Genomic DNA, 141,312 nt, shown 5'->3' with positions numbered 1-141,312 from the left:
GGAAAAAAAGTTACTTTTTTAGTTACTTTGGAAAAAAAAATATTTTTTTAGTTACTTTGGAAAAAAAAATATTTTTTTAGTTACTTTGGAAAAAAATATATTTTTTTAGTTACTTTGGGAAAAAAATTTTTTTTTAGTTACTTTGGAAAAAAAGTTACTTTTTTAGTTACTTTGGAAAAAAAGTTACTTTTTTAGTTACTTTGGAAAAAAAGTTATTTTTTTAGTTACTTTGGAAAAAAATTTACTTTTTTAGTTACTTTGGAAAAAAAAATATTTTTTTAGTTACTTTGGAAAAAAAGTTACTTTTTTAGTTACTTTGGAAAAAAAATATTTTTTTAGTTACTTTGGAAAAAAAGTTACTTTTTTAGTTACTTTGGAAAAAAAGTTACTTTTTTAGTTACTTTGGAAAAAATTTTACTTTTTTAGTTACTTTGGAAAAAAATTTACTTTTTTAGTTACTTTGGAAAAAAAAATATTTTTTTAGTTACTTTGGAAAAAAAGTTACTTTTTTAGTTACTTTGGAAAAAAAAATATTTTTTTAGTTACTTTGGAAAAAAAGTTACTTTTCTAGTTACTTTGGAAAAAAAGTTACTTTTTTAGTTACTTTGGAAAATTTTTTACTTTTTTAGTTACTTTGGAAAAAAAAAATTTTTTTTAGTTACTTTGGAAAAAAAGTTACTTTTTTAGTTACTTTGGAAAAAAAAATTTTTTTTTAGTTACTTTGGAAAAAAAGTTACTTTTTTAGTTACTTTGGAAAAAAAGTTACTTTTTTAGTTACTTTGGAAAAAAAAAATTTTTTTAGTTACTTTGGAAAAAAATTTTTTTTTTTAGTTACTTTGGAAAAAAAAATATTTTTTTAGTTACTTTGGAAAAAAAAATTTTTTTTTAGTTACTTTGGAAAAAAAAATATTTTTTTAGTTACTTTGGAAAAAAAAATATTTTTTTAGTTACTTTGGAAAAATATATATATTTTTAGTTACTTTGGAAAAAAATATATATTTTTAGTTACTTTGGAAAAAAAATTTTTTTTTAGTTACTTTGGAAAAAAAAATATTTTTTTAGTTACTTTGGAAAAAAAGTTACTTTTTTAGTTACTTTGGAAAAAAAGTTACTTTTTTAGTTACTTTGGAAAAAATTTTACTTTTTTAGTTACTTTGGAAAAAAAAATATTTTTTTAGTTACTTTGGAAAAAATAATATTTTTTTAGTTACTTTGGAAAAAAAAATATTTTTTTAGTTACTTTGGAAAAAAAAATATTTTTTTAGTTACTTTGGAAAAAAAAATATTTTTTTAGTTGCTTTGGAAAAAAAGTTACTTTTTTAGTTACTTTGGAAAAAAATTTACTTTTTTAGTTACTTTGGAAAAAAAAATATTTTTTTAGTTACTTTGGAAAAAAAAATATTTTTTTAGTTACTTTGGAAAAAAATATATTTTTTTAGTTACTTTGGAAAAAAAAATATTTTTTTAGTTACTTTGGAAAAAAATTTACTTTTTTAGTTACTTTGGAAAAAAAATATTTTTTTAGTTACTTTGGAAAAAAAAATATTTTTTTAGTTACTTTGGAAAAAAAAATATTTTTTTAGTTACTTTGGAAAAAAATTTACTTTTTTAGTTACTTTGGAAAAAAAAATATTTTTTTAGTTACTTTGGGAAAAAAAATATTTTTTTAGTTACTTTGGAAAAAAAAATATTTTTTTAGTTACTTTGGAAAAAAAAATATTTTTTTAGTTACTTTGGAAAAAAAGTTACTTTTTTAGTTACTTTGGAAAAAAAGTTACTTTTTTAGTTACTTTGGAAAAAAAAATATTTTTTTAGTTACTTTGAAAAAAAAAATATTTTTTTAGTTACTTTGGAAAAAAAGTTACTTTTTTAGTTACTTTGGAAAAAAAAATATTTTTTTAGTTACTTTGGAAAAAAAAATATTTTTTTAGTTACTTTGGAAAAAAAGTTACTTTTTTAGTTACTTTGGAAAAAAAGTTACTTTTTTAGTTACTTTGGAAAAAAAGTTACTTTTTTAGTTACTTTGGAAAAAAATTTACTTTTTTAGTTACTTTGGAAAAAAAAATATTTTTTTAGTTACTTTGGAAAAAAAGTTACTTTTTTAGTTACTTTGGAAAAAAAAAAAAATTTTTTAGTTACTTTGGAAAAAAAAATATTTTTTTAGTTACTTTGGAAAAAAAAATATTTTTTTAGTTACTTTGGAAAAAAAAATATTTTTTTAGTTGCTTTGGAAAAAAAGTTACTTTTTTAGTTACTTTGGAAAAAAATTTACTTTTTTAGTTACTTTGGAAAAAAAAATATTTTTTTAGTTACTTTGGAAAAAAAAATATTTTTTTAGTTACTTTGGAAAAAAAAATATTTTTTTAGTTACTTTGGAAAAAAAAATATTTTTTTAGTTACTTTGGAAAAAAAAATATTTTTTTAGTTACTTTGGAAAAAAATTTACTTTTTTAGTTACTTTGGAAAAAAAATATTTTTTTAGTTACTTTGGGAAAAAAAATATTTTTTTAGTTACTTTGGAAAAAAAAATATTTTTTTAGTTACTTTGGAAAAAAAAATATATTTTTAGTTACTTTGGAAAAAAAGTTACTTTTTTAGTTACTTTGGAAAAAAAGTTACTTTTTTAGTTACTTTGGAAAAAAAAATATTTTTTTAGTTACTTTGAAAAAAAAAATATTTTTTTAGTTACTTTGGAAAAAAATTTACTTTTTTAGTTACTTTGGAAAAAAAAATATTTTTTTAGTTACTTTGGAAAAAAAGTTACTTTTTTAGTTACTTTGGAAAAAAAAATATTTTTTTAGTTACTTTGGAAAAAAAGTTACTTTTCTAGTTACTTTGGAAAAAAAGTTACTTTTTTAGTTACTTTGGAAAATTTTTTACTTTTTTAGTTACTTTGGAAAAAAAAAATTTTTTTTAGTTACTTTGGAAAAAAAGTTACTTTTTTAGTTACTTTGGAAAAAAAAATTTTTTTTTAGTTACTTTGGAAAAAAAGTTACTTTTTTAGTTACTTTGGAAAAAAAGTTACTTTTTTAGTTACTTTGGAAAAAAAAAATTTTTTTAGTTACTTTGGAAAAAAAAATTTTTTTTTAGTTACTTTGGAAAAAAAAATATTTTTTTAGTTACTTTGGAAAAAAAAAATTTTTTTTAGTTACTTTGGAAAAAAAAATATTTTTTTAGTTACTTTGGAAAAAAAAATATTTTTTTAGTTACTTTGGAAAAATATATATATTTTTAGTTACTTTGGAAAAAAATATATATTTTTAGTTACTTTGGAAAAAAAATTTTTTTTTAGTTACTTTGGAAAAAAAAATATTTTTTTAGTTACTTTGGAAAAAAAGTTACTTTTTTAGTTACTTTGGAAAAAAAGTTACTTTTTTAGTTACTTTGGAAAAAATTTTACTTTTTTAGTTACTTTGGAAAAAAAATTATTTTTTTAGTTACTTTGGAAAAAATAATATTTTTTTAGTTACTTTGGAAAAAAAAATATTTTTTTAGTTACTTTGGAAAAAAAAATATTTTTTTAGTTACTTTGGAAAAAAAAATATTTTTTTAGTTGCTTTGGAAAAAAAGTTACTTTTTTAGTTACTTTGGAAAAAAATTTACTTTTTTAGTTACTTTGGAAAAAAAAATATTTTTTTAGTTACTTTGGAAAAAAAAATATTTTTTTAGTTACTTTGGAAAAAAATATATTTTTTTAGTTACTTTGGAAAAAAAAATATTTTTTTAGTTACTTTGGAAAAAAATTTACTTTTTTAGTTACTTTGGAAAAAAAATATTTTTTTAGTTACTTTGGAAAAAAAAATATTTTTTTAGTTACTTTGGAAAAAAAAATATTTTTTTAGTTACTTTGGAAAAAAATTTACTTTTTTAGTTACTTTGGAAAAAAAAATATTTTTTTAGTTACTTTGGGAAAAAAAATATTTTTTTAGTTACTTTGGAAAAAAAAATATTTTTTTAGTTACTTTGGAAAAAAAAATATTTTTTTAGTTACTTTGGAAAAAAAGTTACTTTTTTAGTTACTTTGGAAAAAAAGTTACTTTTTTAGTTACTTTGGAAAAAAAAATATTTTTTTAGTTACTTTGAAAAAAAAAATATTTTTTTAGTTACTTTGGAAAAAAAGTTACTTTTTTAGTTACTTTGGAAAAAAAAATATTTTTTTAGTTACTTTGGAAAAAAAAATATTTTTTTAGTTACTTTGGAAAAAAAGTTACTTTTTTAGTTACTTTGGAAAAAAAGTTACTTTTTTAGTTACTTTGGAAAAAAAGTTACTTTTTTAGTTACTTTGGAAAAAAATTTACTTTTTTAGTTACTTTGGAAAAAAAAATATTTTTTTAGTTACTTTGGAAAAAAAGTTACTTTTTTAGTTACTTTGGAAAAAAAAAAAAATTTTTTAGTTACTTTGGAAAAAAAAATATTTTTTTAGTTACTTTGGAAAAAAAAATATTTTTTTAGTTACTTTGGAAAAAAAAATATTTTTTTAGTTGCTTTGGAAAAAAAGTTACTTTTTTAGTTACTTTGGAAAAAAATTTACTTTTTTAGTTACTTTGGAAAAAAAAATATTTTTTTAGTTACTTTGGAAAAAAAAATATTTTTTTAGTTACTTTGGAAAAAAAAATATTTTTTTAGTTACTTTGGAAAAAAAAATATTTTTTTAGTTACTTTGGAAAAAAAAATATTTTTTTAGTTACTTTGGAAAAAAATTTACTTTTTTAGTTACTTTGGAAAAAAAATATTTTTTTAGTTACTTTGGGAAAAAAAATATTTTTTTAGTTACTTTGGAAAAAAAAATATTTTTTTAGTTACTTTGGAAAAAAAAATATTTTTTTAGTTACTTTGGAAAAAAAGTTACTTTTTTAGTTACTTTGGAAAAAAAGTTACTTTTTTAGTTACTTTGGAAAAAAAAATATTTTTTTAGTTACTTTGAAAAAAAAAATATTTTTTTAGTTACTTTGGAAAAAAAGTTACTTTTTTAGTTACTTTGGAAAAAAAAATATTTTTTTAGTTACTTTGAAAAAAAAAATATTTTTTTAGTTACTTTGGAAAAAAAGTTACTTTTTTAGTTACTTTGGAAAAAAAAATATTTTTTTAGTTACTTTGGGAAAAAAAATATTTTTTTAGTTACTTTGGAAAAAAAGTTACTTTTTTAGTTACTTTGGAAAAAAAGTTACTTTTTTAGTTACTTTGGAAAAAAAAGTAACTTTTTTAGTTACTTTGGAAAAATTTTTACTTTTTTAGTTACTTTGGAAAAAAAAATTTTTTTAGTTACTTTGGAAAAAAAGTTACTTTTTTAGTTACTTTGGAAAAAAAAATTTTTTTTAGTTACTTTGGAAAAAAAAATATTTTTTTAGTTACTTTGGAAAAAAAAATATTTTTTTAGTTACTTTGGAAAAAAAAATATTTTTTTAGTTACTTTGGAAAAAAAATTTTTTTTTTAGTTACTTTGGAAAAAAATTTTTTTTTTTAGTTACTTTGGAAAAAAAAATATTTTTTTAGTTACTTTGGAAAAAAAGTTACTTTTTTAGTTACTTTGGAAAAAAAAATATTTTTTTAGTTACTTTGGAAAAAAAAATATTTTTTTAGTTACTTTGGAAAAAAAAATATTTTTTTAGTTACTTTGGAAAAAAAAATATTTTTTTAGTTACTTTGGAAAAAAATTTACTTTTTTAGTTACTTTGGAAAAAAAAATATTTTTTTAGTTACTTTGGAAAAAAAAATATTTTTTTAGTTACTTTGGAAAAAAAAATATTTTTTTAGTTACTTTGGAAAAAAATTTACTTTTTTAGTTACTTTGGAAAAAAAAATATTTTTTTAGTTACTTTGGAAAAAAAAATATTTTTTTAGTTACTTTGGAAAAAAAAATATTTTTTTAGTTACTTTGGAAAAAAAAATATTTTTTTAGTTACTTTGGAAAAAAAAATATTTTTTTAGTTGCTTTGGAAAAAAAGTTACTTTTTTAGTTACTTTGGAAAAAAATTTACTTTTTTAGTTACTTTGGAAAAAAAAATATTTTTTTAGTTACTTTGGAAAAAAAAATATTTTTTTAGTTACTTTGGAAAAAAAAATATTTTTTTAGTTACTTTGGAAAAAAAAATATTTTTTTAGTTACTTTGGAAAAAAAAATATTTTTTTAGTTACTTTGGAAAAAATTTTACTTTTTTAGTTACTTTGGAAAAAAAAATATTTTTTTAGTTACTTTGGAAAAAAAAATATTTTTTTAGTTACTTTGGAAAAAAAAATATTTTTTTAGTTACTTTGGAAAAAAATTTACTTTTTTAGTTACTTTGGAAAAAAAAATATTTTTTTAGTTACTTTGGGAAAAAAAATATTTTTTTAGTTACTTTGGAAAAAAAAATATTTTTTTAGTTACTTTGGAAAAAAAAAATTTTTTTTAGTTACTTTGGAAAAAAAGTTACTTTTTTAGTTACTTTGGAAAAAAAGTTACTTTTTTAGTTACTTTGGAAAAAAAAATATTTTTTTAGTTACTTTGAAAAAAAAAATATTTTTTTAGTTACTTTGGAAAAAAAGTTACTTTTTTAGTTACTTTGGAAAAAAAAATATTTTTTTAGTTACTTTGGAAAAAAAAATATTTTTTTAGTTACTTTGGAAAAAAAGTTACTTTTTTAGTTACTTTGGAAAAAAAGTTACTTTTTTAGTTACTTTGGAAAAAAAGTTACTTTTTTAGTTACTTTGGAAAAAAATTTACTTTTTTAGTTACTTTGGAAAAAAAAATATTTTTTTAGTTACTTTGGAAAAAAAGTTACTTTTTTAGTTACTTTGGAAAAAAAAATATTTTTTTAGTTACTTTGGGAAAAAAAATATTTTTTTAGTTACTTTGGAAAAAAAAATATTTTTTTAGTTACTTTGGAAAAAAAAAATTTTTTTTAGTTACTTTGGAAAAAAAAATATTTTTTTAGTTACTTTGGAAAAAAAATTACTTTTTTAGTTACTTTGGAAAAAAAAATATTTTTTTAGTTACTTTGGAAAAAAAAATATTTTTTTAGTTACTTTGGAAAAAAAAAAATTTTTTTAGTTACTTTGGAAAAAAAAATATTTTTTTAGTTACTTTGGAAAAAAAAATATTTTTTTAGTTACTTTGGAAAAAAATTTACTTTTTTAGTTACTTTGGAAAAAAAAATATTTTTTTAGTTACTTTGGAAAAAAAAATTTTTTTTTAGTTACTTTGGAAAAAAAGTTACTTTTTTAGTTACTTTGGAAAAAAAATATTTTTTTAGTTACTTTGGAAAAAAAGTTACTTTTTTAGTTACTTTGGAAAAAAAGTTACTTTTTTAGTTACTTTGGAAAAATTTTTACTTTTTTAGTTACTTTGGAAAAAATTTTACTTTTTTAGTTACTTTGGAAAAAAAAATATTTTTTTAGTTACTTTGGAAAAAAAGTTACTTTTTTAGTTACTTTGGGAAAAAAAATATTTTTTTAGTTACTTTGGAAAAAAAGTTACTTTTCTAGTTACTTTGGAAAAAAAGTTACTTTTTTAGTTACTTTGGAAAATTTTTTACTTTTTTAGTTACTTTGGAAAAAAAAAAAAATTTTTAGTTACTTTGGAAAAAAAGTTACTTTTTTAGTTACTTTGGAAAAAAAAATTTTTTTTTAGTTACTTTGGAAAAAAAGTTACTTTTTTAGTTACTTTGGAAAAAAAGTTACTTTTTTAGTTACTTTGGAAAAAAAAATATTTTTTTAGTTACTTTGGAAAAAAAAATAAATTTTTAGTTACTTTGGAAAAAAAAATATTTTTTTAGTTACTTTGGAAAAAAAAATATTTTTTTAGTTACTTTGGAAAAAAAAATATTTTTTTAGTTACTTTGGAAAAAAAAATATTTTTTTAGTTACTTTGGAAAAAAAAAATTTTTTTTAGTTACTTTGGAAAAAAAAATATTTTTTTAGTTACTTTGGAAAAAAAAATATTTTTTTAGTTACTTTGGAAAAAAATATATATTTTTAGTTACTTTGGAAAAAAATATATATTTTTAGTTACTTTGGAAAAAAAATTTTTTTTTAGTTACTTTGGAAAAAAAAATATTTTTTTAGTTACTTTGGAAAAAAAGTTACTTTTTTAGTTACTTTGGAAAAAAATTTACTTTTTTAGTTACTTTGGAAAAAAATTTACTTTTTTAGTTACTTTGGAAAAAAAAATATTTTTTTAGTTACTTTGGAAAAAAAAATATTTTTTTAGTTACTTTGGGAAAAAAAATATTTTTTTAGTTACTTTGGAAAAAAAAATATTTTTTTAGTTACTTTGGAAAAAAAAATATTTTTTTAGTTGCTTTGGAAAAAAAGTTACTTTTTTAGTTACTTTGGAAAAAAATTTACTTTTTTAGTTACTTTGGAAAAAAAAATATTTTTTTAGTTACTTTGGAAAAAAAAATATTTTTTTAGTTACTTTGGAAAAAAAAATATTTTTTTAGTTACTTTGGAAAAAAAAATATTTTTTTAGTTACTTTGGAAAAAAATTTACTTTTTTAGTTACTTTGGAAAAAAAATATTTTTTTAGTTACTTTGGAAAAAAAAATATTTTTTTAGTTACTTTGGAAAAAAAAATATTTTTTTAGTTACTTTGGAAAAAAATTTACTTTTTTAGTTACTTTGGAAAAAAAAATATTTTTTTAGTTACTTTGGGAAAAAAAATATTTTTTTAGTTACTTTGGAAAAAAAAATATTTTTTTAGTTACTTTGGAAAAAAAAATATTTTTTTAGTTACTTTGGAAAAAAAGTTACTTTTTTAGTTACTTTGGAAAAAAAGTTACTTTTTTAGTTACTTTGGAAAAAAAAATATTTTTTTAGTTACTTTGAAAAAAAAAATATTTTTTTAGTTACTTTGGAAAAAAAGTTACTTTTTTAGTTACTTTGGAAAAAAAAATATTTTTTTAGTTACTTTGGAAAAAAAAATATTTTTTTAGTTACTTTGGAAAAAAAGTTACTTTTTTAGTTACTTTGGAAAAAAAGTTACTTTTTTAGTTACTTTGGAAAAAAAGTTACTTTTTTAGTTACTTTGGAAAAAAATTTACTTTTTTAGTTACTTTGGAAAAAAAATATTTTTTTAGTTACTTTGGAAAAAAAGTTACTTTTTTAGTTACTTTGGAAAAAAAAAAAAATTTTTAGTTACTTTGGAAAAAAAAATATTTTTTTAGTTACTTTGGAAAAAAAAATATTTTTTTAGTTACTTTGGAAAAAAATTTTTTTTTTTAGTTACTTTGGAAAAAAATATATTTTTTTAGTTACTTTGGAAAAAAAGTTACTTTTTTAGTTACTTTGGAAAAAAATATATTTTTTTAGTTACTTTGGAAAAAAAAATATTTTTTTAGTTACTTTGGAAAAAAAAAATTTTTTTTAGTTACTTTGGAAAAAAAAATATTTTTTTAGTTACTTTGGAAAAAAAAATATTTTTTTAGTTACTTTGGAAAAAAATTTACTTTTTTAGTTACTTTGGAAAAAAAAATATTTTTTTAGTTACTTTGGAAAAAAAAATATTTTTTTAGTTACTTTGGAAAAAAAAATTTTTTTTAGTTACTTTGGAAAAAAATATATTTTTTTAGTTACTTTGGAAAAAAAAAAAATTTTTTAGTTACTTTGGAAAAAAAAAAATTTTTTTAGTTACTTTGGAAAAAAATATATTTTTTTAGTTACTTTGGAAAAAAAGTTACTTTTTTAGTTACTTTGGAAAAAAAAATATTTTTTTAGTTACTTTGGAAAAAAAAATATTTTTTTAGTTACTTTGGAAAAAAAAATATTTTTTTAGTTACTTTGGAAAAAAAAAATTTTTTTTAGTTACTTTGGAAAAAAAAATATTTTTTTAGTTACTTTGGAAAAAAAGTTACTTTTTTAGTTACTTTGGAAAAAAAAATATTTTTTTAGTTACTTTGGAAAAAAAAATATTTTTTTAGTTACTTTGGAAAAAAAAATATTTTTTTAGTTACTTTGGAAAAAAAAATATTTTTTTAGTTACTTTGGAAAAAAAAATATTTTTTTAGTTACTTTGGAAAAAAAAAATTTTTTTTAGTTACTTTGGAAAAAAAAATATTTTTTTAGTTACTTTGGAAAAAAAGTTACTTTTTTAGTTACTTTGGAAAAAAAAATATTTTTTTAGTTACTTTGGAAAAAAAAATATTTTTTTAGTTACTTTGGAAAAAAAAATATTTTTTTAGTTACTTTGGAAAAAAAAATATTTTTTTAGTTACTTTGGAAAAAAAAATATTTTTTTAGTTACTTTGGAAAAAAATTTACTTTTTTAGTTACTTTGGAAAAAAAAATATTTTTTTAGTTACTTTGGAAAAAAAAATATTTTTTTAGTTACTTTGGAAAAAAAGTTACTTTTTTAGTTACTTTGGAAAAAAAAATATTTTTTTAGTTACTTTGGAAAAAAAAAAATTTTTTAGTTACTTTGGAAAAAAATATATTTTTTTAGTTACTTTGGAAAAAAAAAAAATTTTTTAGTTACTTTGGAAAAAAAATTTTTTTTTTAGTTACTTTGGAAAAAAAAATATTTTTTTAGTTACTTTGGAAAAAAAGTTACTTTTTTAGTTACTTTGGAAAAAAAAATATTTTTTTAGTTACTTTGGAAAAAAAAATATTTTTTTAGTTACTTTGGAAAAAAAAAAATTTTTTTAGTTACTTTGGAAAAAAAAAATTTTTTTTAGTTACTTTGGAAAAAAAAATATTTTTTTAGTTACTTTGGAAAAAAAGTTACTTTTTTAGTTACTTTGGAAAAAAAAATATTTTTTTAGTTACTTTGGAAAAAAAAATATTTTTTTAGTTACTTTGGAAAAAAAAATATTTTTTTAGTTACTTTGGAAAAAAAAATATTTTTTTAGTTACTTTGGAAAAAAAAATATTTTTTTAGTTACTTTGGAAAAAAATTTACTTTTTTAGTTACTTTGGAAAAAAAAATATTTTTTTAGTTACTTTGGAAAAAAAAATATTTTTTTAGTTACTTTGGAAAAAAAGTTACTTTTTTAGTTACTTTGGAAAAAAAATATTTTTTTAGTTACTTTGGAAAAAAAGTTACTTTTTTAGTTACTTTGGAAAAAAAGTTACTTTTTTAGTTACTTTGGAAAAATTTTTACTTTTTTAGTTACTTTGGAAAAAAATTTACTTTTTTAGTTACTTTGGAAAAAAAAATATTTTTTTAGTTACTTTGGAAAAAAAGTTACTTTTTTAGTTACTTTGGAAAAAAAAATATTTTTTTAGTTACTTTGGAAAAAAAGTTACTTTTCTAGTTACTTTGGAAAAAAAGTTACTTTTTTAGTTACTTTGGAAATTTTTTTACTTTTTTAGTTACTTTGGAAAAAAAAAATTTTTTTTAGTTACTTTGGAAAAAAAGTTACTTTTTTAGTTACTTTGGAAAAAAAAATATTTTTTTAGTTACTTTGGAAAAAAAGTTACTTTTTTAGTTACTTTGGAAAAAAAGTTACTTTTTTAGTTACTTTGGAAAGAAAAATATTTTTTTAGTTACTTTGGAAAAAAAAAAAATTTTTTAGTTACTTTGGAAAAAAAAATATTTTTTTAGTTACTTTGGAAAAAAAATATATTTTTTTAGTTACTTTGGAAAAAAAAATATTTTTTTAGTTACTTTGGAAAAAAAAATATTTTTTTAGTTACTTTGGAAAAAAAAAAATTTTTTTAGTTACTTTGGAAAAAAAAATATTTTTTTAGTTACTTTGGAAAAAAAAATATTTTTTTAGTTACTTTGGAAAAAAATATATATTTTTAGTTACTTTGGAAAAAAATATATATTTTTAGTTACTTTGGAAAAATTTTTTTTTTTTAGTTACTTTGGAAAAAAAAATATTTTTTTAGTTACTTTGGAAAAAAAGTTACTTTTTTAGTTACTTTGGAAAAAAAGTTACTTTTTTAGTTACTTTGGAAAAAAAGTTACTTTTTTAGTTACTTTGGAAAAAAAAATATTTTTTTAGTTACTTTGGAAAAAAAAATATTTTTTTAGTTACTTTGGAAAAAAAAATATTTTTTTAGTTACTTTGGAAAAAAAAATATTTTTTTAGTTACTTTGGAAAAAAAAATATTTTTTTAGTTGCTTTGGAAAAAAAGTTACTTTTTTAGTTACTTTGGAAAAAATTTTACTTTTTTAGTTACTTTGGAAAAAAAAATTTTTTTTTAGTTACTTTGGAAAAAAAAATATTTTTTTAGTTACTTTGGAAAAAAAAATATTTTTTTAGTTACTTTGGAAAAAAAAATATTTTTTTAGTTACTTTGGAAAAAAATTTACTTTTTTAGTTACTTTGGAAAAAAAATATTTTTTTAGTTACTTTGGAAAAAAAAATATTTTTTTAGTTACTTTGGAAAAAAAAATATTTTTTTAGTTACTTTGGAAAAAAATTTACTTTTTTAGTTACTTTGGAAAAAAAAATATTTTTTTAGTTACTTTGGGAAAAAAAATATTTTTTTAGTTACTTTGGAAAAAAAAATATTTTTTTAGTTACTTTGGAAAAAAAAAAATTTTTTTAGTTACTTTGGAAAAAAAGTTACTTTTTTAGTTACTTTGGAAAAAAAGTTACTTTTTTAGTTACTTTGGAAAAAAAAATATTTTTTTAGTTACTTTGAAAAAAAAAATATTTTTTTAGTTACTTTGGAAAAAAAGTTACTTTTTTAGTTACTTTGGAAAAAAAAATATTTTTTTAGTTACTTTGGAAAAAAAAATATTTTTTTAGTTACTTTGGAAAAAAAGTTACTTTTTTAGTTACTTTGGAAAAAAAGTTACTTTTTTAGTTACTTTGGAAAAAAAGTTACTTTTTTAGTTACTTTGGAAAAAAATTTACTTTTTTAGTTACTTTGGAAAAAAAAAAATTTTTTTAGTTACTTTGGAAAAAAAGTTACTTTTTTAGTTACTTTGGAAAAAAAAAATTTTTTTTAGTTACTTTGGAAAAAAAAATATTTTTTTAGTTACTTTGGAAAAAAAAATTTTTTTTTAGTTACTTTGGAAAAAAAAAAATTTTTTTAGTTACTTTGGAAAAAAAAAATTTTTTTTAGTTACTTTGGAAAAAAAATATTTTTTTAGTTACTTTGGAAAAAAAGTTACTTTTTTAGTTACTTTGGAAAAAAAAATATTTTTTTAGTTACTTTGGAAAAAAAAATATTTTTTTAGTTACTTTGGAAAAAAAAATATTTTTTTAGTTACTTTGGAAAAAAAAATATTTTTTTAGTTACTTTGGAAAAAAAAATATTTTTTTAGTTACTTTGGAAAAAAATTTACTTTTTTAGTTACTTTGGAAAAAAAAATATTTTTTTAGTTACTTTGGAAAAAAAAATATTTTTTTAGTTACTTTGGAAAAAAAGTTACTTTTTTAGTTACTTTGGAAAAAAAATATTTTTTTAGTTACTTTGGAAAAAAAGTTACTTTTTAGTTACTTTGGAAAAAAAGTTACTTTTTTAGTTACTTTGGAAAAAATTTTACTTTTTTAGTTACTTTGGAAAAAAATTTACTTTTTTAGTTACTTTGGAAAAAAAAATATTTTTTTAGTTACTTTGGAAAAAAAGTTACTTTTTTAGTTACTTTGGAAAAAAAAATATTTTTTTAGTTACTTTGGAAAAAAAGTTACTTTTCTAGTTACTTTGGAAAAAAAGTTACTTTTTTAGTTACTTTGGAAAATTTTTTACTTTTTTAGTTACTTTGGAAAAAAAAAATTTTTTTTAGTTACTTTGGAAAAAAAGTTACTTTTTTAGTTACTTTGGAAAAAAAAATATTTTTTTAGTTACTTTGGAAAAAAAGTTACTTTTTTAGTTACTTTGGAAAAAAAGTTACTTTTTTAGTTACTTTGGAAAAAAAAATATTTTTTTAGTTACTTTGGAAAAAAAAAAAATTTTTTAGTTACTTTGGAAAAAAAAATATTTTTTTAGTTACTTTGGAAAAAAAAATATTTTTTTAGTTACTTTGGAAAAAAAAATATTTTTTTAGTTACTTTGGAAAAAAAAATATTTTTTTAGTTACTTTGGAAAAAAAAAAATTTTTTTAGTTACTTTGGAAAAAAAAATATTTTTTTAGTTACTTTGGAAAAAAAAATATTTTTTTAGTTACTTTGGAAAAAAATATATATTTTTAGTTACTTTGGAAAAAAATATATATTTTTAGTTACTTTGGAAAAATTTCTTTTTTTTAGTTACTTTGGAAAAAAAAATATTTTTTTAGTTACTTTGGAAAAAAAGTTACTTTTTTAGTTACTTTGGAAAAAAAGTTACTTTTTTAGTTACTTTGGAAAAAAAGTTACTTTTTTAGTTACTTTGGAAAAAAAAATATTTTTTTAGTTACTTTGGAAAAAAAAATATTTTTTTAGTTACTTTGGAAAAAAAAATATTTTTTTAGTTACTTTGGAAAAAAAAATATTTTTTTAGTTACTTTGGAAAAAAAAATATTTTTTTAGTTGCTTTGGAAAAAAAGTTACTTTTTTAGTTACTTTGGAAAAAAATTTACTTTTTTTAGTTACTTTGGAAAAAAAATTTTTTTTTTAGTTACTTTGGAAAAAAAAATATTTTTTTAGTTACTTTGGAAAAAAAATATTTTTTTAGTTACTTTGGAAAAAAAAATATTTTTTTAGTTACTTTGGAAAAAAATTTACTTTTTTAGTTACTTTGGAAAAAAAATATTTTTTTAGTTACTTTGGAAAAAAAAATATTTTTTTAGTTACTTTGGAAAAAAAAATATTTTTTTAGTTACTTTGGAAAAAAATTTACTTTTTTAGTTACTTTGGAAAAAAAAATATTTTTTTAGTTACTTTGGGAAAAAAAATATTTTTTTAGTTACTTTGGAAAAAAAAATATTTTTTTAGTTACTTTGGAAAAAAAAATATTTTTTTAGTTACTTTGGAAAAAAAGTTACTTTTTTAGTTACTTTGGAAAAAAAGTTACTTTTTTAGTTACTTTGGAAAAAAAAATATTTTTTTAGTTACTTTGAAAAAAAAAATATTTTTTTAGTTACTTTGGAAAAAAAGTTACTTTTTTAGTTACTTTGGAAAAAAAAATATTTTTTTAGTTACTTTGGAAAAAAAAATATTTTTTTAGTTACTTTGGAAAAAAAGTTACTTTTTTAGTTACTTTGGAAAAAAAGTTACTTTTTTAGTTACTTTGGAAAAAAAGTTACTTTTTTAGTTACTTTGGAAAAAAATTTACTTTTTTAGTTACTTTGGAAAAAAAAAAATTTTTTTAGTTACTTTGGAAAAAAAGTTACTTTTTTAGTTACTTTGGAAAAAAAAAAATTTTTTTAGTTACTTTGGGAAAAAAAATATTTTTTTAGTTACTTTGGAAAAAAAAATATTTTTTTAGTTACTTTGGAAAATTTTTTTTTTTTTTAGTTACTTTGGAAAAAAAAATATTTTTTTAGTTACTTTGGAAAAAAAGTTACTTTTTTAGTTACTTTGGAAAAAAATATATTTTTTTAGTTACTTTGGAAAAAAAAATATTTTTTTAGTTACTTTGGAAAAAAAAATATTTTTTTAGTTACTTTGGAAAAAAAAATATTTTTTTAGTTACTTTGGAAAAAAAAATATTTTTTTAGTTACTTTGGAAAAAAATTTACTTTTTTAGTTACTTTGGAAAAAAAAATATTTTTTTAGTTACTTTGGAAAAAAAAATATTTTTTTAGTTACTTTGGAAAAAAAAAAAATTTTTAGTTACTTTGGAAAAAAATATATTTTTTTAGTTACTTTGGAAAAAAAAAAAATTTTTAGTTACTTTGGAAAAAAAAAAAATTTTTTAGTTACTTTGGAAAAAAAAAATTTTTTTAGTTACTTTGGAAAAAAAAATATATTTTTAGTTACTTTGGAAAAAAAAATATTTTTTTAGTTACTTTGGAAAAAAAAATATTTTTTTAGTTACTTTGGAAAAAAAAATATTTTTTTAGTTGCTTTGGAAAAAAAGTTACTTTTTTAGTTACTTTGGAAAAAAATTTACTTTTTTAGTTACTTTGGAAAAAAAAATATTTTTTTAGTTACTTTGGAAAAAAAAATATTTTTTTAGTTACTTTGGAAAAAAAAATATTTTTTTAGTTACTTTGGAAAAAAATATATTTTTTTAGTTACTTTGGAAAAAAATTTACTTTTTTAGTTACTTTGGAAAAAAAATATTTTTTTAGTTACTTTGGAAAAAAAAATATTTTTTTAGTTACTTTGGAAAAAAAAATATTTTTTTAGTTACTTTGGAAAAAAATTTACTTTTTTAGTTACTTTGGAAAAAAAAATATTTTTTTAGTTACTTTGGGAAAAAAAATATTTTTTTAGTTACTTTGGAAAAAAAAATATTTTTTTAGTTACTTTGGAAAAAAAAATATTTTTTTAGTTACTTTGGAAAAAAAGTTACTTTTTTAGTTACTTTGGAAAAAAAGTTACTTTTTTAGTTACTTTGGAAAAAAATATATTTTTTTAGTTACTTTGAAAAAAAAAATATTTTTTTAGTTACTTTGGAAAAAAAGTTACTTTTTTAGTTACTTTGGAAAAAAAAATATTTTTTTAGTTACTTTGGAAAAAAAAATATTTTTTTAGTTACTTTGGAAAAAAAGTTACTTTTTTAGTTACTTTGGAAAAAAAGTTACTTTTTTAGTTACTTTGGAAAAAAAGTTACTTTTTTAGTTACTTTGGAAAAAATTTTACTTTTTTAGTTACTTTGGAAAAAAAAATATTTTTTTAGTTACTTTGGAAAAAAAGTTACTTTTTTAGTTACTTTGGAAAAAAAAAAATTTTTTTAGTTACTTTGGAAAAAAAAATATTTTTTTAGTTACTTTGGAAAAAAAAATATTTTTTTAGTTACTTTGGAAAAAAAAATTTTTTTTAGTTACTTTGGAAAAAAAAATATTTTTTTAGTTACTTTGGAAAAAAAGTTACTTTTTTAGTTACTTTGGAAAAAAAATATTTTTTTAGTTACTTTGGAAAAAAAAATATTTTTTTAGTTACTTTGGAAAAAAAAATATTTTTTTAGTTACTTTGGAAAAAAAAATATTTTTTTAGTTACTTTGGAAAAAAATTTACTTTTTTAGTTACTTTGGAAAAAAAAATATTTTTTTAGTTACTTTGGAAAAAAAAATATTTTTTTAGTTACTTTGGAAAAAAAAATATTTTTTTAGTTACTTTGGAAAAAAATTTACTTTTTTAGTTACTTTGGAAAAAAAAATATTTTTTTAGTTACTTTGGAAAAAAAAATATTTTTTTAGTTACTTTGGAAAAAAAAATATTTTTTTAGTTACTTTGGAAAAAAAAATATTTTTTTAGTTGCTTTGGAAAAAAAGTTACTTTTTTAGTTACTTTGGAAAAAAATTTACTTTTTTAGTTACTTTGGAAAAAAAAATATTTTTTTAGTTACTTTGGAAAAAAAAATATTTTTTTAGTTACTTTGGAAATAAAAATATTTTTTTAGTTACTTTGGAAAAAAAAATATTTTTTTAGTTACTTTGGAAAAAATTTTACTTTTTTAGTTACTTTGGAAAAAAAATATTTTTTTAGTTACTTTGGAAAAAAAAAAATTTTTTTAGTTACTTTGGAAAAAAAAATATTTTTTTAGTTACTTTGGAAAAAAAATATTTTTTTAGTTACTTTGGGAAAAAAAATATTTTTTTAGTTACTTTGGAAAAAAAAATATTTTTTTAGTTACTTTGGAAAAAAAAAAAAATTTTTAGTTACTTTGGAAAAAAAGTTACTTTTTTAGTTACTTTGGAAAAAAAGTTACTTTTTTAGTTACTTTGGAAAAAAAAATATTTTTTTAGTTACTTTGAAAAAAAAAATATTTTTTTAGTTACTTTGGAAAAAAAGTTACTTTTTTAGTTACTTTGGAAAAAAAAATATTTTTTTAGTTACTTTGGAAAAAAAAATATTTTTTTAGTTACTTTGGAAAAAAAGTTACTTTTTTAGTTACTTTGGAAAAAAAGTTACTTTTTTAGTTACTTTGGAAAAAAAGTTACTTTTTTAGTTACTTTGGAAAAAAATTTACTTTTTTAGTTACTTTGGAAAAAAAAATATTTTTTTAGTTACTTTGGAAAAAAAGTTACTTTTTTAGTTACTTTGGAAAAAAAAATATTTTTTTAGTTACTTTGGAAAAAAAAATATTTTTTTAGTTACTTTGGAAAAAAAAATATTTTTTTAGTTACTTTGGAAAAAAAAAATTTTTTTTAGTTACTTTGGAAAAAAAAATATTTTTTTAGTTACTTTGGAAAAAAAGTTACTTTTTTAGTTACTTTGGAAAAAAAAATATTTTTTTAGTTACTTTGGAAAAAAAAATATTTTTTTAGTTACTTTGGAAAAAAAAATATTTTTTTAGTTACTTTGGAAAAAAAAATATTTTTTTAGTTACTTTGGAAAAAAAAATATTTTTTTAGTTACTTTGGAAAAAAAATTACTTTTTTAGTTACTTTGGAAAAAAAAATATTTTTTTAGTTACTTTGGAAAAAAAAATATTTTTTTAGTTACTTTGGAAAAAAAAATATTTTTTTAGTTACTTTGGAAAAAAATTTACTTTTTTAGTTACTTTGGAAAAAAAAATATTTTTTTTGTTACTTTGGAAAAAAAAATATTTTTTTAGTTACTTTGGAAAAAAAAATATTTTTTTAGTTACTTTGGAAAAAAATATATTTTTTTAGTTACTTTGGAAAAAAAAAAAAAATTTTAGTTACTTTGGAAAAAAAAATTTTTTTTTAGTTACTTTGGAAAAAAAAATATTTTTTTAGTTACTTTGGAAAAAAAAATATTTTTTTAGTTACTTTGGAAAAAAAAATATTTTTTTAGTTACTTTGGAAAAAAAAATATTTTTTTAGTTACTTTGGAAAAAAAAATATTTTTTTAGTTACTTTGGAAAAAAAAATATTTTTTTAGTTACTTTGGAAAAAAAAAATATTTTTTTAGTTACTTTGGGAAAAAAAATATTTTTTAGTTACTTTGGAAAAAAAAAATTTTTTTTAGTTACTTTGGAAAAATAATTTTTTTTTTAGTTACTTTGGAAAAAAAAATATTTTTTTAGTTACTTTGGAAAAAAAAATATTTTTTTAGTTACTTTGGAAAAAAATATATTTTTTTAGTTACTTTGGAAAAAAAATTGTTTTTAGTTACTTTGGGAAAAAAAATATTTTTTTAGTTACTTTGGAAAAAAAAATATTTTTTTAGTTACTTTGGAAAAAAAAATATTTTTTTAGTTACTTTGGAAAAAAAAAATATTTTTTTAGTTACTTTGGAAAAAAATATATTTTTTAGTTACTTTGGAAAAAAAATTTTTTTTAGTTACTTTGGAAAAAGAAATTTTTTTTTAGTTACTTTGGAAAAAAAAATATTTTTTTAGTTACTTTGGAAAAAAGAATATTTTTTTAGTTACTTTGGAAAAAAATATATTTTTTTAGTTACTTTGGAAAAAAATATATTTTTTTAGTTACTTTGGAAAAAAATATATTTTTTTAGTTACTTTGGAAAAAAAAATATTTTTTTAGTTACTTTGGAAAAAAAAATATTTTTTTAGTTACTTTGGAAAAAAATATATTTTTTTAGTTACTTTGGAAAAAAAAATATTTTTTTAGTTACTTTGGAAAAAAAATATATTTTTTTAGTTACTTTGGAAAAAAAAATTTTTTTTAGTTACTTTGGAAAAAAATATATTTTTTTAGTTACTTTGGAAAAAAAAAATTTTTTTAGTTACTTTGGAAAAAAAATTTTTTTTTTAGTTACTTTGGAAAAAAAAATTTTTTTTTAGTTACTTTGGAAAAAAAAAATTTTTTTAGTTACTTTGGAAAAAAAAAATTTTTTTAGTTACTTTGGAAAAAAAAATATTTTTTTAGTTACTTTGGAAAAAAAAAATATTTTTTTAGTTACTTTGGAAAAAAAAAATATTTTTTTAGTTACTTTGGAAAAAAAAAATATTTTTTAGTTACTTTGGAAAAAAAAATATTTTTTTAGTTACTTTGGAAAAAAAAATATTTTTTTAGTTACTTTGGAAAAAAAAATATTTTTTTAGTTACTTTGGAAAAAAAAATATTTTTTTAGTTACTTTGGAAAAAAATTTACTTTTTTAGTTACTTTGGAAAAAAAAATATTTTTTTAGTTACTTTGGAAAAAAAAATATTTTTTTAGTTACTTTGGAAAAAAAAATATTTTTTTAGTTACTTTGGAAAAAAATTTACTTTTTTAGTTACTTTGGAAAAAAAAATATTTTTTTTGTTACTTTGGAAAAAAATATATTTTTTTAGTTACTTTGGAAAAAAAAATATTTTTTTAGTTACTTTGGAAAAAATATATATTTTTTTAGTTACTTTGGAAAAAAAAAAAAATTTTAGTTACTTTGGAAAAAAAAAAAATTTTTTAGTTACTTTGGAAAAAAAATATTTTTTTAGTTACTTTGGAAAAAAAAATATTTTTTTAGTTACTTTGGAAAAAAATATATTTTTTTAGTTACTTTGGAAAAAAAAATATTTTTTTAGTTACTTTGGAAAAAAAAATATTTTTTTAGTTACTTTGGAAAAAAAAAATATTTTTTTAGTTACTTTGGGAAAAAAAATATTTTTTAGTTACTTTGGAAAAAAAAATATTTTTTTAGTTACTTTGGAAAAAAAAATATTTTTTTAGTTACTTTGGAAAAAAAAATATTTTTTTAGTTACTTTGGAAAAAAAAAATATTTTTTTAGTTACTTTGGGAAAAAAAATATTTTTTAGTTACTTTGGAAAAAAAAAATTTTTTTTAGTTACTTTGGAAAAATAATTTTTTTTTTAGTTACTTTGGAAAAAAAAATATTTTTTTAGTTACTTTGGAAAAAAAAATATTTTTTTAGTTACTTTGGAAAAAAAAATATTTTTTTAGTTACTTTGGAAAAAAAATTGTTTTTAGTTACTTTGGGAAAAAAAATATTTTTTTAGTTACTTTGGAAAAAAAAATATTTTTTTAGTTACTTTGGAAAAAAAAATATTTTTTTAGTTACTTTGGAAAAAAAAAATATTTTTTTAGTTACTTTGGAAAAAAATATTTTTTTAGTTACTTTGGAAAAAAAAATTTTTTTAGTTACTTTGGAAAAAAAGTTACTTTTTTAGTTACTTTGGAAAAAAAGTTACTTTTTTAGTTACTTTGGAAAAAAAAATATTTTTTTAGTTACTTTGGAAAAAAAAATATTTTTTTAGTTACTTTGGAAAAAAAAATATTTTTTTAGTTACTTTGGAAAAAAAAATATTTTTTTAGTTACTTTGGAAAAAAAAATATTTTTTTAGTTGCTTTGGAAAAAAAGTTACTTTTTTAGTTACTTTGGAAAAAAATTTACTTTTTTAGTTACTTTGGAAAAAAAAATTTTTTTTTAGTTACTTTGGAAAAAAAAATATTTTTTTAGTTACTTTGGAAAAAAAAATATTTTTTTAGTTACTTTGGAAAAAAAAATATTTTTTTAGTTACTTTGGAAAAAAATTTACTTTTTTAGTTACTTTGGAAAAAAAATATTTTTTTAGTTACTTTGGAAAAAAAAATATTTTTTTAGTTACTTTGGAAAAAAAAATATTTTTTTAGTTACTTTGGAAAAAATTTTACTTTTTTAGTTACTTTGGAAAAAAAAATATTTTTTTAGTTACTTTGGGAAAAAAAATATTTTTTTAGTTACTTTGGAAAAAAAAATATTTTTTTAGTTACTTTGGAAAAAAAAATATTTTTTTAGTTACTTTGGAAAAAAAGTTACTTTTTTAGTTACTTTGGAAAAAAAGTTACTTTTTTAGTTACTTTGGAAAAAAAAATATTTTTTTAGTTACTTTGAAAAAAAAAATATTTTTTTAGTTACTTTGGAAAAAAAGTTACTTTTTTAGTTACTTTGGAAAAAAAAATATTTTTTTAGTTACTTTGGAAAAAAAAATATTTTTTTAGTTACTTTGGAAAAAAAGTTACTTTTTTAGTTACTTTGGAAAAAAAGTTACTTTTTTAGTTACTTTGGAAAAAAAGTTACTTTTTTAGTTACTTTGGAAAAAAATTTACTTTTTTAGTTACTTTGGAAAAAAAAAAATTTTTTTAGTTACTTTGGAAAAAAAGTTACTTTTTTAGTTACTTTGGAAAAAAAAAATTTTTTTTAGTTACTTTGGGAAAAAAAATATTTTTTTAGTTACTTTGGAAAAAAAAATATTTTTTTAGTTACTTTGGAAAATTTTTTTTTTTTTTAGTTACTTTGGAAAAAAAAATATTTTTTTAGTTACTTTGGAAAAAAAGTTACTTTTTTAGTTACTTTGGAAAAAAATATATTTTTTTAGTTACTTTGGAAAAAAAAATATTTTTTTAGTTACTTTGGAAAAAAAAATATTTTTTTAGTTACTTTGGAAAAAAAAATATTTTTTTAGTTACTTTGGAAAAAAAAATATTTTTTTAGTTACTTTGGAAAAAAATTTACTTTTTTAGTTACTTTGGAAAAAAAAATATTTTTTTAGTTACTTTGGAAAAAAAAATATTTTTTTAGTTACTTTGGAAAAAAAAAAAATTTTTAGTTACTTTGGAAAAAAATATATTTTTTTAGTTACTTTGGAAAAAAAAAAAAATTTTTAGTTACTTTGGAAAAAAAAAAAATTTTTTAGTTACTTTGGAAAAAAAAATTTTTTTTAGTTACTTTGGAAAAAAAAATATATTTTTAGTTACTTTGGAAAAAAAAATATTTTTTTAGTTACTTTGGAAAAAAAAATATTTTTTTAGTTACTTTGGAAAAAAAAATATTTTTTTAGTTGCTTTGGAAAAAAAGTTACTTTTTTAGTTACTTTGGAAAAAAATTTACTTTTTTAGTTACTTTGGAAAAAAAAATATTTTTTTAGTTACTTTGGAAAAAAAAATATTTTTTTAGTTACTTTGGAAAAAAAAATATTTTTTTAGTTACTTTGGAAAAAAATATATTTTTTTAGTTACTTTGGAAAAAAATTTACTTTTTTAGTTACTTTGGAAAAAAAATATTTTTTTAGTTACTTTGGAAAAAAAAATATTTTTTTAGTTACTTTGGAAAAAAAAATATTTTTTTAGTTACTTTGGAAAAAAATTTACTTTTTTAGTTACTTTGGAAAAAAAAATATTTTTTTAGTTACTTTGGGAAAAAAAATATTTTTTTAGTTACTTTGGAAAAAAAAATATTTTTTTAGTTACTTTGGAAAAAAATATATTTTTTTAGTTACTTTGGAAAAAAAGTTACTTTTTTAGTTACTTTGGAAAAAAAGTTACTTTTTTAGTTACTTTGGAAAAAAATATATTTTTTTAGTTACTTTGAAAAAAAAAATATTTTTTTAGTTACTTTGGAAAAAAAGTTACTTTTTTAGTTACTTTGGAAAAAAAAATATTTTTTTAGTTACTTTGGAAAAAAAAATATTTTTTTAGTTACTTTGGAAAAAAAGTTACTTTTTTAGTTACTTTGGAAAAAAAGTTACTTTTTTAGTTACTTTGGAAAAAAAGTTACTTTTTTAGTTACTTTGGAAAAAATTTTACTTTTTTAGTTACTTTGGAAAAAAAAATATTTTTTTAGTTACTTTGGAAAAAAAGTTACTTTTTTAGTTACTTTGGAAAAAAAAAAATTTTTTTAGTTACTTTGGAAAAAAAAATATTTTTTTAGTTACTTTGGAAAAAAAAATATTTTTTTAGTTACTTTGGAAAAAAAAATTTTTTTTAGTTACTTTGGAAAAAAAAATATTTTTTTAGTTACTTTGGAAAAAAAGTTACTTTTTTAGTTACTTTGGAAAAAAAAATATTTTTTTAGTTACTTTGGAAAAAAAAATATTTTTTTAGTTACTTTGGAAAAAAATTTACTTTTTTAGTTACTTTGGAAAAAAAAATATTTTTTTAGTTACTTTGGAAAAAAAAATATTTTTTTAGTTACTTTGGAAAAAAAAATATTTTTTTAGTTACTTTGGAAAAAAATTTACTTTTTTAGTTACTTTGGAAAAAAAAATATTTTTTTAGTTACTTTGGAAAAAAAAATATTTTTTTAGTTACTTTGGAAAAAAAAATATTTTTTTAGTTACTTTGGAAAAAAAAATATTTTTTTAGTTGCTTTGGAAAAAAAGTTACTTTTTTAGTTACTTTGGAAAAAAATTTACTTTTTTAGTTACTTTGGAAAAAAAAATATTTTTTTAGTTACTTTGGAAAAAAAAATATTTTTTTAGTTACTTTGGAAATAAAAATATTTTTTTAGTTACTTTGGAAAAAAAAATATTTTTTTAGTTACTTTGGAAAAATTTTTACTTTTTTAGTTACTTTGGAAAAAAAATATTTTTTTAGTTACTTTGGAAAAAAAATATTTTTTTAGTTACTTTGGAAAAAAAAATATTTTTTTAGTTACTTTGGAAAAAAAATATTTTTTTAGTTACTTTGGGAAAAAAAATATTTTTTTAGTTACTTTGGAAAAAAAAATATTTTTTTAGTTACTTTGGAAAAAAAAAAAAATTTTTAGTTACTTTGGAAAAAAAGTTACTTTTTTAGTTACTTTGGAAAAAAAGTTACTTTTTTAGTTACTTTGGAAAAAAAAATATTTTTTTAGTTACTTTGAAAAAAAAAATATTTTTTTAGTTACTTTGGAAAAAAAGTTACTTTTTTAGTTACTTTGGAAAAAAAAATATTTTTTTAGTTACTTTGGAAAAAAAAATATTTTTTTAGTTACTTTGGAAAAAAAGTTACTTTTTTAGTTACTTTGGAAAAAAAGTTACTTTTTTAGTTACTTTGGAAAAAAAGTTACTTTTTTAGTTACTTTGGAAAAAAATTTACTTTTTTAGTTACTTTGGAAAAAAAAATATTTTTTTAGTTACTTTGGAAAAAAAGTTACTTTTTTAGTTACTTTGGAAAAAAAAATATTTTTTTAGTTACTTTGGAAAAAAAAATATTTTTTTAGTTACTTTGGAAAAAAAAATATTTTTTTAGTTACTTTGGAAAAAAAAATATTTTTTTAGTTACTTTGGAAAAAAAAATATTTTTTTAGTTACTTTGGAAAAAAAAATATTTTTTTAGTTACTTTGGAAAAAAAAATATTTTTTTAGTTACTTTGGAAAAAAAAAATATTTTTTTAGTTACTTTGGGAAAAAAAATATTTTTTAGTTACTTTGGAAAAAAAAAATTTTTTTTAGTTACTTTGGAAAAATAATTTTTTTTTTAGTTACTTTGGAAAAAAAAATTTTTTTTTAGTTACTTTGGAAAAAAAAATATTTTTTTAGTTACTTTGGAAAAAAATATATTTTTTTAGTTACTTTGGAAAAAAATTGTTTTTAGTTACTTTGGGAAAAAAAATATTTTTTTAGTTACTTTGGAAAAAAAAATATTTTTTTAGTTACTTTGGAAAAAAAAATATTTTTTTAGTTACTTTGGAAAAAAAAAATATTTTTTTAGTTACTTTGGAAAAAAATATATTTTTTAGTTACTTTGGAAAAAAAATTTTTTTTAGTTACTTTGGAAAAAGAAAATTTTTTTTAGTTACTTTGGAAAAAAAAATATTTTTTTAGTTACTTTGGAAAAAAGAATATTTTTTTAGTTACTTTGGAAAAAAATATATTTTTTTAGTTACTTTGGAAAAAAATATATTTTTTTAGTTACTTTGGAAAAAAATATATTTTTTTAGTTACTTTGGAAAAAAAAATATTTTTTTAGTTACTTTGGAAAAAAAAATATTTTTTTAGTTACTTTGGAAAAAAAAATATTTTTTTAGTTACTTTGGAAAAAAAAATATTTTTTTAGTTACTTTGGAAAAAAAATATATTTTTTTAGTTACTTTGGAAAAAAAAATTTTTTTTAGTTACTTTGGAAAAAAATATATTTTTTTAGTTACTTTGGAAAAAAAAAATTTTTTTAGTTACTTTGGAAAAAAAATTTTTTTTTTAGTTACTTTGGAAAAAAAAATTTTTTTTTAGTTACTTTGGAAAAAAAAAATTTTTTTAGTTACTTTGGAAAAAAAAATTTTTTTTAGTTACTTTGGAAAAAAAAATATTTTTTTAGTTACTTTGGAAAAAAAAAATATTTTTTTAGTTACTTTGGAAAAAAAAAATATTTTTTTAGTTACTTTGGAAAAAAAAAATATTTTTTAGTTACTTTGGAAAAAAAAATATTTTTTTAGTTACTTTGGAAAAAAAAATATTTTTTTAGTTACTTTGGAAAAAAAAATATTTTTTTAGTTACTTTGGAAAAAAAAATATTTTTTTAGTTACTTTGGAAAAAAATTTACTTTTTTAGTTACTTTGGAAAAAAAAATATTTTTTTAGTTACTTTGGAAAAAAAAATATTTTTTTAGTTACTTTGGAAAAAAAAATATTTTTTTAGTTACTTTGGAAAAAAATTTACTTTTTTAGTTACTTTGGAAAAAAAAATATTTTTTTTGTTACTTTGGAAAAAAATATATTTTTTTAGTTACTTTGGAAAAAAAAATATTTTTTTAGTTACTTTGGAAAAAATATATATTTTTTTAGTTACTTTGGAAAAAAAAAAAATTTTAGTTACTTTGGAAAAAAAAAAAATTTTTTAGTTACTTTGGAAAAAAAATATTTTTTTAGTTACTTTGGAAAAAAAAATATTTTTTTAGTTACTTTGGAAAAAAATATATTTTTTTAGTTACTTTGGAAAAAAAAATATTTTTTTAGTTACTTTGGAAAAAAAAATATTTTTTTAGTTACTTTGGAAAAAAAAAATATTTTTTTAGTTACTTTGGGAAAAAAAATATTTTTTAGTTACTTTGGAAAAAAAAATATTTTTTTAGTTACTTTGGAAAAAAAAATATTTTTTTAGTTACTTTGGAAAAAAAAATATTTTTTTAGTTACTTTGGAAAAAAAAAATATTTTTTTAGTTACTTTGGGAAAAAAAATATTTTTTAGTTACTTTGGAAAAAAAAAATTTTTTTTAGTTACTTTGGAAAAATAATTTTTTTTTTAGTTACTTTGGAAAAAAAAATATTTTTTTAGTTACTTTGGAAAAAAAAATATTTTTTTAGTTACTTTGGAAAAAAAAATATTTTTTTAGTTACTTTGGAAAAAAAATTGTTTTTAGTTACTTTGGGAAAAAAAATATTTTTTTAGTTACTTTGGAAAAAAAAATATTTTTTTAGTTACTTTGGAAAAAAAAATATTTTTTTAGTTACTTTGGAAAAAAAAAATATTTTTTTAGTTACTTTGGAAAAAAATATTTTTTTAGTTACTTTGGAAAAAAAAAATTTTTTAGTTACTTTGGAAAAAGAAAATTTTTTTTAGTTACTTTGGAAAAAAAAATATTTTTTTAGTTACTTTGGAAAAAAGAATATTTTTTTAGTTACTTTGGAAAAAAATATATATTTTTAGTTACTTTGGAAAAAAATATATTTTTTTAGTTACTTTGGAAAAAAATATATTTTTTTAGTTACTTTGGAAAAAAATATATTTTTTTAGTTACTTTGGAAAAAAAAATATTTTTTTAGTTACTTTGGAAAAAAAAAAAATTTTTTAGTTACTTTGGAAAAAAAAATATTTTTTTAGTTACTTTGGAAAAAAAAATATTTTTTTAGTTACTTTGGAAAAAAAAATTTTTTTTAGTTACTTTGGAAAAAAATATATTTTTTTAGTTACTTTGGAAAAAAAAATTTTTTTTAGTTACTTTGGAAAAAAAAATTTTTTTTTAGTTACTTTGGAAAAAAAAAATTTTTTTTAGTTACTTTGGAAAAAAAAATTTTTTTTAGTTACTTTGGAAAAAAAAATTTTTTTTAGTTACTTTGGAAAAAAAAATATTTTTTTAGTTACTTTGGAAAAAAAAATATTTTTTTAGTTACTTTGGAAAAAAAAAATATTTTTTTAGTTACTTTGGAAAAAAAAAATATTTTTTAGTTACTTTGGAAAAAAAAATATTTTTTTAGTTACTTTGGAAAAAAAAATATTTTTTTAGTTACTTTGGAAAAAAAAATATTTTTTTAGTTACTTTGGAAAAAAAAATATTTTTTTAGTTACTTTGGAAAAATTTTTACTTTTTTAGTTACTTTGGAAAAAAAAATATTTTTTTAGTTACTTTGGAAAAAAAAATATTTTTTTAGTTACTTTGGAAAAAAAAATATTTTTTTAGTTACTTTGGAAAAAAATTTACTTTTTTAGTTACTTTGGAAAAAAAAATATTTTTTTTGTTACTTTGGAAAAAAATATATTTTTTTAGTTACTTTGGAAAAAAAAATATTTTTTTAGTTACTTTGGAAAAAAAAATATTTTTTTAGTTACTTTGGAAAAAAGAATATTTTTTTAGTTACTTTGGAAAAAAATATATTTTTTTAGTTACTTTGGAAAAAAATATATTTTTTTAGTTACTTTGGAAAAAAATATATTTTTTTAGTTACTTTGGAAAAAAAAATATTTTTTTAGTTACTTTGGAAAAAAAAATATTTTTTTAGTTACTTTGGAAAAAAAAAATATTTTTTTAGTTACTTTGGGAAAAAAAATATTTTTTAGTTACTTTGGAAAAAAAAAAATTTTTTTAGTTACTTTGGAAAAAGAAATTTTTTTTTAGTTACTTTGGAAAAAAAAATATTTTTTTAGTTACTTTGGAAAAAAAAATATTTTTTTAGTTACTTTGGAAAAAAAAATATTTTTTTAGTTACTTTGGGAAAAAAAATTGTTTTTAGTTACTTTGGAAAAAAAAATATTTTTTTAGTTACTTTGGAAAAAAAAATATTTTTTTAGTTACTTTGGAAAAAAAAATATTTTTTTAGTTACTTTGGAAAAAAAAAATATTTTTTTAGTTACTTTGGAAAAAAATATATTTTTTAGTTACTTTGGAAAAAAAAATTTTTTTAGTTACTTTGGAAAAAGAAAAATTTTTTTAGTTACTTTGGAAAAAAAAATATTTTTTTAGTTACTTTGGAAAAAAGAATATTTTTTTAGTTACTTTGGAAAAAAAAATATTTTTTTAGTTACTTTGGAAAAAAAAATATTTTTTTAGTTACTTTGGAAAAAAATTTACTTTTTTAGTTACTTTGGAAAAAAAAATATTTTTTTAGTTACTTTGGAAAAAAAAATATTTTTTTAGTTACTTTGGAAAAAAAAATATTTTTTTAGTTACTTTGGAAAAAAATTTACTTTTTTAGTTACTTTGGAAAAAAAAATATTTTTTTTGTTACTTTGGAAAAAAATATATTTTTTTAGTTACTTTGGAAAAAAAAATATTTTTTTAGTTACTTTGGAAAAAAATATATTTTTTTAGTTACTTTGGAAAAAAAAAAAAATTTTAGTTACTTTGGAAAAAAAAAATTTTTTTTAGTTACTTTGGAAAAAAAAATATTTTTTTAGTTACTTTGGAAAAAAAAATATTTTTTTAGTTACTTTGGAAAAAAAAATATTTTTTTAGTTACTTTGGAAAAAAAAATATTTTTTTAGTTACTTTGGAAAAAAAAATATTTTTTTAGTTACTTTGGAAAAAAAAATATTTTTTTAGTTACTTTGGGAAAAAAAATATTTTTTAGTTACTTTGGAAAAAAAAAAATTTTTTTAGTTACTTTGGAAAAAGAAATTTTTTTTTAGTTACTTTGGAAAAAAAAATATTTTTTTAGTTACTTTGGAAAAAAAAATATTTTTTTAGTTACTTTGGAAAAAAAAATATTTTTTTAGTTACTTTGGGAAAAAAAATTGTTTTTAGTTACTTTGGAAAAAAAAATATTTTTTTAGTTACTTTGGAAAAAAAAATATTTTTTTAGTTACTTTGGAAAAAAAAATATTTTTTTAGTTACTTTGGAAAAAAAAAATATTTTTTTAGTTACTTTGGAAAAAAATATATTTTTTAGTTACTTTGGAAAAAAAAATTTTTTTAGTTACTTTGGAAAAAGAAAATTTTTTTTAGTTACTTTGGAAAAAAAAATATTTTTTTAGTTACTTTGGAAAAAAGAATATTTTTTTAGTTACTTTGGAAAAAAAAATATTTTTTTAGTTACTTTGGAAAAAAAAATATTTTTTTAGTTACTTTGGAAAAAAAAATATTTTTTTAGTTACTTTGGAAAAAAATTTACTTTTTTAGTTACTTTGGAAAAAAAAATATTTTTTTAGTTACTTTGGAAAAAAAAATATTTTTTTAGTTACTTTGGAAAAAAAAATATTTTTTTAGTTACTTTGGAAAAAAAAATTTTTTTTAGTTACTTTGGAAAAAAATATATTTTTTTAGTTACTTTGGAAAAAAAAAAAATTTTTTAGTTACTTTGGAAAAAAAAAATTTTTTTTAGTTACTTTGGAAAAAAAAAAATTTTTTTAGTTACTTTGGAAAAAAAAATTTTTTTAGTTACTTTGGAAAAAAAAAATTTTTTTAGTTACTTTGGAAAAAAAAATATTTTTTTAGTTACTTTGGAAAAAAAAATATTTTTTTAGTTACTTTGGAAAAAAAAAATATTTTTTTAGTTACTTTGGAAAAAAAAATATTTTTTAGTTACTTTGGAAAAAAAAAATTTTTTTTAGTTACTTTGGAAAAAGAAAAATTTTTTTAGTTACTTTGGAAAAAAAAATATTTTTTTAGTTACTTTGGAAAAAAAAATATTTTTTTAGTTACTTTGGAAAAAAAAATATTTTTTTAGTTACTTTGGAAAAAAAAATATTTTTTTAGTTACTTTGGAAAAAAAAATATTTTTTTAGTTACTTTGGAAAAAAAAATATTTTTTTAGTTACTTTGGAAAAAAAATATTTTTTTAGTTACTTTGGAAAAAAAAAATATTTTTTTAGTTACTTTGGAAAAAAAAATATTTTTTAGTTACTTTGGAAAAAAAAAAAATTTTTTAGTTACTTTGGAAAAATAAATTTTTTTTTAGTTACTTTGGAAAAAAAAATTTTTTTTTAGTTACTTTGGAAAAAAGAATATTTTTTTAGTTACTTTGGAAAAAAAATATTTTTTTAGTTACTTTGGAAAAAAAAATATTTTTTTAGTTACTTTGGAAAAAAATATATATTTTTTAGTTACTTTGGAAAAAAAAAAATTTTTTTAGTTACTTTTGAAAAAAAAATTTTTTTTTAGTTACTTTGGAAAAAAAAATTTTTTTTTAGTTACTTTGGAAAAAAAAAATTTTTTTAGTTACTTTAGGGCTTAGACACGTCTTATATGTAAGGCAAGGCAAGTTTATTTGTACAGCACATTTCAACAACAAGGTAATTCAAAGTGCTTCACATAAAACCCTTAAAAGCATAAAGGCAAAAGTAAAGGAGATTTAAAACATACATTGAAACAATAATCGATGTCTCCCTGAGACATTATGCTGCACGCAATCAACCATACACTGCCGCATGTATAGAATGTATGACTTGTCACTGTGTGTGTGTGTGTGTGTGCGTGTGTGTGTGTGTACTTGTTTTACATTTTCTTTTGAAAACGTTTGATACAACTAAGTGTTGCAAAATTAAGCTTTAAAGCAACCAGCACTTTTGACACAATGATTGAAAGAATACAAAGACAAGAACTGACTGACTGACACTAACATACAGTTGTTGTGTGTTGCCTCTTTCTTAATGGACATTTTGTCCATTTGTGCCAGCTGTGTTAGAATAGATAAGCTGAGGGTCTTTCATTGTAGGAGAGTGGAGGACTCTGTTTTTAAAGACAGTGTGGTAAACTTGCAGATCCTACATTTGACTGTGATGATTTGTGTGCTGGCTGAAGGAGCTCAGTGAACAGATGGTATTCTTTAATCCCGTCTGTGCCAACATCATTTTGACCCACATTTCAGGAAAAGACAGATTATTATTTTGGTTCGTGTCACACAGACAAAAAACAGACGACGGCGACGACGGCTCGGTAATCTGATGCATTTGATCAGAGGACGATGAGAAAAACAGCCTGATCAAATAAATCCACTGTGAACCTGATTAGGTTAATGCAGGCTGCTCTAATGTTGTTGCTCTAATTTGATGTTTCCTATCCATTAAATGATCAACACTACAGTTACAGTTGTAATCCCCAAAGGGCAGAATTTTGATTTCAAAGGTTTCATAATGTTGATGGTTGGTCACAAAAATATTTCATACAGCAAAAAGTAATGAAATTGATCAATATATTGACTCAGCCCAACGGCAAAAGTGCAGAATGAAACCACTTTGGTACCCACTTAATCTCGTGTCATGTTTCACCTATTGCTTAGATTCAGTCAAAAGTTAGACGAATAGTGCCCTAATATCTGTCCTACATCTCAAAGCAATATGAATATAAAATATACATGTGTCATAAAAGTAGTCATAGGTGGGAATTTCACATAAACATATTTAAAGTAAAGCAAAACTTGGACAGTGAGGAGTAAAATGCATTTTGTCTGTGATATGAAAAACAAATATTGCTTTTATAATTTTGGAGATACATCAAAATATGATTTTAAATCTTATGGAGCTCAAGATTGTAAAATGTATCTCTTACCATGTTTGAACTAGACTCTTCAAGATCCATTATAACAGATAATTATGGGGTGCAATTGAAATTATTCAGTTACAACAAACGTTTAAGTTTCACAAAGACATACTTTTGCTATTACCATATATACATTGATGTGTTTTTGTCTTTCATTATTTGATGAAACACCCTCTCTGTGTGATAATGCACTGTGCAGCAGGGTTAAGCCTACGTTAAGCCTTGGTAACTACTTTCTGCAAGGATGGTCGTGGAGAGGAAACATTTTATACTTCGTACAGGTTTCTAGTTGCAGTAAACCAAAAGTCTTAAACTCCTCAAAGTTCTCCATTTTGTCCGCCTGTCCGCGCAGTAAGAAAATGTTTGATGGACACAAAACACCTGTGTGTCCAAAGAAGTCATGAAAAAAGTAATTGTATAAAAAAGGTCAAAGTATAATTTGTTGAAAAAGTCATTGTATAGTGTGTCGTATGTCATTGTATACTTGGAGTCCTGCACTGTGTCCTGCCGTCTGCCCATCAAGTGAAGCTTGATCCGGCATACCACGATGGAGGTCTCTGTAAAGATGTGGGCTCAACAGTCATCGACCTCCTTTGATGCTTTTGCCTGACGTCTTATTTCATCCGTCTTATATTCCTGCCATCGAACACCAGACAGCCAGGAGCAAGCTAGTTATTGCAGTAGCCTTGGACCCTATAAAAAAGTCATAGTATAGCATGTCACAAATATTCATAAAAAGTCATAGTATAAATGTCTTAAAATGTCATAGTACAGTATATTTTTTACATGCTACACTATAGCATTTCATTTTTACTTTTTTATGACAAACTACTATGATATTTGTTATGATTTCTTTTATACTTTTACATTTTTGATTACATATTATACCTTTATTACTGCACACTATATGATGCATTTTTTTGGGCATTTTTTGTGGTATACTATATTCATATTTTTATGACAAACTATGCTGTGGCAATTTGTTTATTATGGTATACTATGCTATGAGATTTTTATAGATGTAGTCATGACATTTTTTATACTATACTATGGTTTTATAGTAGTATTACTTTTTGTGCCATACTATACCATGGCATTTCCAATGGCTTTTTATGACATTCTATACTATGACATTTTCAATTAAATAGTTTTTTTATGGCATACTATACTTTAAACATTCCTATTTTTTAACATACTGGATCATTCATTTTTCATGAAATACTATACTTTGAAAATGTTTATAACAATCTTATTGAATAATATACTTGGACATTTTATAAAATACTGTATCATTTTTTATAGCAAACCAAACTGACATTTGTTTATCATACGAAACTATGGCTTTTTTGTATGGCATACCATACTGTGACATTTATATGACCTTTACATGTCATGACTTAAACATGACTTATTTCATGACATTTTTTGGCATTTTCTATGAGATACTATACTTTGACCTTTTTATGAGACACTAAACTGTGACACCTTTGTGGCATAAAAATCGGAGGGTCCAGTATGTCTCAAAAAAGCGTCAGATTGAAGAAGAGATACTTTTACTCTAAACTTCAACAGAAAATGTTACGCTTGGGATGCTGTTCTCACCGTTTTTCATTACCATCATGTTTAGCTACATTGAACAATCAACATTATTGACAGACAGCCAATAAAATACTCGAATCAACCTTGATTGAAACCGGACAGGGCGTGTGGGGGATGGGGGTGCGTGGATGAAAGCTGTGCCAAACTAAAGTTAAAAACGCAAAACAAGACCGGAAAACGAGCGATTTGGCTTTAACAAAATAAGAGCATAACGTTCCCTAAAACTAGTACGTATAACCTCTATGCATAGAATGCTTTGTTTTTAGATGAATCACCACTGTGTTTGGGTTATAATACATCAGCAACGCAACTTGATAAAGAGAGATGTGGGGTGATGTTCTCAACCGTGAGGTAGATGAGATGACACACAAGCTCAAAACTCACGGGCTCCTCGTAGCTGTTTTATTTTGAAACACTGAGCCGGAACTGTTCGCATTCACAGTCGCCGTCTTGACTTGACACGAACGCTTAGTTAGTTGGTCCGCAGAGAAAGACAACGGGAGAATAACGGGAACTGGCGGGTCGGGCTGGAAATTAAATCAAACGCGAAAAACACGGCGGAGCGTGAAAGCTGAAACAATCAGGTAAGATATGCTTCTAAATATTATATTGTTATTTATTATTTGTGCAACTTCTGGGAGTGTTAGTGACACTTTCCCCATTGGAAAGATGTGGAACCATCATCAGGAGGAGCGCTGGCTGTGAACTGTTGACGTTATTTGGGAAGGAGCGGTGAACTGCAGGGCGGTGCACTCCTGCAGCCTCACAGTCGAGATGTTTTTGTTCTGGACTGTGGTTCATTACTGCAGCTGGATAACTCAGGACTACGCAGTTAAAAGGATAAATTTATGTTAAACAGTCAAAACACAAAATAGTGCGCCAACGTGTCCATTGATCTCGTTAGGAGGTCTCTACAGACCAAAACAACAGTGGATTTAAGCTCCGTTAACTGTGATTTCATAGCCTAAACTTGCAAGGAAGTATCTCAAAAAGCACTCCGTGCTGCCTTTTATAAAAAAAAAGCAAATGAATATCAAAGATCAGCACTTGTTGCGTAAGTTGTGATTCAGATTTAGGAAACATCTGGTGTGGAAGTCCCGTTCTGCAGCCTCATAGTGGGCGACTGCTGCGAGGTACAGGGAAGATGATGAAAGGGCAATTGTCCTGAATCTCACACACTGCCCAAAAATAATATCTCCTCTTACAATTTAAATATCACCATTTCATATTAGTGCAATTCTTTCGTGCTATGCTTCATGTCAATCTCTATAATAATGCCACAGATATTATGGCCTTGAGATGTTTGTATCCCACAAGAGATGAGGTTTGTTTCATTGTTCCAGGCTTTGTTTAATGTGTCCATCTCCCTCTTTCTCAGGCTGGAATCTTCTGCTTCCACTTCCTGGAGGTGGGAATAGCCGGTGGGAGTACTGGAATGAAGGAAGAAGCAGAGAGACAGTGATGATGATGCTCTCCACGTTCAATTTACACTTCAGCTGGTGTTAGTTTTTGCAAGTTTAGACTGAAGAAGTTGATAACACTCATCTTTTTATTACCTCTTGCTTGTCTTCTGGCAGAGTCAACTTATTGGCATCTTGGCAGAACACCAATACAAACCACTTTTTACAGACACAGTCATCAGTTCGTTGGAATCATGGCAAACATGTGCCCATATGGCCGCTTCACCCACGCCGTGGTGCGGGGCATCCCGGAGACCTTTGGGAAAGCGGTGGAGGGAGGTCGTGAGAACGGGGAGACCTCGGTGGACCTGGCCAAAGCTCAGCGTCAGTTCGGTTGCCTGACCGGAGCCCTGAGACAGAAGGTGGGCCTGCAGCTGATCGAGATCCCCCCTGACCCCGAGCTGCCAGACAGCTGGAGGATAGAGGATGTGGCCGTCATCCAGGGAGACACGGCGCTCATCACCAGGCCCCTCAAACAGCAGAGACGCAGCGAGGTACCGCGGCTTAAGTTCAGCACCATAATCCTCTGACAATGCACTTAATCTGGCTTTGTCTGATGAAGGGCAGCAAGCAGAATACATTTGTTTCAGTTCATAGCAGTATGGTGAGAGAATGACCTCGCAACAGATTACTTTACTTGTTCAAATGTAAATAAGTTGCCTTTTGGAACCCATATTATCTGAGACGTGAGGGTAGACTTTAGAAAACCACCTTTTCAAACCAAGAGGTGACGGAAATCAATGTTTTCGTTGACATTTGTTCTTAAAGTTTGATTTCTCAAAGCACTCTAATGTGTTTTTCGGCAGAGGGAATTCATTCTATTGTAGATGTCAGAGGTTCTGTTGACACATTATTTTAGGGGTCTGTGAATTATTTACAAACAAAAAAAGAAATCCTGGAAAGAATTATGAAATTTGGTACTAATTATTGGAGAAATAAGGATGCAATTCAAATGATACACGTCCAAATACTAATTAGTTATGCTTTATTTTACAGGTCTGTAATATCCTAATATTTTTTTTTCTGGCAAGTTCAGTGGAAACAATGATGAAATTTGGTCTGAAAATTCCTTCCTTCTCTTTACTCCTCTTCTCTCCAGGTGGAGGCAGTGAGGAGGGTGGTGTCGGAGCTGAATCTGACTGTGGTGGAGATGGGGGCCGAGGAGGGGGACTCCAGAGGGGCCACGCTGGAGGGCAGCGACGTCCTCTTCACTGGAAGAGAGTTCTTTGTCGGCATCTCCTCCCACACCAACCACAGAGGGGCGGAAGTACTGGCAGACACTTTCAGGGTAAGAGGCACGAGAGAGAAGATGAAGCAGTGACTGAATAAAGCAGACTCATCGTCAAAGAGTTTTTTGTTTGGGCCTTAAAGTTATAAAGGGATGATGTACTTTGGAGGAACTTATCTAAATCCACTGCCAATGAATATATTCACTTTTTTTGCCAGTGCAACGAAGACCGTCAAAGAGCCAAGATGCTCGTCATAAAACAAACCCAGCTGCCGAAATGAGCAGGTGGCCATTAGCTGTGTCGCATTTGGGCAAATCATGGTCCGTGAACAGTGATGAATGAGGCCGTTCAATGGGCCAAATAATGGAGACCACACAGTGGGGCCCTGCCGCGACCCACCCGTTAGTATTGATTCCTCCACTTCTCTTAAGTGCACTTCAGCTACTCCTGAAACACACGCAGACACTTTGCCTCTGTGCGGGTTTGTGTGTCGGGTATGAACTGGTGTAGGTGGGAGGGCTCATGTGGTCAGAACTGTGGATGAAAGAAGGGCGACCACTGAAATATTACACTGGCATTTTGCATGCTTTTAAGTTATCATTCATAAAAGTATTTATCGTTGTAATAATAACTCTAAGTTGGAGTGAAAGCTAGTTATAGCCAGTTTTAGTCTTGTCTTCCTTTTAAGCAATACTTGAGGACTATTCAGACGAAGAGGTGGCAACTGCCTCCAGAATCACACAACGGGCTACTCTGTGTCCAGCTACAAAGTAGTAACAGTTTGGCACTTGAATAGAGATTATTAGGAACGCTTAGTGCTTTGACAAACTAGACGAGGGGACATCAAAGAAACCTGGAGGGACAGCGTGTTCGTTAAACCTTTCTACCTCCGTCTGTTCAGGACTTTGCCGTATCCACCGTCCCCGTCTGCGGTGGTGCCCGACTGAGAAACGTCTGCTCCATGGGAGGTCCAGACACCATCATCATCAGCAACAGTGACGGGGCCAAGAAGACGCTCCGGGTACAGTGCTTGTATTCAGTTAGTGTTCATGTACAGTATGTGTGTGCGTGAGGTGTTAAGAAATATAAAATAGCTTTAAAGGAATGGAACATTTGGGGACTAGTTAGGGCTGGGCGATATGGCTTAAAAAAAAAATCTCCGATTTTTTTACAAAAAATCCGATTCACGATTTAAATCGATTTTTTCCCCCACAAATTTTTGCAGATGACAGAAGCTGTTGAAAACAATTTTTTATTTTATTTTGTGATGATTTTCCCTCGTAGGTTGATAAAAATAAAGTGCAAACAAAACCTGAACATTGTAGAAAGGTGCCTGTAGTATACAAAAAGTATTTGGTCACTCTTTTGTTTCCCTGAATCATTTAAATATAAAATTAAATTAAACATAACATTAAATGGCATTAAATAGTAGCCTTCCATTGTAAACAACTGTGCAAATGTAACTTTTTACAGTAAGCTTTTCTAACTGAATACACTGATACAAACACAGCATGAAATAAAATGTATGTGACCCTTTAACATTCACATTTTCAAAAGTGCAACATCTGATCTAACATCAACATAACATATTTTGCACAGTAAATAAGTGCATGTAAACAAAATCAAGTGCATTCACAACATAACCAACAGTATTAAACAGTAGTGCATGTTTTTTCTAAATATTTTTTGCCAGGAAGACAGCGTCGCTTGTGCTCCCGCGGTCCTGCTCCCTCCTCAGGGTGCAACGCTTCTCCCACTCGGCGGCATGCCTCTGTTTGAGGCTGTTTGTTCTGTGTCAGATGACACGAACCCGAACCATTTCCAGACCACCGAAGACACATTCTTCCCTCTCTTAAGAACGAGAGCTTCACTGCTGGCCGCCATTGTTTTCGTTTGTAAACAATGCGCGCGCACTCAACTACGGGAACCCAACGGGGGGGGGAGGGTGGGGGCGATTTTCTCGATTTTCAATAAAACACATCGCCTTAAAGCACACATTCGAATTAATCGATTAAATCGATTTATCGCCCAGCCCTAGGACTAGTACTACGCTTACTGGCTTTCTTACCGAGAGTTAGATGAGCAGATCGACATCACTTTCATTCAGACTGTAGCCAATAGGCCACTTTAAAATGTACAAGGACAAGTCCAAGCAAAATCTCTGAATGTTTTTTTGAATTCATGAGGAAGATTTGAAGCGTATTTTAATGATATGATATATTGGTATGCTGACTCATTATTAGATATTGGAAAATGATGTCGTAGGCAGACTATCGAGCTTATTTTCCATCATACATAGTCTGTGTTTCCCTTCGCTCTGTCCGAACGTGAACTGCACACATCGTTTATTTCCTAACTGCTGAGGTCATATTAATAATGGCACTAATGCTCCCTTTGAGTCTGTGTGTAATGCTGGGCGTGGCCCGCTGCAGTGTGTGAGATAATAAGTGTGTGCATTTGCCTCCAGATGATGGAACAGCTGACTGATCACCACTATGAAGTGCTCACTGTTCCAGAGGAATCGGCAGCAAACTGCATCTACATCAAAGGTCCGTCGAAGCTGGACTTCCTGCTCCACCGGCCTGCAGAGGAATGTCCCGACAGCGTCTCTGTGAGTACAGCTGCGGATTTAGTTTCTTTATTGCAGGCCTCCGGTTCAAAAAGACACTCATCTTTGTTAAATTAAAGGGTTACGGCAGCTTTATTTTATCCCTGGCAATTTCATATTGCACTACCCTAAAGCTGGGCCACTCACAGGAGACTGATCAAAATCAAAACTGCAGCGGTCAACATAGGATCACACAGCACTATCCTTCAATGTTGACCTGTTACAAATGTTAAAATATCTAAAAGTGTATCTGCTCACATTGTTTTCTTCTTTCAGAATACAGGTGACTTTAGAAAATACACACTTCCACAATGTTGTCTGACCAAAAGTCCAAACTTCTAAATAATTAGTAGATTCCCACATTTTAGGAGTTGGAACCACGAAATGTTGACATTTTTACACGATAAATGATTTGAACCATCATCAAGATGGTCGCTGTAAAATGTCAGTCATTGCTTAATAAACTGTTGGGTCTAGTAGTTTAATGTTAAAGAAAGTATCACATGTTCTGTCTTGTATGTAAAACTCTTCATCAGTAAAGTAACTGAAGCATGAAGTGCAATATTTGCTTCTGGAATGGAGATATAACATGAAAAAAGAAAATCAAGTCAAAACTGTTGCATTTTCTTGCATGTTGCATGAATCTGTAGTTAAATAGTATTTTGATGCATTAGAAAAGGTACAAAACACAGGAGATAATTATTTTGCCGACTGTATGATTGTTCTAAATTGTAAACATCAAAGAAAAGACAAATCAAGAACATTCAGTCTACAATACCAGCTGCTTAGGTCTCTTATTAGCCTGTAGTCCGAGATAAGTTTCCAGTAACGTTTTCCAGGTGTCAGCGATAAGTGTCTGGATGAGTAAGTCACTTCCTCCCTCCTCTGCAGGCTTTCCAGAAGCTACAGGACTACACCCTCCTGCCTACAGCCTGCAGTGAGGCATCCAAACTGGGAGCGTCTCTGTCCTCGCTCTGCCTCCTCATCAACAGAAAGCACACGTATTTCTGAAAACTCATTTCTGACCGTCGGTATGCTTCACAGCGTTTACATGTTCACGGTGGGGTGAAATAACAAACCCTTCACAGCATACTATTCTGATCCATTTATTTCTTGGGGAAAACAGACATCTGCTAACAGACTTAATTCTTGGCACCGCTGAAGCACGCTGGTTTCCTCAAACTAACAACCACTAGTTTCACTGTTTTTACTTTTGATCACCACTTTTCCCGTTTCTGCAGACTAACTTTAAGAAATGTAAAACTATGGTACCAAATTAACGGTTCACAAATATACCAAAGTATGAAGGGAAACTGTACAGCTGTGAAAATAGAAACAAAGTACAAATAAAGTCTCAAATTGACACATGCCTATATTAACCAAGATGGCACCAAAGGCAAAAAGTTACTTATCTAATTACAATTTAAGACTAATGCCTTTGAAGAACTTAAATTGAGTACTTTCAGACCTGCAGATTTGTGACAGTCTCCATATTCATATATATTCATTGTGTATTATAAAAGCATAAAATACATTTTGATAAGTATCCCATAAATAAGTGTCTCGAAAGAGATGTTTAACTTATATTCAAAAACTATAAATGTAAATTTTAACAATTCATTTCACTGAAAATTTAATTTGTAACAAATAAACATTAATCCAAACATACCAAAAACGTAATATAAGTCAATAAGACAAATACATTTCAGTTAAGTCTCATGTACAGTATATTTATTCGTAAAAACTTTGTTTTAAGAGGATTAAGTAGTACATAAAACTAAAAAAAGTAAAAAGCTAATCTGAATTGAACTACAGAACAACTACGGTAATTATCTTCTGAAATCTTGTTCTGATGCGTCTTGTTACTCAGAGCTATACTTCCAGTTTATTTACCCATCATAATATGCTTGTTTGTGAAATTGTTATGAGGTGGTAGTGCTTCCAAACATGGTTAGACAAGAAGTATCCCTTAAAAATAAATTAAATAAATAAATTCTAAGACAAAAAGATGTTTAAAACTGTCTTTTATTGAGGAATAGACAACATTTGACACATTTTCATATGCGAACCAGAGACTGTAGAAATTGTAGGAGTCAAAATAGTAGTTGCCGTTTTGAGTTTTTAGAAAACGGTCCATAACTACATTTACTGTTTTCATGACAAGAAAACTGAACAGAGAGGATATCCCTTAAATAGTTAATTAACTTGTACAAGTACACATTAAACAAAGGATGCAACAATATCGAAATAGTACTGCAAATCTACAACTTTAAAACAGTTAAAATCATCCCATTTCCCTTTTTTATTTTTTATTCTGGTTAAACCATGTGCAAAGCACACAATGTTGTCTGACCAAAAGTCCAAACTTCTAAATAATTAGTAGATTCCCACATTTTAGGAGTTGGAACCACGAAATGTTGACATTTTTACACGATAAATGATTTGAACCATCATCAAGATGGTCGCTGTAAAATGTCAGTCATTGCTTAATAAACTGTTGGGTCTAGTAGTTTAATGTTAAAGAAAGTATCACATGTTCTGTCTTGTATGTAAAACTCTTCATCAGTAAAGTAACTGAAGCATGAAGTGCAATATTTGCTTCTGGAATGGAGATATAACATGAAAAAAGAAAATCAAGTCAAAACTGTTGCATTTTCTTGCATGTTGCATGAATCTGTAGTTAAATAGTATTTTGATGCATTAGAAAAGGTACAAAACACAGGAGATAATTATTTTGCCGACTGTATGATTGTTCTAAATTGTAAACATCAAAGAAAAGACAAATCAAGAACATTCAGTCTACAATACCAGCTGCTTAGGTCTCTTATTAGCCTGTAGTCCGAGATAAGTTTCCAGTAACGTTTTCCAGGTGTCAGCGATAAGTGTCTGGATGAGTAAGTCACTTCCTCCCTCCTCTGCAGGCTTTCCAGAAGCTACAGGACTACACCCTCCTGCCTACAGCCTGCAGCGAGGCATCCAAACTGGGAGCGTCTCTGTCCTCGCTCTGCCTCCTCATCAACAGAAAGCACACGTATTTCTGAAAACTCATTTCTGACCGTCGGTATGCTTCACAGCGTTTACATGTTCACGGTGGGGTGAAATAACAAACCCTTCACAGCATACTATTCTGATCCATTTATTTCTTGGGGAAAACAGACATCTGCTAACAGACTTAATTCTTGGCACCGCTGAAGCACGCTGGTTTCCTCAAACTAACAACCACTAGTTTCACTGTTTTTACTTTTGATCACCACTTTTCCCGTTTCTGCAGACTAACTTTAAGAAATGTAAAACTATGGTACCAAATTAACGGTTCACAAATATACCAAAGTATGAAGGGAAACTGTACAGCTGTGAAAATAGAAACAAAGTACAAATAAAGTCTCAAATTGACACATGCCTATATTAACCAAGATGGCACCAAAGGCAAAAAGTTACTTATCTAATTACAATTTAAGACTAATGCCTTTGAAGAACTTAAATTGAGTACTTTCAGACCTGCAGATTTGTGACAGTCTCCATAATACATTTTTGTATTTCAATACTTGTTTTAGTAGTAGTTTTACTTACAGGATGAATAGCTGCTAGGAATAAAACTGCAGAGTTTTTATAAGTAATTAGCTTTCATGTGAATTTGTAGAAAGTGTTGTGATGCCAATAAACTAACTGAAAAAGACAGTTATATTGTGTAATTGATTTTGCCTGTTCACTGCCCAAAGACCGTAAACAGCTGTGAAGAAAAAACAAGGCCTCTCAACCTCAAGAAATGTCTTCAAATTTATTTGTTTTGGTAGAAAGCAAAGATTAACGGTTGGACTTGGCAACTCTCTCCAACTCGTCCTTCTTCTTGATGGCATAAGAGTTAGACGAACCCTGCAATTAGGAGAATCAGCAGTTAACGTACATTACTCAAATGTCAATGAAGGACCATGTTTAATGTCCACTAACATGAATACATATGTATTGAGTTATCTGTAACAGCACACTTTGAGTCAGACTGATCACACTAAGTGGATGAACTGTTACCTTTGCGGCGTTGATCAGCTCATCGGCCAGGCACTCAGCGATGGTCTTGATGTTCCTGAAAGCAGCTTCTCTTGCCCCTGTGCACAGCAGCCAGATGGCCTACAAGACGACAGAGCAGCCCATTAGTGACTGAAAAATTGACTTTGGTGGAATAAACACTGACCGCCAGAAGTGTAATGTATCTGAGTTGGTGATTGACTGGGTCACAACACACTACAGCCAATGAATAAACAAAGATATTTACTCTACGAGCACTCTAGCACACCGGGATAATGGGAGATACCCAGGCGTGACTCTAGCCTCGCTTATTGCATGAAATACAAACTACTATTACTAAGACAGTTTTGTTGTAATGCTACATACTGAATGAACAATTACCTCCAGACTTTAAAAGAACACTTTTTAATGTAGATTAGTGTGGTTACCTGGTTGACTCTGCGGAGGGGCGACACATCCACAGCCTGCCTCCTGACGGTACCAGCACGACCGATACGGGTGGAGTCCTCACGGGGTCCACTGTTGATGATGGCGTTCACCAAGACCTGGAGGGGATTCTGGGAACAAACATTTCAATAATAGTAAGAAATTAACAAAACCTGTGGCAACATCAAGAAAGATATCCGTGGCAGCACAGGACACAAACTGAAACCTGGTTCTGGTAATCTGCTCAATGTTTTATTACTGCCAGTAATATCTTTAAGTAGTGCTCTGGGCTCTACTGTATATCTGATGTCCCTACAAACAGTGACTTCAGTGAGTTTGTTTGACTCAAATACAAACTATGAGAAGCCCCAGTGTATGAAAACGTGTCCCATACGAGTCCTTCAATCGTGTATAACAGTTCACCTTTTCCTGTAGTTTATAATCGATTGATGTCTTCCAAATATCTGCCTTATAATGCTGCACACACGAAACCAAAGTGAGAATTTTGTGAATGTTAGTGGTACACACACCTCTCCAGTCAGCAGGTGGATGATCTCGAAAGCGTGCTTGACGATGCGCACGGTCATCAGCTTCTTGCCGTTGTTGCGGCCGTGCATCATCATGGAGTTGGTCAGACGCTCCACAATGGGGCACTGGGCCTTACGGAAACGCTTGGCGGCATAACGTCCTCCAGAGTGTGGCAGGTACTTGGCGTACTTCTCTTTCACAGCAATGTAATCCTGTTGTGCACAAAGAGTGAGTTAAACATCATGGTTAATGCAGATTTTAATCCAGCGCTGCTGAAGTACAGTATGTATGAAGAGATAGTGTGTCTGAGTTGGTGATTGACTGGGTCACAACAGACTACAGCCAATGAATAAACAAAGACATTTACTCTGCGAGCACTCTAGCACACCAGGTCAACGGGTCAGTGACCAGGCGTGACTCTAGCCTCGCTTAATTCATGAAATACAATATATTTCAGCTAATAAAAAGGAAGATGGAAAGGATGTATAGAAATACAACACAGAATTCTAGAAACGGCCTCTTGCTGCTTACCTGCAGAGAGATGTCATTGATCTGGACATCGTCGGTGCTCCACTTCCCGAAAAGTTTGATCTCCGGGGACTCAGCCACGGCTGGGGCAGTCTCCCACTCAGTCACTGGGGATGCAATACAAGCAGTGGTCAATTCAAGCCAAGGACACGGAGCACATCACACCAACACAGCCTTGTGTGCACATCCGTTCTCCTCAAACATTTACCTTTTCTTAGAGACAATCATTGTGTCAGTTCTGAATCAATTTGAACATAACGAAATGTTTAACATCGGGAAATATTATAATAGCAATAAGACGTAACAATGAACTACACTAATTGCGATTGATAGCTACATTGCAGTTGGTGTAAACCTAACAGACGTTACATAGACGCTTAAGTTTACATTTATCTTTGACTAAGATCACTGATTATCAAATGCAATGCCCGAACGTGGGATAAAACAGACACTTTCTCAGCAGGGCCCGAGCTGAAGCCTGCTCCTCCAAAGTTAACGTAACGTTAGCTGTCAGCTTACATGCTACCGCGAATAACTGACATTTTACATTTGTATACAGATGTGGTGTATTCTTCATTAATAACGTAACAGTAAGTATACTTTTGCTACATTTAGTGAAATAAAGCACTGAGTTCGCGATCTATCGAGGTCGCTGATTAACATGCCGCATCCACATGTGCTAGCAAGCTAGCCACATGCTAACGCTCGGCGCCGTTGTGCTCGTTGGGAAACTCTTAGTGGAAATAAAACAACATTTCGGGAAACTTAGATGTTTTATCTCTATCTGTCGGACAACATGAGCCAGTGTCGATTCTAAATATCCGAGAATAATCTTTTTCAGGACAAATGAAGCGAGCAAAAGCTTAATTCTTCACTCACTTGTCTCTGTCGTTGTGTACCACACTTCTCTGAGACGGAAAAGGGCCTTTTCCAGGCGCCGCGTGCAGATATCCGGTGAGATGGTTGGGTCCTTCCGGGGCGCCGTGCATGTAGGGAATTGTAGTCCTTTCTTTTAGAACGGCTCCGACTAAAAGTGTGTAGCCTGCACGACGCATAATACTTACGTCAAATAAGCTGATGAAGATTTTTGCTTTAGTTTATTTGTTTTCATGTTAATATTACTTTTCTGTCCTTTTATCTTTTTTTCAGTTTTTCTTATAATTCTGTCTGTGTGCACTGTAAAAAATGAATGAATGATTTACTTATTAGCGAACCTGTAAGATACATTTTATCTTTTTCACTCTTCCATGGATCGACATAATGATTTTGAAAGTGAGTATCTGGCAGAAATGTAACACCTATTCATGACAGAAATGACAAAAAGAAGAAGCCAAAATCGATATTTGCGTATTTAATAAATATGATTATATATTTTTGGATATTCATTGTGTATTATAAAAGCATAAAATACATTTTGATAAGTATCCCATAAATAAGTGTCTCGAAAGAGATGTTTAACTTATATTCAAAAACTATAAATGTAAATTTTAACAATTCATTTCACTGAAAATTTAATTTGTAACAAATAAACATTAATCCAAACATACCAAAAACGTAATATAAGTCAATAAGACAAATACATTTCAGTTAAGTCTCATGTACAGTATATTTATTCGTAAAAACTTTGTTTTAAGAGGATTAAGTAGTACATAAAACAAAAAAAAGTAAAAAGCTAATCTGAATTGAACTACAGAACAACTACGGTAATTATCTTCTGAAATCTTGTTCTGATGCGTCTTGTTACTCAGAGCTATACTTCCAGTTTATTTACCCATCATAATATGCTTGTTTGTGAAATTGTTATGAGGTGGTAGTGCTTCCAAACATGGTTAGACAAGAAGTATCCCTTAAAAATAAATTAAATAAATAAATTCTAAGACAAAAAGATGTTTAAAACTGTCTTTTATTGAGGAATAGACAACATTTGACACATTTTCATATGCGAACCAGAGACTGTAGAAATTGTAGGAGTCAAAATAGTAGTTGCCGTTTTGAGTTTTTAGAAAACGGTCCATAACTACATTTACTGTTTTCATGACAAGAAAACTGAACAGAGAGGATATCCCTTAAATAGTTAATTAACTTGTACAAGTACACATTAAACAAAGGATGCAACAATATCGAAATAGTACTGCAAATCTACAACTTTAAAACAGTTAAAATCATCCCATTTCCCTTTTTTATTTTTTATTCTGGTTAAACCATGTGCAAAGCACACAATGTTGTCTGACCAAAAGTCCAAACTTCTAAATAATTAGTAGATTCCCACATTTTAGGAGTTGGAACCACGAAATGTTGACATTTTTACACGATAAATGATTTGAACCATCATCAAGATGGTCGCTGTAAAATGTCAGTCATTGCTTAATAAACTGTTGGGTCTAGTAGTTTAATGTTAAAGAAAGTATCACATGTTCTGTCTTGTATGTAAAACTCTTCATCAGTAAAGTAACTGAAGCATGAAGTGCAATATTTGCTTCTGGAATGGAGATATAACATGAAAAAAGAAAATCAAGTCAAAACTGTTGCATTTTCTTGCATGTTGCATGAATCTGTAGTTAAATAGTATTTTGATGCATTAGAAAAGGTACAAAACACAGGAGATAATTATTTTGCCGACTGTATGATTGTTCTAAATTGTAAACATCAAAGAAAAGACAAATCAAGAACATTCAGTCTACAATACCAGCTGCTTAGGTCTCTTATTAGCCTGTAGTCCGAGATAAGTTTCCAGTAACGTTTTCCAGGTGTCAGCGATAAGTGTCTGGATGAGTAAGTCACTTCCTCCCTCCTCTGCAGGCTTTCCAGAAGCTACAGGACTACACCCTCCTGCCTACAGCCTGCAGCGAGGCATCCAAACTGGGAGCGTCTCTGTCCTCGCTCTGCCTCCTCATCAACAGAAAGCACACGTATTTCTGAAAACTCATTTCTGACCGTCGGTATGCTTCACAGCGTTTACATGTTCACGGTGGGGTGAAATAACAAACCCTTCACAGCATACTATTCTGATCCATTTATTTCTTGGGGAAAACAGACATCTGCTAACAGACTTAATTCTTGGCACCGCTGAAGCACGCTGGTTTCCTCAAACTAACAACCACTAGTTTCACTGTTTTTACTTTTGATCACCACTTTTCCCGTTTCTGCAGACTAACTTTAAGAAATGTAAAACTATGGTACCAAATTAACGGTTCACAAATATACCAAAGTATGAAGGGAAACTGTACAGCTGTGAAAATAGAAACAAAGTACAAATAAAGTCTCAAATTGACACATGCCTATATTAACCAAGATGGCACCAAAGGCAAAAAGTTACTTATCTAATTACAATTTAAGACTAATGCCTTTGAAGAACTTAAATTGAGTACTTTCAGACCTGCAGATTTGTGACAGTCTCCATATTCATATATATTCATTGTGTATTATAAAAGCATAAAATACATTTTGATAAGTATCCCATAAATAAGTGTCTCGAAAGAGATGTTTAACTTATATTCAAAAACTATAAATGTAAATTTTAACAATTCATTTCACTGAAAATTTAATTTGTAACAAATAAACATTAATCCAAACATACCAAAAACGTAATATAAGTCAATAAGACAAATACATTTCAGTTAAGTCTCATGTACAGTATATTTATTCGTAAAAACTTTGTTTTAAGAGGATTAAGTAGTACATAAAACTAAAAAAAGTAAAAAGCTAATCTGAATTGAACTACAGAACAACTACGGTAATTATCTTCTGAAATCTTGTTCTGATGCGTCTTGTTACTCAGAGCTATACTTCCAGTTTATTTACCCATCATAATATGCTTGTTTGTGAAATTGTTATGAGGTGGTAGTGCTTCCAAACATGGTTAGACAAGAAGTATCCCTTAAAAATAAATTAAATAAATAAATTCTAAGACAAAAAGATGTTTAAAACTGTCTTTTATTGAGGAATAGACAACATTTGACACATTTTCATATGCGAACCAGAGACTGTAGAAATTGTAGGAGTCAAAATAGTAGTTGCCGTTTTGAGTTTTTAGAAAACGGTCCATAACTACATTTACTGTTTTCATGACAAGAAAACTGAACAGAGAGGATATCCCTTAAATAGTTAATTAACTTGTACAAGTACACATTAAACAAAGGATGCAACAATATCGAAATAGTACTGCAAATCTACAACTTTAAAACAGTTAAAATCATCCCATTTCCCTTTTTTATTTTTTATTCTGGTTAAACCATGTGCAAAGCATACATTTTTACTAAATAAAATAGACATTCACTTCTTGTTTTATCCCACAAAAGATATTTCCATTCCTTTTCTTTGTTTGAGAAACATCTATAAAGTACATAAACATCCAACAAAATACAAGAGAAGAATCAATTCCTTTTCCAACAAAACATGAAGGTTGCTCAAACGCCTGAGATATCTAAATGCGATGGGAGGTAAAGAGCGCCACGTACAATGGTCTGGTCGACAAGTAAACACTAATATAGCACTGCCACTCTCCGGCCACTCTATCTCATTATATTTTTTAGCACCGTCACTAAAGGCAGCGTGTCGTAGCACTTCGGTATGAGACATGAAACACAGAGGCATGAGGGGAAACTTTAAGGCTCAATCTACTAAAGCTCCAAAGCACTCCGTGAAAATAATAATGAACATGATATATATGATCAGATGTGCACACTAAAAGAACAGGAAAACATGACCCACCTCGGGTTAAAAATGAAAGAATAAGAAGATATAAATTACTGCATCGTACGATGAGCAGGGCAGTGAGTCTGTACATGGAGACAAGATGACAGAACATCGCTCAGGCACTGTTGTGTAGTGTTTTGAGGAATGTGTGACCAAACACACACACAAACACACACATGGATATAAATACTGTATGTATGTGGGCATCGCTTTCATGCTAATTAAAGGGACTCAGCCTCATGGAGTCTCTCTCTCTCACTCGTCCCCATACTTTACTGAAATGCAATACTAAATTGGTGGACTGCTCCTTTAATGTACGATTGGCTATGTTGTTGCTGACTGTATTAACCCAAACCTAGTTAAACCTTTATCAAGTTTATATACATTTGTTGCTTCTGACGGTTTGTGCCATGTGCTTATTTTATGAGAAAATATCTTCAGCACACAGACAGAGATGTGCTGGATTTGTCCAACAGCAGCAACACGGCCTAAAAGAGATCATTAAAGGAGCAGTTTTGTGAAATGCACGCATTCGCTTCTTGCCGACAGTTAGAGAAGAAGAAGAGCAATACCACTTTAACGTCCGTACAATAAATATGAACAGTCAGCAGTTAGTATACAAACAGCGAGCCTGGCTCTGTCCAAAGGTTAAAAAAAATCTGCCTACCAGCATCTCTAAAGCACACTAATTAACACATTACATCCTGTTTGTTGAATTTGTGCGTGTGGTTTATGGGGTTTTATTTCTTGGCTGCGAGCAGTATCTCCCTGGAGTTTCCACTGGTTGCCCGACACCCTCACTGTGACGATAAGCCGTAACTGCATCTAGCCTAACAATTGTCGGCACTGCGGTACATAACCTCCTTTTACACTTCAGTTCTTGTACAGTTGTAACAAACAACACAGAACATGTTGATTGGTGAACTTTAGAGGTGCTGGTAGGTGGATTTTGTCCGCTTTGGACCGAGCCAGGCTATCTGTTTCCCTTTGTTTCTAGTCTTAATACGAAGCTAAGAAAGCAAATAAGTTTACATACAAAAATATCAAACGATTCCCTTTAAAGTAACCTAGTAGTTACGAGGATTAACATGAAAAGCAAGATGTATCAACGAGACACAAACCTCACCAGCAGAGAGTATAATTATCAAGTCATTTCTAAGAACTGTAATCCCCAAAATAATTTGATTTCATCCTTACGAGTACCCTCACAAATGCTTGCGAGGATACTTTAAAGTGGCCTTTCATACATGGTGGAAGTTAAGAGCTTATAAAACTGGAGGGTGTGTAACTCCGTGTGTGTATCTGTGTGAATGTGCCGTCAAAGAGTTTTGCTCTACACCAGCCATTTCTCCATGCACATGTGGAACACCGTCTCGTTCTGGTGCCAAAACACGTGTTCGACTCCGGGAACAGAACAGACGATCAGATCTCCACGAGCCGCCAGCGTCTTCAGACCGAAAACATCTCTTAAAAACACCTGAAAGAGGAAGAAAGAAAATGAAATAAGGATGTTCTTCTTCTTTAACCTTTTTTTTTTTACATTTTTAAACAAGGCATATTCTCCCAAGGTAATACAAGTATGATGTGCTTCATTGGGATGGGAACATCCAAACATCAGATATGAGATGCTCCAGTTCACCACTAAGATATTTTACTGGGACATTAGTGAAGCAAAAAACTTTATTTTGGATGTTGAATTAGTTTCTCGCAAAACAGGCAACAATGCTGCTCAAGGCAAAGTACTCCTGATGTATAAGGACAGATGGTCTGTTGACGTTTGGCACGAGCCTAAATCATGAACATATTACGTTGCAGAGGTTTATATGAAGCTCTCTTTAACTCAAATATTTCTGAGTACACAGTTACACTGAATTACATTACCATTAGCTACATACATGTGCAGGTTTTAAGGCTCTCACTGAAGAGAAATATTCTTTGATTGTTATGTGATTTAGGTGACATTGAAGATTAAGTCTTTCATATATTTTATTGCTCTTTATATGATGATTTAAGGTCGTCACTTTTCAATTCAATTTCTGTGAAATTGGGACCGATGATTAAGTTATTTGTTTGTAATGTAACGTTATCTGTAAAATGTTCTGTGCTTGTCTGAAAACAAATCATTGCTTCACTGCAAGTTTGGTGTCTTAGACGTCCACGTGTGCTTGTGCATGACAAAATAACTGACTATGGATGATAACAATCCAAAATAATATGAAAGTATAAGTAAGGATCACAGAGGGCACTGTATTAACATAAAGAGAAACATCGTATGGGTGTGTCTGTTGTGTGATTTTCACTCACATCTTGATGCTGCATCTCAACGACAGTCTCGTTGTCGTCAAAAAATCCAAACTGACTAAAAATCAGGAGAGAGACAGAAGTGTTATAAATGTGTGAGCATCACATGAGAGTCATCTGATCAGCCACAGACAAAAAAAGAAAATCTAGCAGAGCGGAATAATGTGTGAGCTGAGTATCATATGACACCGGAAAAGAAGAAGACTATTAAAGAAAACTCATTGTGTTTGAGTCTACATGAACTGGAAAAAAGAATCACTCAACCGTAGCAGAGGAAACACTAACCTCAACAAGTTAAGTGGCTTTCATCAGCGGTTCAGATGCAGGAATAATACCTGATGCAATGTATTAATTCTGTTGTTTCAGAGGCTTTTTAACACGATGGTCAGGTTCAGGTAAGTGAGCGCCTCAAGTGTATTTGGCAAAAAAAAATATGTGAAAGCATTTGAACAAGCACGATGACGCCCCGACTTTCACTATCAAACTGCGAAAATCTCATGTGCACTGTGTCAAATATAATCGCAAAATAGTTTCGTCTATTTCAATGGATGAAACCATAAGTGGGATGAAAAGACCACGAGCTCAACAACATTTGATAAAAACGCTGAAGACAGAGGATGAACTCACCTCGACTGCCAGGGAGTGATGACGCCATCGTCTGGTCCTCCGATCAAAACCAGCTTTTTGATTTTGAGGAAGTTCTTCTTCCACTCTGAGATTGAGGAGTACATTACTTTATTACACTTTATTAGGAGTGCCTGTAATAACCTACTGCAACCCAGTACAACAGCTCTGCTGTTAACTCTAGACCAGAGGTTTTACGACTGTGAGGTATTGTATTGTATGTATATGGTTTTATTTAAAGTGCTCGACCTCATTTTCTAAAATGTTGTATTTTTACTATTTTTTTCTTCATTTAAATATAGTTTTTTCTTTTCTTACCTCTCAGTCAGCCTCTGTTTGGCTGTGACATGTGAATTTCCCCACTTAAATCAATAAAGTCTTATTTATCTTATTGTAGTCCATCTGTTGTGTTTTTCCAACAATGCCGGATGAATTTCGGGAAGCATATTTCTTCCCAAATGGATTTATAGTCTCCTTTTTGAATGAAACAACAATTGCAGAGTTTATAAACTTCACACGTTATTCGTTTATCACACATTTGTTAAAAACAAATGTAATTACAATGTTAAGACTTGAATAGCCAAAGTTTTTATTTTGTAATTATAAACATAAAGGACAATTGATTACCGTTTACAAGGCACAATTACATGACTAACCGCTGGTTAGTCATGTAATTAATGACATCTGCATGTGTACTCTTGGTATCTTTAATTGTATTGTGATGAGTTTTCTTGGTATATTGTGTTTACTGTAAATAGTCTCTTTACATGTTTACAATGCTGAACCTCTCTTTGAACCATACGTGACAAAATAACAACACAGTTCATCACTTAAATTCATCAGTTTTTCTAAGAACAAGCTGATAACAAAAGCACAACAACTTCCTCCAAACCATTGATGTCTTCTGAGTTCAACCTCACTGTTTCATCATTAAGATAAACATCCACTGATTGCTGCATTCATCAAACTTATGGATGCGTTTTACCCACGAGGAATGTGCTGACCTGTTGCGTTTGGATTGGGTCTCTCGCTGTTGAGCAGAGCCAAATAGTCGCTGCTGTTCACATAGAGGTCTCTGTGGTGGGGGTCTGGAGGAGGAGGACGAACAAACAGCATGTGAAAACGCTTTCTTAGACTACACCGCCTGTCTTTGAGTCTGATACACTCTTAAGGACAACAGCACACTGAATATTCAATGTTCAGGTTTGACAAGATAAGGAACATGAATTATTCTCACCATTCCAGTAGTTGCAGATGGAGATCCTCTGACCTACTGACGTGTAGCAGAGGTGGAAGAGGTTGGACTTCACAAACTGTGGGAAGAGATACCTCAAGTAGTCTGTGTCTGAAGAGACAAAGAGCAGGATGAAGAACAGGCTTGAACCGGTTTATCACATGATTTTTAAGGCCACTTTGGCGCAGTGGAAACAAGTTGTGAACCGAGCAGCTGACATATCTTCAGCTTTTAAGTTGATATGTTGAGCTTTACTCTTTTACTCTTCTTTTAGATCTGTTTTGAGATCTACCAACACCCGTGGGCAAATATATGGCGAGCGACCCCCTTTTCACGTCGTCGCGCTGTTTTGATGTTGGATATATTGTTATATATATATGAAAGTAAATATTTATTTATAGGTGCTTTAAACATGAAAAACGTGTTCAGCCTTTGAAATGGAACCCACCTCCATATTGGCCGGCCTGAGGCGAGGACAGAGAGATGAACGATTGGACGTTGTGGTCGGAGAGAGTGGAGAGGATTCCTCTGCAAACCAGCCCACCTGTTGGAATGTCAGCAGAAAATATTTGTCGTTAGTCTTTTTACCTTTTCGACCAACAGTCAAAAACCCGAAGACATTCTATCAACGATCACAGAAGACAAATGAAAGCATAAAATGGAATGAGGCATTTTGCTTGGAATTTGCTCAAGTAATCAAAATCTTAAAATAGTTTCAAATTAATTTACTTTCGATCAACTACCCGATAAATCGTCCAGTGGTTTCAGCTCTGATCATATTGATTGCATGCACTGTAAAGACTGCACACCAACATTTTTAACATTCATGTTTTTCCAACTCCTGATTGAAGTGGAAATCCCAAAATTCACAGAAAAATCTATCCAGTGAATAAAACAAACAGAGTCTGGTAAAGCCGCACCCATTTAGATAAAAGACTGTTCACAACTGAGGTCAGTTATCCCAAGATTACATACATACCAAGACTGTTTTATAATCTAAAAGCAAATACCACATGTATGTCTCTTTATCACTTGCACAAATGCACTCAGACCTTGAGAGTAGCAGATAAAGTGGACCCCGTCTTCTGCGTTTTGCAGTATTGGGTAAATAGCTGCCTTGAATCCCTCCACCTGCTTCCACATGGGCTCCAGGCTGGCACTTCTGTCAAACAAGTCGATGACTGTAACATTTGTTCCAGGATGAGACTGCAGGAGAAAGAAGAAGGTTGTTTCAATTCATAAAACAGGGAGCACTGGGCTTGTGGGGAGGAACTGTGTGCAACTAATGTCCCATATTGTTGCATGAAGCATTAAAACACGAACAAGAAACAACTCTATGCTCAGTGTTAAAAGCAACAGCAGCAAACCAAACACCCCGTATTAACAAAAGTCCACAGTGTTTTTTAGCAGCTCATTAGCAGATCAAGATGTTCTTTAGATATTGATTATTCATCAGAAGTCTGTTTGGTAAGAAGGCAGACTAACCAAAACAGACAGACCGAGGTCTAAATGTCCCCTTTCTATTTTCTTTTCCTCCAGAAATAATCTGGCTTCAGTCATCAGCTTTCTAGACGTACAAAAAGAGGACCTTAATCTTGGTTTGTGCCTCATCAACCTTGCCGGAGTCCCCACAAAATCTTCACCACTTCCTCATCTCAACCGGGTTATTCCTAACACAATCTTATACTGTGTGTTTTTGTCAAAAGGGTGTGTGAGGGGTTTGGAGGATTCAAGCAGAGAAGCAGGACAGGCCACATTTCACTGTGCATTTTGAACTGCATTACCACCGACAACTCATTCTCACAGATTTAATCTACCAAAAACGTCCAGATTGGCTCACGATTTATTGGCAATTTTTCATACACAAACTATAGAGAACATGACAGAATAACAACAGGTTATGTTAGACCAACATAACACATTTACAACTCTTGAATACTACATTTAATTGAGCCTGCATTACATAACTAACTTTTATTTTTACAATCAACACTTGCATATGACAAGGTACTAATCTCTCACTCTCCTGTGGTGTTGCTGCAGGAATGATGCAGACAAATATACATTTAGAAGACATGTGACTCTACAGTTATGATACAAGCTGACTAACAGTACATACAGCATGGCGGAGGTCCACGTTTGCTGATAACATGTGGTGATATAAGCTGTAAGGCCTGCAGTATGCATTGCATAAGGTCAACTCCTGAAAAACAACATGTATATACCTACAAAAGAACCACATTGAACCAGTATCTTTGTTACGGCCACTCACCTCGTTGATAAACTGCTGTAAATGGTTAAAATCCCCTGAGCTGTCGAACAAACCGTGGACTATGACCACCGGCTTGAACCCGACCACCGAAGCCCAGAGATACGCACCGAGCAGCGGATACAGCAGCCCGGCCACCCCGCTGTACCGCCTCCCCCTTCGGCTCAAAAAAGCAGAATGGGAGCCCTTCATTATAACGAAAAACAATTCAAAATACACTGAAAAGGTTTAATAAATCAAATAGATAACTTTAAAATTAAATAAAAACATAAAATCTTGATATTTGGCTGATGTTATGCTGCCATCTTCATCTCCATTTCTTTTTCCAAGCCGCGGTATAAAAAAAGCTCGTCAGTGTCCCTTAAATTATCCGGTTTTACACAAACTTTATGTTTTGATACTTAAAAACACTTTAAGCACTAAAACAGCTGCTGAGCTTTGCTTTGGTTTCTTCTGTTTGTTCCGTTTTATATTAAACGTGATGAAGGCACGGTTGGCGTCATTTCCGGTTCCAGCTCCTCCAATCAGCAGCGTGGATACAAAGTACACATTGTACCGTCAGTTAGAAAAGTCATTATAAACATTAAATACACTGTCTAATAACGCAAAAGGTCAAATGATTCACGTTATTACCGATTCTTTTTCTTTTTATTCAGTCACCTATTAAAAGCAATTTACAGTATTTTAAATGATCTATTCAGCCAGGCCAATGATTAATAAAGCAGAAGGAATGAAGATCATGTAAACTGAATAAAATAACAGCATTCAACATGTCATTACAATGATTCCTAAGAGATATATCAATGGGTTGGTTCACAATTTTTCAGGTGGCTATATGAATATTGAAACAGGGTTTTCTTGCTGTAATAATTCCTCATTATCCTGGCTGTTAAAAGATCTTTTCCATATGCAATCTCAGCTTGATGGGAGACGAGTAAGAGATTAGCACAACTACCATGGTTTACTGCATAGTTGAAATAGCTCACCGATTTGGGATGACATAGCACAAGCACACTAGTTGACGCAAAACAAACACAGCTCCACCGTTGCTAATTACAGTCATACTCTCCCTCACACACACACACACAAAGCATGTACACAAGGAATCATGTGATGGCAGAATTTATTAACCAGTCCTGCAGGTTGAGAGCAGAACAACACCCAAAAGCCTCTTCAAATTAATTTCAACATACAGTAAGTACATCCTGAAGTTCAGGCTTGATTGAAAAGAGAAAAGCGACCGTCACTTCTTTGCACTGTCACCATTAATAACCAGCCTTCTGGTTCATTTCAAACAGACATACACAATCAATGGTTTCCATAAACAATTGTCAATTAACCGATGGCAAGGAACGAAAAAAAACATATGTATTCTCAATATAGGGTACTGAAAAAGCTACTGGTTATCCCATAACTTGTAATAGGAGTGTAGTCAGTTTCAACACAAGCGCTTTGTCTTACCGTGATTAATGATGAGAGTGTTAGGTTGACTTTGTTTTGCTTTCAAATACACATATTGTTGCATCCACCGTAGCAAATATAATGCAGCATGCTTGCTCAGCTCTTGCTAGAAAAGGAAAGTGATTTATTGCTCCATCAAAAGCATCAAAAAGCACCACAGAGACACCGCGCACAGTCTTCAAAACCTGCTCAGATTCAAACGCTCGAGTGAAGCGCTACATGCACAGAGAAACAGCCAAACCTCATCAAGACCTCTACAAAATGTTGTTTTAAGAAAATAACGTCTATTTTTCCATGTGTAGAGGAATGGGTTCATCCTGTTGGACGTACTGCAGGTTCAGCTCTACACAGTAGGCTGCAGTAGCTCCTGTAGCTGACACAAAGTGTCCTTCAGGGTGAGAGCTAACGCTTCTGCATTCGTCTCCTCGCAGCAGTTGAAGGCGGTGATGGAGAAGTGGACGTGGTCTGCCTGGGGGTTGTAGCAAATGGCGTAACCGTCAGGAACGAGAGGCCCGAAACACATCACGCTGTCCGTGTTCGCGGGCACCTGAAGGGGCAAGAGGGAGGATTAACACGAGACAATGTATGAAGAGAAAGAAAGTTACACCTGCACAAATATATTGAAAATCATATCACAAAACCATATTACAATATGGCCTAAATCAGTTCAAACAACATCAAATCAGACCTACGGTATATTTGGGTGTCCTTGATATCACAAGATCTGACCAGTCCTGTCTTAATCTTTTACAAATGAATCTATTAGTGTTGACTTGTGGTGTCATTATTTTTTGTTCTGTATGTAAATTACACGTCTCGACTGGATCAGTGTGAAAAGGTGAAGTAAGGAGAAAATTGTTGACTTTGATTAAGCAGAATGAATCCAGAGTGAATCACCAACTCACACGACATACAGCAGCTAGCTACATCGTAAATGGATAAGACGACAGAATGTGAAACTAGGACCATAAAAACCACATGAGCTTCTGCTGTCAAAAACACAATTCCAGTCAAATCATCCAAGGAGCAAATGACTTTATGTCATCATAAAAAAACTAAGAAAAACAGAAGATAAGCAGCGTGATTGCTGGAAACTCCCAAACCCTATTTTGTTGGCAGTTATTGCTCCACGACAAGAGAACAGCATCACAAGCTCCAGAACAACAGGAAACTGCTGATCACATGCTACGAGCTCCCTTACATATATTCACAGTATCGTTAAATAAACAAAAGCTAAATTCCCACTTCCCTTTGTGGGACAGGAGTGTCAAAACCTTCTGTGAAACAAACCAACAGAGGCACACTCATCACACAGAAACACACCTGCCCCGTTCGGAGTTTCCAGTGTGTTGCGAGGCCGTAAGCTGTATCCATGAAGACTTTGGGGACGCTCAGTCCCTCCTCGATGGCCTGCAGCTTGAGCCCCAGCAGGTGCAGGTCAACGCCGTGTCCTTGGAGTACCTGAACAGAGCAGATAAAGAGACGATTTTAGAGAGGAGGTGGGCATCAGTGAATAACAAGAGGGCAAATGAAAGTTGAGTTGGTATTTACCTTAAGAGTCAGAGCCGTATAGGCGTCAACAGCTTCTCTGAACAGTTGTAGCTTTGCCTCTCGCTGCAACACGAGAAATAAAAAAACAAAAAAAACACAACGATTACATTTCTCCTCGCTATTAAACCACCGGAAAGAAAACAAGCTAAAAAATGAATCCTGCGTAAGCCGCAGCGGAACAATCCACCGGCGCTTCTCACCGATACGGACGGATCGTCGAAGGCAAGAATGAACTTGAGCGTCTGGTTTGTGGGCGAGCGGATGTATTCCGTCCTGCCTCCTCGAAACATCCTCTGGGAGGCGATATCACAGGCGGGACAGACCTCATTGTGAGCTCTAAAACAAGAAAAAACAAAAAGGAATGAAAGTCTGACGACGCAAACGCTGATCATTTCAATCTTTAGTCTTATTTGTTCATCACTGCTGTGCAGTTGAATATGAATTTGGTTTGGTGCGGCCAAGGCTCTCGTCTTTTCCCATAATGCTTTGGGGGGTTCAAACAGGAAGTAGACTGTTGACATGGATTCAGTTAGTTAGCTGTGGAATACAATTTGAGGCCCTGTTTTCTTTTAAGCCAATGTTTATTTAAAAAAAAAGTGTCATTAAAAGTATGCAGAATTATCTACTGAACAGCCATCAGTTAATTACTTATATCCTGAACAAAAATTTAAATCGGATGATTGTCAAGAAAGTCCTGACGTTCAAAGAGCATCTTTTTTTTCTATGATCTCAAGCAGATTTATGGACATTTATTTGCAGTTTATTCAAAATTTGTTTGTAATTGTGCTCTATAAATAACATGACCTGGTTTTATACTAATTTCTACATTCATTTTACTGTGTTTATTGTTTTTTTAAGTGAGATAAATTGCCTGCCATGGAGGGACAATTAAGTTTGTTCTATTCTACTCTAAGTGATGTATAACTGGATAGGCAGGTTCTGAAGATGGATTTCTCTTGTGATGCAAACATTAAAAATAAAACCTGTGATGTCACCGTGACTGACCTGTAGTAGGCGAGCTGCAGGGCGACCTGGATGAAGGCGTTTGGACTCAGGTTGTGCTGCTTGGGAAGCTCCTTACCAAACCTCTTGAAGTTGAACACGTTCACGTCGAGGTCGTTGATCAGTCTGTAGAAAAAATCAATTGTATTTATCCCAAAATTATTCCAAACTCAAAGCTTGTTTTCTAGCTTTTTGTGGAGCCTATTGTCCACGTCTCATGGCTTTCTACTGTGAATGGAAACGTTCACCCTGTCGAGTACACAAGATGGTCTTACACCTGAGCAGGTCCATTCACTGAAGAAGACCGTGAGATCTGGCCAAAAGCTCTGGAAAACGTGTTCCCAAAGGTCAATAATAAACCTCCATGTTCATAATTTGTATAATAATATAAATCAATTACACCTGAATAGTTATACCGTAGTTTCTGACAAATACATTGATAAACACTTATATTTGCTAACAACTACACCATGGTGCCACATGTGACTCTACTTCAAGGTATTTTGAGAAACAGGAGAAAATTTTCTATTCCTCATTTCGTTCTTGGCATCTGGATGATTTAAAGCTACTCTGAGATTGTACAAAGGCTTGTGGGAAAGGCCTGGATGACAACAGCGACGTCTAAAACCTCTGTAGAGTCAATGGTCACGTTCACACAGAGACGATAAAACGTGTTTGCACTCCTGTGGCTTTCTTCCGGGCCAAGTCCATTTCAGCTCTGTTAGTTTTGTTAGTGTGCAGCGAGGCCATTCTTCTGTTATCATAACGAGCACATAGTCTGCAGGGACTCTACGTTCACACTTCAACCCTCCACGCTGTCCAGGAGAATACGTGGGGAAACGTACATGTCGAGGTTCCGCTTGGCGTGCTCTATGTCCCTCTTAATCTCCCGGTCTATGTTAAAGTAAAGCTTCTTGGGCATCGGTAGAGGGACCAGCGGCGCTCTCTTCGGGTCTGGTTTCTCACTGCAGTCAAGAAAACACACAATTATTCCCCCCCCCTATTATCATGGTTTGTTTTGTGTATGCTGCTTCACTAGTGGGAGTCACTGTGCAATTTGGTTTCCCATGTTTACAACCGCTCTGTAAGGAGACATTTAGCTGAAGCTTTAGCGCCTCCCTGGTAACTCTGTACCTAGTTTTTCATCAGAAAAATGTAAATCACTTTGAACAAAAGCATCAAATGAGTGTTGAAACGTCTCATGTTGCGGTTACATTCAAAAGTAAAGATATCTATGTCTCATTGCACACAGACTGTCACTACAAATTAAATAGTATGTGTTTAGATCGTGAGAGTAAAGAAAGAGATAAAGATGCTGTTATGGTTTAACTTAAGTAAACAACATTGAATCCAGCTAAAGCAGCGTGTGCATCAGGACACGGTGAGGTCTCCCCTCGTCGACCCTTTATCTCACCAGTACTCGAGGATATGATGCAGCAGTGTTGCTATGGGTGGACCCTCAGCCGTGGCTGCTTCATACAGAAGACCCCACGAGCCGTCCTCGCCCACCACGAACTATTCAAACAAACACACAGACAACAGTTTTGCCTGCTGTAGCTGCAGTATCAGTCTTCTTGTGTTACCTTCTCCTTGTCCTGCGAGAACATCTCTGCTGCTCACCTGCAGCGTTTTATCAAACCAGCGGTTGCCGCTGTTGGAGAACGTCCCGCCTCCATGCAGAACCTGCGCTGCCTTACGGCTGGCATACCTGTCAATCAAAGTTGGAACAAACAAAATCATCACACTAAGAAAAAGATCAAGTGACCAGTGGCAAGTACATTTACTCAAGTACTGTACTCCAGCAGTTTTGAGGTACTTTTACTTTGAGTATTTCCAATTTTATAGGCAAATCTTACTTTTTACTCCGCTACATTTATTAGTCGCATATAGTTAGTGGATACATTTTACACAAAAAAACAAATGATATGCTTAAAGTACATATTGCTGATAATACTACTAATATTTCTACTGCGGTAATATTTATAATACAGGACTTTTACTTGTAAATAAGTATTTTTAGTGACTCCAAAAATTACTACAGAAACAAGCAGCAACAACATTTCAAATGGAGGAAGTGACAAATGTACGTTTTTGCTTAAGAACCAAAAGTCAACAGACGGCACAATGATATCTGAGCGCACACACACACACACACGAAAGTGGCTTACAAGACGGAGGACGGAGAGAGAGAGTTACAGCAGGTTGTTTGTGCGAGTGTGTGCCTACTTTTCATCCGATATCCTCATGACCGGAGAATCCAGACACAAGGAGAAAAGTCCCGTCTCTATCAGCCGCACCGATTCCTTGTTTAGTTTATCTGAGTCACAAAAAGGAGAAACAAGAACTCTGAGTATTTAAAAAACAAAACCTGATCAAATGTAGTGCCATATCTCTTACTGCATTTAAAATGAATATTGTGCTGGCACACAATAAAGCCAGTTTGATAAATAAATAAATGTAAAAACATACAAGCTTAACTACATTTATGGTTTTACCAACATTTTCATGACGTCCTTTCCCTGCTATTTGATTACAATAGTGCGATGAAATTAAATGGAACACTTTGGAAGAAGATGTTGAATGATTTGTAACACATAAATTATAACAGTATTTGTATAAATATGTAGTATTGTAGTGCATGTTGTCCTGTGATTTACCTCTCAGCAGCCGGTCGTAGGCCTCTCCCCAGGTGTGACGGTGCTCGCTGGTCAGGATGCCCATCGGCTCTTTGTCCGTCTTCCAGGACTGAGCCCTGATCCTCAGCAGCTGGCTGTGGATCTGACTCTCCGTCATCCGGGAGCCGTTGCTGTTGTAAACCTCCAGCTGGAAGAACTAGCAGAACAACAGGAGGCCATCTTTGTCACGTCTGTGCTCTGTCCGCGATTTGATGAGAAGTGCTCGAGGGGCGACGCTTCCTATGTTGGTTTGGTTTCACCTGAACTAAACAGGCCTCCACACAATGCTGTGTTTGGTGTTTATTTGCTTTACAAGATACAGACTGTGTGTGTGTGTGTGCGCGCGTTGTGTTCACAGTTAGTATTTTTGTACTGATTTATTTAACCTCTGCGGCTTTTGTCTTTCACAAACCCCAACCACACTGACATGTGCAGCGCTGCTGTGAACACAGACTGCACTTAGAGCTCCAACAACTAGTATTGATCCTTAAGTCGATCAACAGAAAATTTATCTGCATTGATTTTGATAATCGATTAATTCTTTAAGTCAAATTTCAAATGAAAATGCCAAAATTCACTGGTTCTGGCTTCTAAAACATTAATTGTTGACGGTTTATTATTCCATATAATAGTAAATATTTCAGTATTTTTATTACGCCAATTTGGGCTTTGGGAAAGTTTGTGGCGTTCTTCACTATTTTATAGAACAAATGATTAGTCGATTATTTGGGGAATCAAATCGCAAGATAAATGAATTTAAACGATGGTTAGTTAAAGCCCTACTTGGTCAATTTGGAACTATTTTGATAATCAATTAATTGTCTTCGTCACTTATAGTAAATGCCAAAGAATTTCTGTGATTTCAACATTTCAAATGAGAATATTTTCTGCACTCCTTGCAGAAAATCTAAATCCAACAGTGTCATCTGTTGTCAACACATCCCACCTGGTAGTTCCTGACGACTGTGATGTGAGTCGGCGAGCGCCGGGAGCGGCCGTGGTGGGCGATGTAGTCGTGTTTGGGGCCGGGGATCCTGCAGGAGGAGAAGAGGAGCGGGTAGAGCTCCATGCACAGAGGCTTCCCTCGCACGTTCTCCACCGGCAGCTGCCCGCTGACGGAGAGAGTGCAGACACACGAGTCTAGATGTTAATACATTCTATAGAGCTACAGCTGTCAAATGAACAGAGTGGAGAAAAAAACATATATTTTCATCTGAAATGTGGTGGAGAAAGAGTATTCAAGCACTTGAGTAAATGTTGTTGGTTACTTTCAGATTGTGTTGTGTGTGCATGTGGAGGGCGAGACCAGAAAGACACACACACACACACACACACACACACACACACACACACACACACACACACACACACACACACACACACACACACACACACACACACACACACACACACACACACACACACACACACACACACACACACACACACAAGCCAGGCTAAAGGATCAAGCACTAAAGTAGAAACTAGTGAAAATGACTGACACAACAGATTCAAAAGTTACTGTCGCATTTGAACAAAGGTTGACAAAAGTTTTTATTTATAATCAACTGTCGCAGGTAATTATTGACGGCTGGTATCATTTGCTTTTAATGCTAACACTCACTGTTTTCACCCCTACAGAGAAACACAAAGGTGATCTGTACACCATTACATGTGGGTTGTATTTAGGTCAGTATGAAGTAGATTTACTCAAGGACTGTATTTAAGTAGTTTGTGTACTTTATATGAATATTTATTATTTTGACACTTTACACTTCTACGACCAACACATTTCAGAGTGAATTATTATCGTACTTTTTACGACATTATTTTTATCTGACATTTGCAGTTACTTTCCATGTTGTGCAGATTACTTTCCATATAAAAAAAACACACACGATGAGCTTCAAAAAACACGATGCATTGTTCAGTTAACAAAATCTCCCCCCTATCAAGTGACTTTAGTCTGAAACTGAGTCCTTGAAGTTGCATTTTCTCTTAAAAGGTAAAAAAAACAAGTTGATTTAAATTTAAAAACAAGCTGAAACATTCTTACTGCACTGCAAAATACCGCTTTGTGACTCATTTAGACAGAAATTCCTTTATTATTTTATTTAAATGTCTTTAAAAGATTTAAAGTGGTTAAAATCAGCTCAACCTCAACCGACTAGAACAAAAATGCTGCTTTCATATTCATACACAAGTGATAAAAATCCTAAATAAATGCAAAACACATGAAAGGGGCCAGTTAGCGTAGCAACGACTGTTATTAATTTAAGTACATTTGCTGATCAGCATGCATTTTACTTGTTAAGAATACTTTTACACTGTGGTGTTACTACTTTTACTGAAGTTAAAGATCAGACTACTTCATCCACCACTGTTCTTATAACGTGAGAAAGATTAACTGATTTATTAACGTGTGAGTCAAACTTACGTTTTGATTTTGGCCTTGAAGTCCAGAACTGCTGCTATCAGTTTGGATGCAAACCTGAGTGGAGACAAACATGTTGTTTCGTTACGCAACACAGTCGATCGCCATGTTGTCATGTCATCACGGAGTAACTGCAGTTGAACACATGCAGCATGCAGCAGCATGCACTTTGTAAGGGCAGCTGCAGTGTGTAGTAGAAGGAAAAAGGAAAAGGAGGCCACAATCCAAATTATAGATTCAGAAGTTTAACTTTTTTTTGGCTTAATTTATGAGCAACTTTCATAGGAAAGAACAGGGCGCCGCCTCCGACGCTGTATCCAGTTCTCTGTATACAGCCACGGTGTGTATCTACGTCATGTTTAAGGGAAACATCCTGGCCAAGTGTTTCCACACAGCACTGCAACAAACACATTGCTTTTGTCTGCTTGGGCTGAACTACCATGTGTTTAACTGTAACTGCTGAACTAGCTGTTATGGGACTTTATTGACTAATCAATTTATTGATGATGAAAACATGCAGGCTCTATTACAATCGAGTGCTTATCAATGAATAAAGCATTGGCTATTTTTACACATTTCCCTGGGTTATTTCTTCTCCAGATGTTTTACCGACTGTGCTGCTGCGGTGTGTTTATGTTGTTGTCGACTCACACTAGCTGGCTCCTCCAGCCGTTATAATCTCTCCTGGGCAGAGAGATGGCTGGGTTCGAGTGCACAGGCAGCGGCTGTCTGCTCTCCAGGTACGCCCACTGCACCCACCAGGGTGAGATCTACACACACAGGGTTGACAGCCAATTTGTACAAAGAATAAACTGTCAAAAGGGTTCCACGAAAACTACAATTTCTCATAAATTACTGGACTTACTTGAATAAAAAGAATATATAAAATGTGTATTTTAATGCAGATCAGGATCCAGGTGCTGACAGTATTTTATCATTAAAAAAGATATTGTTCAACCATTTTCCAGAACATTCCCTCTCATCTTACTTTTTGCTGAATGCTTTTACTGTGCTTTGTAACTTTTGTTTTGAAAAACTGCGATATAAATGAATCTTTGTTTAGAATAAACTTTGCAGTAAAAATGTTTGTGTCAACTCCAGAAAAAAAAGTCGTTGACACCCGAAATCTGTGTTCTGAAATCACGGTTGTGACAGTCGACACTGAAATGACAAACGTAGGATTGTGCAGCTTTTCTTGTACACATAGTTGGGAATTTGGATTTTTCTGTTGAAGCCACTTTGCTTCGTCCAATACCTCATCGGCACAACAACTTCAGATTCATTTGGAGACAGAGTTTAACAAGAAGTTAAAGAATATATTTTTTGTTTTTTGGCAGCACAGCTTTGGCCTGATGCATAACAGTGCTGTTCTACCACCCATGACTGCTTCAAAACACACCACAGCAGCTCTACCCGTGCTTTAAAAAACACACCCATATCACACTCTAACACCTGTCCCACTTCCCACACCGAGACGAGACACGGACCCAGTTGTTGGTGTGCCTGGCTCTCTTCTCCAGCCCCTTCTGCAGCCGTGCACCGAGGCCCCCCGGACTGCCGAACTCCTGCACCATCCTGCGGGTGTGGCGGAGCTCCTCCGGGGGCAGCAGGGGCTCCAGGGAGCTCAGGTAGTCCTTCAGGGTCTGGATCAGAGGCGGAACTGGCTGTGGGGGCACGGAGGAGAAGAAGCACAGCTCCGGCCTCAGCAAGACCTGGAAGGAGAGGAGAGGGAGCAGTTTAAAAAGGAGTTTCCGGGAAACCTGAGGGAAATACATATAATAAATATGTATGTATTGCCCTGCAAACTCCTCAGATTTAGGACTTATAGTTCATGTAGTGTAACCACCGTGCTGGTACAGTAACTCTGCATGTCAGCACAATGCAATGCCTTCCAGGAAAGTTTGACAATAAGGGCGTATCAAAATAGGAAGTGTGGAAGACATGACTTGAGGAAACATGACCAGCTGCCTTTTATTCGTTTGACAGCGCCGTTGCATTAAACAAACACACCGTAAGAAGGAATATAACTTAACATGTCAACATTTAAACACTCTTTATCGGAAAACAGCTCACCCGAGACAGCCATGCTCTGCAGATTCCTGGTTGGATTTTCCTCAAAATCATGTTTCCTTACAGTCAGAAATCCAATACGTGTCGCATATGTGATACAACGATCTGCTTTTTGGCGTTATATATATATTCTGTAAACTTATTGCAAAAACTATCTGTGCGTCAGAATACAAAAGAACAACAGGGCCCTCCTACTACTTCTTCATGGTGGACGGAGATGGGAGTCGTCGTCGCTCGACGGCTTTTAGTTTGAAAACACCAGTGCACGCGGTTAAAGTCGATCCGCCTTGTCTTTTGTTTAATCCCCTCAAACTGCGAGCGTGAAAACATTCACGTACCGGACTGACTTTACGCTACAAGCCCGCACACGTGTTGACGTAAAAAATGTTTCTGTAAACAGCTACGTTACCGAGCCGCCGAACGTCGTGTGCAATACCGCGTCTCACCGCAGAGCGCCGCTGTTAAAGCTCATGATGAATACAGTTTAGTGGTTTACTTGTGACTCCATTTCTCACAACAACACAATGGTTGAGTATTCTGATCCGTTGGTAAAAGTACAAGCAGGAAAATGTACTTCAGGTATTACAAGGAAAAATACTCCCTCCCCCGTGACTGTTGTACTTGTATATGTATTATATATGCTTTTGAATTAATCAACAGAGAAGTGGTGAGTTAGACTGATTTTCGCCATTCATCTCTGTCGAAATAGATTAAAACAACAAATTCCATACTGTCAACATTTTTAAAGGAACATCATAACGAGAACAATGCACAATACAGTATACATATCCATAAATAATACAACATCCCTTCAGTAGGATGTAGAGTTATGGGTGTGAAGTGTGTAAAAGACATTTCAGGTTTCCCCTTCAAACACAAACCAGTCATCACTTGGTTTTAACAGTTTCTACTTTTCCATTAAATTAGGTTTGTTTTAAACACATTGTTTTTACTGTTTTCATGTGAGATTTGTTTTAATTTCGCAATTTGCTTATTTCAAACAAATGTATTAAAAAAATGGGAATTTGAATGTCTTTTCCAGGACAACTGAATCTGGAGGAAGATCATGTGATACAATTTAACGGCTACTGAGAACATTGTGGTGAGATTGCTATAAAAAGCTTGTTTCCAAGATCAAGAATGAACTTCTTATTTCAGTATATTTCGTATATTTAGAATATTTTCACCAAAATCATTTATCAAAAGGACAAAAAGCGGAGGAACAGTTCACTTTCTGTACATGGTACCATTAACAAATAAAAGAGGACACAAAACTATTGTCAGTGATATGTATTCGATTTATTCTCTTGAAGCCAGCTTCTTTAACCAACATAGAAAAAAATATATTTGCACAGAATTAGCATCTTCTTTCACCAATTAAAAATATTTACTTACAAACAAGGAACACTGAGTATATATTGTATCATAAATGTAGTACAGCCAAAAGTCAGATAGCAGCTGTAATATGATGAAGTTTATCTGTCAACTGCTTATGTTTTCAACGAAACACAACTTCCTCTCGGGGACTTTCACTCACACGGCTCTCTCCACTTCCACATGACAAAAGAAATAACAAAAGAATGCCTTTATTTGTATTCATACACATTAACTGAACTGTTACGAGTTGTCATTATGAACAGCAATGCTCATGTAATCCCCACAAAAGACAGAGACCTCTAAAAGTTGCCCTGCACACATTGTTCCTGCATGCAATGGCCAACACCCACTGAGAAGAAGTTTTTCCAAAAAGGCTTCAGACAACAAAAATCAAATATCTCTACAAACTGATCTTCATATCATCTGTATGGGCAAATCCAGCAGGCACATGAAACCAGATGATATAAACATCACTCTTCTGTGCTGAGGCAGATTTCAATATAGAAGGTAATCAACATGAAAGAAACTATCAAATATATTAACTAAAAAATAAAATCGTATCTTTATATTGCATAGACAAGTGATCGGCAGAGCACACCTGAGGGTCTTTCATCATATGTACCATACATTCACAATTGCCCCTCAATTTCCCTGAAAATAAAACCAGGTGAAATATTTTCCCCAGTAATCAGAATTATGTTCACGAAATCAAACTGTCATGTTCATTTCTTCCACGATACTCATTCATTCTGATACTAGATCAAAACAAAACACCACAAGGATTACAAACACTCATTCAACAATTCGGATTGAACAAAACACAGTAAAAATCATGTAATATTGTTCAACATTGTTGGTGATCTCGTCAAATGGTCAATTTTGGCGGAGGTGACTGGCTTCTACCGAGGGCAAGACTCATCTGGAAGACAGAGAGACGGAGATGAGGTAAGAAATGTGACTCTAGGATTTCTATTCCACTTGATAATTGGAGCTGACTTCTTCCCATTCACCAACAGTGACATTTATGGCTTTTTGAGGACCATAAATGCAACCGAACAATGTCATTCGCTCTCCAAAGAAATACATTCTGCTGCGTTTAAAACCAATATTGGTTTTTTTTCAATTTATTTCTTCACAATGCTGAGTATTTATTTGGAAAAAACTCTGAAAATTGGTGTTTGTTTTACTGAAGGCTGGCGTAAATCTAGATGTTTCTTATTGTCGATAAATCCCCATGAAAAGAGAAAAACTAAGCTCTCTTAACAGTGACGTCCGCCTGGCTTTTCTGGAAACAGAGAGCCTCATAGTCTGAAATGGAGGGAGCTATGGAGCAGCTTTGAGACAGGAGTCAATGGTATGAACACCTCTCTTGAATAAGCTGTGAACGTATTGTTACGTGAGCATCCAAGCTAAAAAAACATGCTAAGTGACATTTAGTATTTGAGTATATATGACATGTGGGATTGGCTGAAAATAAAACTACAATGCCCTTGTTCCTCCTAATGAAAGAACATGTGACGCAGAACAACACTGAGGCTCATTTATGTGTTTATAAAGAGCGCTATGGTGCAGAGGAATAAGCTAAATCAGACTTTGGCTTCACAAGAAATACAATAATTCATTGTTGATTTTTGTCTTTTCTTGGGATTTGCTGACAATAGTAAAGTCATACAGTACAATATTGCCAACATATTATTTTAGGAAAGTTCAACACAGTGAAAATAAAACACCATTTTAGCGTAAATCTTAAAGTCCAAACCTACGGATTGTTTCACAGCGAGACATCATGAATGGCCAAAACAACGTGAACCCATAATCTCACTCATTACACGTTGTGTTTCTTGAGAAGGGGGTGACACTGACCCACTCTTAGACCCCCTCCCGTCGCAATCCCCACATTCCTTGTGCTTTTGGAGACAATCGCTCCTCCCTCCACTTCAGCTTCCTCCTCTTGCACCTCCTCTCCCTGCAGCCTCTCCATCCTCCACAGGTCGTGAGGGAAGGGGGTACATGCCAGCATGGAGGTCTCTGATGGGTACTCACACACCTGCTCCAGCTGGTCCTCGTCGAAACACACCTTTCCCTGTAAACATGAGTAAAGAGAGGATTATTTTACATTGACGTTTTTTTTATTTGTTTAAATCACTGCAGATCTTCTATTTCTTGCCTTGTGTGACGCAAACTTGGTTACTTTACAAAACCGCTGGCTCAGCAGAGGATACTGTACAAGGAAAACCTCTGCCATCCACTCACGAGAGGTATAAATGCTTCTATTAATACCCTCACATGTACCATTTGGAAATAAAGTTCGACATCATTGTATGTTTAGTGTTTATATTCTGTAGTGAGTCGAGGCAGCTCGGAGTGTCTCTACTGTCATCTTTGATTGAAGGCAAAATGGCATAAAGAATCTAGGGGCAACTTGAGTTCAAGCAAGCCTTTTATTTATCAATGACTAAGGAAAGTGTAAGGAAAATATGGCCACCAAGTTAGCAAGCTGTTTCAAACATACATCCATTATACAATGAATGATCTTAGAAACAAAAAAGAATTGCAGGAAGTAAAATGAATAATATGTCAGAATCAAAATGTCCCCTTTTGCCTCTGATAAGTGCAAATAGTAGTATATTTCCTGTAGCAACTGATTTCTCTGACATGTGCCTGCATGGTCAAATGTACACACAGCTTTGAGGCGCTGAAGAGACTCTGTGAGATGTTTGTACTCTGTCAGTGAAATGTTAACTGACAGCGTGAGGCTTAACACGGCATAAATATTCACTGTCTGAACACGTTGTGCACTAACTTGTTTGTTATTCAGGGACAGAAACTGAGTTTGTTTAGAACTAGTGCTGCAAAGGAGAACGAGGCTCCGTCGTCTTTGCCTGGCCTGACGGATGTTTGCGTGGAGTTTGTGTACTCCAATGTCAGCGAGGTGTAAACAGACCCAACAGGAAATCCACGGTGCGTCTTATAAGAACAGCAGAGATGTGCACCGTAGTAAACACACCCAGAGGTGCAGACATGATCTGGCCGGAGCCTGAAACGACCAGACACCAAACTGCACACATCATTCGAGTTACCGCTGCTTCACCTTGACAGCAGCTGTCTGCAGAGGAGTGCAGACAATAGCACTGCATTAGCGTGGCCCGGTGAATCATGCTAAGGCACAGGAGGCTAATCCTCCCTCCATGAACCCGATTAACGTAACTAACACAGCAGGACAGCATCGGCCCCGGTCGAGAGACAGAAACTGGAAGAGTAGGAGAATAAGAGGGAAGTTGTCATTAGCAGGAAGTTCATATCTGTATCAATATTTGACCAAACTTCTTCACAGGTTCAATACTGTTTAGTAAGCTTGTTTAGCAACGCTGGATGTTAAAGTGTCTATTCGGTTCAGAGCGATATTTAAAATAAGACTGACCCCCCAAGAAAACAATATTAAAATCCATTCAAATGCATGCAAGGTATTGCTTAGAACATAGTAAAACTAAAAAAATCTAACATAAATTAATAAATAAGATTGTGACAAACATATCAGACCCACTCTTAAAAATCAAACAAGAAAAGAAAGCCATATTTTTTGTTTCCAGAGTCTGAGTCAAACCAACATAGGGCGCATTTGATGGAGAGATAGTCCAAGATAAAAGGCATACACATGAAGAGGAAAATAAAGGAAGAGGAAGACGAGGAGCAGGCAGGTTACCCCCCTCTGTGACATGATGACGTGGGTTCAGATAGGGGGAGGGAAGGAGGCCTGACGTCAAACAGTCTGAAGGGCATCAGCGAGAGAGCGACAGGTGGTCAGAGAATCACAGTCGCAAAGTGGTCATTCGCTGCAGCTGAAGCGGACTTTGCTTATCAATAAATGATAGTTTATTTCATTAGCGGTCACAGTAACAGGGAAATCTACAGCTGGAGAAATTCACCAAACCCTGGTTTCTCTTTCATTCTTGTGTCGGCTAGTCAAGTCTTTGAAAACAGATGGTTTAGTGTCTGAGTCGCATTTAGAGATTTAAAAGTGTACACTGCATAGGAAGTGTCCTCGTGTCGATCTCCGTCCCACGTTTAGAGGAAGTGAAATAGATTGAAAGAGGAAGTCAGCAAAAACATGCAGTGTGACCGTGAGTTTCTGTTCGACGAAACAAGAAGCCTTAAATCGCCTCCAATTCTCTCAGTATGACTGTCAAACTGGGGTTTTTTTAGACCACCATTAAGTTATTTCACATCTTTCTGGAGCACTTCTCTTTCTTTCCATTTCACCCACATCAAACTAAGAGTTGGCGGCATGCCGACAGTAACACTCAGTCATGCATTGGAGGGTCAGCGTGTTCAACTGTTTGCCAAGGATCCAGTCTAACAAACCAAAACAGCCAAGAAGATACAAAGAGATAATTGTCTGAGTGGGAGGGAGGGCTGACTCAACAAAAACAGCTGAATTGGTCCGAGGGAACATGGAAGCAGTCGGCAACACAGGCAGACTGAGGGGAAATTACCAGCTGTTTAACTCTTACATGGAAAAAAAATCTATATCATTTTTAATACAATTCTAAAATACATAAATACAGTCAAGGTTCATCACCACAAGCTGGTAAGAAAGGACAGACAAAGATTATTTCTGCTTGGCTCCCTTTATTACATAGGAGCTCCTCTCCCACTCTCCCTCAAACAGGGACTGGACTCATGAAATAAAAAAACAGAAAGTCGTAATGTGACCTTTAACTCCAGTGAGATTTGTTTGTTGTTTGAGTCGAGGCTGCTGAGACTGAATTACTGTAAATACCAGTGTGGTTCTTTGCATGCATCCACAGAATCAAGCATGTGATGTCAGGTAGACAGACAACACTAAAAAAAGAAAGGAGGAAGGAGCTGGCTTCTTGTCGTTGTGGTTTCCTTCTCAACTGTTTTGTCTCCACTGAAGTCTGCAACAGTTCTGCAGATGCTCCAACAAACTAAGAGGTGCTATATCAAACCCTTTTCTATTACTTTCAACTCATAATTACCGTCATTTTAGCAAACAACGCAACAAGCAGCTCGCTTCCACTGTCTCTCTGTGGTTTAGTGTGTCAATAATAAACCAAAGATGTCCAAAAACATGTCCACACGTTTGCTGTCCACACGTTTGCTGTCCACACGTTTAGCTAAAATATGTATTGTGACATCATTATCATGTGGTAAAAGTCAAACGTCTGCAAAGAATCAGACCTAAGAAGCAAATGGCAAAGCACATTCCTCTAGGATTTTATGGCTAAGAATCAAGATGTCGTGCTCGATAAGGCTTTAACCGGCTTAGTCGGTGTCTGTGATCGTACTTCTCAATCAAAAGGGATGTTCTCCAAGAGAGAGAGGAGATTCTGCTTGACAACGAGGTGTTACCCTCTGAACCACCTCTGATGAATTTCAAAAGCGACCATCCCTTTTGAAATTAGAAGTCTTCAAATTTGCCATTTGTGCAACATGACATGTTAACATCACTGAGAGATGCAGATAACTTCTTGTCTTTGGTGCTCTTGGTTAGTGGAAAATAAATATTTTAGTTTACTTACATTTATCTGAGTGAAATGCAAACAAAAAACTAAACACTCACCCTTTTTGGGGTCTCTCTGTTCTTGACCAGACAGGACTTGTCTAGATTCTGATATCCACCAATCACCTCAATCTGCTCCACTGTGGGGTACTTCTTCTTCACTGGCTCGGCCGCAGCGGAGGTCACCTGGGCCTGCTGCGATGAGGTCTTTGAGGGTTTCGGCCCTACTGCCGTGGAGCCCGTTGTGGGTCCCGTCACTCCTCTGCCGGCAGGCTTTTTTGGGGCGATTGTGATGGTGGCACCTCTCTTCACTTGGCCTCCAGAGGCACTCCGGATGGAGAAGAGCGTGGGCGATGGGGTTGGAGATGGAGAGACACTCGGAGACTGTGCAGGAGATGGGCAGCACGGGGAGGAGGCCGGGGTCGGGGCGTAATCCGAGGGTTTCAGAGTATTGTCCGGGGATTGGCTCCTGAGAAGTGAGGGGGTGACTGTGGTAGTCTGGTTAGATTGTTTCAGCTGAGATGTTGGAGAACGGACACGCCAAGGAGACACATTGGGATTCGATTCTGAAGTTTCGTGATCTTTCTCCGGGGTCTTTTTATCGTCCTTTACCTGGTTCTTTAACAGTCCTCTGGGGCTTGGATGCCCCTTTGTCTCTCTGTCCTTAAGAAGGGTGTTTGGTGACGCACAAGACTTCAGCGTTTCCTGCTCTTTCAGCTGAAACTGCTCTATCTGTCGTTGTATTGTCTGAACCCCGCAGATGTCCTCACCTGAGAATGTTTTGCTGTCCCCCTGCTGTGCGTTTGACATGAGGGGCTTCACTTTAACAAGGTGAACTGATGGGATGTCTACGGTCCTCTCCCTCAGGCACAAGCCCGACCTCGAGCCGACTGTCTCCAATTTGTAGATCCGGCTCATGGCTACGAGGGAGTTGGGATGAGGCGGTAAAGGGGAGAGAGGTTGCACAGGGTCGAGAGGCGATGTGTATTCCTCTACCTCCTCCTCTGAGAGCTCCTTTTCCGCCTCTTCCTCCCTTTCTGCTTCTTTGTTCTCTTGTTGGCTCCTGCGGCCCCTCAGCTCTTCCTCCACATGTTTCACAGGGTCGTTGTCATCCTCAGATATCTGGAAGCTGTCACAGATAAGTTCGGAGGCAGCAGTGGCGTACCCGCTTGCCACTTCTTCTCCTCTGGTGGCTTGCGAGTGTGGGACAGAAACAGGAAGTTGGAGGCAGGTTTTCAACACGCTCACTTCCTGTGTGACGTCAAATGCAGTCGTGGATGTCTGCGCTGCTGCGTCTTCCTGTCCCCTCTCTGCTTCGACCAGCTTCTTCCGCATCTGAGCTGCAGCTTCCCACTCTTTCTCTATTTCAGTTCCCCTCTCGTCACGCTTGTCCCCGGCTGTGTGAGTGTCGTTTACCTCTGTACCTTCACTCCCACCTCCACCTTGTGCCTCTATTTGTCTCTGCTTCTCCAGCTCTCTTTGCCTTATTTTCTCTCGCAGGGACTCGATGCGGCTCAGGGGTTTTCCGATTCTCCAGCTATCCCTCCTCTCAACCCCTTTACCTCCTTCCCAGTCTTTCCCGTCGCCACTTTGACCCACGGCCTTTTTTCTCTCTACCATTTCTTCGGCAACGTAAAACACACTTCTGGGGATTTGAATCTCCAGAGGAACTGGAGGGATCCCTATGGGTGCAATTCTTTTTGGAGATCTGGGGGTTGCATCAGTAAGGAGTGTCTCTGATCCAATTTCCTGATCTGATCCTTTGGTCATTTCATATACAGCCTTGTGAGCCCTTTCTCCTTTCTCGCTGCTTTGAATAGTTGTGTCTCCTATTTTCTCTATTTTACTCATAAGCTCCTCTGTGTGTTGGGGCAAAACAGAGTGTGGTAAGTAAGGTCCTTGTGGCCATGTACCACTCCACTCTGGCCCTCTGTGGAGGTCTCTAGCCCTATCTGTGACAGCACAGAGCAGACTGGAGCACTCTGTGAAAGCTGATTTGATGTGACTCTTCTGCAAAGTTTCAGGTGGGATTGTGCTTTCCAATCCCTCTTCCCTCCGACAATCAGACACATTTTTATTCCGAACTTGCTCCTCAATCTGTCCTCCCATCTCTGATTGTTTTTCTACACTCATCTCCTTTTCCAGACTTTTTTCACCTGTTTGGCGCTTCACCTCTCTTTCAGCTCTTGCTTTCCCCTCCTGCCTGATCGTAAGTCTTCTAGCAAACGAGATTCCTTCTGTGTTTTTGACCGATGCCACTGTGAACCCCTCATCTCCATCTGCGTCGCTTTCCCTTTCCAAAGCCCTCGTATCAACAGGCTCCACTTTCTTAACTTCGCTCCTGTGTTGGATGGAGGGACACATTTCTGCTTCATTTCTCCTATGCCCCCCCTTTTCATCCTCCTTTTTTGAATGTCCATCTTTTTGCATTCCAAACTGGTCTTTATCTAAAAGCCATGTGCACCCCAGTTTGACCTTTGCTGTGGTTTCCTTCCCTAAGCCTGCGTCGTCGCCCCACGGCGCTACGCTCTTGTCTGAATGTATCCTCCCGTGGGTTTTCCTTGCATGATAACCCTCGTCATCTAAACCATTCTCCTTAGCACAGAGGACACGATCAGAGAAGCTGAATGAGCGTTTCGGCACACCTTTCAGTACCATATTCCTCCCGTCTGCCTCAGATTGTTGGTCATCTTCATCTCCTAAGAGTTTTCTCCTCCCAGGCCGGAGGAAATTATCAGAGCCGAATTTACTCAGCAGCTGACTGACCCTACCTCCCCTTTCAACAAACACGTTATCATCCAAGCTGTCCTTCCTGTCGTCTTTAATAACCGTTGCCTGGCCCCGTGGTCTCTCTTTCTCTTTTTCTCTCAGCCAGGACTTGTCTGTTCTGAGCTCTCTGCCCAAACTCTCCCTCCTTCCATCCATGCTGCACTGCATCTCTCCATCCTCTCTACCCGAACCTCTCCCTCCTCTTCCTACTTCTGGACTCCTCTCTTCAGGACTTGCCGACGGCTTTATGATCAGAACTTCAGAGGCTCGGATCTCGGTGATGCTCCCTCCTCCTGCAAGGATCTCCCTCAGGTCCATCTTCATCCCTCTCTTCAGCTGCTGGTCCTCCTCTGGCCACTCCCTCTCTGCCTCCCTCCATCTAGCCTTTCTCTCATCGCTGCCTTTCCTATCCTGCTCAATGATGATGATGCTGTCGGCTCGGATGGTCCGAAGACAAGGGACGAGGGGAGAAAAAGAACTAGATGACGGGTCTGTTTCCTTTTCCTCCTCGTCTTTTCTTACTTTGAGTAATTCCCGCTCCCTGGCTGCATCTTTAACTGACTCTTTCCATTGGTTGTTATTCTCTCTTTCTCTTCCTTGACTCCTGTCCCTGCTCATCTCTTTTTCCCTTCCCTCACTCACATCTCTGAATCGCTCTATTTTCAGCTCGATTTCTCTTCCTCTTCCCAACTCCCCATCTTGACTCCTGGGGATCAATTTGTCTTTCTCCCTCTCCTTAACTTCTGGCTCGTTCCCTCCTTCTGCATCCCTGCCCTTCCTCCAAGCACTCTGCGTTCGAATAAATTGGTTTTCATGGAATGGAACTGTAGTTTCTACAGACACCTGACTCGCTGGTTTGACTTCTCCATCCAGCCACAGCTCCGGATCTGGACTAAGTGACCATTCGCTTTCCAAATTGATTGTTACAACGCTGTCCGTGTCACTCAGACCATCAAAAGCAGATCTGACATCCACCTGCAGCAGACAGACGTCTCTCTCCTTTTCCCTGTCACCTATACTGTCCTGCTTCGCCTTCCTCCGCTGGATGATCCCTCGCTTCCAGGCGGGCATGCTGGCAAATTTCTTCTCTTCCTCTTTCTCTCTCCACTCTCTCTCCTCCTCCTCTCTCCTCTTTCTCTCCAGCAGGAGTTGCTTCCATTCCGGCAGAGAGGAGACAGACATAACAGAAAAGGTTTCGAACAAGATGGTTGCTGTTCTTCTTTAGAGGGAATTGTCTGCAAATAAGGAAACAATTCATTAAAATCTATTTTCTCCACAACCATAAATAGCTGTGAACATTATCGAGATATTTAACTTTTAGGACAGTATAAACTATAAAACTCCAAATTACACAATTTAAATATGAATTGACATGTGTTTACAATGTTTAATAGCACATAGAAAGATGCAAATTAAAAGCAGAGTTACACGGTGGAATATTTCCAGCCTTACCTGTTCAACTGAGACTAACTTTCATATTTGTCTCAAAATAGTATCATAAACTTTATCACATTAACTTGCGGCGCATAATGCACATGTAACAGAAAATCACTCCCTGCTTCAGTCTAATATTTAAGATGAAAGTGTTCAATGAAACTCACCAAAAACGACCCAAATAAATTAGAAGGCCTATATCCGCTGAGACTTTAAAGTTGTCATCTCCACTTGGCTGTGCGTAATGCGCTCCACTCCTCGACGGAAAATCTCCTTCGCCAATAACTAACAGATTAATCTGTGCTGTCACAACGGCTGTTTTTAAAAAGACGTCAAATCACCCAACAACTTTACTGTACACCAGAGCACGAATATACCTCCGTCGTCGTTATAGCAGTAAATGTTTCCAGGCTTGGAGCGGCTGCGCTGTAATCCGATAATTACATTAAATTCCGTCAGGAGAGTTTAGTGGCACACACAATGTTGTCGGACCAAAGAGGAGGCGTTTAAAGAACACAGCCGTCTGTCCGGGCAACAACCACCCCCACCCCCACCCCCACCCTCGCCCTCTTCTCATCCCTCCTTCCGCAGGACTAATTGGAAAAAAGATGGAGGTGGAGGGGTGTGTGTAACGGGCTGTGGTGTCGGCAGGGCAGAGCTCATGCTGCAGGAGTATACCTCCGGTGTGATCAACCTCATTTCATCATGGCATGTTTTTCTTTTTCTCACTACTTTAATATTTATAATAATAACACATGAATAGAGATAACAAATAAACATCTTACACACCTGCATGCAGCTTATTACATGTATTCATTCAACATGAAAATACCTAAAGTTATTATTGTCGGTACAGTGAGGCCATAATGCAGACATCTAATACCAGCATAAAATACATGTTAAATCAAAGATTACAGTACTTTTGAAGTTCGAGAATTAATGGCATATTAAGAAAAGGCAACTTTATTCACTTTGTTCATGACATTACTGTCCCCAACACAAAATAAAGCAACTGAGGAAAATGCCTATAACAATGTACTGTATGATGAACTCAATAAAGAATATTTGACAGGTGTTATATCAAAATGTTACATGTATTATCAATCAATTTCGGACACAAAATAAAACTTTACAATAAAACCTTATATATTCTGATTACATTTAAGAATCTTTGTTCCTAAATGTAATCATTAAAAAGAAAACTTTTTTAAATCCATGTGTCAAGTTGAGTTAGGTCATTTGCCTTTAGCAGAAATGGCCAGAGCATCTTATTCAGCACAGCAGACGACCAGGTTTATTGAGAAGTGAGTTTTGTAACATTTCTGTTGAATATTAAGACAGCAGTTACAGCGTGAAGCTTCACATCGAAGCATCAAGAAGACCTCCACTTCACTCCTCCTTGTGGTCGCTGGCGTCGCCGCTGCCCCGGTGTGGCTGGGCAAAGAGCTGCAGCTTGTGGTTAAGCTGGACGCAGAGGTAGGCTAAATCCTGTTTGTCCAGAGAGTGTGCCAGGGCCAGGTAGGTCGACAGAGTCCCCGCCAGCAGGAGCCTGTCCAGGGACAAGGCCGGCAGGAGCCACAGCACGACGCCAAGCTCAAGGCACACCGGGTGGCGGAGGTGAGACAGGAGGCGCTGGGCACGAGGTGACTTGTGAGACAGAGGGTCCCCTAAACCGAGACAATCGTAGTACACCTGAGAGAGAGGAGGGCAGGGTGAGGATGAGAGAGACAAATTAGGTTAAGCAGGCAGTACCAATAACAAGTCTAACTATTTATGGGACATTTTTGAGTTTTTCATAATGTCACAGATAACACACTCCCTGCTACACTGAAAGTCTCATCACAATTCAAGAAAATGTATTTTGATACGTTTCACATTGCACATTTCCTTGTGTAAATTGAAGAATTACATGTAACAGTGCATCTACCTCAACTTTTCTGATACATACTGTATGCACCTCAGTTATGGCAAATCAATAGGAAACTTAATCATGTAGTTTAGGTAACAAGATGTACTATGATACTTAATACAGCTATGATGATGAAAGTATAACTCGGACGAAAGAATGAATGAATGACAATTTAACCTGATTTTGAGAAGCATCTCCCAAAAATAATGTTGCATCACACCATTGATCAAATTTGGTGCGAGGGGACAAAAGAGCTGCTGATTATACTGCCGATCAGCTAGAGTACCTTGAAGTAAGAAGATAATAAAAGGTGAAAATTTCATTTCCACCCGATGTTTAACATTTAAAGTATTGGGGCACCTGGTGGCCTCGAGATTAAGATGCATAGTACACTGCAATCACAACATCCAGTGTTGAATCCATCACCTTTATTGTATGTCATTCCCCTTCTCTCTTTGTTTCCTTTCAACTGTTTTCTGTCATATGAAGGCAGAAATACCCCCAAATATTTATGAAAATGTAACACTGATAAGCTACCTGCTTGATGCCCAACAGTTCAGGGTAATCAAAGATCATGAGGATGCTGCAGATGATTGCCCAGCAGAGGAAGTGCAGACTGAAGCAGAGCAGAGGGAACCAGATACTCCAGGGTGCATGACGCACCGACCACAGGCAGGGGGCGCCAGTCACGGGCTGCCAGTAACGCATGATGATCTATCGCAGGAGGAAAGAGAATGATGATGCAGAGTGGGGAAGAAAAGCGACATGTAAAACACGTTCAACTCTAACTCTGTCTGTGTTGCAGTACCTGGAGTGCCAGTGCTGTGGTGAAGCAGTAAGCCGTCCTGTTCAGGGTCCCCAGCACTGATTGGAGGGCCTGTTTGACGGGTGACCAGGCGAGCAGACTGTGCTGCACGATGAAGAGAGCCAGCAGCCCCAGATCCACAAAAAGAGCCCCGAGGACAGAGCTGTCCTGCAGGGCCACCGACCACGGTATAGAGTCTTAGGTGTGGGCAAATGATGTGAAGAGAAAGGTCAAATTCTGATCAACTGGAATATTGTCATTCATTTTGTTTATATTGAGCATTACAATATAGTCATTATAAAATAATTTGTCATTATGTTTACAACCTCACAAAATACATTTGAATACAGCTGTAGCTTATTCAGACTGTTAGACTGAACAAGCTGTACAGTCCAGACAATAATTAAAGGTTCGTTTTTTGTGTATATAAACCTATATACATAACTAGAGCACATGTAAAGCCCCAGGTTTGTTTTGATTTTATTCTGCAATACATTAAAAACTACACATTCAGTGTGATTTGGGCAGGCACTATGGTTTATTGACTGAAGTTCATTACAATGTTCAGTCTTTTACACACTGTAACTACCCAGTCATCGCATTGAGAACACACAAGTACCGTTTGCGAGCACTCAAGCACTAAACATGTCACAGCAATTTATACATAACCCACAGTTTCATTGCATATTTACTGTAATACAAGCAACGGTGTAGTCCTCCTTCTCATTCTGGTTGTGTTATATTAAATTAATTATTACTAAATCAATTCTGGTATCGAGTAAATATTTGAGTTTCCATTCAAAAAGTAAAGTAGAGGTAAAAAGTAGAGGTTTTGATCAATCTAGTGTTCTGACAGTTGGCGCTGCCCACTTATCAGACTAGTCGAATTAACTAACGTAAGCCTCTCCCTCGTAATGACCTAACATCAACCTTGCAAAAGCATGGTTTAGTTGCTTCTCAGGTCAGATATGAGTGAGAAGCAGAAATACAAACCCTATAAATAAGATTAAAAGTAGTGTAGCTCATTCTGTCAAGCATGCATAATTTGGCACACTGCAGTGATAGCGGCTTCTGATCTCGATTTCGACCAACTTAGTTTTCGAAAACTATTCACCATTTTTAAAACAGTTACAACCGACTTATATTATTTTGAGAATATACACATTGACGTAAAACATGTCTGATACGATATCTACCACTAAAAACAACAGCTGAGTTGTTGATGAAAAACAAATTCGTTCAGAAGAAAAGATGAAGCCCAACGTGGGGCTCGAACCCACGACCCTGAGATTAAGAGTCTCATGCTCTACCGACTGAGCTAGCCAGGCACTAAGAGCAAATGGTCATAAGGTAGACCTTCAACGAACTCATATGAATTATGATTTAATTTTCATATTATATATGAAGCACGGCTATGCTGTTGCTATTGTTACACCGTAATTACCGTTAAGTAACGTTAAAATAGCAGACTTAAGCCCTGACACCAAAAGCCTTCTCATGTTACCAGGTTTCAAAAATAACTCCTCCACTAAAGTTAGCTCGCGTTAACTTCGCATGGTCGGCTGCAGCAGCAGCAGTGTAAAGTATGGAAGCTTACCTTGACAGAGCGTCGTGTCCCCGGTGATGTTGTGGTAAATGGCTCGAAATGATATAAACCGAATAAAGTCTGCACCGGATATGAAAACAAACGCAGAGTTTAGCAGAGACACGGTGCAGAGAGCCCAACCACGTAGCCCGACTGACGCCATTTCAATCAATGTGTATCTTCATTTGCCAACAGAAGATTCTTCCGGGAGTTTGTGGTAATACCGAATGTTGACACACGGTGTCGCCTCTGAACCAGAAGGGAAAAGTGCATGCAGTAATTTGTTGTCAAAGTGGGGTATTAAACAAAGCATTGTAGAAATACAAACAAAATGCTAAAGCATAAACATCAAGACATAAAATAAAATATTGTGGCTCAGATCTTTTATTTAAAATTCTGATTGCAGAATCAAAGACCAAAGGCACCTCTACAGCACTTCCCAGAGTTCAGTCTCAAACAGAGAATACAGGAGGAGAAGCGTAGGAGGCTCACAGCTTCACATTTTGTTCTTCTTACAGTATTCAAGTATTCAGGATTCCTCTGGGGTTTCCTAATTATTTGGCTGGTCATGTAAACTACTCTGGCCTACAGACCACAAAACGAATAACAGAAGAAGAAGAAACATAGAGCACAAAACAATACTCAAGACTTGGGATCATTATTGAGTGACTTTATTGAAGACAGAAAACTGTTCAAAATGCTACAGATTCATTCAATTAAAACATGTATGTTCTTTTTAATGTTTTACATTTACAAAAAATAACCAGCGGGGGGAAAATAAACACAGATATCAAAATGCTTCTGTCTTCAAATGAGATCAACCTTACCACTGTAGCACTCTACATGGTAGTTTCTGTCAAATGATACCACACGAATAGACTCTGTAGACCCCTGAAAAAAAAATGAAAAAAAGAAGGGACATTTTTACGATAATTTCTCAGAAACTAAAGTAAAAATTTGTGCTATTTGCCATTAATTAAACAAACTATTCAGCTAACCTCAGTTGGCAGTATCGGCCCTCTGCACGCAGCACACAGAGGGGCTCGGACCCTGAAACCAGCAAAAGGTCACAGAAACTCAGATGTGAAGTCACTGTGGGTGTGACCCCTCTCATGTGTGGCCTGTCGACGCAGGGTCTGGTTTCTTCTTTTGTCTGGAGTGTGAATTCAAAAGGCCTGGCCCACTGTTGTTGTACTTGCTCAGGGCCTGTATGAGAAACTCACCTGTGGTAGTCGCTGACACAGTAGACCCTGCTGTCTGCGTCTACAGTGAAGGGCTGACCCTCCAGGCTCCGTCTGCAGACCACACAGCGGAAGCAGGACGGGTGGTAGGACTTCCCACGAGCCTGCAAAACCTGACCATGCAAAACCAGCTCTTCTTTACACAATGTGAGAGCCAGCGGTGCAACGTAACGAAGTACATTTACTCCAGCACTTGAATCCCATTTTGAGGTACCATGTGCTTTATTGTTGTATTTCCATTTGTTGATACTTCAAGCTTTAAATGCACTACACCTCAGAGGGAACAATACTCTATACGTTTAGTTTATGTCTTTAGATACGCTGCAGATTTAGATTATGAAAACAAAATATAAATGAACAAATAAATGATGACGTATATTCAATCGGATGACGAGAATATTTGATTGAAAATTCCCAATCTACCTGGCAGTGAAAAAAAGCACTACCTTTACCAGGTGCAGCATTGAAGTAATATACATATTAAAGGCATCGCTTCTTATAATACATTACTCTAAAATGTGCCATTCTGCATACTACTTTTACTTATGGTACTAAAGTATATTTTGATCCCAATACTTTCGTACTTTTACTTAAGCAGCATTTTAAATGCAGGGCTTTTGGGAGTATTTTCTAAACTGTGGTATTTGTACTTTTACTAAAGTAAAAGATATGAATAATACTTCCACCACTGCAGAGAGCATGCATCACATAATGCGTACACAGTGAACTAATCCATACTCACCATGTCCATGATTAAACACCCACAGCTGTTACACACTTCTTGGGATGGATGAGCTCCTGAGTACTGCAGTAAATAACAAAACAAATCGACTCATTAAATGTCTGGTCGATTGCTGTAAATCTTCAAACTGGATAGAAATCACATGTTTATGTGATATTTAACTCTGTGCTGAAGCACTATATTCTCACCAAGAAATCATCCTCGCAGTAGATTCTTCCTGACATTGTATAAAATGGCTTCCCACTGAGCTTTTCACCTAAACACGAAGATAAAAGACAAGAAGCACGGTCAACATCAAGCCTCGACGTGACATTTGATACCACACTGGTGTTTTATTTTGTTTTCATAAAGATGGAAATTCAACTTAAATTGTTTTCTTTTGGCCTTTAAATACAGTTTTAACAACAAACCACACACAGCAAAGCATTCATTTCTATATCTGCTTAATGAGGCGTGAATATTTATTATTATAAAGAAATACAGTCTCAGAAGGAGACTTGGACTCAGAACATCCGCCCTCACATCAGGAGGACTCACTGCAAACGCTGCAGGTGAAGCAAGTGTTGTGGAATAAACATCCCATCGCCCGGCAGGCTCTCCCTTCACCGTACACCGCTTTACTGCAGCTCGTGCAGCTTCCTGAATACACAACAAGGACAAATAATAGACAACTGTGAACCCTGATCCGTTCTTCATTGACTGAAAACAAACTGTGCAGACTGACTACACACACACACACACACACACTCAATAATAATTATAACCCACAGACAAACACTCTGTTAGAGAGGAACATATTCAGTGTATTCTCTGCTTACCAAAGTAAAGACTGGAGCTATATCTTGGGTCCATCTCCTACTGGATTCGCTCCAGTTGTCTCTGCCCGCTGGAGCCAACAGCTCGACTGACTGAGGGGTCTAATTTTATGTGCGGTGCAGACAGCTGCAAGGGGAGCTGCTTTCTGGGTTCATGGGTGCATTGGTGCTTCTGGTCTCTCCTCAGAGCCCCGGACTCCTCCAAGGCTGCTGTCTGAGTGGGTGGCAACAGACGAGGCCAACTGGTGTCTTTTAGCACAATTTAGAAACACAATTTACATTGCTGGTCAATCTGGGGCTGATTTTAATTACTTTAAAAACTGCAGAGTAGTTTTGCCTCCCATATGAATATACAATATTGCATCATAATATATTCATTGATCATATTTTTGATTTATTCATCTGAATCTGCAAAGTAACCTGTATCTTAAGTAATCAAATAAATGTAGTGGAGTAAAGAAGTACAGTATTTCTCTCTCTGAGCTGAAGCACAAAGTATTGTAAAGTAATGTATCATATTCAGGCAAACACATGATTGTACTTGGGTAAATGTACTTACTAGTATTCAGTACAGTAAGTATTCAGAGCAGTTAAATGACCAAAACAAAACGGTGAAAGTACTACATTCAAAATATTGCGTATACTTAAGTAATAGTACAGATGTTTTTCAGAAAAATGTATCAAAAGTCAAACAATTATTCATGTGGGTTCAATATTATCTTATATTACATTATTTCATTGTTATTATTGATGCATTAAAATAAAAGCAGCTTTGCACTGTTGTAGCTGGTCGGGGTGGAGCTCATGTGAACTCCTTCATGCAGCTCGTTTAGTTCAGTGGTTGGTCCAAAGGGTCACACGGTCGTGAGATGATTATTAGATATCTGTCTTCTGAAACTATCTTTAAAAAGCATACATGTATCTTCTTTAAATGGACTAATATACATGAACATATGAAACATTAAAAACTAACATGCCTGCTTTTCAACCAAAAGTGTCCAAAATCCACTGAGGTTTTCCTTAAAAAAAAGAAAGAAAGAAGAAGATCACTACTGTTTGCTTTACTGCAATCAACAATCTGTCCGTGCATGAACAAAATATTGAACAGGAGCCCTGACAGCTCGTCAACCTTTAATCATAAAACCTCACACGAGGGCTTGATGCTGCTCATATATCCTATACTGCCCTCATGTGGACTCTTCAGGCACCTTCATGTTATAACCGTTGACCCGGAAAGTTGAAAACAAATGCTGTTATTTGTGCCAAGTGAGCAGAACGGATTGTAACTGAACAATGAGGTGGTCTGCATTTAGTTGCTATGTTTTAATCACTCTTTACATGTACACAATGGTTTCCCATGGTTCCTCCTCTCATTTATGTCTCATCATTTTATTTAATATTGACCATATCTGTTATATAAATAAATGAGAGGAAAGAGAGGAAGAGACCAGAAAGAAGACAGCAAACATGTTTAAAATAAAAATAATTGACTTTGCTCAACAAGCATTTCACAATCATGTCACTTATCCGTCTACACAATAAACAAGTAACACAGTTTGACACTTTACATAATGTCTCCACATTTGCATGCAGCACGGTGCTTATCAGTCAAACTCCCCTCAGGAAACTTTAGTCGGGAAACTCTGGGCAGCACATGTTTGGCTGTGGATCTACAGTAACATGGGAGGGGAAGTGTGTAACAGCTGCTGCTTCTTCACTGAGCTCTCTTGTTGAGACACACTGAAGCTGTTTGAATTCACCACAACGCCCACTCTGGTGCTGTCAGACTGGTTCAACACACACAAACAACTCAGTGAGATCACTTGTTTGATTGTAAAGGTGTGTGTGTGTGTGTGTGTGTGTGTTTTGGGAGGGGATTTCTCAATTAGTTTTACTCCTTCTGTAGGCTTATTGTTGAGTGTTGGAATTTAAGTTTGGGGTTTAAAGGAAACAATTATAAAGATGACATTAGGTCACATGGGTTAAAACGGAGGCAGAGGGTTAATATGAGGCATTTTGCATTCAAATTGGGGTGAATTATTTCGGCTAAAGATTACAAAAATGTAACTCAAATGAGTGGTGCTGCCCTCAGGTATGTTTCTGTGCTGGAATGTCTGCGTCACGAGGCATGTGGAGGCAGGAGAAGAAGCTCTGCAACATGGGAGTGCTATCCACACGAGATCTACTGTCAGACATCAGTCAATAACATTTTCATCATCATTTCACGGTGGGGAAAAAAAATGCAGCTGACCAGATACAACCTGATTTTAAATGTAAATACATTTCTCATTTAAACTGTCACCAGAAATATGACCCAATAGGGACTGAATGTATCCCTATAATATCATCCCCCTTGGCATTTTGTCAGTTTGTTGGTGCATAATACTACGGATGCTGGGTACTTCTGAGCTCCGCCTCCACAGCCCTTCCCCTGCCTCATTTTGGGGACACACCGTACGATGCCAACAATCCTTGGCATGTTTGGCTGCGTATAAATAGGGCACCCATTGTGCCACACGGCGAAGTGGAGTCACGTAAGGACTCGTGCCCTTCTCAGGAGTCAATACTTTGCGTCTTAGCGCAGCGGTGTTTCGGCTCAAGGGTACAACGGCAGGGCCCCCGATCCTCCTCAGCCGTCAAGTTTGGACAGGTAACCGTGAACTACCTTCGGACCACGCCCTCCACCGCGCCGCCGCGCGCAGGTAGTAACGCAGAGCAGGAAGTGGCTGTCAACGCCGTGAAAAATGCAGCTGTGCATTTGAGAGAGAAACAGCGCCTTATGAATCACATTTTTTGAAAGCTTGTGAAGCTTTTTTTTTTAGGAAAATCCTCATTTTCTTCCAGTGAACATGCAGCTGTGTGCGAGCTGCGCGCTCCTAGGACTCCTGCTTTTGACGGCCTTCGACTCATCAGGTAGGATAATTATCTCTACTAGCAGGAAGCATAATGCTCATTTACTGTCCGGTGGAGTTTTGTTCGCCCCCCCCTCCCCCTCTAACTTTATTGCTTTCTGTAGGCTGTACTTATGAAAGGCTGTAAATAAGAGAAAATAAAAACAAAAGTGTGCTGAACATTGTGGCTTCATTTCAGGTTTAATTGGGTCAGACGTGCACCTGAGATGAGCGTGCGGGGCTGTCTTTTGTGATTAAACGCGAAACCAAATGGGGTCCTGTTGAAGTGAGCTGTGCTTTAAAGCTTCGTGTCAACACGTTAAAAGATAGTCGAAGACGTGACGCCACCATTGTACATGATTGAGCGACTCGACGGCGGAGATGAGAGGCTGGAGCTCATATTCAGTCACTGACTTCTAGATCGCCATTTTCAAAAGGTTTATGAGGCATTTATGGAGCTTCCTAGAGGCATGACTTCATCATGGCTTCATTAATGATTGACCTGCAATCTGCTGCTGAGCTGGCTTTTTATCATATTTTTTGTTGTTAGACTCAGTGCTTTCTTCTCCACTTACTCTTTTCATTTGTTGTGGAAAAGTCATCAGCAGCATGGTGGCTGTAGGCTATTCTCTTGACTGGTGTTTGTGGAAATGATCATATAAACTTCTATTCTGCCACTAGATAAGGTTGTTTGAACCCTGTGACATCCTCGACACACCCATTGTTTAATGCCACAAGAAACCCTCGAGCCAACGGTTTGTGTTGCCTTCAAGTCCTCGCAAGTTCAAATAGTGAATTCCTGGTTTCTTCTTTTGTGTGAACTTGCACAGCTTACCTCACATGTTTTCAGAAACCACCTGTTTTCATTTATAACTTTGCATCAGCAGTGAGAGAGCCGCTCTCATGATTTATTCATGTTTTTGGGAGTGCTCTTTAGACTTATGGGTGGAAGGTTCCAAAACTGTGTGTTGGGATGGCTCAAGTTATATTGAGATGTGTACTCTTTGACTGTCAATTAAACTTAGTGACACACTAATAATGATGGACTGCAGAGCTTCAGATGGGATCCAGACGAGCATTATGGTGGAAAGACTGGTTCTGAGATGTATGTATGCATGTCTTCTATTGTTTGCTTATTTTAAAATGTTTTAGGCAAATGAAGAGTATAAATCACATTTTTTGAATCATAGAAGTGTATTCATTCTAGTGTTCCAATATAAATTGCATGAAAGTATAAAATAGTTGTTTTTTTGAATCATCAATATTTGAGAGTTTAAAAAAACAAAAAGGGAGATGTTCGCTTTTGCCACATGAGTCATATATCGCAGAAAAAGCTTTTTAAAAACAGGTTCACCTTGAGTTTCTCTCTTTACTCAGCGCTCAGATGACTCACGATAATGTCAAGTCAATTAATTTTGCCTTGGTCTGGCACCACACAACATGGGGAGAGGTGTGCACCACTCTGCTTGCTCAAGGGTCAGCAGCAAACTGTCTGACCATTTGTTTGCGTGTGTTTTGTTCCTTTTGTAGCCTAAATATTACCCAGATGATTAATTTGTTTCATAAATTGTTGTACAGGAGAGCTGGACAGTGTTCTGCTCACTGTGGGGGGGAAAAAACCGACTGTCCACTCATCTGATTCCTTCCTCCTCATCGTTCCTATCTAATCCTAAATGTTAGAAAATAGTGAAGTGTCCGCCACTGTTTTCCAAGATGACCTCTAGTTTTGTCCGACCAAAAACAGTATTGACGGCCAAATTGTGTCTCATTAAATGTTGCTGCCGCAAGGAATTATGGGACGGCATAATCACCTTTCCTGGATGGTCACGTGTAGGGCCTATGCTATAGGAGATAAGAAAGGAAGCATTGAAGCACCTTTCCTTAGCATTTAGAGTATTCGACCAGCTCTTGTCATGGCTGCCACTTGGATACTTCCTGGCATTAATGCAACTCAGTTGGCATTGTTTCCACGTCATCATTTCTCATCAACCTAATAAAAGGCCACATCTCTCGATTCCTGATCACAGTTTACAGCATCTTTGGGATATTTGCAGCTAACTCCCTGTGATCCGTTCCCTCAGAATGCCTGCAGACGGTGGTCCGACCGGACAATGGCTCAATGGTGACCATCTCCGCACTGCTGTTGGATCAATGTGCTGTTTGCACAGTCAGCGGGGTGAATGACACACTGACGTCCTGCCACCCCTCTCTGCATCTGGTACCCAAGGACGAGGTCAAACTGCTGTTCAACTGCTCCCAGCCGATAGAACAGGCTTTCACTGTGACGATCGCTCGGACCATTCGTGAGTTTACGTGGCATCATTTCGGGAATTGTTTGCGAACCAATCGGGACCATGGGAAGATGCCTTTCAAAGGCATTAGTGCATTTTTAATGAGAAAGGGGTCAACCTTCGTGTTAGCTACCTTGAGATGAGAATCCAAACACCTGCATCATTCTTGTCCAACCTCACATGATACCTTTTTGATATGGTGCGTGTTGTTTGGGTGCTACAATTCACTAAAAAGGACTTAAGGGAAATCTGATGAATTCACAACATAATTAATAGACTTACACCTTCCACAAGTGCTGAAATTCTCAAACCATCTGAGCAACTTTTCGTGCTTTTAATTGTACTCCAGAGTGCACGAAGGACACCTGCAGCCCGACAACGGTAGAAACCCGACCCTCCATCCTCACAGAGTTCAGCAGAACCTTCACCTGGGAGCTGAACGCACCGAAGAACACGCTCGTGGGTCTGGACATCCTTGGAGATGGGCTGATGGAGACGTCACAACCGTGCCCCGATGGCTCTCAGTATTCGCTGACCACATCCAAGACAAGCACCAAATATTGTCGAGGTGGTTCTGAGACTCGATTAGAAGCGCCCAATGGAGCTGTTGTGTCTCTGCAAGTTAAACCAAACTTCGAATCGGTGTTGTTCCGGACCTCAGCTGGTCCTCTGAGTAAGAACAAATTACTGAATACAAACTCTATTTTCTGGATATTTTAACTAAATATCTCTACATTTCCACAGGTTGCCTCACACAAGCGCATTCTTTCATACTACATATATGCACGGTCCGTGCAGAAAGTATAATTCATTTGCACTTGGCACAATTAGACCAATGAGATTAGGCAATAACCCTAAACTGACATTGTTCATTATACTACGTGAACAATGGCAAATTAATTATTTCCCTCTCATTCTAAACTGCCTGAATATTACTAAAACTGAATAGAACATAGTGATGGATTTACCAATAGCTGGTGTAACCCAATCCCGGTGTCCGCCTCTCTCCTTTTACCCCACTTTAGAGGGCCCAACAATGGTTGTAACCGTCGATTCAAGCACGACTGTGGTCGTCAGCCGGGATCCCGGGGAGCCAGAATGTGAAGTTTGCTCTGTTGATGGCTCTGCTCGCGACTGTAGCCCCACGGAAAAGACACTGACGAACGTTGAAAATCTCTCGCTGGAGTTCAGCTGCCTGAAACCTCAGGATGTGTACAGCGTGACGATGAAGAAGAAAATAGGTGAGAGCTGTGGATGCTATGTGTCCACATTTACTGCAGTCACAAAGCAGAATTTGGGATTGGTAATCTTTTTATTCACCTCATATCAAATTCTCACATATGGAAAACAAAAATTACGTAATCACCACTAATTTGTTTAAATATAAAGGCTTAAATAAATGCTGACATAATTAGATAAATATTTTACTTAATAGATAAAATATTAAATGAATAGAAGCTGTAATGAAAACATAAGTTAAATGCAAAATGAATGTTGGTAAATGAGTAAATTATTTTTACATTTCCACAATCAGTTATTCATTTCTCTATTTAAAAAAGCCACCATGTTGAGAGCATTTTTTTTACTCTTTTAATAGGTAAATATAAATTCAGATTGGTCTTTTGACTCAAAGTCACACACACACAAAAAGCCAGTTTAACTGTGTAAAATTGAAAGATTTTAAATTTTTGTCACGCAGAATGCACCCAGAGCTCCTGCACTCCTGCTGCAGGAAGAATTGATCCAGACTACTTCAAGGACTTCAAAAGAGCCGTAACATGGGACATTAGTGTACCACAGAGGACCGTATTAACTCTGGACTTTCCTGGTGGATTAAAGGAGATGTCTGGAGCAGAAAAGTGCCAAGATGGACACCAGTACTCGGTGAGCACAACTAAAAATGAAGGAAATATTAAAACTACCAGCTACTGTAAGGGTGGGACGGTGTCCCATTTTAATCTGCCCGGAGCGACGACCGTGACCGCTGAGGTGCCCAAAGGAAGTGAAGTGGACTCATTCACTGTCAAAGCAGCACCGAGAGGCAAGTGTCCGTCCTTCAGTTTGTTTACACGAGTAGTGATTTATTTACAGAACAATACATACAATATATCAGACATATCCAAAAAAACTGATGCTGTGTCCTTGAAACAACTTTTCATATTTGTGTAAACCTCTTTCTATGGGCACAGTTGGGTGACGAAAGCTTTTTTTTTTAGTTTTACTGTATTTGACTGGAACGATAATTGATCGACAGATAACAAGAACTGTAAACAGGCTAGCGCTAGCATAGTAAGCTAGCTTTCATCTGGTGTCGTCTGTCAGAAAGGCACTCTAAGACAATGAAAGGATATTTCTTATGAAAATCATGTTAAGAGCATGAATACTATAGATAATGCTCTGCAAGTAGTATTTTTTGGGTGTAAAATTACATACTTTTCCAAAACAAGACTAGTCCACAGCCATGCTAAACTCTGATTGAGCTAAATGCTCAGTTTGCTCCCAATGACAACGTTAGCATGGTAATATTTAGCAGGTATAATGTTTACCATCTTAGTTGATCCTGTTTTTAGCAGGTACAAGATCACCAACGTCATTACAATTCATCCTAAAGGGGGACATGACTGCGTGGACCACATTTCATGTGGAAATTACTTTTGATTTGATCGATGTCTTATTTTAACGCTTTTCTTTTTCTGTAGGTGGCAGAATGATGTCCGTGATGCCCGATCCGGACACCATCATTACCATCAGCAGGGTGACCAGCGAGCCGGACTGCAGTGTGTGTATGAACGAGGAGCCCGAGCAGATATGCAAACCAACACGTCTCACCCTGAATAGCAACACCTCAGTAGAGTTCACCTGTCCTCAACCTCGGGATGTTTTCACTGTGGAGATCAACAGAGAAATTGGTATGAAGATCAAAAAATAAGCACGTGGTATTGACGTTTTCTTTAAGTTACGGGAAATTCATTTTCCACAACTCTAACTAACTCTAAATCCCACCCAACTTGAGTCAGTTTGTTTCTAATTTCACCTATATTGTTCACGAAAGATAACAATTTTTGTTTATTTGTCTGAATGGAAGCGACATTAAGCACGGGGTCCATTTCAGACGGTATTGCAGTTTAAAAGAAACTCGTTGATGCGCTTTCTTATTGTAGATTTGAGATTACTCTTCTACAGCACGTTATTTCCTGCTTCAGATCATTCATCTTAATTCTTTTGACTTGTTTTTATGCGTTAACGATGCAGTTGTTTGTATCCTTGTCAACGCAAAACTCTTTTGGAAAAACTAAATCACCATCGCTTACATGCTCTTCTCTCCACAAATCTCAGACTGCACAGAGGTCTCCTGCTCTGGAAACATCGTTCAGGCCGAGTCCTTACTGTTCCCAGACTTCAACCGGACCTTCACCTGGGATCTGAAAGTTGTCTCCACTCGGGCCTTCCAACTGGACTTCCCAGAACCGGGAATGCGACAGATTCCCGACGAGGAGACCTGTCCAGATGAGCACACGTACTCCATTACTGCCTATCTGCGCACGGGGCCAGCAATCATCGGTACCTTTTGCAAAGGGGGAACCGTGACCACCATCCTGGCTCGCTACAGGGGCCGACTAGCTCTGCAGGTGCCTGGCGACAGGAAGCTGGATCCCGTTGACTTCAAACTCAAAGTTGGACCCGAGACCAGCAGTAAGTTATAAAATACGTTCTTCTGGGGGGTTTTCTGTGTCATGATTAGAAGACATTGAACATAGTATAACAAGACATCTTCTGCTTCACAATACTACGTGTTTCTCCTCAGTGGTTGCCATACTGAAAGTCAACCTGCCACGAGGCGTGTCCGACACAGACTTCATCACAGCCAACTATCCCGCCGATTTCCCTGACAACCAGCAGATGCAGTGGGACTTCACGGTGCCCGGCATGCACAACTACACGGTGCATTTTCGCGATCACACAGCTCCAGAGTGCCTCAGCAGTGAGGTGGAGGTGGAGTACCAGGAAGGGAGCAAGAAGGTGACCAAGCTGACTCTGACGGATTCTCAGCCGCAGCATGCGCAGGGCAACTTCAACATGGTGCTGAGGAATTGTGAAACCAACAAGACGCTACAGGGTCTCACCTTGAACTACAGAGTCTCTGTAATGAGGAGTAGGCATCCAGGTACAGTGTTAAAACTTGACATCTGAGAGTCTGGCGTTATGGAGTACATGCATTAAAGTAGCCAGGTGACTCGGAGAAACCAATTTGCTTGCGTAGTCAATGAAAGTGACGAATGTCATTTTCCAGCTGCAGTTTAAGAAACTGTATTTTTTTTTTTTTAAATCCATTATTTTCATGCAGCAGACTGAATATTCTTTCATCCAGATGACGAGAAAAGTCTGATAATTTTAGGAAGCTTAGTTTAATGACTTTCTGTTTTTAGTTTTTTTTTTAAGGCGGTGTGTGTTTTTGGAATAATCTAAAGGTTAGCTCTGCGACTTTAATGCACTGGTAATACATGAGGCACAAACCGAGGCTATGTGAGTCCAAACGTGCATGACTTTACCCCCAAGAAAACCCCATAATTTTGGACTTCTAGATCAGATTTGTTACTTGGCCATCGGACTGTGATGTGGTTCTGCAAAGTTATAATATCATGTTACTGAGTATTAAATGCAGAAATTAGACAAAAAGAAATACCACCGTTTTGTTTTAACATGATTTCTGATCAAATATTGTCACAATAAAAGCTGAGATAAAGACTTCCTGATCACTAAAATCTTTCTATGTTGTATTTCTCTCGTAGTCCTATGTGTGGTGGATCTTAAGGAACACACAGGAGTGTCCCTGCAGATAGAGAGAGTGGGTTCTGATCCCTTCTGTGAGATGAGCGTTAACTCTAAGATTGAAAAGAAGATCAACGTGGCTGCCGGCACGCAGGCCAGCCTGTCCTTCCTCGACTGTCCAAATGAAGATATGCGCCTGACTGCCAGTAAAGTTATTGGTAAGATGAATTTATTTTGCATGTCCATGAGGTGTTTGTGGCTTTGTGTTTTTATATTTTGAAGTCAGTCCATCAGTTTCCTGGTTAAAGAAATATTGAAGTCTAAGTACAAAGTCTATTTCAGTCTTAAAGGAGTAGTTTATTAAATCATTTTGGAAATACGCTATCGGCTTTCTTGCCGAGAGTTGGATGAGAAGATTGATGCCACGCTAGTGTCTGTAGACAGTTAGCTTAGCTTAGCATAAAGACTGGAAACGAGGGGAAACCGCTAGCCTGGCTCTGTCCAAAGGTAACAAGTTACCTTTGTATTTGTTGCTCGCTGATCCTTCATTTCGTGCCTTTTTTTTCATATCAGAGTGCCAAAACAGGACGTCCTGCTCTGCGACTCAGCTCACTGTGCCCAAACTGGTCCCCTGTCTACCGATGCCCCTCCGCAGCTTCACCTGGCACCTCAGAATCCCTCAGGACAGCACCGTGGACCTGGTGTCGCCCACGGGGAGTCTCAAACAGTCCCTGCCCGGCCAGGAGTGTAATCAGTCCGTCTCTCTGCATGTGGCAGAGAGCGACGGGTTTCCTGTTGGAGATTTCTGCTTCGACGGAATGATCCAGAAAGTTCAGGTGCACGCGAACGTCTCCGTCACAGCCACAGTCCCGGACTTCAGCACGATCAGGAAGCCTTTCCTCAATGTCAGCATCAGTCAGGAGATCACAGGTAAAACATGGGCTGCAGCTATTGATCATTTTAATTTGCGGAGTATTTTCTTGACTGACCGATTTGAATAAGTCAGAAAATTGTGAAGACTGGCCATCATATAGACCTGAAGCCCAAAGTGACATCTTCATATTAACGGTTTTGTCCGACCAACAATCCAAAACCCAATCATATTTTAACCAATACTTAGAGAATGTTCGTTATTTGTAATTGTTTTCAGCTCTATTATAATGGCCCTTTTGTGGTTTTAATTTGAAAGTTCTTATTTTTTCTTTTTATACCATAAGATTTGATTAATAAACTATGAAAATAATTGCTTGTTGCAGCCATGGTAAGAACATCTGTATCTGCATCCTCCTCACATTTTGTCATGTTGCTGTATGTTTTGATTCTCTTCTGTAAACGTGGTCAAATAGAGCACATTCATTTTACTTTTAAATTCCACACAGGGGCACTATTGTACCACAAATGCTGGAAGATACAGTACTGACACTCGGCATTACTTCCATCCCTTTTTTATTTTATTTTCAGAGACCATTATTAACAGAGTCAGCCCAGTGGCGTCGTCTCCGAACCTGCTGGCAACCCCCAACTGGCCTCTGGGTATGAGGCCCTCGTCCACCGTATCCTGGATCGTCACTGTACCGAGCCAGTACGAGGCGCACGTGCACTTTGTCAACCTCAGCCAACCCAAATGCAAGGACAGGCACACCTCCATCACGGTGAAGATGCTGGGGGACGAGGAGGAGTTGATGAGCCGCAGGGAGGACGAGCAGGCGGAGGACAAGTTGAGAGTGCCGCGTAGTTTTTATCTCAACATGTCCAACTGTATACCAGAGGAGAGAGGCTTTGGTGCAATGACCAACATCGTTCTGCAGAAGAAGAGCTGTAAGCAAGCAGGACTAATTTAGGCCTTGTACAAACAAACAAAAATACCTTAAATAACTAACGCAAAGGACGTAACTCTACCACGTCTTCTTTTTTCTTCCACAGATCTCCTGCCCATCCTCCTCGGGTTAGCAGGAGCTCTTTTGTTGTTGCTCACAGTGCTGGCTGTTGTGTGGTTCATCATAAAGTGAGTACACCTGTAGCAGAACTTTGTCAACATCTAGGTCGGTATTTATCAAACCGTTGAAACTTCTGTGAAATATTAAGTCACAATCCTACACGTTAACTTTCTTGATCGGAAGTTACACAAATATTAGAAACGACGAGAATAAAGGTGGCACTGATTCAGTTTGCAATCACTTCCTGTGCATCTCGTCTGCACTTGTCATCGTGGGATCAAATTCTCCTTTTTTTCTCTGATGCAGCGGCAGAATTCAATTATACAATGTTTGTTAAGCCTAAAAAAAGACTGGAAAACTAAAGAGCTGAACATTTTCAAAGGGAAATTTAAATTGTGTAACCGATAAACAATAAAACGTTAGTTTTACCACTAAATGATTTAAGGTTAAAGGAAAAGTATGAATCTGTATTTATACTTTATTATTCTTACTAACAATATTATTAATTGATGCGTTTATATTTTTGACCCATTAGGTGTTTGACTATGTTTTGAGACTCCATACATATGATTTTGAACTGGCTTAGTGATATTTATATATTTATTTGTCTGTAAGATCGGTCTCTAACGGGCAGCTTTTGTTTTTTGTGGTCTGCCTTCATCTTCTCAAACAGGAAAAAGAAAAGAGACAAAATGGCCAAGGAGGCATCCATCTACAATGGCAAAGGGAACATCTTCCACCCAAGTGACGCGCACTTCAGCAAAACCCGGTCTGACAACGATTCCCACGTCTACGACTCCATAGATGAGGGGAGGATTTACGGCCACCTGCTGGCTGACTCCAGCTACGCCGACAGTATGCCGGACCACTTCGACGACGGGCCGGTCGACACTTACAACACATTTACAGGCCCCACTGATCCAGGGCTGCCTGTAATCAAAGAACCGGACTATGAGCCTGACCTGGACGGGTTCAAGATGTTCCTGGACCCGTCCGAGTCTTTCCTCCCGCCCCGTCCGCGCACTCCCATCGACCGGCAGGACAGCCTCGGCTTCCAGGACCGCAGGATGTTGGACAATGCACTGTACACGTTCAAGAGCACAGGAGATATGAACACGATCCGGCTCTCTGGTGTTGACATGGAGCCACAGCCGCCTACTATATTGGAGGACTCCTTGTAGTGTGTCAGGACTGTAGCTGCACAATGGGCCGCTGTTACTAACTTCTCTCTACAGCACCGACCGAGGATCTCCGGACGATACTGATGTGAACTTCTGTGCCTCGATCACACTCGGGGAATCTGCCATCGATGAGCTCCTGAATGTGATGTGTGCGTTGTCTTTGTCTGAACTAAAGCTTCAAGAGTCCAAGCTATGATCCTTTTTCTTTAAAGGAACAGTGTGACGCATTCAGGGGGCTCTATTGTCAGAAATTGAATATGAATAAGTATGTTTTCTTTAATTGTATTGTCACCTGAAAATAAGAATCTCTTACACACTTGGCACACAAGGGGCGGTTTCAGTTGGTTGCAGCCTCACCGCTAGATGTCGCTACACACTGCTCTTTTAAAGGAAGTTTGGGAAATACCTTTTCACTTTCTTGCCGAGAGTTTGATGAGAAGATTGATTCCTTTCTCACCTTTTGTACTCCAAATAAGAAGTTGCATATCGTTAGCTTAGCATAAAGACTAAAAAACGAGGGGAAACAGCTAGCTGGCTCTGTATAAAGGTAAAAATAATCCACCGGCCAGCACCTCTAAATCTCATACGGACTTAAATGTATTGAAAAAAACAAGATGCATTAGTGAGCTGGCTGTATCTTACCGTACAAACATGAGTATCAATCTTCTCGTCTAATTATCAGCGAGAAAGCAACAAAACAATACAGAACTGTTCCTTTAATGTTCTATTTGTTTGCGCTTTTATTTCATCTCTGCCCATGTGGCAAGGATTCAGGAGCAGGGACTATGAAAAAGTGGTCCTCTGGTCCATGTTTTTAAGTGTTTTTATATTGTTTACTGGTTTTTTAAAGAGATTTGTGTTTTCGTTACCTGTAAATACAAATTTTGTTTTTGCAATAAATTCTAGGAAAATGGTCTGGTGGGGAAAATGTTCACTTCTCAAAGTGCTGAATGCCATCACATGTAATTTTTCCCGCTCATGCTGAAACGGTCACCTTTTGCATTCTGGATGCTGAAACCAATTTCAACCGCAGGAACTGAAGCGAAGGAGGGAAAATAATTCAGAAAACGGAGCAGCCAATGTTCACCATGGAGAAGTGTGTTGTTGTTGTTTTTACTGGAAACAACAAATGCGGAAGTCAGGATTACAGAGTTACGCCATATTTCTTCCAACTGCAGATGTCAAATTGTGAAGTCTGTATTTCTGTTTTTCTCTTTCAGTTTGTTTGACTTTTGGGAATAGTGTTGGACTTTTTGCGACGCACACACTTTCTCGCTGAGAGTCAGAATAGAAGATTGATACCGCTTGTAAACGTGTGGTATCAATCTTTTCTAACGCTCCACAGGAAAGCTGATCAGCATATTTCCCCAAACCTGTCCTTGAAGAACATGACGAGAGGAATGGGTTTTCATAGTTTATTGATCAGTTTTCAGGCTATAGACATTGAAGGAGACTACAAGGCTAGCAAACTCAAATCATTTCTTAAAATAATGTGGCTGAAGATGTTATTTATTATATGTTCATGAAATATATCTTGACTTCTAGTTCTTGCTCCATTGATTTTTTGTTTTGTTTTTTGTCATAAAAATACAGTATTGGTAAAAAGGATGTCTGTTTAAACCAGTGGTTCTCAACCAGTGAATCATAATAAAGATGGAAACAATAGAAAGTTAAACCCAGTAACATTTTGTGAAAGGTGCCAGCACCCACACATCTTTTATTGCAGGAGTACTGGTATTTTGAATTATGAGCATCCAATATAAATGTCTTAAAATGATTGACGAGATGCATGCGATCAGACGATGTTGAACTGGCAGACGGACGGCTTCTCCTCGCGACAGTTCTCGTCGAACCACTTCCCGCGGGAGGCCCCGGACAGGACGCCGCAGTTGTGGGCCTGGCCTCCGTCCGGCTGAGGGGACCGGTTGGACGTGTCCCAGTTTTTGAATGTGATGCTGAAGCCGTTCTGGTCCACCCAGGTGCCCTCGGTCGCCATGTCGTTGACGCCCAGCCAGACCTGCTCGTCCGGGCCGACGCTCTGGCGGACGTAGTGTCTGAGCTGGTCGTTCTCCTCGCTGGAGGTGGGCGTGCCGAGGACGCCGCCCATGGCGTTGTATGGAGCTAAATCCAGGTCAAAAGTTTCGTTCACTTGAAAAAAAAATGTGAACCTGAAAGTCCCAAAATACAGCAATGTATTCAAAATAAAAATAAGCGAATGAAAAGTTTTTTTGGGTTGAATATAATTTTGATTCACTTCTGGAATTTTTTCGAATACATTTTTTTTTTTCAGTTTTCACGTTCATATATATTTTGATATTTGAGTTCTTATATTTTTCAGTTTCAGATTTAATATTTTCAGATTCAAATCTTTTTTTTTTGGGTTTCAAATCTTTTTTTCACGTTCAGGTTTTTTTTTTTCACGTTCAGGTTTTTTTTTTCAGTTCAGGTTTTTTTTTTCAGTTCAGACTTTTGACCCAGATCTAACGTGGGGGGCGTGGTATCAACTGAGAGGGGCGTGTCATCATGAGTGACAGCATAACAACGAGGGCTGAGGAGTTCCTCAACCACGTTGCCTTCAGGTAACGTGGGCACCGCGAGAATTATGATTCAACACTTTCTATTCACCATATTCACGTGATTGAAAGTTTAAAAAATGACGCTAGTGCCAAAATTCTGTTTAGCAAGCTGTTTTAGCCTCTACTTGGGACGAATCACAGTAAAAGAGCAATAAACTATGCCATATTGGGCCGTTCAACTACCACACTTTAATATATGACGTTTCGCACTTCCACACACCACTGTGAACGCAGCGTAGTATCCTTGTGATGGCGTCCGCTCCACCTGGACCGCATGCTGGCGCCAGCGCGCAGGTAAGAAATCGAATACATTTTTTTACAGATACTAGAAATTATCCTAAATATTATAATGATAATTGTAAGATAGCGTCATACATAGAGGGAGAAGATTTATTTAAGTGGGGATTTCGCCAAAGCTAGAAATTAAGCAACTAGCTGAATGCTGTTAGCTTGTGTTTGTGAATTGTTCCCTCCTTACACTGACCAGCTCAAGTCCTTCAATGTGTGTTGTCTTTCGTAACAGAATGTCGACTATAATTCGACAGTGGCTGCAGCTGCACAGAGCCTTATAAATGTTGCTTGGCGTCACTGTTTACAGAACTTCGTCGTTCATCAGTGTGGCTCCTCACATCGTTATCACTGTGGTTATCTCTATCGTTATATAGTTCTTGGTGTGGACGGACCTTTAACGTTAGTTTACACAGCATAACCTTTGCAGTCCTCTTTGTTGTTGTATTCTGATACGTAATTTAGGCTATGATAGACGCCTTCCAAGTTGGCTCACTTTGCATACGTTTTAAGTAATAACTTGCATGCTGTTTGTTTGCATGTATTTCTTCCACGTCTGCAGAGGGATCTTGATGTCTTCAGGATGGGTTGGGATAATCATCCTTTAAGGACAGAGCAAAATCTGTCCCCACAACAACTGTGGACAATCGGACTCCTCCAGAATCCTGTTAATGCTCCAGACCTGGCAGAGGTAGCAAATCTAAGTTATTTTTAAGCAAACATAGTATTATACATTGATAGTTTTGACCAGTGTTTCTACTTCATAGAATAGCAAAGCTCACACCATTTCCTTGAATTTATTTTAGACACAAGCATTGTGCATAAAACAGCTTTTCAACACTGTAAAGGAAGCCCTCAAAACTTATACCATGAAAAAAACATCTTGGTACAACTGAATTTAGTTTACTTTAGATTACACTACCAATTATAATTTGGGGTAAGAAAATTGAATATTGCTTAATAACAGATGTGTCAAAGTTTTTTTCAATCACCAACGTCAAATTAATGAGAGAGATAACAGAACAAAAATGTGTTCAAATGCTGATCAGGGCTTGTATCTCTTTGTTCACATTAAAACTAATTAAATGATACTATGTTGATACTTGCATCAGCATAGTATCAGTTATGTTCACATGTTGATCTATTTAAAATCTGCTTACCTTTATAGTTTTACTTTATGTCCTCTGATTTCTATGTGACAAATGTTTAATTAAGAAATCTGCTTTTTTTTCTTGATGAAGGAAATCGAGGATGCAGATCTTGATTTCAACAGTGCCAGTGAGCAAAATGCGACCAGTTCTGGAGTGATTCTTCCACCCATTGCATGTCCCCTATGTGAGGAGGATATGGCACGCCTTAGGGCCGCTATTGATGTTGCTAGACCTGAGTCCTACGGCCGAGACATTTATTTAGCTGTATTGAACTGTGTACTAACTCATGTATCATAAATGCAAACGTTGTGTTTCAAGGGTTTTACCCCTTTAACACCAACAAGTATACAATGAATGTGTTTTAAATTTGTATTTGTTGTGACTGGCAACAGTGAAGCCACATGTAAAAAGAAGAATAAATCGTATAAAATCTTTTTTTAATTCCAAACCTTAACATTTTGTTCTCTTTTATAAACAGTCAACACAATTTGTGTGTGTATGGAACTCATTTTTCAAAACAAGTATTTTTAAATATTACAATTAAATACTTTTCTTTTCTCAGAACATGAGAGTATTAAAACAGCAGTTTTTGCTAAACATGAACGGAGGCAAAAAAAAAAAAAATGGAGGGTAGAGAGAGACAATTGTCTACACATTGTGAAATTCCTGCCCGAGATGAAAAGTAGGGCTGGGCGATATGGCTTAAAAAAAAAATCTCCGATTTTTTTACAAAAAATCCGATTCACGATTTAAATCGATTTTTTTCCCCCACAAATTTTTGCAGATGACAGAAGCTGTTGAAAACAATTTTTTATTTTATTTTGTGATGATTTTCCCTCGTAGGTTGATAAAAATAAAGTGCAAACAAAACCTGAACATTGTAGAAAGGTGCCTGTAGTATACAAAAAGTATTTGGTCACTCTTTTGTTTCCCTGAATCATTTAAATATAAAATTAAATTAAACATAACATTAAATGGCATTAAATAGTAGCCTTCCATTGTAAACAACTGTGCAAATGTAACTTTTTACAGTAAGCTTTTCTAACTGAATACACTGATACAAACACAGCATGAAATAAAATGTATGTGACCCTTTAACATTCACATTTTCAAAAGTGCAACATCTGATCTAACATCAACATAACATATTTTGCACAGTAAATAAGTGCATGTAAACAAAATCAAGTGCATTCACAACATAACCAACAGTATTAAACAGTAGTGCATGTTTTTTCTAAATATTTTTTGCCAGGAAGACAGCGTCGCTTGTGCTCCCGCGGTCCTGCTCCCTCCTCAGGGTGCAACGCTTCTCCCACTCGGCGGCATGCCTCTGTTTGAGGCTGTTTGTTCTGTGTCAGATGACACGAACCCGAACCATTTCCAGACCACCGAAGACACATTCTTCCCTCTCTTAAGAACGAGAGCTTCACTGCTGGCCGCCATTGTTTTCGTTTGTAAACAATGCGCGCGCACTCAACTACGGGAACCCAACGGGGGGGGGAGGGTGGGGGCGATTTTCTCGATTTTCAATAAAACACATCGCCTTAAAGCACACATTCGAATTAATCGATTAAATCGATTTATCGCCCAGCCCTAATGAAAAGCCTCCATCATAACCTTTTTCAATTCGACATATGACCTCATATGTCGTACGGGTAGTGCAATTGTCTTTGTACATGCTGAGACGACAGGGTAACAGATGCTGTGATGCCCAAAGTCTGCACTGCAGTCGTGGTTAAATCTGAGCATCACAGCAAAATCCTTCTTCTCGGATGGGAGAAGTGGGATGTGACCTTGGCCCGTGATCCACTGCAGAAACCTTGCAGGTGTGATGGACCGTGGGCCGTCTTCGTCCTCTTCATGATCTTCAGCTATGAAGCAAAGAGAAGAAAAAAATAAAGTTATGCGACAGTTTAAAATGTAGTTTTCCTTTTTTACTGCAATGCAGGTCTTTAGATTTAAAGAAGTGAAATAAACAGAGGTACTCTCGGTCACAGAAGAACAGCTGATCCAAAACAAATGTAATCAAATGTGTGATTTCCTGAGGTTTGGAGATATTCGACTGTTTCGGCCAACCACAATGGTTATAAATGGCATTCTGTGTTAACATTAAGTCTTTTTACATAGAATGGAGATATAGATTGGCCTTTGTAAAAGTTCTCATTAAGAACTAGAGGTTTAGGAAAAACAATTCTCATTTGTATGTATAATGTCTATGCAGTTGTGGAGTGTAACTAATTTAATTTACTAACTTCACTTAAGTACTATTTAAAAGTACTTGAAAGTACTTTAAAAGAGCTTTAGTTACTGGTTACTTTGCAGATTTAGATTATCAATACACATTACTAAAATTAACTAAACTAACTCTTGAACATGGAGGGCCAAAATCTGCAAAGGGAAACTCACTTTGCACGTTTGGCATTGTGCTTTTGGCATACTTTTGAATTCAATGGCATCTGGAGGTAATGGATTTACATCAAACTCATGTTGCAGAGGCACAATAAACAGGGTGTTTCTCCCTGACCCTGTAACACTGCGAATTAGGGTCCCAGTGTAGCCATGAGAATCAGGAGGAATCATTATCAGTCTCCTTTTACCCTGCCCACCTGTAAATGCAACATTGTTTAGATCAGTTGTGTTTGTTTGGGTTACTTATTTGAATGGCAATGTATTACAATGGAATTTATATAACAAGTTTTCTCTACCTGCAGCCTTGTAGAGTAGCCATCCTCCTGTCAGCCCCTGCATCTTAGGATACTCATCTTGTAGTAGTCTGAAGAACTAAAAGAACAATAACATAGGGACCAAGTGATGTCTACATGCTTGAAGAAAAGCCAAACACCTTGCTCTTGCTGTCCCTGAGAGAGGTTCTGTGCGAGCACATTTATAAGGCTCTGTGCAGCTGCAGCCACTGTCGAATTATAGTCGACATTCTGTTACGAAAGACAACACACATTGAAGGACTTGAGCTGGTCAGTGTAAGGAGGGAACAATTCACAAACACAAGCTAACAGCATTCAGCTAGTTGCTTAATTTCTAGCTTTGGCGAAATCCCCACTTAAATAAATCTTCTCCCTCTATGTATGACGCTATCTTACAATTATCATTATAATATTTAGGATAATTTCTAGTATCTGTAAAAAAATGTATTCGATTTCTTACCTGCGCGCTGGCGCCAGCATGCGGTCCAGGTGGAGCGGACGCCATCACAAGGATACTACGCTGCGTTCACAGTGGTGTGTGGAAGTGCGAAACGTCAGATATTAAAGTGTGGTAGTTGAACGGCCCAATATGGCATAGTTTATTGCTCTTTTACTGTGATTCGTCCCAAGTAGAGGCTAAAACAGCTTGCTAAACAGAATTTTGGCACTAGCGTCATTTTTTAAACTTTCAATCACGTGAATATGGTGAATAGAAAGTGTTGAATCATAATTCTCGCGGTGCCCACGTTACCTGAAGGCAACGTGGTTGAGGAACTCCTCAGCCCTCGTTGTTATGCTGTCACTCATGATGACACGCCCCTCTCAGTTGATACCACGCCCCCCACGTTAGATCTGGGTCAAAAGTCTGAACTGAAAAAAAAAACCTGAACTGAAAAAAAAAACCTGAACGTGAAAAAAAAAAACCTGAACGTGAAAAAAAGATTTGAAACCCAAAAAAAAAAGATTTGAATCTGAAAATATAAAATCTGAAACTGAAAAATATAAGAACTCAAATATAAAAATATATATGAACGTGAAAACTGAAAAAAAAAATGTATTCGAAAAAATTCCAGAAGTGAATCAAAATTATATTCAACCCAAAAAAACTTTTCATTCACTTATTTTTATTTTGAATACATTGCTGTATTTTGGGACTTTCAGGTTCACATTTTTTTTTCAAGTGAACGAAACTTTTGACCTGGATTTAGCTCCATAGCGTTGCAGTCCTCGCTGGCAGCGTGATAGCGTTTTCTCACAGTGTCGGCCAAGAAACACTTGTTATGGATTTGTATGCCTTTCAAACAGACTGAAGAGGGAAAAACAAAAGGGACCAGATGTGGTTAGTTTACATGCATCCGGCCCTTTGGTAATAATAAAAGCAGTCCTGTGGTAGTTTTGGAGACATGATCAACATGATAGAAAAACATTTTAGGATTTACAGGAACAACCGGATATCATTTTTGGGGTTTGCCATGTGCCCTCCAGATTCTAACTCGTTCCAAAGACTACACATGTAGCCCATCTGAATACATTTTTTAGCAGAAGCAAACCTCAGGTTGTCCACTTGAACTTGAGTACATATTTTTCACGATGAACAATGTAGCTCATGTGATGCCGTCAATAAATCCAAACAGCAAATCCCTTAAAATGCTCACATTGTAATCCAATTACCAGTGTGATACCAATGACTGCTTGTCCTCCTGCTCTGGTGATCATAAAGTAGAATTGCATGTAGTTCATTTTGCTCAAGAACACTTCAGCAAGTACACGCGGTGAAGAGCCTGCAGTGTGTTGGTAATTTGATTCAAGTTAATAATAATTAAGTTCTCCAAAATCATGCCATGTCTCCGAGGGTTGTGAGAATCCAAACTCAGCAGCTCTTTTCAATCTCTTGTTCAAACTCATTTTTAATTCTTATGGCTTTCTCTTGTCTGATGGGTTTTTTCACAATTGTTTATAATAATTGTATCTTGTTTTCTTCTTTTAGGCTTACGGTTTTATTTACTTTGTATTCCTTGTTTGACTGTAAAGCTTTTTGTAATTTTGTCTTTGGAAGGTACTATTTATTTATTATGAACACTAGATTTTGAAAAAAGGAGCCTCTAGGTAGAGCCATAAGATTACATAATGAGAACCTGCCACGGTTTATCGTGTAATTTACCTTTGCAAATTTCAATAAAAGATGTCACTCATAGTACGCACATCTGATTCACGCACAGTAAACCTGGGGCTTAAGCAGCTGCTCCTTTTGCCTAAAGCTTTGTCTGTACACAGACTCCATCAAGTCCTGGTGTTAGGGTGCTTTTGGGTGAATGGAGCCATTATTAGTGGAATTATTTGTACTCCTTTATTAATGTGAACAAGATCAATTTATGATCCAGCTGTTACCTGTCTGCAGAGCTTGTTGTTCCTTCAGTATGTTCAGCTCGTGGACGATGTCGTTGACCTGTTTCTGTAGCTCCTCGATGGCAGCATCCTTTGCTGTGTCAGATTCCAACACCAGAGACATGAGACAAATCAAAATCAGACATTTGGATTTGAATCATCTCTTTTCAAGGGGATTTGAGCATTTCATCATAAGGTTTAAGGGAAATTTGACAGAGGGATCTCAAAGATCTCATAACACAAATATGATATTCAAATAATCCTCCCCGCAGATTGTGGTGAACCAAATGTTTTGTCTACCTTTTTTCGCTGGCTTCTTCTTCGCTGGAGTCTGCTGACATGAGCAGCTCACCAGTAGCAGCACTCCCAGAAGCACACACACGGCTTTGAACTCCATGCTGAGACCTGTTGAATGAGGCTGCTCCAACGGCTACGCTTGCAATTTATCCTCCTCCTCTCTCTCTCTCTCTCCCTCCTCTTTCTCACACCCTCTCTCATCTCTCCATACAAGAAAAAATACTGAAGTCCAAAACTGCCATTTGCAGGAAAAACAATCTGACCTCAGGAGCCTTAAAGAATGGGGTGTGTATGTGTGTGTGTGTGTGTCTGTCTCATCTGGCCCCAAACGCTTCACATGGAGGGCCAGTACAAACCAGAACCAGGTCTGGAAAGCAGGTGGAGACTGGCAGATGATGTGAAGCAGTTATGACGTAATCCAGTGCCGCTTTCATCAAAGTATACGAAAAAAGAAATAAACAAACCCTGACTGACATGTTGCATAAATGCTTGAATAACTTGGCTTAAAAGAGTAGCTTGAACCTGACGGGGAAAAAACAGATGGAATAAAACTCTTTTTGGCCAAAAGGTGTTCTGGAAGTCTTTAGGCATGGCCTCATTTGAAAAAATCTTTGTTTTTTTGGCAGCAGTAAAGCACTGAAATGAGACACTCAGTAATCATAACCTGTGAAGTCACTTATGCAGATTTGAAATACCTGTTCAGGTACTTGTCCCTTATTTGAAGTTTTGCAACATTGCATAAACCCTTCTGCACATTTTCTCGTTTAAAATCTGCAGCGAGAGCGCTATCCATGAATAGGTGTTTGTTTTGGACCTGTCCGCTCTCAGCCAGCGCACACACCCTGCAACAGTCTGAGGAAAGAGTGGACGTGATCCAGTCACATCTGGTCTTTCTGTAACCACCCATGTTGCAGTTTACATCCATGTCTGTCCAGAATTTTGTGACTTCATCATTTTAGACATTTGTGTGAAATTCTTTAGTGATGGCCAAAAATGTGTTTTGTGAGGTGACGCTGACTTTTGACCACCAAAATCGAACCAGTTCTTCCTTGATGTTGGACATTTGTGCCAAATTTGAAGAAATTCCCTTCAGGCGTCCCCGACATGTCACATTCACGAGAATGGCCCGTATGGACGGACAACCCGAAATCATAACGGCTCCGACCACAGCTGTCGCTGGCGTGGAGGCGTGAATATCATGAACTTAAGCTAGCAAGTTATTTGTGCAAGACAGATACCGGTAGATACTTTATTCATCCCCAGGGGGAAATTTGGTAAAAGACCCTGTTCAGCAACATTATCTGATGGACCTACTTGATGTTGTGTGAAACATAGCCTCTCTATAATGTCCGTTGCATACTTATTTTTTTATAGTCTTCATCATGAAATGCATCTGTACACCAGATCTTACATTTTGGGGAGAAATGTGTTAAAACAGCAACACCATATTCACAGCTTTTCTACATTTAAATACAAAGACAAGAAGGCCGTACAAATTTAAAGTTTTATTAGAAAATTCTGTATTCATGTACAAACAAACTGTAGCTACAGCAGTTGATGTTAACCAAGGAAGCCAACTTTCTGTCGCGTCTTTCCTAAACTCTCCTCCTGGCGCAGCAGCTTCATGAGCGGAGCGTGAAGGGCCTTCCCGACCCGTTTACCTGCCTGGAGACAACAAAACACGTAAGTACCTTTCTACCGCACAGCGTAATCGTATTACAAAAACCTGGAGGGAGCCAGATGGCCGAGGAGGAAGCGCTTGACTCGCCTCTGTCATTTCAAAGATACTCTCTGGATCCAGGCTGCCTCCGCCCACCTTCCTCGTGCAGGTGACCGTGCCCTTGTGTGTGACAGAGATGATCAGGCTCGCCACGGAGCAGGCCTTCTCCTGCAGAGTCACGTCCACTACGTGCCTGTGGCCCACCTGTAAACAAAACCAATGTCACGGTTTGTGTGATAAAAGGTTGTTTTTTTCCACTTCTGAGTATCAGCAGGTGAGCTTACCTTGCACAATGTCACTATACAAGGAACGTTTTCTACATCGATTCTCATGCAATCATACGGGTCATCAGACAGCTCAATTTCCTTTGCTCCTTCCTCGTCAGCTGATATGTGCACTTTCGGAATTCTGCCAGTAAGGAAATCAGAAGGCTGTAAGCTTTCATTTTACTGAACAGGAATAAGAGGCATGACAGCTGGAAGAGAGCGTAGGATTTAGCGATCTGATCTTAAAGACCGGTATAACGTCGCTCTTACTTTGTGTTGAAGAGAGCTGCCTTGATAGCTACCGAGATGGCATCGTACAGGTTTCCATCACACTGCAGGAGCTGTGGAAACACGTCAGTGGGTCACCCGGGCCAATCGCCATTGGTTGCATTGCCATACGCCAAAGTGAAAGACATCGGACCGCTCACCAGCACATCCACGTAGAGGACCCAGCAGTGTTCTCCTGCACTGATGCAGAGGCTCTTCAGGTCCACGCTGTGTTTGTTGTTGAAGACTTTGTAGAGCGTGTTACTCAGCTCCGTCCCCAGCTCCTCGCCTCCTCTGCCCTCAAACTCGGGGGTTGCATTGGCCGAACTGATGATGAGAAGGAGAAAGCGAAACAATAAGCATGTGAAGTGAAGTAGCATCGGTCAGTCAGAGAGGTTTTATTCTTACATGAGTCAGTGGGAATACTGGCTGACCCTGCTACCGTTCTCCACACGTTTATGGATATAGTCGTAGCAACATGATAATATTTTCTTTGGTGAGTCCATAATCATTGGGATGTGTAGGCGATTCATCTCATCTCAAAATAAGCCTTTGTTTATAAAATAATTTCCTCATAACAACATACCAGTCTACAAAGAATTCCAAGTAGCCTTCGTTTGGCACCATGGGCCTCGGTTTACCGATGTCAGCCTTAATCCCAACTAGAACCGCTGTGTGGCCCTGAAAGAGAGACAGAACATTTCAGAAAATAATAAGTTATCAATCAGCCAACCGTCCTGATCAATTACAAGCCAGAATGAAGATAGTACACATTATAGATATAGCTCGAGGGAGTAACGTTATGTGCAAATGGAAGTGTTGACAAGGGACTGATGGTGCCCAGATGAAAAGTTCCAGAGCGTGAACACAAAATGAGCCAACGTGGAGGACTTCTGCTGTATTTATCATAGCGTTACGTTACCAGTGTGACTTTGGCGGAGCCGTCCGTGTTGGACACCACATCGGTCTCTATTTCCACGTGTCTGTAGTCCTCACAGCCTCTCCCGTCCACTCGTAAGTCATCCTGATTCAAACAATCAACATGTCAACAAGACGCAGCTAACTTTAGCTTTCCGCCGTTTCAGAGCACAAATCACCGTCCTGACATTTGTCGAAATATTTTTGACTAAAATAGGTTGAGGGCTGAATATTAGCTGTGAAAAACTTACCCGTATACCGTGTAAGATGTACACCTTTTCAGCCTCGCTGACTTTTACTGTTGCCATAGTGTAAAAAGCACTGATAGCATGTGTGTGTCGCGCTTCTTCTTACGTCATCAAAAGACGGCGTAGAAGCCCATGCACGAGCCCTACATCTTTTGCTCACCCGGATATTTGTTAAAAAATCAACCTCCGGAAGATAGACGACCCCGCCCAACCGATGCAGACTGTGAATTATGTGACTATTGCGTGAGAGGGATAGGCCTCTAGAAAAATAATAATAAACAACTTTGATACACTATTTTAGGACAATTTGTTGCTTAATTTAGGAAAACATAACTCATTATGTCGTATAACTTCATAAAATCAGAGTTTCTGTCTTTAAAACAAGTTTGTATTGTTTTGTATATGCATGCAGTGAAGCTGTAACTGATTCCAGTTCTGTAAGTGTGTTGTTTTTTTAGCACCGCTGAGTCAGGCTTTATGGCAGTTGGGGCTTCATATTTGTCCCTTTGAGAAAGTGGAACTATCTTCGTCATGATGAATGAACACATGGTTAGAGAGATTATAACAGAACTTGGATGAATAAAGACCCCACGTTCAGATTGTGGCAATTCATTTATGGCAATTTGTTAGGCTTGCTTTACTACAGGCAAAGCTGACAAGTGTCCTGGAGCCCCCAGGACTACAGGCTACGAACAACAGTTGTTTTCAACTCTTAAGTGCAAAAAAAATGTAGGAATATACACCTCCAAAGGAAAATATCAACAGACACAATAAGCGCCTCAAGGTGGGTCTCCCTGCTTCATTTAGGCTCTGTCTAGAAGAGGGGCCCTTTAGGGCCTTTTTTTGGGCTTTAATTAATTTCCTTTTTTCAGGAATTTTTATTTGTGCTACACATTTTAACAAATCACAAAAACAGGAACCTTTAAAAATACATATAACTTCTTTATTTCCATAATGTTTACGTATTGACAGCTGTTTTTACTTACAGCAAAATATGTTTTCTTTTCTCCAAAATCAGAAAAAATACCTTCTAAAGAGCATTGTCATTTAGCAGATAGAGCAGCATACAATCATGATGCATATTTTTTGTTTTTATTTTTATAATAATGGGCCTCCTCACAGCTTCCAATACAAAGTCCTTCTCCTCACTCATAAAGCCCTCCACAGGCACCCTCCTACCTCGCCGACCTGCTTCACCACCACACTCCATGCCGTCGGCTCCGCTCCTCTGATGCCAACCTCCTGTCTCTTCCACTCAGGACCACGCACCGGGCATGGGGTGACAGATCCTTCTCCATAGCTGCTCCCTCCCTCTGGAACTCTCTCCCAAAACACATCCGAGACTGCACTGACCTTTCCATGTTCAAATCACAAATCAAAACCCACCTATTCAGAACTGCTTTTAATGTGTGACCGATAGTGTGTGTTTTAAAATTGTAGTGTATAGCTTTCTTTTATATGATGATTTTAATGTAAAGTGTCTTTGAGAATTATGAAAAGCGCTCAATAAATAAAATTTATTATTATCGTGCATTATTAATCCGTCCATGGAGGAATGTGTTGTTAAATTACTTTCTAGGTTTTAAGGAGCGTCTTCAATGCAGTACAATGTGAAATGCACTGGGGCTGATAGAATAGCAGTTGAACTAAGGATATGAACAGGACGGACCGTGAAGATGTGTGTACGTGTGTGTGGTTGTTTATGTGTGTGTGTGTGTGTGTGTGTGTGTGCTGATGCTGAGGAACAGTACATATTTAGATCTGTCATGCTCTAAATGAAGCAGTGATGTCATGAATCTGTTAATTTACAAATTCACACAGTCTGAGATTTATTGCCAGCTGTCTTTTTTTGCATTTGTTTAAACTGTGATTATGTAATATTCATTAACGGTCCACGTACCGAGCTCTGATTGGTCAGTGTGTATTTGAAGAAAATTAATTAAATCACACGTTGCTGAGGGGGCAGAAAACGATCAGAAGGCAATTCATTGCTGATATTTTGTCTTCAATACATAAATGTTGGAAAACAATCACTTGAGTCGTCTCGTTCCACGACCCACAACTGTTACATATGGACCAGATGGAAGGTAACTGAAGATAGGAGTAATGATATACTATTTTATTCGTTTAAGGGCTTTTGTTACCCACCAAGTTGCAGCGGAACCGGATGTTCCTCGTAGAACCTGTCTGAATGGACTTTTATCTGTTCACCTTTTTTTCTGGATGTTTTGTAAGATGTTACTTTCAGATTAAGGTTTGGACATACAGGACTCAATGAAACATTATACACATGAAAAAGACAGAGTGGGATAAATGTGAGATATGCAACTGGAAAGAAACTGTTGAACATGTGCTGATAGAGTGGAGGAAGTTCAGGGTGGAAAGAGAAAGACTGAAGAACAGAGTGGTAGAAATTGTCTCATCAATCGTGATTGCTTCCCCCAAGTACAATAGCACATCAGATCTGATCAGGTCTAGATGAGATGAGAACAGATATTTTGATGAGATGAGAACTTTGTGTTGAGTCACTTGATTTGGTCTCTTTCCTCCATCAAACAGTCAGGCAACGCTCTTAGAGATCTCCAGAGATAACAATGTCACATTGTCACATAGGGTTCTGCTACAAATCCTTCATTACAAAAAGAGGATCAGATGACTACAGCTTCCAATACCGGGGTCTCCAGGCAGCATGGGGGTCTTTAATCAAGAAAATCCAATTATTTGTGTATGTACATTTCCCACATAGTGATTACTTCATTAATTGTCCCGCCTTTATCTCCTCCCTTCCCATCCCCCCTAATAATCAGCTCCTTTATCCAGACCAACAAACACACCATAGGAGCCACAACCTGTTGATATCGTCTTTGTGTTATTTAAACACGTCTTTATGTTGAAATATGTAACACACAGCATGTGTTAAATGTGCTAACACACTGACTGTGTTGAAAGCAACACAAAATGTGTTGTCCTTAACTAGACAGGCAGGCGTGTTAAAAATGAACACACAATGTGATATTTTTAAACCCATCTGTTTTGAGTGTGCAGAAATACAGTACTACAGTAAAACTACTTTGTTACTTTCCATTACTGACTACATTTCAGGCAGTAATATCGTGCTTTCTACTTCACTACATTTGTCTCACATCTTTAGCTGATTGTAGAATATGATCAACAACGAACGCAACGGCAGCACCTGCCTTTGACTCAATACGTCTGTGTTGTTGACATATGTCTTGAGATGTCAGTAAAATGAAACCAGAATTTTTAACCCGGATTCAGATTTGTGTTCTGCCAACTAGCACATATTTATCAAGATAATGCCTCGTTGCAAAACAATTTATCAGGGAATGTGCTAAAGTTCACATCACAGAGAATATGTGCAATGTACAGAGATGATATGAATCTGTGAATGTAGGTTTTATATGTTGAAACTTGGAGACATTGATCATGATTTTTGATTTGATGTTATTGTTCTTCTAGAAAGTTATTTTTGGTTATTTTGTAGAAATGAATTTAGTCATGACAAAGTTTTTTTAGTACTTCTTATTGTACTTTATAGAAATTAATCATCAGAATTACATTTTTTGTTTTTTTTCGATGTTATTGAAATCATTTTGACATGTAAACTGGGGGAACCGGAGCACACCGGAGAAAACCCTTAACTACCATCACAGTAGAAGTCCCTCAGACTCACAAAGGCTCAAGCCTTCTAGCTGTCACACTGTTGACCTCTGTGGGGCAGAGCTCAACTCCTGCCCCATCGAGGTAAATGGTAAATGGACTGTACTGTAAAGCGCTTTTCTAGTCTTCACGACCACTCAAAGCGCTTTCACACTTGTCATCATTCACCCATTCACACCCATTCATACGCTGACGGTAGAGGCCATGCCCACCATCAGGCCTAACTAACATTCACACACCGTACGCAAAGCTACGGGAGCAATTTAGGTACGTCGTCCTCGGTGCTGTTGACCGGCAACTGAGTTTTTTTAGTACTTCTTATTGTATTTTATAGAAATTAATCATCAGAACTTTATTCTGAGTTGAATAATTACAGCTCTTACAGAAGAATGATAAGTGAGATAAGCTAATTGAATTACATTTTTTGTTTTTTTTCGATGTTATTGAAATCATTTTGACATGTAAACTGGGGGAACCGGAGCACACCGGAGAAAACCCTTAACTACCATCACAGTAGAAGTCCCTCAGACTCACAAAGGCTCAAGCCTTCTAGCTGTCACACTGTTGACCTCTGTGGGGCAGAGCTCAACTCCTGCCCCATCGAGGTAAATGGTAAATGGACTGTACTGTAAAGCGTTTTTCTAGTCTTCACGACCACTCAAAGCGCTTTCACACTTGTCATCATTCACCCATTCACACCCATTCATACGCTGACGGTAGAGGCCATGCCCACCATCAGGCCTAACTAACATTCACACACCGTACGCACAGCTACGGGAGCAATTTTGGGGTCCAGTGTCTTGCCCAAGGACACATCGACATGCGACTAGCGGAGCCGGGGATCAAAGCACCGATCCTGCTCTCTACTAAGCCACAGTCGCCACAGGTGACCTGCTGCTCCGCTGGTCTTGGTCCCTCTATGATGAAGGACAGAGGACACAGCAGGAGACTGCTTTCATTTTGAAGAAAAAAAAAAAACTCAAGCATTTTTTTCCCCCTCAAGATGAATACCGCATTAAAGAGATGTTTGTTGTTTTGATTTGGTGAATGAAGTTGATATTCACTAAATGTAGGGTAAACCTCACCTTACCTTCACCTATATAACACCAACCCTATTTCTACGCCTGCAGATGTTGGAGATGGCTTTTCCCACAGACGAGAATAACTTGCAAATGGTGCTGCGCTTTTTGGGTGGTGTCATCAGGTGATCTTTGACAGAGGAGGCAATGCAGTTCCCAAGTTCTGGTTCCTCTGAAAGCATGGACACCAACACCATTTCTACACTGCCCCACTTCTTACACAGGTCCTGGATAATGGCTTTGTCAAGTTCTTTGAACGTTTTTGAGGTTGGATCAAAATCGACACCCTGGACTTCGATCCACGTTCTTTCAACCAGACGCATAATGGTGGCCTTGTAGTCTGCAGTGGTCCACTTGATTTTGGCTTTCCTGGATATCTGCGAGACCAGCGCCTCTAAGAATATCTTAACTGATGTTTTCTTTATTTCATCCTGTGCTGTTGCACCTGGCGCAGGTTTGGCAGGTGCTTCCTCACATACTGAGCCAGGAGTTGCTGAAGGTACGTCGTCCTCGGTGCTGTCGACCGGCAACTGAGTTGATGAAAGAGACTCAGGGTCCATTCTCTCAAATACTGAGACAGGAGTTGCTGAAGGTACGTCGTCCTCGATACTGTCGACCGGCAACTGAGTTGATGAAAGAGACTCAGGGTCCATTCTCTCAAATACTGAGACAGGAGTTGCTGAAGGTACGTCGTCCTCGGTGCTGTCGACCGGCAACTGAGTTGATGAAAGAGACTCAGGGTCCATTCTCTCAAATACTGAGACAGGAGTTGCTGAAGGTACGTCGTCCTCGATACTGTCGACCGGCAACTGAGTTGATGAAAGAGACTCAGGGTCCATTCTCTCAAATACTGAGGCAGGAGTTGCTGAAGGTACGTCGTCCTCGATACTGTCGACCGGCAACGGAGTTGATGAAAGAGACTCAGGGTCCATTCTCTCAAATACTGAGACAGGAGTTGCTGAAGGTACGTCGTCCTCGGTGCTGTCGACCGGCAACTGAGTTGATGAAAGAGACTCAGGGTCCATTCTCTCAAATACTGAGACAGGAGTTGCTGAAGGTACGTCGTCCTCGGTGCTGTCGACCGGCAACTGAGTTGATGAAAGAGACTCAGGGTCCATTCTCTCAAATACTGAGACAGGAGTTGCTGAAGGTACGTCGTCCTCGATACTGTCGACCGGCAACTGAGTTGATGAAAGAGACTCAGGGTCCATTCTCTCAAATACTGAGACAGGAGTTGCTGAAGGTACGTCGTCCTCGATACTGTCGACCGGCAACTGAGTTGATGAAAGAGACTCAGGGTCCATTCTCTCAAATACTGAGACAGGAGTTGCTGAAGGTACGTCGTCCTCGATACTGTCGACCGGCAACTGAGTTGATGAAAGAGACTCAGGGTCCATTCTCTCAAATACTGAGACAGGAGTTGCTGAAGGTACGTCGTCCTCGGTGCTGTCGACCGGCAACTGAGTTGATGAAAGAGACTCAGGGTCCATTCTCTCAAATACTGAGACAGGAGTTGCTGAAGGTACGTCGTCCTCGATACTGTCGACCGGCAATGGAGTTGATGAAAGAGACTCAGGGTCCATTCTCTCAAATACTGAGACAGGAGTTGCTGAAGGTACGTCGTCCTCGATACTGTCGACCGGCAACTGAGTTGATGAAAGAGACTCAGGGTCCATTCTCTCAAATACTGAGACAGGAGTTGCTGAAGGTACGTCGTCCTCGATACTGTCGACCGGCAACTGAGTTGATGAAAGAGACTCAGGGTCCATTCTCTCAAATACTGAGACAGGAGTTGCTGAAGGTACGTCGTCCTCGATACTGTCGACCGGCAACGGAGTTGATGAAAGAGACTCAGGGTCCATTCTCTCAAATACTGAGACAGGAGTTGCTGAAGGTACGTCGTCCTCGATGCTGTTAATGTCAATGCCCGCGTTGTAATCTGGCTCATCCAACTTCACCAGCCAGTCTGACACCTTATCCACAAAATTCGAACATTTGCCCGTTAAATGAGCATACATGTGAAGCTCTTCGAGAGTATGCCATTGGGATATGGGCTTCAGTTCCTCTTGCTTTTCCAACGGATAAAATGCTGAAGATACGTCGTCCTCGATGCTGTCGACCGGCAACTGAGTTGATGAAAGACAATCAGGGTCCTCCTGCGGCTCCTCCTGCGGCTCCTCCTGCGGCTTATTTTTGATCAAAGGACGCAGCACGTTAGCTCCAATGACTGTGGTTGTCTCTGGACCCGTCACAACCAGCATCGGCACATTGAGTGCTTGTTCCGCCAACGTGTCGATACTAAGTTTCGCTAGGATCCACCCACTGACATGCTCACACGGGACACCAGCTATAAATCGAATCAACCCTCGGCCGCTGTTTAGCTCGGCCAAAGGTCTGACCTCATTCGGCATGTGCAAATCTGTCCATGCAGTGTGTACATAGGACACTGACGATTCAGAACGCAACACCGCCTCCGTGTATATTCCGTTCAGTTTACAAGAAACGGAATAATTGCAAGACTTGATGGTGTAACCTAATGTAGCTTTTTTGGTGAACGAGTAAGTGAGGTAACGCATTGCATTCTGGCCAATTATAGGAATTTCTGGTGTGCTTCCCTCCACGACACGGAAATCTATTAAAGGATGCCTGTTGGAAAATGCGCCTCCATCAAATCTGAACCACAACGTGGTCCCCCCAAGAACTGCCACAGTCCTCCCATTTATCACCGCGGGAGGTTCGTCTTTGGATATCATGACTTTTGATGTTTTGATATGTTTATGCCACCATGCTTTGCTGATGAGACATTCTTTATAGCCACAGTTCCACTCTGCTACTGTCCGAATCCCATTCATAACACATTTAAGCCGATAGGGGGCTGTTTCTATCTCAATGACATCTGTAACATCTGTCACTGACGGTTTAGGAGAAATGAACTCATCTTTGATGCTCCACATTAAAGAGAGAAGGTTGTCTGTATCTATGCCATCACTGGTCTTCTTATATTCACCCACGTTCATTGCTGTTGCATTATTCTCGTCTGCCATCTCGATGCTGGTTTTAAAAATCCTGAGGTAAAGATTTCAGATGTAATATATATGTTATTTAACATGCAGTGTAACAGTTAACGTGTAATATCCTTTATGTCTTTTGACAACAATTCTCTGGGGTATATATAGATGTATATATAGAACGTGACGTCATAAAGACAGAACGCGGCGTGACGTATATAAAGACAGAACGCAACGTCACGACCTTTGCCTGTTCCGCCGTTGCCAAGCAACGTTCTGTTTGGAGCCTCCCAGTGAGCACTAACCCGGATTTCATTTTGTCTGTATAATACAACTCTGTTTACTGCTGGAACACGCATGCGCACGGACTCTGCATTTTTCTAAGTTAGAGAGGCTGGAGTGTATCTCCAGCCGTCGTAATAAAACGTTATACAATTGAGTAATTTAGGACATTTCGTCGTTATAAAACGTTATAAAATAGAGTAATTTAGGACATTTCACATGTAAAATACACGTGTATTTTCCGTAATTGTCTTACTGTCCGTAGTACTACGGACAGCGAGTGGGGCTGTACACAGTTTAAATGTGGAGGACGTGAGTAAAACGAAGTAATGTACTAATAAACATGGTCAAAACATTGTTGTTTGGCTGATAGCAATATACAAACAATATAAAGTATATCCTGTGTAAAATCCAGTTCAGCAGCGTTCCGTTGAAGACACGTTTATACGTCTATGGTCTCCGGTGAAGAGATCTTCAAAACTGGTCTGAAAGTCAATGTGTTTTTCTAATACTTTTTTATTTGCAGATGTCCAGCTTGAAAATGGCATATCTCCAGAAACCGGCTCCTGTGTGGCTTTGAAAACGACAACATCAAGAACATGAACATAATTCAGGCTGAAAGTAACGCGGTTTAAACTGACAAATGCAGGAAGGACAGCTGGCAAGAAATCACGAACTGAGTCATTCTGTAAATTAACCGATTTATAATATCACTGCTTCATCTATAACGCGATAGATCTGACTGTAATAACACGTGTATTCACGTTAATGTTTTACTTTGATGTATTCTTATTCTTTCAGCTGAGACCAGCGATGTGAAAGGACTTTTGGGCAAATCAATAAAAATATATATAAATATAGTTCTAAGCAGTAAGGAAGTTTCCTTCCACAACTTAAAATCACCCACACCAAACATTAAAGTAGCCGGAGACTGTAAGACACGACTCAAGAAGCCGACACGCGTCAGTTAATGTGTGATGAGAGAATATTTACACATTTCTTTTCTATTTACTCCCAAGTCTGTTTCGCACCACTAAGGCTACAGCTGAAAGCATAAGGCTAAAATATTGCCATACACACCATAAGAACACATCTGCAACACATTAATTTACCGTAATACACACATGTACTTATTGTCAGATCTATCGTGCTCTAAATGAAGCAGTGATGTCATGAATCTGTTCATTTACAAATTCACACAGTCTGAGATTTATTGCCAGCTGTCTTTTTTTGCATTTGTTTAAACTGTGATTATGTAATATTCATTGACGGTCCACGTACGAGCTCTGATTGGTCAGTGTGTATTTGAAGAAAATGAATTAAATCACACGTTGCTGAGGGGGCAGAAAACGATCAGAAGGCAATTCATTGCTGATATTTTGTCTTCAATACATAAATGTTGGAAAACAATCACTTGAGTCGTCTCGTTCCACGACCCACAACTGTTACATATGGACCAGATGGAAGGTAACTGAAGATAGGAGTAATGATATACTATTTTATTCGTTTAAGGGCTTTTGTTACCCACCAAGTTGCAGCGGAACCGGATGTTCCTCGTAGAACCTGTCTGAATGGACTTTTATCTGTTCACCTTTTTTTCTGGATGTTTTGTAAGATGTTACTTTCAGATTAAGGTTTGGACATACAGGACTCAATGAAACATTATACACATGAAAAAGACAGAGTGGGATAAATGTGAGATATGCAACTGGAAAGAAACTGTTGAACATGTGCTGATAGAGTGGAGGAAGTTCAGGGTGGAAAGAGAAAGACTGAAGAACAGAGTGGTAGAAATTGTCTCATCAATCGTGATTGCTTCCCCCAAGTACAATAGCACATCAGATCTGATCAGGTCTAGATGAGATGAGAACAGATATTTTGATGAGATGAGAACTTTGTGTTGAGTCACTTGATTTGGTCTCTTTCCTCCATCAAACAGTCAGGCAACGCTCTTAGAGATCTCCAGAGATAACAATGTCACATTGTCACATAGGGTTCTGCTACAAATCCTTCATTACAAAAAGAGGATCAGATGACTACAGCTTCCAATACCGGGGTCTCCAGGCAGCATGGGGGTCTTTAATCAAGAAAATCCAATTATTTGTGTATGTACATTTCCCACATAGTGATTACTTCATTAATTGTCCCGCCTTTATCTCCTCCCTTCCCATCCCCCCTAATAATCAGCTCCTTTATCCAGACCAACAAACACACCATAGGAGCCACAACCTGTTGATATCGTCTTTGTGTTATTTAAACACGTCTTCATGTTGAAATATGTAACACACAGCATGTGTTAAATGTGCTAACACACTGACTGTGTTGAAAGCAACACAAAATGTGTTGTCCTTAACTAGACAGGCAGGTGTGTTAAAAATGAACACACAATGTGATATTTTTAAACCCATCTGTTTTGAGTGTGCAGAAATACAGTACTACAGTAAAACTACTTTGTTACTTTCCATTACTGACTACATTTCAGGGAGTAATATCGTGCTTTCTACTTCACTACATTTGTCTCACATCTTTAGCTGATTGTAGAATATGATCAACAACGAACGCAACGGCAGCACCTGCCTTTGACTCAATACGTCTGTGTTGTTGACATATGTCTTGAGATGTCAGTAAAATGAAACCAGAATTTTTAACCCGGATTCAGATTTGTGTTCTGCCAACTAGTACATATTTATCAAGATAATGCCTCGTTGCAAAACAATTTATCAGGGAATGTGCTAAAGTTCACATCACGGAGAATATGTGCAATGTACAGAGATGATATGAATCTGTGAATGTAGGTTTTATATGTTGAAACTTTGAGACATTGATCATGATTTTTGATTTGATGTTATTGTTCTTCTAGAAAGTTATTTTTGGTTATTTTGTAGAAATGAATTTAGTCATGACAAAGTTTTTTTAGTACTTCTTATTGTATTTTATAGAAATTAATCATCAGAATTACATTTTTTGTTTTTTTTCGATGTTATTGAAATCATTTTGACATGTAAACTGGGGGAACCGGAGCACACCGGAGAAAACCCTTAACTACCATCACAGTAGAAGTCCCTCAGACTCACAAAGGCTCAAGCCTTCTAGCTGTCACACTGTTGACCTCTGTGGGGCAGAGCTCAACTCCTGCCCCATCGAGGTAAATGGTAAATGGACTGTACTGTAAAGCGCTTTTCTAGTCTTCACGACCACTCAAAGCGCTTTCACACTTGTCATCATTCACCCATTCACACCCATTCATACGCTGACGGTAGAGGCCATGCCCACCATCAGGCCTAACTAACATTCACACACCGTACGCACAGCTACGGGAGCAATTTTGGGGTTCAGTGTCTTGCCCAAGGACACATCGACATGCGACTAGCGGAGCCGGGGATCAAAGCACCGATCCTGCTCTCTACTAAGCCTGCTAAGGTGCTGTTGACCGGCAACTGAGTTTTTTTAGTACTTCTTATTGTATTTTATAGAAATTAATCATCAGAACTTTATTCTGAGTTGAATAATTACAGCTCTTACAGAAGAATGATAAGTGAGATAAGCTAATTGAATTACATTTTTTGTTTTTTTTCGATGTTATTGAAATCATTTTGACATGTAAACTGGGGGAACCGGAGCACACCGGAGAAAACCCTTAACTACCATCACAGTAGAAGTCCCTCAGACTCACAAAGGCTCAAGCCTTCTAGCTGTCACACTGTTGACCTCTGTGGGGCAGAGCTCAACTCCTGCCCCATCGAGGTAAATGGTAAATGGACTGTACTGTAAAGCGCTTTTCTAGTCTTCACGACCACTCAAAGCGCTTTCACACTTGTCATCATTCACCCATTCACACCCATTCATACGCTGACGGTAGAGGCCATGCCCACCATCAGGCCTAACTAACATTCACACACCGTACGCACAGCTACGGGAGCAATTTAGGTACGTCGTCCTCGGTGCTGTTGACCGGCAACTGAGTTTTTTTAGTACTTCTTATTGTATTTTATAGAAATTAATCATCAGAACTTTATTCTGAGTTGAATAATTACAGCTCTTACAGAAGAATGATAAGTGAGATAAGCTAATTGAATTACATTTTTTGTTTTTTTTCGATGTTATTGAAATCATTTTGACATGTAAACTGGGGGAACCGGAGCACACCGGAGAAAACCCTTAACTACCATCACAGTAGAAGTCCCTCAGACTCACAAAGGCTCAAGCCTTCTAGCTGTCACACTGTTGACCTCTGTGGGGCAGAGCTCAACTCCTGCCCCATCGAGGTAAATGGTAAATGGACTGTACTGTAAAGCGTTTTTCTAGTCTTCACGACCACTCAAAGCGCTTTCACACTTGTCATCATTCACCCATTCACACCCATTCATACGCTGACGGTAGAGGCCATGCCCACCATCAGGCCTAACTAACATTCACACACCGTACGCACAGCTACGGGAGCAATTTTGGGGTCCAGTGTCTTTCCCAAGGACACATCGACATGCGACTAGCGGAGCCGGGGATCAAAGCACCGATCCTGCTCTCTACTAAGCCACAGTCGCCACAGGTGACCTGCTGCTCCGCTGGTCTTGGTCCCTCTATGATGAAGGACAGAGGACACAGCAGGAGACTGCTTTCATTTTGAAGAAGAAAAAAAAACTCAAGCATTTTTTTCCCCCTCAAGATGAATACCGCATTAAAGAGATGTTTGTTGTTTTGATTTGGTGAATGAAGTTGATATTCACTAAATGTAGGGTAAACCTCACCTTACCTTCACCTATATAACACCAACCCTATTTCTACGCCTGCCGATGTTGGAGATGGCTTTTCCCACAGACGAGAATAACTTGCCAATGGTGCTGCGCTTTTTGGGTGGTGTCATCAGGTGATCTTTGACAGAGGAGGCAATGCAGTTCCCAAGTTCTGGTTCCTCTGAAAGCATGGACACCAACACCATTTCTACACTGCCCCACTTCTTACACAGGTCCTGGATAATGGCTTTGTCAAGTTCTTTGAACGTTTTTGAGGTTGGATCAAAATCGACACCCTGGACTTCGATCCACGTTCTTTCAACCAGACGCATAATGGTGGCCTTGTAGTCTGCAGTGGTCCACTTGATTTTGGCTTTCCTGCATATCTGCGAGACCAGCGCCTCTAAGAATATCTTAACTGATGTTTTCTTTATTTCATCCTGTGCTGTTGCACCTGGCGCAGGTTTGGCAGGTGCTTCCTCACATACTGAGCCAGGAGTTGCTGAAGGTACGTCGTCCTCGGTGCTGTCGACCGGCAACTGAGTTGATGAAAGAGACTCAAGGTCCATTCTCTCAAATACTGAGACAGGAGTTGCTGAAGGTACGTCGTCCTCGGTGCTGTCGACCGGCAACTGAGTTGATGAAAGAGACTCAGGGTCCATTCTCTCAAATACTGAGACAGGAGTTGCTGAAGGTACGTCGTCCTCGGTGCTGTCGACCGGCAACTGAGTTGATGAAAGAGACTCAGGGTCCATTCTCTCAAATACTGAGACAGGAGTTGCTGAAGGTACGTCGTCCTCGATGCTGTCGACCGGCAACTGAGTTGATGAAAGAGACTCAAGGTCCATTCTCTCAAATACTGAGACAGGAGTTGCTGAAAGTACGTCGTCCTCGGTGCTGTCGACCGGCAACTGAGTTGATGAAAGAGACTCAGGGTCCATTCTCTCAAATACTGAGACAGGAGTTGCTGAAGGTACGTCGTCCTCGATACTGTCGACCGGCAACTGAGTTGATGAAAGAGACTCAGGGTCCATTCTCTCAAATACTGAGACAGGAGTTGCTGAAGGTACGTCGTCCTCGGTGCTGTCGACCGGCAACTGAGTTGATGAAAGAGACTCAGGGTCCATTCTCTCAAATACAGAGACAGGAGTTGCTGAAGGTACGTCGTCCTCGATACTGTCGACCGGCAACGGAGTTGATGAAAGAGACTCAGGGTCCATTCTCTCAAATACTGAGACAGGAGTTGCTGAAGGTACGTCGTCCTCGATACTGTCGACCGGCAACGGAGTTGATGAAAGAGACTCAGGGTCCATTCTCTCAAATACTGAGACAGGAGTTGCTGAAGGTACGTCGTCCTCGGTGCTGTCGACCGGCAACTGAGTTGATGAAAGAGACTCAGGGTCCATTCTCTCAAATACTGAGACAGGAGTTGCTGAAGGTACGTCGTCCTCGATACTGTCGACCGGCAACTGAGTTGATGAAAGAGACTCAGGGTCCATTCTCTCAAATACTGAGACAGGAGTTGCTGAAGGTACGTCGTCCTCGATACTGTCGACCGGCAACTGAGTTGATGAAAGAGACTCAGGGTCCATTCTCTCAAATACTGAGACAGGAGTTGCTGAAGGTACGTCGTCCTCGATACTGTCGACCGGCAATGGAGTTGATGAAAGAGACTCAGGGTCCATTCTCTCAAATACTGAGACAGGAGTTGCTGAAGGTACGTCGTCCTCGATACTGTCGACCGGCAATGGAGTTGATGAAAGAGACTCAGGGTCCATTCTCTCAAATACTGAGACAGGAGTTGCTGAAGGTACGTCGTCCTCGATACTGTCGACCGGCAACTGAGTTGATGAAAGAGACTCAGGGTCCATTCTCTCAAATACTGAGACAGGAGTTGCTGAAGGTACGTCGTCCTCGATACTGTCGACCGGCAACTGAGTTGATGAAAGAGACTCAGGGTCCATTCTCTCAAATACTGAGACAGGAGTTGCTGAAGGTACGTCGTCCTCGATACTGTCGACCGGCAACGGAGTTGATGAAAGAGACTCAGGGTCCATTCTCTCAAATACTGAGACAGGAGTTGCTGAAGGTACGTCGTCCTCGATGCTGTTAATGCCAATGCCCGCGTTGTAATCTGGCTCATCCAACTTCACCAGCCAGTCTGACACCTTATCCACAAAATTCGAACATTTGCCCGTTAAATGAGCATACATGTGAAGCTTTTCGAGAGTATGCCATTGGGATATGGGCTTCAGTTCCTCTTGCTTTTCCAACGGATAAAATGCTGAAGATACGTCGTCCTCGATGCTGTCGACCGGCAACTGAGTTGATGAAAGACAATCAGGGTCCTCCTGCGGCTCCTCCTGCGGCTCCTCCTGCGCCTTATTTTTGATCAAAGGACGCAGCACGTTAGCTCCAATGACTGTGGTTGTCTCTGGACCCGTCACAACCAGCATCGGCACATTGAGTGCTTGTTCCGCCAACGTGTCGATACTAAGTTTCGCTAGGATCCACCCACTGACATGCTCACACGGGACACCAGCTATAAATCGAATCAACCCTTGGCCGCTGTTTAGCTCGGCCAAAGGTCTGACCTTATTCGGCATGTGCAAATCTGTCCATGCAGTGTGTACATAGGACACTGACGATTCAGAACGCAACACCGCCTCCGTGTATATTCCGTTCAGTTTACAAGAAACGGAATAATTGCAAGACTTGATGGTGTAACCTAATGTAGCTTTTTTGGTGAACGAGTAAGTGAGGTAACGCATTGCATTCTGGCCAATTATAGGAATTTCCGGTGTGCTTCCCTCCACGACACGGAAATCTATTAAAGGATGCCTGTTGGAAAATGCGCCTCCATCAAATCTGAACCACAACGTGGTCCCCCCAAGAACTGCCACAGTCCTCCCATTTATCACCGCGGGAGGTTCGTCTTTGGATATCATGACTTTTGATGTTTTGATATGTTTATGCCACCATGCTTTGCTGATGAGACATTCTTTATAGCCACAGTTCCACTCTGCTACTGTCCGAATCCCATTCATAACACATTTAAGCCGATAGGGGGCTGTTTCTATCTCAATGACATCTGTAACATCTGTCACTGACGGTTTAGGAGAAATGAACTCATCTTTGATGCTCCACATTAAAGAGAGAAGGTTGTCTGTATCTATGCCATCACTGGTCTTCTTATATTCACCCACGTTCATTGCTGTTGCATTATTCTCGTCTGCCATCTTCGATGCTGGTTTTAAAAATCCTGAGGTAAAGATTTCAGATGTAATATATATGTTATTTAACATGCAGTGTAACAGTTAACGTGTAATATCCTTTATGTCTTTTGACAACAATTCTCTGGGGTATATATAGATGTATATATAGAACGTGACGTCATAAAGACAGAACGCGGCGTGACGTATATAAAGACAGAACGCGACGTCACGACCTTTGCCTGTTCCGCCGTTGCCAAGCAACGTTCTGTTTGGAGCCTCCCAGTGAGCACTAACCCGGATTTCATTTTGTCTGTATAATACAACTCTGTTTACTGCTGGAACACGCATGCGCACGGACTCTGCATTTTTCTAAGTTAGAGAGGCTGGAGTGTATCTCCAGCCGTCGTAATAAAACGTTATACAATTGAGTAATTTAGGACATTTCGTCGTTATAAAACGTTATAAAATAGAGTAATTTAGGACATTTCACATGTAAAATACACGTGTATTTTCCGTAATTGTCTTACTGTCCGTAGTACTACGGACAGCGAGTGGGGCTGTACACAGTTTAAATGTGGAGGACGTGAGTAAAACGAAGTAATGTACTAATAAACATGGTCAAAACATTGTTGTTTGGCTTATAGCAATATACAAACAATATAAAGTATATCCTGTGTAAAATCCAGTTCAGCAGCGTTCCGTTGAAGACACGTTTATACGTCTATGGTCTCCGGTGAAGAGATCTTCAAAACTGGTCTGAAAGTCAATGTGTTTTTCTAATACTTTTTTATTTGCAGATGTCCAGCTTGAAAATGGCATATCTCCTGAAACCGGCTCCTGTGTGGCTTTGAAAACGACAACATCAAGAACATGAACATAATTCAGGCTGAAAGTAACGCGGTTTAAACTGACAAATGCAGGAAGGACAGCTGGCAAGAAATCACGAACTGAGTCATTCTGTAAATTAACCGATTTATAATATCACTGCTTCATCTATAACGCGATAGATCTGACTGTAATAACACGTGTATTCACGTTAATGTTTTACTTTGATGTATTCTTATTCTTTCAGCTGAGACCAGCGATGTGAAAGGACTTTTGGGCAAATCAATAAAAATATATATAAATATAGTTCTAAGCAGTAAGGAAGTTTCCTTCCACAACTTAAAATCACCCACACCAAACATTAAAGTAGCCGGAGACTGTAAGACACGACTCAAGAAGCCGACACGCGTCAGTTAATGTGTGATGAGAGAATATTTACACATTTCTTTTCTATTTACTCCCAAGTCTGTTTCGCACCACTAAGGCTACAGCTGAAAGCATAAGGCTAAAATATTGCCATACACACCATAAGAACACATCTGCAACACATTAATTTACCGTAATACACACATGTACTTATTGTCAGATCTATCGTGCTCTAAATGAAGCAGTGATGTCATGAATCTGTTCATTTACAAATTCACACAGTCTGAGATTTATTGCCAGCTGTCTTTTATTGCATTTGTTTAAACTGTGATTATGTAATATTCATTGACGGTCCACGTACGAGCTCTGATTGGTCAGTGTGTATTTGAAGAAAATGAATTAAATCACACGTTGCTGAGGGGGCAGAAAACGATCAGAAGGCAATTCATTGCTGATATTTTGTCTTCAATACATAAATGTTGGAAAACAATCACTTGAGTCGTCTCGTTCCACGACCCACAACTGTTACATATGGACCAGATGGAAGGTAACTGAAGATAGGAGTAATGATATACTATTTTATTCGTTTAAGGGCTTTTGTTACCCACCAAGTTGCAGCGGAACCGGATGTTCCTCGTAGAACCTGTCTGAATGGACTTTTATCTGTTCACCTTTTTTTCTGGATGTTTTGTAAGATGTTACTTTCAGATTAAGGTTTGGACATACAGGACTCAATGAAACATTATACACATGAAAAAGACAGAGTGGGATAAATGTGAGATATGCAACTGGAAAGAAACTGTTGAACATGTGCTGATAGAGTGGAGGAAGTTCAGGGTGGAAAGAGAAAGACTGAAGAACAGAGTGGTAGAAATTGTCTCATCAATCGTGATTGCTTCCCCCAAGTACAATAGCACATCAGATCTGATCAGGTCTAGATGAGATGAGAACAGATATTTTGATGAGATGAGAACTTTGTGTTGAGTCACTTGATTTGGTCTCTTTCCTCCATCAAACAGTCAGGCAACGCTCTTAGAGATCTCCAGAGATAACAATGTCACATTGTCACATAGGGTTCTGCTACAAATCCTTCATTACAAAAAGAGGATCAGATGACTACAGCTTCCAATACCGGGGTCTCCAGGCAGCATGGGGGTCTTTAATCAAGAAAATCCAATTATTTGTGTATGTACATTTCCCACATAGTGATTACTTCATTAATTGTCCCGCCTTTATCTCCTCCCTTCCCATCCCCCCTAATAATCAGCTCCTTTATCCAGACCAACAAACACACCATAGGAGCCACAACCTGTTGATATCGTCTTTGTGTTATTTAAACACGTCTTCATGTTGAAATATGTAACACACAGCATGTGTTAAATGTGCTAACACACTGACTGTGTTGAAAGCAACACAAAATGTGTTGTCCTTAACTAGACAGGCAGGTGTGTTAAAAATGAACACACAATGTGATATTTTTAAACCCATCTGTTTTGAGTGTGCAGAAATACAGTACTACAGTAAAACTACTTTGTTACTTTCCATTACTGACTACATTTCAGGGAGTAATATCGTGCTTTCTACTTCACTACATTTGTCTCACATCTTTAGCTGATTGTAGAATATGATCAACAACGAACGCAACGGCAGCACCTGCCTTTGACTCAATACGTCTGTGTTGTTGACATATGTCTTGAGATGTCAGTAAAATGAAACCAGAATTTTTAACCCGGATTCAGATTTGTGTTCTGCCAACTAGTACATATTTATCAAGATAATGCCTCGTTGCAAAACAATTTATCAGGGAATGTGCTAAAGTTCACATCACGGAGAATATGTGCAATGTACAGAGATGATATGAATCTGTGAATGTAGGTTTTATATGTTGAAACTTTGAGACATTGATCATGATTTTTGATTTGATGTTATTGTTCTTCTAGAAAGTTATTTTTGGTTATTTTGTAGAAATGAATTTAGTCATGACAAAGTTTTTTTAGTACTTCTTATTGTATTTTATAGAAATTAATCATCAGAATTACATTTTTTGTTTTTTTTCGATGTTATTGAAATCATTTTGACATGTAAACTGGGGGAACCGGAGCACACCGGAGAAAACCCTTAACTACCATCACAGTAGAAGTCCCTCAGACTCACAAAGGCTCAAGCCTTCTAGCTGTCACACTGTTGACCTCTGTGGGGCAGAGCTCAACTCCTGCCCCATCGAGGTAAATGGTAAATGGACTGTACTGTAAAGCGCTTTTCTAGTCTTCACGACCACTCAAAGCGCTTTCACACTTGTCATCATTCACCCATTCACACCCATTCATACGCTGACGGTAGAGGCCATGCCCACCATCAGGCCTAACTAACATTCACACACCGTACGCACAGCTACGGGAGCAATTTTGGGGTTCAGTGTCTTGCCCAAGGACACATCGACATGCGACTAGCGGAGCCGGGGATCAAAGCACCGATCCTGCTCTCTACTAAGCCTGCTAAGGTGCTGTTGACCGGCAACTGAGTTTTTTTAGTACTTCTTATTGTATTTTATAGAAATTAATCATCAGAACTTTATTCTGAGTTGAATAATTACAGCTCTTACAGAAGAATGATAAGTGAGATAAGCTAATTGAATTACATTTTTTGTTTTTTTTCGATGTTATTGAAATCATTTTGACATGTAAACTGGGGGAACCGGAGCACACCGGAGAAAACCCTTAACTACCATCACAGTAGAAGTCCCTCAGACTCACAAAGGCTCAAGCCTTCTAGCTGTCACACTGTTGACCTCTGTGGGGCAGAGCTCAACTCCTGCCCCATCGAGGTAAATGGTAAATGGACTGTACTGTAAAGCGCTTTTCTAGTCTTCACGACCACTCAAAGCGCTTTCACACTTGTCATCATTCACCCATTCACACCCATTCATACGCTGACGGTAGAGGCCATGCCCACCATCAGGCCTAACTAACATTCACACACCGTACGCACAGCTACGGGAGCAATTTAGGTACGTCGTCCTCGGTGCTGTTGACCGGCAACTGAGTTTTTTTAGTACTTCTTATTGTATTTTATAGAAATTAATCATCAGAACTTTATTCTGAGTTGAATAATTACAGCTCTTACAGAAGAATGATAAGTGAGATAAGCTAATTGAATTACATTTTTTGTTTTTTTTCGATGTTATTGAAATCATTTTGACATGTAAACTGGGGGAACCGGAGCACACCGGAGAAAACCCTTAACTACCATCACAGTAGAAGTCCCTCAGACTCACAAAGGCTCAAGCCTTCTAGCTGTCACACTGTTGACCTCTGTGGGGCAGAGCTCAACTCCTGCCCCATCGAGGTAAATGGTAAATGGACTGTACTGTAAAGCGTTTTTCTAGTCTTCACGACCACTCAAAGCGCTTTCACACTTGTCATCATTCACCCATTCACACCCATTCATACGCTGACGGTAGAGGCCATGCCCACCATCAGGCCTAACTAACATTCACACACCGTACGCACAGCTACGGGAGCAATTTTGGGGTCCAGTGTCTTTCCCAAGGACACATCGACATGCGACTAGCGGAGCCGGGGATCAAAGCACCGATCCTGCTCTCTACTAAGCCACAGTCGCCACAGGTGACCTGCTGCTCCGCTGGTCTTGGTCCCTCTATGATGAAGGACAGAGGACACAGCAGGAGACTGCTTTCATTTTGAAGAAGAAAAAAAAACTCAAGCATTTTTTTCCCCCTCAAGATGAATACCGCATTAAAGAGATGTTTGTTGTTTTGATTTGGTGAATGAAGTTGATATTCACTAAATGTAGGGTAAACCTCACCTTACCTTCACCTATATAACACCAACCCTATTTCTACGCCTGCCGATGTTGGAGATGGCTTTTCCCACAGACGAGAATAACTTGCCAATGGTGCTGCGCTTTTTGGGTGGTGTCATCAGGTGATCTTTGACAGAGGAGGCAATGCAGTTCCCAAGTTCTGGTTCCTCTGAAAGCATGGACACCAACACCATTTCTACACTGCCCCACTTCTTACACAGGTCCTGGATAATGGCTTTGTCAAGTTCTTTGAACGTTTTTGAGGTTGGATCAAAATCGACACCCTGGACTTCGATCCACGTTCTTTCAACCAGACGCATAATGGTGGCCTTGTAGTCTGCAGTGGTCCACTTGATTTTGGCTTTCCTGCATATCTGCGAGACCAGCGCCTCTAAGAATATCTTAACTGATGTTTTCTTTATTTCATCCTGTGCTGTTGCACCTGGCGCAGGTTTGGCAGGTGCTTCCTCACATACTGAGCCAGGAGTTGCTGAAGGTACGTCGTCCTCGGTGCTGTCGACCGGCAACTGAGTTGATGAAAGAGACTCAAGGTCCATTCTCTCAAATACTGAGACAGGAGTTGCTGAAGGTACGTCGTCCTCGGTGCTGTCGACCGGCAACTGAGTTGATGAAAGAGACTCAGGGTCCATTCTCTCAAATACTGAGACAGGAGTTGCTGAAGGTACGTCGTCCTCGGTGCTGTCGACCGGCAACTGAGTTGATGAAAGAGACTCAGGGTCCATTCTCTCAAATACTGAGACAGGAGTTGCTGAAGGTACGTCGTCCTCGATGCTGTCGACCGGCAACTGAGTTGATGAAAGAGACTCAAGGTCCATTCTCTCAAATACTGAGACAGGAGTTGCTGAAAGTACGTCGTCCTCGGTGCTGTCGACCGGCAACTGAGTTGATGAAAGAGACTCAGGGTCCATTCTCTCAAATACTGAGACAGGAGTTGCTGAAGGTACGTCGTCCTCGATACTGTCGACCGGCAACTGAGTTGATGAAAGAGACTCAGGGTCCATTCTCTCAAATACTGAGACAGGAGTTGCTGAAGGTACGTCGTCCTCGGTGCTGTCGACCGGCAACTGAGTTGATGAAAGAGACTCAGGGTCCATTCTCTCAAATACAGAGACAGGAGTTGCTGAAGGTACGTCGTCCTCGATACTGTCGACCGGCAACGGAGTTGATGAAAGAGACTCAGGGTCCATTCTCTCAAATACTGAGACAGGAGTTGCTGAAGGTACGTCGTCCTCGATACTGTCGACCGGCAACGGAGTTGATGAAAGAGACTCAGGGTCCATTCTCTCAAATACTGAGACAGGAGTTGCTGAAGGTACGTCGTCCTCGGTGCTGTCGACCGGCAACTGAGTTGATGAAAGAGACTCAGGGTCCATTCTCTCAAATACTGAGACAGGAGTTGCTGAAGGTACGTCGTCCTCGATACTGTCGACCGGCAACTGAGTTGATGAAAGAGACTCAGGGTCCATTCTCTCAAATACTGAGACAGGAGTTGCTGAAGGTACGTCGTCCTCGATACTGTCGACCGGCAACTGAGTTGATGAAAGAGACTCAGGGTCCATTCTCTCAAATACTGAGACAGGAGTTGCTGAAGGTACGTCGTCCTCGATACTGTCGACCGGCAATGGAGTTGATGAAAGAGACTCAGGGTCCATTCTCTCAAATACTGAGACAGGAGTTGCTGAAGGTACGTCGTCCTCGATACTGTCGACCGGCAATGGAGTTGATGAAAGAGACTCAGGGTCCATTCTCTCAAATACTGAGACAGGAGTTGCTGAAGGTACGTCGTCCTCGATACTGTCGACCGGCAACTGAGTTGATGAAAGAGACTCAGGGTCCATTCTCTCAAATACTGAGACAGGAGTTGCTGAAGGTACGTCGTCCTCGATACTGTCGACCGGCAACTGAGTTGATGAAAGAGACTCAGGGTCCATTCTCTCAAATACTGAGACAGGAGTTGCTGAAGGTACGTCGTCCTCGATACTGTCGACCGGCAACGGAGTTGATGAAAGAGACTCAGGGTCCATTCTCTCAAATACTGAGACAGGAGTTGCTGAAGGTACGTCGTCCTCGATGCTGTTAATGCCAATGCCCGCGTTGTAATCTGGCTCATCCAACTTCACCAGCCAGTCTGACACCTTATCCACAAAATTCGAACATTTGCCCGTTAAATGAGCATACATGTGAAGCTTTTCGAGAGTATGCCATTGGGATATGGGCTTCAGTTCCTCTTGCTTTTCCAACGGATAAAATGCTGAAGATACGTCGTCCTCGATGCTGTCGACCGGCAACTGAGTTGATGAAAGACAATCAGGGTCCTCCTGCGGCTCCTCCTGCGGCTCCTCCTGCGCCTTATTTTTGATCAAAGGACGCAGCACGTTAGCTCCAATGACTGTGGTTGTCTCTGGACCCGTCACAACCAGCATCGGCACATTGAGTGCTTGTTCCGCCAACGTGTCGATACTAAGTTTCGCTAGGATCCACCCACTGACATGCTCACACGGGACACCAGCTATAAATCGAATCAACCCTTGGCCGCTGTTTAGCTCGGCCAAAGGTCTGACCTTATTCGGCATGTGCAAATCTGTCCATGCAGTGTGTACATAGGACACTGACGATTCAGAACGCAACACCGCCTCCGTGTATATTCCGTTCAGTTTACAAGAAACGGAATAATTGCAAGACTTGATGGTGTAACCTAATGTAGCTTTTTTGGTGAACGAGTAAGTGAGGTAACGCATTGCATTCTGGCCAATTATAGGAATTTCCGGTGTGCTTCCCTCCACGACACGGAAATCTATTAAAGGATGCCTGTTGGAAAATGCGCCTCCATCAAATCTGAACCACAACGTGGTCCCCCCAAGAACTGCCACAGTCCTCCCATTTATCACCGCGGGAGGTTCGTCTTTGGATATCATGACTTTTGATGTTTTGATATGTTTATGCCACCATGCTTTGCTGATGAGACATTCTTTATAGCCACAGTTCCACTCTGCTACTGTCCGAATCCCATTCATAACACATTTAAGCCGATAGGGGGCTGTTTCTATCTCAATGACATCTGTAACATCTGTCACTGACGGTTTAGGAGAAATGAACTCATCTTTGATGCTCCACATTAAAGAGAGAAGGTTGTCTGTATCTATGCCATCACTGGTCTTCTTATATTCACCCACGTTCATTGCTGTTGCATTATTCTCGTCTGCCATCTTCGATGCTGGTTTTAAAAATCCTGAGGTAAAGATTTCAGATGTAATATATATGTTATTTAACATGCAGTGTAACAGTTAACGTGTAATATCCTTTATGTCTTTTGACAACAATTCTCTGGGGTATATATAGATGTATATATAGAACGTGACGTCATAAAGACAGAACGCGGCGTGACGTATATAAAGACAGAACGCGACGTCACGACCTTTGCCTGTTCCGCCGTTGCCAAGCAACGTTCTGTTTGGAGCCTCCCAGTGAGCACTAACCCGGATTTCATTTTGTCTGTATAATACAACTCTGTTTACTGCTGGAACACGCATGCGCACGGACTCTGCATTTTTCTAAGTTAGAGAGGCTGGAGTGTATCTCCAGCCGTCGTAATAAAACGTTATACAATTGAGTAATTTAGGACATTTCGTCGTTATAAAACGTTATAAAATAGAGTAATTTAGGACATTTCACATGTAAAATACACGTGTATTTTCCGTAATTGTCTTACTGTCCGTAGTACTACGGACAGCGAGTGGGGCTGTACACAGTTTAAATGTGGAGGACGTGAGTAAAACGAAGTAATGTACTAATAAACATGGTCAAAACATTGTTGTTTGGCTTATAGCAATATACAAACAATATAAAGTATATCCTGTGTAAAATCCAGTTCAGCAGCGTTCCGTTGAAGACACGTTTATACGTCTATGGTCTCCGGTGAAGAGATCTTCAAAACTGGTCTGAAAGTCAATGTGTTTTTCTAATACTTTTTTATTTGCAGATGTCCAGCTTGAAAATGGCATATCTCCTGAAACCGGCTCCTGTGTGGCTTTGAAAACGACAACATCAAGAACATGAACATAATTCAGGCTGAAAGTAACGCGGTTTAAACTGACAAATGCAGGAAGGACAGCTGGCAAGAAATCACGAACTGAGTCATTCTGTAAATTAACCGATTTATAATATCACTGCTTCATCTATAACGCGATAGATCTGACTGTAATAACACGTGTATTCACGTTAATGTTTTACTTTGATGTATTCTTATTCTTTCAGCTGAGACCAGCGATGTGAAAGGACTTTTGGGCAAATCAATAAAAATATATATAAATATAGTTCTAAGCAGTAAGGAAGTTTCCTTCCACAACTTAAAATCACCCACACCAAACATTAAAGTAGCCGGAGACTGTAAGACACGACTCAAGAAGCCGACACGCGTCAGTTAATGTGTGATGAGAGAATATTTACACATTTCTTTTCTATTTACTCCCAAGTCTGTTTCGCACCACTAAGGCTACAGCTGAAAGCATAAGGCTAAAATATTGCCATACACACCATAAGAACACATCTGCAACACATTAATTTACCGTAATACACACATGTACTTATTGTCAGATCTATCGTGCTCTAAATGAAGCAGTGATGTCATGAATCTGTTCATTTACAAATTCACACAGTCTGAGATTTATTGCCAGCTGTCTTTTATTGCATTTGTTTAAACTGTGATTATGTAATATTCATTGACGGTCCACGTACGAGCTCTGATTGGTCAGTGTGTATTTGAAGAAAATGAATTAAATCACACGTTGCTGAGGGGGCAGAAAACGATCAGAAGGCAATTCATTGCTGATATTTTGTCTTCAATACATAAATGTTGGAAAACAATCACTTGAGTCGTCTCGTTCCACGACCCACAACTGTTACATATGGACCAGATGGAAGGTAACTGAAGATAGGAGTAATGATATACTATTTTATTCGTTTAAGGGCTTTTGTTACCCACCAAGTTGCAGCGGAACCGGATGTTCCTCGTAGAACCTGTCTGAATGGACTTTTATCTGTTCACCTTTTTTTCTGGATGTTTTGTAAGATGTTACTTTCAGATTAAGGTTTGGACATACAGGACTCAATGAAACATTATACACATGAAAAAGACAGAGTGGGATAAATGTGAGATATGCAACTGGAAAGAAACTGTTGAACATGTGCTGATAGAGTGGAGGAAGTTCAGGGTGGAAAGAGAAAGACTGAAGAACAGAGTGGTAGAAATTGTCTCATCAATCGTGATTGCTTCCCCCAAGTACAATAGCACATCAGATCTGATCAGGTCTAGATGAGATGAGAACAGATATTTTGATGAGATGAGAACTTTGTGTTGAGTCACTTGATTTGGTCTCTTTCCTCCATCAAACAGTCAGGCAACGCTCTTAGAGATCTCCAGAGATAACAATGTCACATTGTCACATAGGGTTCTGCTACAAATCCTTCATTACAAAAAGAGGATCAGATGACTACAGCTTCCAATACCGGGGTCTCCAGGCAGCATGGGGGTCTTTAATCAAGAAAATCCAATTATTTGTGTATGTACATTTCCCACATAGTGATTACTTCATTAATTGTCCCGCCTTTATCTCCTCCCTTCCCATCCCCCCTAATAATCAGCTCCTTTATCCAGACCAACAAACACACCATAGGAGCCACAACCTGTTGATATCGTCTTTGTGTTATTTAAACACGTCTTCATGTTGAAATATGTAACACACAGCATGTGTTAAATGTGCTAACACACTGACTGTGTTGAAAGCAACACAAAATGTGTTGTCCTTAACTAGACAGGCAGGCGTGTTAAAAATGAACACACAATGTGATATTTTTAAACCCATCTGTTTTGAGTGTGCAGAAATACAGTACTACAGTAAAACTACTTTGTTACTTTCCATTACTGACTACATTTCAGGGAGTAAAATCGTGCTTTCTACTTCACTACATTTGTCTCACATCTTTAGCTGATTATAGAATATGATCAACAACGAACGCAACGGCAGCACCTGCCTTTGACTCAATACGTCTGTGTTGTTGACATATGTCTTGAGATGTCAGTAAAATGAAACCAGAATTTTTAACCCGGATTCAGATTTGTGTTCTGCCAACTAGCACATATTTATCAAGATAATGCCTCGTTGCAAAACAATTTATCAGGGAATGTGCTAAAGTTCACATCACGGAGAATATGTGCAATGTACAGAGATGATATGAATCTGTGAATGTAGGTTTTATATGTTGAAACTTTGAGACATTGATCATGATTTTTGATTTGATGTTATTGTTCTTCTAGAAAGTTATTTTTGGTTATTTTGTAGAAATGAATTTAGTCATGACAAAGTTTTTTTAGTACTTCTTATTGTATTTGATAGAAATTAATCATCAGAACTTTATTCTGAGTTGAATAATTACAGCTCTTACAGAAGAATGATAAGTGAGATAAGCTAATTGAATTACATTTTTTGTTTTTTTTCGATGTTATTGAAATCATTTTGACATGTAAACTGGGGGAACCGGAGCACACCGGAGAAAACCCTTAACTACCATCACAGTAGAAGTCCCTCAGACTCACAAAGGCTCAAGCCTTCTAGCTGTCACACTGTTGACCTCTGTGGGGCAGAGCTCAACTCCTGCCCCATCGAGGTAAATGGTAAATGGACTGTACTGTAAAGCGCTTTTCTAGTCTTCACGACCACTCAAAGCGCTTTCACACTTGTCATCATTCACCCATTCACACCCATTCATACGCTGACGGTAGAGGCCATGCCCACCATCAGGCCTAACTAACATTCACACACCGTCCCTCTATGATGAAGGACAGAGGACACAGCAGGAGACTGCTTTCATTTTGAAGAAAAAAAAAAAACTCAAGCATTTTTTTCCCCCTCAAGATGAATACCGCATTAAAGAGATGTTTGTTGTTTTGATTTGGTGAATGAAGTTGATATTCACTAAATGTAGGGTAAACCTCACCTTACCTTCACCTATATAACACCAACCCTATTTCTACGCCTGCAGATGTTGGAGATGGCTTTGCCCACAGACGAGAATAACTTGCAAATGGTGCTGCGCTTTTTGGGTGGTGTCATCAGGTGATCTTTGACAGAGGAGGCAATGCAGTTCCCAAGTTCTGGTTCCTCTGAAAGCATGGACACCAACACCATTTCTACACTGCCCCACTTCTTACACAGGTCCTGGATAATGGCTTTGTCAAGTTCTTTGAACGTTTTTGAGGTTGGATCAAAATCGACACCCTGGACTTCGATCCACGTTCTTTCAAACAGACGCATAATGGTGGCCTTGTAGTCTGCAGTGGTCCACTTCATTTTGGCTTTCCTGAATATCAGCGAGACCAGCGCCTCTAAGAATATCTTAACTGATGTTTTCTTTATTTCATCCTGTGCTGTTGCACCTGGCGCAGGTTTGGCAGGTGCTTCCTCACATACTGAGCCAGGAGTTGCTGAAGGTACGTCGTCCTCGGTGCTGTCGACCGGCAACTGAGTTGATGAAAGAGACTCAGGGTCCATTCTCTCAAATACTGAGACAGGAGTTGCTGAAAGTACATCGTCCTCGATACTGTCGACCGGCAACTGAGTTGATGAAAGAGACTCAGGGTCCATTCTCTCACATACTGAGACAGGAGTTGCTGAAAGTACGTCGTCCTCGGTACTGTCGACCGGCAACTGAGTTGATGAAAGAGACTCAGGGTCCATTCTCTCACATACTGAGACAGGAGTTGCTGAAAGTACGTCGTCCTCGGTACTGTCGACCGGCAACTGAGTTGATGAAAGAGACTCAGGGTCCATTCTCTCACATACTGAGACAGGAGTTGCTGAAAGTACATCGTCCTCGATACTGTCGACCGGCAACGGAGTTGATGAAAGAGACTCAGGGTCCATTCTCTCAAATACTGAGACAGGAGTTGCTGAAAGCACGTCGTCCTCGATGCTGTCGACCGGCAACGGAGTTGATGAAAGAGACTCAGGGTCCATTCTCTCAAATACTGAGACAGGAGTTGCTGAAAGCACGTCGTCCTCGATGCTGTCGACCGGCAACTGAGTTGATGAAAGACAATCAGGGTCCTCCTGCGGCTCCTCCTGCGGCTCCTCCTGCGGCTCCTCCTGCGGCTCCTCCTGCGGCTCCTCCTGCGGCTTATTTTTGATCAAAGGACGCAGCACGTTAGCTTGTAAAGGAAAGACGGATAAACTGGCTTTCATATCCGGGTCACTCCCAAATCCAAATTATTAGCATATTTCTACACTCGTCAATTAACGGTCAATGGGGAAGCAGTTGCAAATGACATCATCGGGTCGATGACATCATGAGACACACGTTACCGTAAAGTGTTGCTTCCCTCCACAATGTAAAAACTATTCTATATTTCTTTGATGTTGTTAGACAGGACCCTTCAATGTCTGACCAAAAGAGTAAGACATGTTTATTACCATTAGGGCATTTTTGCCGAATTGCAGGACTTTTTGCGTATTCTTTGGCACCGCTAAACTACAGATAATGTATCTGCAAGTATTTTCCTTTCTTTGTCATTCTTATGATACTCGGGTGTTCTCTCATTTCACAGATTCAAGTCCTCTTCCCAAAATCGTATCATTTTTAATAGGCCTGATTGATTTTTATTTCTCCAAATGTGAAGCATTCATAGAGCCGTCCATCCTTTCTCTATACGAGCTGATAGTGTCATCATTCACACTTGCATGTCTGCAGCAGAAAGCCTACGCTGACACACGGGGAGAACATGCAAACTACACAGAAAGGCCTATCTGTTCGGTGACAGTGCTTCACAATGTCTACTTCTAGATGCATTATTTAGAAATGAGCTCAATCCTGACTGAAAGATCTGTAGTTTGGATTTAAACTGGAGTAAAAAATGATGTTTTTAGAGGGGGTGAGGTAACGTGTGCCGACTCAGCACCTGCTTTTTATCAGCTTTTCCCGTTATTAGCTGCTCCTTAATCAAGATTTGCATCTTTCAGTTCAGACTCATGCGAATGCTATAAAACTAATATAAAACTTACTTAAAAATATTTCATCCCCACACAGGCCCAAATTGCGTGGAGAAGAGATATTTCTGGTCCAAATGACTTATTCACTTTAGAAGTAACAATTTTGTTTTCACAAATGCTTTTTAGATTTCCTCGCAAATGAACCCAACAACTGCAACTTTTGGGAGTTATCA

The 141,312-nt window shown here is 35.7% G+C and overlaps 10 protein-coding genes and 2 long non-coding RNA genes across 13 annotated transcripts; 3 read left to right on the top strand and 9 right to left on the bottom strand.

Moving 5' to 3' along the window:
- The first annotated feature begins 34,341 nt into the window (after nt 1–34,341).
- ddah2 (DDAH family member 2, ADMA-independent) lies at nt 34,342–42,837 on the top strand. 2 transcript variants are annotated; one of them, XM_079288442.1, is made up of 7 exons: nt 34,342–34,446; nt 35,241–35,816; nt 36,422–36,610; nt 37,453–37,572; nt 39,019–39,162; nt 40,051–40,190; nt 42,081–42,837. In XM_079288442.1, the coding sequence occupies exons 2-6, from the start codon at nt 35,517–35,519 to the stop codon at nt 40,168–40,170; spliced, it is 873 nt and encodes a 290-aa protein (XP_079144568.1). In that variant the 5' UTR covers nt 34,342–34,446; nt 35,241–35,516; the 3' UTR covers nt 40,171–40,190; nt 42,081–42,837. The 2 variants fall into 2 exon arrangements, with proteins under 2 accessions (XP_079144568.1, XP_079144569.1); XM_079288443.1 differs by lacking the exon at nt 40,051–40,190.
- Nucleotides 42,838–42,923: 86 nt separating this feature from the next.
- Nucleotides 42,924–45,606, bottom strand: rps5 (ribosomal protein S5). Its single transcript, XM_079288444.1, has 6 exons — nt 45,544–45,606; nt 44,668–44,771; nt 44,139–44,348; nt 43,611–43,739; nt 43,186–43,284; nt 42,924–43,032 (listed from the first exon to the last, which is right to left on the bottom strand). Coding segments are annotated over exons 1-6 (612 nt in total). The 5' UTR covers nt 45,545–45,606; the 3' UTR covers nt 42,924–42,963.
- Nucleotides 45,607–48,579: 2,973 nt separating this feature from the next.
- ppt2b (palmitoyl-protein thioesterase 2b) lies at nt 48,580–56,228 on the bottom strand. Its single transcript, XM_079288611.1, has 8 exons — nt 55,791–56,228; nt 54,571–54,724; nt 53,967–54,062; nt 53,522–53,629; nt 53,289–53,372; nt 52,288–52,372; nt 51,664–51,718; nt 48,580–50,836 (listed from the first exon to the last, which is right to left on the bottom strand). The coding sequence occupies exons 1-8, from the start codon at nt 55,977–55,979 to the stop codon at nt 50,693–50,695; spliced, it is 915 nt and encodes a 304-aa protein (XP_079144737.1). The 5' UTR covers nt 55,980–56,228; the 3' UTR covers nt 48,580–50,692.
- Nucleotides 56,229–56,893: 665 nt separating this feature from the next.
- On the bottom strand, nt 56,894–67,338 carry cratb (carnitine O-acetyltransferase b). Its single transcript, XM_079288606.1, has 15 exons — nt 66,984–67,338; nt 66,398–66,622; nt 65,562–65,680; nt 64,914–64,967; nt 63,423–63,588; nt 62,459–62,633; nt 62,028–62,118; nt 61,422–61,509; nt 61,216–61,316; nt 60,647–60,766; nt 59,805–59,927; nt 59,000–59,135; nt 58,800–58,862; nt 58,572–58,709; nt 56,894–57,795 (listed from the first exon to the last, which is right to left on the bottom strand). Exons 1-15 carry the CDS (start codon nt 67,032–67,034, stop codon nt 57,592–57,594), a joined length of 1,854 nt encoding a protein of 617 aa, XP_079144732.1. The 5' UTR covers nt 67,035–67,338; the 3' UTR covers nt 56,894–57,591.
- A 1,019-nt stretch (nt 67,339–68,357) lies between these two features.
- Nucleotides 68,358–77,832, bottom strand: ppp1r18 (protein phosphatase 1, regulatory subunit 18; the record flags this gene model as incomplete). The annotated part of the gene is made up of 3 exons (XM_079287752.1): nt 68,358–70,440; nt 73,942–75,589; nt 76,346–77,832. The coding sequence occupies 3 exons, from the start codon at nt 77,830–77,832 to the stop codon at nt 70,183–70,185; spliced, it is 3,393 nt and encodes a 1,130-aa protein (XP_079143878.1). The 3' UTR covers nt 68,358–70,182.
- Nucleotides 77,833–78,821: 989 nt separating this feature from the next.
- nrm (nurim) lies at nt 78,822–82,551 on the bottom strand. The gene is made up of 4 exons (XM_079288769.1): nt 82,396–82,551; nt 80,802–80,995; nt 80,531–80,707; nt 78,822–79,776 (listed from the first exon to the last, which is right to left on the bottom strand). The coding sequence occupies exons 1-4, from the start codon at nt 82,544–82,546 to the stop codon at nt 79,474–79,476; spliced, it is 825 nt and encodes a 274-aa protein (XP_079144895.1). The 5' UTR covers nt 82,547–82,551; the 3' UTR covers nt 78,822–79,473.
- Nucleotides 82,552–83,054: 503 nt separating this feature from the next.
- limd1b (LIM domains containing 1b) lies at nt 83,055–85,318 on the bottom strand. Its single transcript, XM_079287977.1, has 7 exons — nt 85,185–85,318; nt 84,904–85,005; nt 84,555–84,622; nt 84,367–84,429; nt 83,607–83,737; nt 83,382–83,433; nt 83,055–83,274 (listed from the first exon to the last, which is right to left on the bottom strand). The coding sequence occupies exons 1-7, from the start codon at nt 85,216–85,218 to the stop codon at nt 83,191–83,193; spliced, it is 534 nt and encodes a 177-aa protein (XP_079144103.1). The 5' UTR covers nt 85,219–85,318; the 3' UTR covers nt 83,055–83,190.
- Nucleotides 85,319–87,753: 2,435 nt separating this feature from the next.
- On the top strand, nt 87,754–99,164 carry cdcp1b (CUB domain containing protein 1b). The gene is made up of 14 exons (XM_079288171.1): nt 87,754–87,883; nt 88,026–88,094; nt 90,154–90,375; nt 90,713–91,036; nt 91,389–91,604; nt 92,063–92,404; nt 93,063–93,272; nt 93,700–94,056; nt 94,169–94,528; nt 95,154–95,351; nt 95,707–96,063; nt 96,595–96,951; nt 97,057–97,138; nt 97,744–99,164. Exons 2-14 carry the CDS (start codon nt 88,031–88,033, stop codon nt 98,249–98,251), a joined length of 3,597 nt encoding a protein of 1,198 aa, XP_079144297.1. The 5' UTR covers nt 87,754–87,883; nt 88,026–88,030; the 3' UTR covers nt 98,252–99,164.
- Nucleotides 99,165–100,046: 882 nt separating this feature from the next.
- Nucleotides 100,047–107,765, bottom strand: clec3bb (C-type lectin domain family 3, member Bb; the record flags this gene model as incomplete). The annotated part of the gene is made up of 4 exons (XM_079287540.1): nt 107,654–107,765; nt 107,357–107,449; nt 106,167–106,274; nt 100,047–100,372 (listed from the first exon to the last, which is right to left on the bottom strand). Exons 1-4 carry the CDS (start codon nt 107,748–107,750, stop codon nt 100,047–100,049), a joined length of 624 nt encoding a protein of 207 aa, XP_079143666.1. The 5' UTR covers nt 107,751–107,765.
- On the top strand, nt 100,836–102,732 carry LOC306790975. Its single transcript, XR_013772730.1, has 3 exons — nt 100,836–101,121; nt 101,678–101,806; nt 102,357–102,732. It is a non-coding gene; the product is annotated as an uncharacterized lncRNA (long non-coding RNA).
- Nucleotides 103,931–105,470, bottom strand: LOC306790976. The gene is made up of 3 exons (XR_013772731.1): nt 105,429–105,470; nt 104,972–105,047; nt 103,931–104,137 (listed from the first exon to the last, which is right to left on the bottom strand). It is a non-coding gene; the product is annotated as an uncharacterized lncRNA (long non-coding RNA).
- Nucleotides 107,766–109,148: 1,383 nt separating the features above from the next.
- exosc7 (exosome component 7) lies at nt 109,149–111,210 on the bottom strand. Its single transcript, XM_079287628.1, has 8 exons — nt 111,073–111,210; nt 110,826–110,927; nt 110,490–110,584; nt 110,065–110,230; nt 109,907–109,977; nt 109,655–109,778; nt 109,415–109,574; nt 109,149–109,311 (listed from the first exon to the last, which is right to left on the bottom strand). Exons 1-8 carry the CDS (start codon nt 111,127–111,129, stop codon nt 109,211–109,213), a joined length of 876 nt encoding a protein of 291 aa, XP_079143754.1. The 5' UTR covers nt 111,130–111,210; the 3' UTR covers nt 109,149–109,210.
- Nucleotides 111,211–141,312: the final 30,102 nt, after the last annotated feature.

This window comes from Melanostigma gelatinosum (assembly GCF_949748355.1).
Source record: "Melanostigma gelatinosum genome assembly, chromosome: 17".
NCBI lineage: Eukaryota > Metazoa > Chordata > Actinopteri > Perciformes > Zoarcidae > Melanostigma > Melanostigma gelatinosum.
Note: the sequence above shows the minus strand (reverse complement) of the source record. Positions and strands in the feature narration are given on the sequence as shown.

What these genes read in the sequence shown, in the direction of transcription:
- cratb (XM_079288606.1), bottom strand. Translation starts at nt 67,034, where the DNA reads ATGATTTTGAGGAAAATCCAACCAGGAATCTGCAGAGCATGGCTGTCT. An exon ending in CATCATATCCTCGAGTACTG is followed by an intron (nt 60,767 to 61,215) that starts GTGAGATAAAGG and finishes TCTTGACTGCAG; the next exon opens with TGAGAAACCAGACCCGAAGA. An exon ending in TCGACGATCCGTCCGTATCG is followed by an intron (nt 58,863 to 58,999) that starts GTGAGAAGCGCC and finishes CTCGTGTTGCAG; the next exon opens with CGAGAGGCAAAGCTACAACT.
- limd1b (XM_079287977.1), bottom strand. Translation starts at nt 85,218, where the DNA reads ATGGACCCAAGATATAGCTCCAGTCTTTACTTTG. An exon ending in CTTCACCTGCAGCGTTTGCA is followed by an intron (nt 84,623 to 84,903) that starts GTGAGTCCTCCT and finishes CTTCGTGTTTAG; the next exon opens with GTGAAAAGCTCAGTGGGAAG. An exon ending in TGTGTCAGCGACTACCACAG is followed by an intron (nt 83,434 to 83,606) that starts GTGAGTTTCTCA and finishes TGCTGGTTTCAG; the next exon opens with GGTCCGAGCCCCTCTGTGTG.
- exosc7 (XM_079287628.1), bottom strand. Translation starts at nt 111,129, where the DNA reads ATGGCAACAGTAAAAGTCAGCGAGGCTGAAAAGGTGTACATCTTACAC. An exon ending in GCTCCGCCAAAGTCACACTG is followed by an intron (nt 110,585 to 110,825) that starts GTAACGTAACGC and finishes TCTCTCTTTCAG; the next exon opens with GGCCACACAGCGGTTCTAGT. An exon ending in TCCTCTACGTGGATGTGCTG is followed by an intron (nt 109,978 to 110,064) that starts GTGAGCGGTCCG and finishes GTGTTTCCACAG; the next exon opens with CTCCTGCAGTGTGATGGAAA.
- nrm (XM_079288769.1), bottom strand. Translation starts at nt 82,546, where the DNA reads ATGGCGTCAGTCGGGCTACGTGGTTGGGCTCTCTGCACCGTGTCTCTG. An exon ending in CCACAGCACTGGCACTCCAG is followed by an intron (nt 80,708 to 80,801) that starts GTACTGCAACAC and finishes CTCCTGCGATAG; the next exon opens with ATCATCATGCGTTACTGGCA. An exon ending in AACTGTTGGGCATCAAGCAG is followed by an intron (nt 79,777 to 80,530) that starts GTAGCTTATCAG and finishes CCTCTCTCTCAG; the next exon opens with GTGTACTACGATTGTCTCGG.
- rps5 (XM_079288444.1), bottom strand. An exon ending in TCAATGACATCTCTCTGCAG is followed by an intron (nt 44,349 to 44,667) that starts GTAAGCAGCAAG and finishes TGTGCACAACAG; the next exon opens with GATTACATTGCTGTGAAAGA. An exon ending in CCCTCCGCAGAGTCAACCAG is followed by an intron (nt 43,285 to 43,610) that starts GTAACCACACTA and finishes GTCGTCTTGTAG; the next exon opens with GCCATCTGGCTGCTGTGCAC.
- ppt2b (XM_079288611.1), bottom strand. Translation starts at nt 55,979, where the DNA reads ATGAAGGGCTCCCATTCTGCTTTTTTGAGCCGAAGGGGGAGGCGGTAC. An exon ending in TACAGCAGTTTATCAACGAG is followed by an intron (nt 54,725 to 55,790) that starts GTGAGTGGCCGT and finishes TTTCTCCTGCAG; the next exon opens with TCTCATCCTGGAACAAATGT. An exon ending in CTTTATCTGCTACTCTCAAG is followed by an intron (nt 54,063 to 54,570) that starts GTCTGAGTGCAT and finishes ACATTCCAACAG; the next exon opens with GTGGGCTGGTTTGCAGAGGA.
- ddah2 (XM_079288443.1), top strand. Translation starts at nt 35,517, where the DNA reads ATGGCAAACATGTGCCCATATGGCCGCTTCACCCACGCCGTGGTGCGG. An exon ending in AACAGCAGAGACGCAGCGAG is followed by an intron (nt 35,817 to 36,421) that starts GTACCGCGGCTT and finishes TCTTCTCTCCAG; the next exon opens with GTGGAGGCAGTGAGGAGGGT. An exon ending in TACTGGCAGACACTTTCAGG is followed by an intron (nt 36,611 to 37,452) that starts GTAAGAGGCACG and finishes CCGTCTGTTCAG; the next exon opens with GACTTTGCCGTATCCACCGT.
- cdcp1b (XM_079288171.1), top strand. Translation starts at nt 88,031, where the DNA reads ATGCAGCTGTGTGCGAGCTGCGCGCTCCTAGGACTCCTGCTTTTGACG. An exon ending in TGTCAAAGCAGCACCGAGAG is followed by an intron (nt 92,405 to 93,062) that starts GCAAGTGTCCGT and finishes CTTTTTCTGTAG; the next exon opens with GTGGCAGAATGATGTCCGTG. An exon ending in GTTGTGTGGTTCATCATAAA is followed by an intron (nt 97,139 to 97,743) that starts GTGAGTACACCT and finishes CTTCTCAAACAG; the next exon opens with GAAAAAGAAAAGAGACAAAA.